Raw genomic sequence first — 123197 nt, forward strand, 5'->3', positions numbered from 1 at the left:
GGACCTCAATGACTGAATATCAAAGCATGGCAGACTTCCTGCGTTTGACTGAATCTAAACATTTGTATGGGAAAAGAGCTCAGCAACTGACAGGGGCTATGAAGTCGAAACCGTGGTGACATTTTATACTATTAAAATTCTACTTGTGATGGAGGAGATAGGACAGTTGATGCTCTCGTTATATTATCTCATTTTCTCGCTTTTTAAAATTTTTATTGTGTATGTTTGAGACACACAACATACTTCTAACATGCTCTTGATCTAAAAGAACCATCCTCCACTCCTCTTTCTAGGCAAGAGCACCTAAAGCCTATTTCTCTGTGTATGGGAGAATCCCAATGAAACACAGTATTAGTAACCATAGTTTTCATGTGCTACACTCGATCTCTGGACCTGTCTTACATATCTGCAGACTGTCGCAGCAACCAGGTTGTAAAAACAGTCAAAATATCTGCTGACCAGCGAGAAGAAGAAGAAAGTATTTCAGATATACAGTGGGATATTATTCCATCTCAGAATAGAAGATTCTGTCACTTGCCACAACAAACACAGCCTGGGGGACATCATGCCAAGACAGATTGAAAAGTATCTCATAATCAAACTTTCTATGTGGGATTTTAAAGTTGAATTTGCAGAGATGGAAAATGAACTATGGTGGGAAGAGAAGCATAAGTAGGGAGAGAGACGTGTTGTTGTTATGGTTTGATTAGGAAATGCTGCCCAGAAGGGTTCATGGATGGAAGGAAGGCTTAGTTCTCATTGCAGCAGTTTTGAGAGCAGAGGCTTGGGAAGGGTGTAAGGTCACAGGGGCTATGACATCATAGAAAGGTTAATCCACTCATATCTGATGACATTTTGAGGAAGTAGCACAAATAGGAGGTGGGGCTGAGTTGGAGGGAACAGAGCATTGGAGGCCTTTGAAGTGTTCAAACTTCACTGAATGATCCTTTCTATGCTTCCTGGCTGCTCTGGGTGAGATTGCTTCCTCTGTATACACCCTGCACCTAGATGTTTAGTCTCACCTCAGGACCAAAGAGGTAGCGCCAGCTGACCGTGGACTTTAGTGACTGTGAGCCAAACTACATATTTTCCTTCCTTAAGTTGCTTATCTCAGCTGTTTTGTCACAGTGTTGAAATTCTTAGCATGATGGTTAGTTTTAACTGTTAGAGTGTCTGAATGAGGGTTTCTTAGATCAGGTTGGCCTGTGGGCTTGTCTCTGGGGATTGTCTCAATTGCTCTAATTGACTTGGGAAGACCCAGCCTGAAAGTGTCATGCGCCATTCCCTGGTTTGGGGCCCTGAACAGTTAAAGAGCAGGGAAAGCTAGCTGAGCATGAAGCATGCTTGCATTCGCCTCTTCTCTCAAGTGTGGCTGTGGTGTGAGCAGCTGTTGAAGTCTGACACATGAGTATGCTCGAACATGCCTGTGTGTGTGTGCGCCTGTGTGTGTGTGTGCATACCATGAGGTTACACGTGGAGTCAGAGCATGTGGGAGTTGGTCTCAGTACTCTCCCTCTTCTTCCTGGAGTTGAACTCGGGTTGTCTGGCTCCAGTGCAAGAAAGAGCCATTACCAGAGGGTCCCCCTAAGTCTGGCCTGTGAGAAGAATCCAGCAGAGAGGCGTGCACAAAGAGGGTGAGCATGTGGAGCAAGGAACTTTTATGCACTTTGTGAGCAAAAGGTGAGGCTGCAGGTGACGTTCCGGAAAGGAGGTGCCATCTTTAAAATCCCTTCACACATTTTCTTGATCCAGGCAGTGCAAACATGATCACTAGTCACCAGCACCATCTCCTAAGGAAGACTGAGTTTCTCCATCATGGGCACCTATGAGAAATGCTGCAGCTAGACATGCCCCCTATGGGCTCCTCCACACCGTGTCCCAGTGAAGGCAGAGACAGAGAGTCAAGGGGAGATGCAGCTCTGTGGCTTTTTGAGGGGGAACATGGGACTTGCAGCTGAGCTGTTTAGACTTCAGACAAATCTCTCCCGGGAGCTCCCCTTTTTCCAGAGTACAGATGCTCATTAAAGACGGTGGTTGAGACCTCGCTTCCCGCCCCAGAAAGCTACAAATACTAACTATATCACTTCGCTGGAAAATACTTCATCTTCCCTAAATCCCTCTGCAATGGGGAGGCTTAAATAGCTTCACCCACAAGGAACTCTGCCCCCAGCCTGCCTAGCAGAAGAACACACGCAGAGGGTGCCTCATACAGTGGTTACAGATACAGTGTTCTGTAATCACTTAAAATAAACGGCTACTTTAGAGCAGGATATAAACTTTTAAGCATGTTTTTCTTTGTATCTGATGAAGCTAGAAATGCTTTCTGTTTCAAAAATAAAAGAAAGCAAACCCAATAAATAGCAAAAATAAAGTGTGTGGATATAGGCAAAAATACTTCACACATACTCTCTAGTCCCCAACTCCTCTACTATCCTAACCCATACCCAAAGAAATACTTGCACTAGAGACATTCAGAACTCAGTTCTCCGATCCTTGCCTGGAGGAGAATAAACTCTAGAGAGAAATCAATGTGGCAGTGAAAGTTCTGGATGGAACTGTGAAAACTGGGGGGCAGGTCCCTGGGGAGCTAATAACTCAGTGTTCTCAAGAAGTAATTTGTTTGGTTTGGGTTGTCCCGAGTTAAAATGCACTCAGGAGAAATGACTCTTCCCCAGTGGATGTAATCACCCATCTGCTCACTGACGCATTTGTGCTGAAAGTCGTGATCCAGATACCTGAATCCTCCCGCCCTCAAAGCCCTGCTATCGGGTGACCACCGTGAGGTCCTCTTACGCAGGGCCAGCCTCCTCCAGGACTCTCGGATACCTGCTCAGTGCCCGGTTTATCAGGGCATCTTCCAGCTCCTGCCAAGGGCCCTGGTCGTGTCCACCCTGGCCTACAAGGGGAGCTGGATCTCACCCAGAACAACTCCTGGGTTTTGCTAGACCGTACCCCTGAAGAGTAAGATTTTGTTTCGGATCGACAGATTCAGCACCAGGGCCAGCTCAGCTTAGGCCAAACTGTAAAAACTCTGTGACGATCAAGCAAAGCCGGATGAGACCCCTCTTGAGGATAGAAAACACGAGGGAAAGACAGCGACTCAGCAGATAGAATGTTCCCTCCAGCTGAAGTTTTCCATGGAAAAGCATAGGACATATTTGCAGCGACTGATTCAAAAGGCCTGCCTGGACACTGTCTCTTGAAGCCGGGACCCCTCTGCATGCCGCCTTTGTTGTTCCAGCTAAGAGTACCCAATGAGAGAGGTGCAGTTTGCGCATGGGATACAGCTGTTCCTCACTGGAATTGAGAGAACTGAGCCTTCTGGGAGGCAGGTGGCGCAGGGCTGGATATGGGCTCCTCTGCCTGCCGCTGGATCAAGTGACACCCTCGTGCGGTCGGCCAACGGTTCCCACGGAGGGAAACGGAGACTATGTTCAGAAAGATCCATTCCATCCTCCACCACGGCCCTCAGGGGAAGGCGGCAGCCGAGGGCCCCTACTACGCAGGAGCCAACCCCAATGTCAGGCTGATTCGTAGTAGCTCCATGTACGTGGTTGGGGACCACTTCGAGAAGGCCGGCGAGTCCTTGAAGAAGTATAGAAGCACCCACAGCATGGACACCAGCCTGCATTACCTGCAGCAGGAGGACCGTGCCTGGATGTACTCCCGCACCCAGGACTGCCTGCAATATCTTCAGGAGCTGCTGGCCCTGCGAAAGAAATATCTCAGCAGCCTGGGTGACCTGAGGCCCCGGCGCGCACAGGGCGCTGGGTCCACCTCCTCCAAGTCCTCCAAGGGAGCACAAAAGACCCCAGCAGAAGGCAAAGTAAGTGTGAAACAGGCTGGCTGTGAGCTGTGGTTCTTCCCAGTCTTGGGACACTTGCTGGGAGTCCTCCCTCTTGAGTGGGTCTGACAGGTTCCATTATGGGCTTCAGTTCCCACACCTCCCTGGCTCCTTAGGAGATAGGGGGACTGGATTCAGAGCAGGGGACAAGGGCAGGGGCTTCAGAGCCACCAGGTTCCACACCGGTGTCTAAACATATTACTTATTGTCTGACTTGATAGAGGGGGCAATGCTTGCATGGCTTAGCAGAACAGCAAGGAATTTCCCATGAATGCTTTGCTCTTCTTAAAACAATTGCTGTCGTCACACGCGAAAGGCCTGGAGCCAGACACAAGTGTGACATCCGGGAGAGAAACCTTGTGTGTTCACCTCACTGTTGGTGCTCACTTCAAGGCTTAGCAGATATTACCTTCCTCTTCTTTTCTAGCATGCGGATATGCCAGACCTGTTTCAGAAGGGCACACTGAGGTGCAGGGACCCATCTCTGTCTGCTGGGCCAATGACTCCCTTATTGGTTTCCTTGGCACATTTCATTTTATGCCAAGGGTTTCTCTACGTAGCCTAGGATGGCCTGAGCTGGCAGTCTTCCCACCTGGGTCCCCTGAATGTGCCGCCAGGCCACCCTGTCGTCATGCTGCCATTTCCCGTTGTTTCTCATTATTTATTGTACCCGTAGTTTGAATGTCACCTGTTGAATATTTCTAATGAACGTTTTCCTGATGGCCAGACTAAGTGCTCAGAGCAGACCCCACTCCCTCCGCCAGAGAGTCCTGTGGGCTCCTCAAGGTTCATTAATGTTGAATGACTGATTGGACTGTTATCAAATCTCTAGGGCCTGGCTTAGCTAACAGGTTTCAATTGTTTGCACTTAATACCAGGTGGAAATGGGTTAAATAATCCTTTTAGATGTAAAAGTGTGTCAGTGTTGAGCCCCGAAGAGGGCCTCCTAGTCTGGGGTCAAGATGCTGAAACCCATGCCAGTTTCTTCTATTGGAACTGGTACTGGGGACGAAGAGGGCCGCAAGGCTCTGGGCTTCCTTCCAGCCTGAGTCTCCTGGGAATCGGGGTCTTGCTGGCGGAGAACAGCTCTGTGTTTGCCTGAAGATGGAGCCCTCCCTTTTAGGACACAGCTGGCTTCTGACAGTGCTGAGGATGGGGGGTGGGCACACAAAAGCAGCTCCCCGTGGAGCATGACATGGCCACCCGCCAGGTGTGACCACTGCAGGCTATCTGGCAGCTCGGTTCAGAAACTACTCTTTCTTGTTTCCCCGGATTTCAGAAGAAATTTATTTGGGAGCAGCCATTGGTAAGGAAAAATGTATTTATTTACAGTTTGACCAGAACTAGAGGGAGAAAATTCTTTGATTCTCTCCCCTTCCTGAACCCTGTTTCAATTTTATAGAAAAGACAACATTGCAGTTTTATGGAAAGAAATGCGTATGCTGATTTAGCTGTGAGAGAGGCTGAGTCCTGTGCCATCCCTTCCAGGGAGGCAAGCTCCTCCCCCTGGTGCCAGGGTTTCAGCCTATTTTCTCTGTTGGCACTGGGCAATTGTTGCTCTTTGGGCCATTGTTTCAGGGTCTTTTACATTTGAAGGGCGAATATTGAAAGCGTGCTGACGGAGAACAGACCAAAGTTTGATTTTTTTTTTTTCCTGCTCCTCTCACTTTTCTGGGCCTGTTTTAGTGGCCAAGCCTTGGACGTGGTGCCATGCCTTGGGAGGAGTAGTGCCACTCTACAGGTGCTGGTACCCAGTCCATCCTGCTACACCCATGTTTATTACCACAGAAATGCTAGGAACGTCCAACCAGCAGCCACAGACCAGCTGCTGGCACCGTTTGCCCTCAGCCTACAGAAAGCCATCTGCTGGGCATTCAGTCTCCAGGGCCAGCAGGGTAGCCACCATGAGAGCTCTTTCCTCCTGAAATGCCCTCGTGGTCCTGCCAACAGTCAAGAATTAGGCCTGCACTATTCTTTTTCCTGTTTTCCATTATGCATTGACTTGGATGTTGTCTCTCAAAAATTCACATGTTGAAGATTTCGTCCCAGCACCACAGAAGGAGATCAGATTTGGAAATAGTGCAACTGGAAGTTTTAGGGTCAAAGCCCAGGCTCAGGAAGCTCCAACAAATTCCAGTTCAGGAGAAGAGCAGCCATGAAAGGCAGAGAAAGGAGATTTAGTCAACGTGGCCACATCGGGCAGAAGATCAAATAAAGGAGTCCAGTGGTCCCCAGAGTTTTAGAGCAAAGCCCGGGCTCTGGGAGGCATAATGAGCAGTCTACCCCAATACAGCAGTTAAAGAGACTGGATTAGTGAGAAGGGAGGAAGGGGAAGTGACTAATTCGGCTGCAGTGGGAAGAGGAGAAAAATTATCCATCTTCAGGACACTGACGTGAATTCAGGCTTAATACTGGACAAGCAGGATGTATAGGAAAACAATCCTGGGCAAAGTGTGCTCCCCCTCATTACGTCACCAGCTTGCCTCTGGGCTGTCCTGCAGGGCGGTCTTGAAAAGTTGTTAGCACCGCAGGATGTCTCTTTCCTGGAGGCAAGTTTCTTCTCTGGGAGCAGGGTTTCAGTCTTTCCCTACTGCAAGGGTGAGATGCCTAGGGGAATTTAAATTCTCCTTTGTGTGTGTGTGTGTGTGTGTGTGTGTGTGTGTGTGTGTGTATGCATGCATGTAAGAGGTCAACTTCAGACTTATTGCTCATGAGCCATCTACTTTGGATTTGGGGACAGCATATCTCTCTGAGATCTGGGGCTCACAAATTAGGCTAGGTTGGCTGGCCAGCAAATCCCCGGGACCCACCTCCCAGGCACTGGAATTATAAGTGCACTTTTTATGTGGGTGGTGGGAACTGAACTCAAGTACTTATGCTTGTGTGGCAAGCACTTTATTGACTGATGTAGTTTCTTAGCCTTGAGATTTTTTTAATTCTCAGGGAACCATTGTTTCAGCGATCTGACTGCACAAATCTGTCTAAAATTTTAGTCTTCGCTACTGCCCAGACAGTTCTCTTCTTTGCTTCAGACCTCAGTTTTGAGGTATTTGCGGTGATATTCTGGGTTTGTGAAAATCTCTGAAATACTTATTTATTGCTGAGACAAATATCACAAGCAGCATTGGAGGGGCCAAGGTCAGAGCACATGCGACCATGCATAAGGCCACAATGCTGTAACTTCTCAGCTCAAGTTGCTTTAGGAAAGCCTGGCATAAGTGAGTTCATTTCTGCTGCTAGTTTTGAAACAAATTCTGTTGATAGAGATCCCACATCCATTTAGTCCCAAAGAAATACACAGAGGTCTACATTAATTATATACTGGTTGGCCTGTTAGCTCAGGCTTCTTATTAACTCTTATAGCTTATTTTAGTCCATAATTCTTGTCTGTGTTAGCCACGTGGCTTGGTACCTTTTTCAGTGAGGCAGTCACATCTTGCTTCCTCTGTGTCTGAATGATGACTGCAGATTGAATCTTCTTCTTCCCAGAATTCTCTTGTTCTCCTTGCCCTGCCTCTACTTCCTGCCTAGTCACCTGCCTAAACTTCCTGTCTGGCTACTGGCCAATCAGCATTTTATTAAAATACAAGTGACAGGGTACAAACCATTGTCCCACAGCATTTCCCCCCTTTTCAAAACAAGAACTCTGAATTGAATCTCCTTTGTTTAGCTTTTCTTCTGACCATTACCCATAACAACATGTAACCAATATTCTAAACAAAGGCAAGCATGCATAATCCATTTTTCAGAATGTGGGTATAGTTTTCCAGGATACTTCCTATTGATTGGGGGCACTGATAATCTTATGGGGACCTAAAGAAAATTTTGAATTATGATCAAGTCCTGAATGCAATATTCTGTGAAGCTTGATCATCTCAGCCAGCAGCCTTGAAACTGTTCTGGGATGTAGAACTCAGACATCTGGGCCATCTGCTCCTACCAGAGATTTCTCAGGAGGTCTTCCTTGATCAAACCTTATTTTTCTTAGCCCAGAATGAATCAATAACCTCTCATTTCCTGTGGAAACAAAAGCAAAATCTTTTCTCTAAAGTAACATACCTTTTGACTTAAATTTTGAAGTCAAGGCATTTTCAAAATACACATGTTGGATTAATCCAACAGCATTTATAATCAAATATCTTTTTAGCAGCTTTTGCTCCTTCCTTAGCCATCAAACAATTTAAAGACAACACAATAACATATAGCATCTAGCCTCTCTGTGTATTTTTCATCTTCACGTGGCTTTATTTTAAACTCTATTTCTTTTATTTATATTTTTAATTTTTGGCTTTTTGAGACAGGGTTTCTCTATGTGCTGTGGGACAATGGTCTGTTCCCTGTCACTTGTATCTTAATAAAGCACTGATTGGCTGGTAGCCAGGCAGGAAGTATAGGTGGGGCAACCAGGCAGGAAGTAGAGGTGGGGTGATGAGAACAGGAGAATGTTGAGAAGAGGAAAGGTCAGTCTGCAGTCAATTACTGAGACACAGAGGAAGTAAGATGCAGAGAAAGCAAGAGAGCAAGTGCATGCTTTATAGCTGCATTTATAGTATAAGAGACCACACCCAAGTGGGCTGGTATCTTAAAGGCTATTGACTGAAGGGGCGGAAGGAGCTCACACAGCAAGGCTTCCTATGAAACCCTGGCTGTCCTCAAACTCAAGACCCCCATGCTTCAGCCTCTCAATGAAAGGCAGGAATCCCCTGCCTTGGGTGAGTTCATTCAGAGATGATAATGCCCCTCTTGCTTCTCAGCAATTTTCTTTGAAGACATTGATGATTAGTCATCTGGTTTAATATCAACTTTCCTTCATTACTGGGACAAGATCTGTCCCAGATGGGCTGATAATGATCCCACATCATGAGGGACAAGTAACAGAGACTAAGGAGTTAGTGCCCAATAAAGCCCTTTATGGTAGATTTTAATCAACTAAGTAATATGGCTAAAAAGGTGGCTCTTAGGCCAAGCCCACTTGAAGTCCATTCTTAAATTTCAAGCTGTCTGTCCTATGGATGATCTAGTAACCTGGGTGTGTGTGTGAGGGGGATTAGTCCAGGGTCCTTTGTTAGAAACTGTTTTCGCAGGATATTAACAAATGGTGGTCACTGAGTTATGTAAGATGAATATAAAACACAGCCAATAAATGAAAATACTTAAAGAAAACTAGTTTGTGGGGCTGGAGAGATGACAAAGAGGTCAATAACCTTTGCTGCTCTTTCAGAGGACCCAAGCAAAGGTCCCAGATTGGGTCATTTACAACCACCTGTAACTCTGTCTCCAAGGATCCAGTGACTTCTCTGGCCTCCCTAAACACACACATGACATTCACTCACACATACATGCACACATACACATAAAAATAACATAAATAAATCCTAAAAAGAAAAAACTCTGAAAAATCGAGTACTGATATACAGCTATACTACTTGATGACCAGTGCCATTGCCTTTTAATAATTAAACATGCCCAGTGTTAGGGCTTATCTAGCTATCATTGCTTAAAGGGTTAGTTCATGGTACAGTTAGGAACTGCACTGGGAAAGGTTAACTCCACTAACAATTCTAGTTTGGAGAAACCAGCTTGGGAAAATGTTCTCTGAGTTTGTTTGAATGAGAATGGTCATATGGTCATTCATATATATATATATATATATATATATTTGGGAAAGATTAGAAGATGTGGCCTTTTTTGGAGGAGGTGTGTCACTGTTGGGGTAGGCTTTGAAGTTCAAAAAGCCATGCCATTTCTAGTTAATTCTCTTGCTCTGCCCCCTATTTGTGTGTGAGAATGTAAATGCTCAGCTACTGCTCCAGCATCATGCCTGTCAGCCTGCTGCCATGTTCCCTGCTGTAATGGTCATGGACTCTAACCCTCTGAAATGGTCATCAAGCCCCAACAAACTCGTTCATAAGTAGCCTTGGCCATAGCATCTTATCACTGCAAAAAGAAAGTAACTCAGGCATTCTCCTAAGTACTGTGTCTTAGAAGGCTTATGTAACGCATAAGGGACGTTCATTTAACTTGTCTTTCTTACTTAAAACACAGAGAATTAAGTTCTAGTTTTATATTAGTGCATTAAATTGTGTGTGTGTGTGTGTGTGTGTCTGTGTGTGTGCACATGTGTGGTATGAGCTCAGAGGTGTGTGGATGCGGACTGTGTGGGTGCTCACCCAGAGCAGGACAGTGGATAGTCTTCTCTATTGCTGTCTACACTACCTCCTTAAGGACGGGTCTCCCACTGAGTTCTTTCGGCCAGGTTTACTGGTCAGTATCTTCTGGGATCTGCCTGTCTGCCCCCAGCTTGGGGTAGGTGCTAGAGATTCAAACTCTGACTCTCAAGCTTGTTCAGGAAACACTTTCCCCACTGAGCTGCCTCCCCAGCCCTGGTGCATTAAATTTTGACCCTGTGAAATCCTTTAGATAAAGTTATTTTGAAATATTTTTATAGTTTCTATAAAAACGCATCAATTACCATAAACAGATAGTACCTAGTGCAATGTGTGTGATAGACCCATATAACTAGAAATAGGAAGTCTTTAAAATCATTTCAGCCTAAACAGAAATTTAAATGAACTCTGATTCTTCTGAAAGAAAACTTGGAAAAACTAAGATTAAAAACATTAAATTTTAATTTTTTCAAGTTAGAGTTAACCCTTTTAAAATTTTACCAAAAGTAGATCAGTAATCTAAGAAACACTAATTGTTTTGGACAAAAAGTATTTTTAAAAACTTTTCTAAAAGGACCCTGTAGACAGCACTTTGTTTATGGTTAACCTAATTACATATAAATCTTTTAAGATTTGTTTTTCTTGTAGATATATCCATACTCCGGACAAAGCATTTATTGATACAGTCATTGAATGATCATTAAATTCATACCTAAAAATCATTTAAAAATGAACAAAATTTCTAATAATGATTTTATCATGTTGTATCTGTTAGAGGCTTACACTCTGTTGGATACATTATAAGAACATTTTCTGGCTGGGCAGTGGAAGTGCACACCTTTAATCCCAGCACTCAAAAGGCAGAGGCAGGCAGATCTCTGTGAATTCGAAGCCAGCCTGGTTTACCAGAGCTAATTCCAGGATAGGCACCAAAACTACAAAGAGAAATCCTGTCTCAAAAAACAAACAACAAACAAAACAAAAAAATCTGTTAAAAATATAATTATCAGATGACTTAATGTAGAGACTCTAAATCTAACACTACCTTTTTATGAATGAGGTTTGCTCTAGCTTGATAAATTCATAATGTACATACTGCAGAGTTAGATATGCAAATACCTAATCTCATAACATTGCTCCTAATACAGTGCATTATTTGCTAACAATAACTCGACATTGAGTGACAACTTTGTCTTTCCAGTTGAGAAATTCTTCCATCACATCATGGACAAAATACATGTATGTTTTCCATGGAGCAAAGTTCAGAAGCTGTGTAAGGGTGTCTCTATGTACTGGCCAGTCCTATACAGTTTTCTCTTTTAGGTTTATACTTGAAGTTTACTGAGCAAAAGCCTGCTTGGACCTCTTTTGGGCACTTAACATTAGCGTATTTAATTAGTTAATTACCTTTTTAATAGTTAATTACCCTTTAAAAGCATGGGGGCAAGGCTTTATAACAGCTCTTGCCTATTATATACAGAATAAATCTGCTCGGATTCTGAATGTTAGTAGGGATTGTGAGCTGCCTGGTGTGGATGCAGAGAGCTAAACTCTGGTCCTCTGGATGAGTAGTACATGCTCATAGACAGAACCATCACTCCAACCTCTACAGTTAACTTTCGAATCCCTATATTTCAACTAACAGCTTTTTCAAAGAACAAAGAAAAGAGATAAGGGAGAGAGAGGGCGAGGGAGAAAGAGCCCAGTAAAAGGCAAATCAGAGAGTGGATGTCTCATTCACGTTAACGTAGTACAGATACTGACCCCCAAACATTTATATTCCCATACGTTTTAAAGTAGCCATGCCAAGAACAGAGATGCTAGTATGTAATGAGTTAAAAAAAAAATCAATGCAAAAAATGAAGCAGGCAGAGGTTTGATAGTCAGTTCTTTTCAGGATCTCATGGCTTGGCCAAAATTGTTACCAGAGGTTTTAGAGTCAAAGCCTGGTCCCTAGTAGCCCTAACAAGACAGGTTCAGCTTCCTGTTCTCAACAGACCAATTAAGAGACAAGTGATTTGAAAAGCAGAGAGAGATGAATTCAGTGTGGCCACATGGGGAAGAGGAGTAGATAAAGAAGTGAGACATGGGATTATTTTGGGGTCCTAGAGAAAACATTTAAGCAGATGGCAGGAAGAACACATAGCCACACAGTGTGGTCTCATCCATCCCTGACCCATCATTGCTGGGTTCTAGTCTGTCTTGAAAGGTGATCCGATACAATGTCAGAACTGTGTTAAATATTTTCCTGGGGAGCAAGGTCCTCTTCTGGCACCAGGAAGTCAACCTTTCTCTCTCTCCAGCATGAGAAACAAAAGAAATTCCAATTCTCAGGGGCCCACGGTTCAGCGTTCTCACTGTGAATAAAGCGGCACAAGATTCTATAAAATCTTCTCTTTTGTCAGGGTGTGATGTAGGAGGTTCTTCAGTGTATGTGTTGCTTTTATTGGTTAATGAATAAAAAAGCTGTGATAGGGCAGAGTAGAGCCAGGTCGGAAAACTAAACTGAATGCTGGGAGAAAGAAGGTGGAGTCAGTGAGTAATGAAGGGGCAGCAGAGGCTGGGCAATTAGGAAAGAAAAAACATCCACAGAAAGTCAGGGCCATGCAAAAGCACACACCATCATTGAGCTAATCCAGATGCTACCGTGATCACCAACTTTTCCTGGGTACTTGCTGGATAGTGAAAACACAAAGAAGATCTGGACTTGTTCAAAATTCTGTTGATATGAAAGCACCAGGCCCACTGCTTAGGGAAGTGGACATTCACCCCCTCCACCAACTTCAGATTTTAAACTTTCTTATATGGTACCTGACATAAGGATCCCTGAATTGTGTGGTTGACAATGTCTTCAGTGATGTTTTAGGGATCGTGTGTTATTTATTTATTAGCACGTCCATGGAGAGCACACGGTTTGTCGGGAACTGTCCATGGTATATGAGATGATGCACCTGTTCTCACGCAGAGAATATGTGTGTGTGTGTGTATGTGTGTGTGTGCGCGCACGCGTGCACATATGTAATAAAAATGTTGGGGAAAAATTCTCTGAATAGCCTGAAGCAGGAGGATTGTCAATTAAAGGCCAGCCCGGGCTTTAGGGTGAGTCCGAGGCTGACTTGGGGGCTACACTATAAGACTTTGACTCAGGAACAAAGCAGCAACATGAAGAGCACTGAAGATACTCTCTCCCTGAGAATGGTGAGCCTCTGTCTTGCCCTTTGCTGTTTCTTCTGCTATCACCCCACTTCAAAGAGGACGAGAAAACCTAGCATCCTCTGCAGCTCTCTCTGGGCACCTCCCTCAGACTTGCTTGCTTAGGTTTTGGGGGCCCTCTCCTTGCTCCTCTCTATGTACAGTGCTGCTTCCTGCTGCTGATGCCCTGAGCTGTTTCACTTCTTTCTTTCCCCGTAATCATTCCTTGACTCCACTTGGCTTAAAAACTAGCTCTCATTTATACATACAAAGCTCATCCCTTTGAATGTCCAAGTCAGTGATGCTGAGATGCTATGAGCTATGAAACTTTAACTGCTATCTAGTTGGACATTTCCATCCTCCATTTCAGCTGTGTGTGTGTGACAGAATGAAGATAAGATGGAGTTTACCATTTTCAGTGCGGTACTTCAGAGCCCCTAAGTGACTGCTCTTTGGTGTCCTCAAACTATAGATAATATGTGCATTACAGCTAATGACTCTTTAAGAAGCCATTTTCTTTAAATGGTTTTATATCAGTTTTTTTTTATGAGGCTGGGGAAATGGCTCAATGGCTAGGAGCCTCTGCAAGCATGAGGACCTGCATTCAATCCCAGCATCATGGAGAAGCACTCCTAGAGCTCAGGCTAGCTGAGGGGGTCATCTGGGGAGGGGGTCAGCTCCTATGGAGCCCGCAGTGTGTAGGATGCTTGTTATTTAAGTCAGGGTTCCTGCTTACCCATCCCTGTCAGACAAAAGCGCATTCATTCTTCCCTGGACCTTCTAGCATTGAGCAGCTTGGGCTGTGCCCGAAGGAACAAGCTGCAAAATGCACACCTCTCCCTGTCACCTGACTGAAGAAAGTCACCTGATATCACCAGGGTGTCCAGAACCCATTGAAGTGTGCAAAACTCTAACAGAGGCTGGTCAGCAGCTGGACTGCAGAGAAAGGCCACACAGGCAGCTGAGTTTTATCAATTATCAAAGTGGGTTTCTCCTGGTGATGCTTAGCTCTCAGGGTCAGCCCACCAAGGCTGCTCAGTTTCACAAGATGTGATTTTAGAAAGGTATATTTGCTCTCTAGATAAAATTTATATGACACAAGAAATAGAAAGAAGAAAATAAAAATAACTTAGAAGTCCATGATCTGAAAATAATTACCATAATAGCTCAGGTGTGGATTTTGTCAATCATTTGTTTTTCCACACTGGAATTGCAAATTGAAACAAATGATACCCAGCTAAGTTAGAATTTCCAGTAAATGACAGATGAGTTTTTATGTTTTGTTTCTGTTTGTTAGTTTTCAAAATGGAGTCTTGCTGTGTTGCCCAAGCTGGTCTTGAACTCCTAGGCTTGTAGTAGGGGCTGCGGGCCTCTTCCCACAGCCCAGCTCATGGTTGCCTGGCTAGCTTATGCCCCAAAATAATGACACACAAACTCTATTCTTTTAAACACTGCTTGGCCCATTTCTGTTCATGTATGTAGCACCCTAAGGTGCGCTTACCGGGAAGATTCTAGGCCTACGTCCATCCTGGGTCAGAGCTTCATCGTGTCTGCTCTGGAGAGGAGAGCATGGCGTCTGTCTCTCAGAGGAGCTGCCCTGCATCTGAGCTCACTTCCTCTTCCTCCCAGCATTCTATTCTGTCTACTCCACCCACCTAAGGGGTAGCCTATCAAATGGGCCAAGGCAGTTTGTTTATTGACAAATGACCTTCCTCCATCATTTCCCTTTTTTCTGTTTAAACAAAAAAAAAAAAGGAAGGCTTTAACTTTAACATAGCAAAATTACATATAACAAAACAGTTATCAAGTAAAAATTACAATATTTACATCTATTTTATCTTTATCATAACTAAGGAAAACTATAACTATCTATCTATTATTCAACTCCATCAAAGACTCCAGAAGAATACAATATTACCTAAGCAAACAAAAAGTAAGCAACTTCTAAACTCTAGAAATGACAGAGACATCTCACTGCCTGGACAGTCACCCAAAGTTCCTCTGTACCGTTGGGGCATCCATCTTCGGCCTAAAGGTCCATAGTATCCAGAGACGTTTCCATGAAGCAGGAAATTTAAAGGCAGTTCAGTCACTATCTGCTGTGTCCTGCAGAATGTCTCGCAGACTCTTTCATGAATCAGGAACCCCGAAAGATCATCTCACCTTTAGGCAAGTTCAGCAGTCCTCTCTCTGCGGGTTCTTTGTGTCCAGTTTATAAAATAGTCCAGGCAAGAGCAGTTTCTTGCCCAAATGGTTATCAAACTCCATAAGGATCCTCTTCGATGCCCATCTTCTTCTTGAAGTAGATTGGTGCTGCCAGGAGCAGAGTGTCTCATTGTCATGAAAAACCCTAAGTTATTAAAGCACTTAAAATGCCATATTTTATAATCTTTGAAAGATATGAAGAATGTCTATCTAAAATATAAGCATGCACATCTAGAAAATCTAACATGACTACAAACTTGACTATTATTGATAATTATCCATTAGCAACCTATATACATTACATTTTTAAGTGAACTACACAATCACAATACCTTAATCAATATCAGAAATACATATACATATAATAAAATTGACCTTAAATTAATATCAGTAAACCAAGATTCATATCAATGCAAATTATTCACATCTATATTATCTCCCCCTTTAAATGTAAAAGAACATTTATAAACAATATATGGGAACATGGGCGCAGTTTTTTCTCTCCAAACTGCTTCCTGCTGAATGGGGGCGCTGTTAATCAGGTCTTTCATGGTATAACCTGTGTGCTAGGTTCCTCTCAGTCGGCAGTTGAGCAAAGTAATTTTTTGAAGGTGTTCACAGCAACCCTTCAGGAGGACGTGGTCTATCATACCATATTGGGATCGAAGAAGCAATCCAAAGAGTCTCATCCTCTGTGAAAACAAAAGAAGAAACTCTTTTCCAAAGTATCATATCCTTAGATCCAAATTCTGAAGTCAAGGTATTTTGAAAATATCTATCTTGGATTAATTCAGCAGCATTTATAAACAAATATCTTTTAGCATCTGTTGCTCCTTCCTCAGCATTAAAACAATTCAAAGAGAGCATAATAGCATACAGTATCAAGATTTTCTGTGTACTTTCCATCTTTGTGCGGCTTTATTTTAACTCTATTTTGTTTATTTTTACTTTTGTTTTATATTTTCTGTATATCTTTGTCCTGGAATAACTCTTTAGACCAGGCTGTCCTTGAACTCTCAGAGATCTGTCTGTCTCTGCCTCCCAGGCATTGGGATTAAAGGCATGTGCTACCACACCTTGAAGTCACAGAGGTCAATCTCCCTCTGTCTCCTAAGTGTTGGGATTAAAGGTGTGTACTACCACACCCAACTGCTTTCTTATTTTTTTTTAAGAACTTTTAGCCTGCATATACTTTTAACACACTGTAAATCATTTAAAGTTTTCTTTGTCTTTGAATCTCTCTTTACTGTATCTCTCTCTTTTTCTGACCACACGAGCCTTTAAATTACTGAGCAATATGGGTAGGATTAAAGCCGTGGCTTTGCCAGATAAATCCAGGCCATTCCTTAGCTTTCCAGCCTCATGGCGGAGGTACCGGCTGTAGCCATGTTTACCACCACAACTCTGTGGCGTTTCAAGGTCCTTGCCAGCAAACAAGCTGCAATACTATATCCACAGACAACACTCAAGTCCTCTCTCTGTAGTTGGCCCTCCTGCCTCAAACAGTCAGAGTTTGCCCTGGCAGGATGGACCAGAATGCCAGAGTTTTAAAACAGCACAACTTTTTTCCTGCTACGTCTGAAAACAAACAAGTATGCAGTCAGCTTTTATCAATACCTTTTAAGTGTTTCGTGGCAGGACCTCTTAATGAGCTGCAGGGTTCTGCAGCTGAAGCTGAGTCAGGAAGCCTCTCTTAGATGAGAGCGCTTGCTTGCCTCTAGCAGGCAGAGCAGACCCGAGAAATTGTTGCTACCAAGAAAACATGCTTTACTCTATTCTTTCCCAAGCTTTCTCAGGCTTTCTGTGGATGCAGTTATCCACATGGGCGCCATCTGTAGTAGGGGCTGCGGGCCTCTTCCCACAGCCCAGCTCATGGTTGCCTGGCTAGCTTATGCCCCAAAATAATGACACACAAACTCTATTCTTTTAAACACTGCTTGGCCCATTTCTGTTCATGTATGTAGCACCCTAAGGTGCGCTTACCGGGAAGATTCTAGCCTACGTCCATCCTGGGTCAGAGCTTCATCGTGTCTGCTCTGGAGAGGAGAGCATGGCGTCTGTCTCTCAGAGGAGCTGCCCTGCATCTGAGCTCACTTCCTCTTCCTCCCAGCATTCTATTCTGTCTACTCCACCCACCTAAGGGGTAGCCTATCAAATGGGCCAAGGCAGTTTGTTTATTGACAAATGACCTTCCTCCATCATAGGCTCAAGATTCTGCTGCCTGGGAGGGACAGCTGTGACTCTGAGGGCTGGGACATCATCTCAGGTGTGATAGTTATTTACACTAAAAAAACAAAAAAATTACTCATTGTGTGAAATCAAAACTTAGTTCCCATTCCATATTTTTATTTGTCAAATTTGGCAACCCCAGTACGTGTGTATGTGTGTTTATACAGTAACAAGCTTACATAAGCAACTGGGTCTCAATAGTTTTTATAAGTAAAAAATTTAAAGGTAAAAAATTAAAAACTCACTTTAAATGATTATTAAAAGATTATACATGAGTATATCTTACTCTGTGGTCTCTAAGGCATCTTATTTATTTATGCTACATTTTTTTATTGAGTCAAGGTGTCTTAACCCTGGAGCCCAGGCTAATCTGGAACTCATGACAATCCTCCTGCTTTGGTTTCCCAAGTGCTGAGATTTTAAACCAGAGATTCCTAGAGTCATGACTTGTGGGTGAGAGGTGGATGGCCATTAACTTTTAGTGCCTTCTCCACTTGCATGATGCAATGAAACAGGTATTTGTCTTGATCTCTGTTTCCTAGCATTAATCTTCTAAAATCCTTAGGATCTCCACTGAGCTGCCTTTGTGTGTGGATCCTTTGGTAGCAGTAGGAAGGGGCTGGCTGCAGATAAAGCCCAAAGTCCGGTGAGAGCTTGGGACTTGCAGCCCTCTGGGCATAGCGAAAGGTTGACCTAGTTACCAGAGGTCAATGATTTGATCATTCGTTATCTATGTAATAGACTCCCTACAGCCCCCAGAAAGTTTGGGTTCAGAAGTCTTTCTGCCAGCAAGCAGAACAAGTGGAGGTTTGGGGTTGTAGCGCCCTCTAGCGGACATAGGAGCTGATTCCCCTGCACAGCACACCTTGCCCCATCTTTATGGATTTTCTTCATAACATGCTTCATTTAACAGCAGAGTCATGTGAGTCTCTGTCAGAAACTAACAATCCAAGGAGGAAGTGGTAGGAAACCTGATTTATTTCGTTCATACTGAAACAAGCGGCTCTCACTTCAGAGGAATAAGAGATATGATTTATTATGGAGCATTTTTAAGTTCCCATGACCCAGGAACACAAATTCGGGTCTCCCCAAAAATAAATGTTCTAATGTGGAAGCAGTTTTGTGTAGTTTTATAGTAACAAAACAGGGAAAGTCATAAGTCAAGGCAATTAAAAAATTCATTGGCGGGTATGCCAGAGAAACAGACAAGATGGAGGAATCTCTCTACAGGGCCTCAGACGACATCTGACGGCATTCTAGCCTTTGGGTTGATGGGAGCTGGTGGACCTGCCAGGTTAAAAGAGTCCAGATATCGAATTTTTCACAGAATATTAGTACCAACATAGAGGTAGGCTATCGGGAGACCCACAACACAGTCATTGCAAACGCGGCTTCTTTCCAGGAATCATAAACCACAGTCAGAAGCACAGATAGAGCAACGACCTGGGACAGTGAGCAGATATGAAACAGGGGCATTCTGGGAACTGAGCTTCCTCCCTGTGGGATCCATATTAGCCTCAGGTAAACAGCATCAGAACCCCCTTGCCTGAGGTCTGAGTAGCAGGTTTTCTGTACCCCAATAAAAGGTTTCTTCGCCGAATCAGTAAGCCGGATCAAGCTGAATTTAAAAAGTAAAAGACTAGTTTTATTTGGGGCAAAGCAACTTCCAGGTGACTCCTCCAGATCCCAGAGATGAAGGCAGGAGAAAATCACAATCACATGGCCAGCTAAATTGGGGTGTTTATGTATCCTATAGTCGAGGGGCAAAGACGTGTCTGCCACAAACTAGGTGTGTGCCCAAGTATGGTACGCTTAGGGTGGGGACTTGGGCAGCTGGCAACTTCAGGGGAGGAGCCACTGCAGCTGTCAAGAATGTGGAACTGGACTTTTTGGCGGCTTTGTTGTTGTTGTTGTTGGAGATTTCCTGAGAGGGTGGGGTTTGGAGAGAGAGGTGGGGCTCCCACAGCAAAACAGAAGTTCCAGCTGAATGCAGAACCCGGCTGCTGCTGACTGAGAGTGTGTCTTTCCTCTTACAGTGGTTAAGTGTCGTAGACAACAGCAACAATGAGTGGTTCTAGGGTTATTTCCTCTCTCTTATCTCTTTGTATTGAGCTCCTCAGCTCTGCTGTCTACTTCACTGAGTTTTGGTTCAGGTTGGAGAAGTCTATCAGCTAAGCTTCTCTGTGGAGAACTGGTATCCGGCCACCTGCATTCAAATCCCAGTGACTACTCTCTTGGAGTTTTTTGCTCATAGATAGGTCTTGTTTCACGAACTCTCACCTTTTAAGAAATAAAATCACATTCAATTCTGGGCACCTCACTCTTTAAATACTGTAGTGTTAAAAGAACAGATGCTTATTGGAGCTGGGTATTTGGGTGCACATCTTTAATCCCAGCATTCAGGAAGGAGGGGCAGGCGGATCTCTGTGAGTTCCAGACCAGATGGGCATATAATAAGACCCTGCCTAAAACAAAGAAAGAAAAGAAATAAAGATACACGATGCTTTTTGACATCATCCTCATCCCCACAGGCAGGGATGGCAGAAGGCAGGATAATGTAGTTGAAGCTCTCGATAAACTTATCTTAAAGTCCTCTGATTAGATTACATTTCGTAGAAGTGTCCTCCACCCTGTGTGCCTGGCCAAAAGAGGTGTGACTCTAGTGTAGAGTGGCAGTGGGCATGACTCAGTGTTCAACGGGTGGACCCACGCACACAAGGTAGAACTCTAGCATGGAAGAGCATGCCCAGCTCTGTCTGTGCAACCATGGTGAGGACTTCAAAGAGGAGGAAAGACAGGAAATGACTCTCTGACCATTGGGGTGGGGGAGGGTGGGGTAGGAGGGCACGGATAGACAGGGTGGAAAGGGTGAAAGGGACTAGAAGCTCATGGAGGTTTCCCTGGCACTGGGTGCAGTGAGCATCTCCCTCCCCCTCCTCTGGTTGCTGTTTACATGGGAAGTTCTGTAGATAATAACTCACAGAGCCCCGAAGAAAAGAAGCAGCCTAGGTACCAGTAGGGCAGACTGACAGCCTAAATGCAGAAAAACCTTGGTGTTTGCCTCCAGGGAGTCAGAAACCGAAGTGAGAACTATGATGGGGTTTGGTTTGGAAATGTGCAAAAGATTCCATCCAGGAAGAGCAATGCAAGCTTCTGCTTGATGAAGCAGCACGCCAGGGGAGCTTGAACAATGATACGCATAGCACAAGTGAGTGCCTGCTGTTCTCTGGCATAGATAACCCCCTCCCCAGGAGCTGGAGAAGGACAAATGCCAAAGGGGCCATCAGACCAGAAAACAGGCTACATGCGTTATACCAGACCTTTCTAAACAGTTAGGGAGCAGGGGAAACAGTGGAGTCTGCCTGGAGTTCTGAGCTCCTGGCTGTAGGACTCTTGAGCTCACTCAGTGTGCTGGTGACAGACACCCCATCCTGCTGGTCACCTCTTTGTAAGGTAGGTGTTTCTGTAATGCCAGCTGGATCCTGAGATCCTCAGCCTCTGGGTGTGTGAGAGGAGGAACTGTCATAAGCGTGGCTCAGGGAGACGAGGGACAAGATGGTTCTCTGTAGATGAGGGAGCTGAACTCTGGGCACAGAGTGAGGACGGCAGTGTTCACAGGTGTGTGTGTGTGTGTATGACTCACTGAGTAAACATGAGCATAAATATACTCACTGTTTCTTTCTGAAAATCTTGTGTGTGTGTGTCCATGTGTGCCTGCTCATGTTTGTGAACAGATGTTTGCCTATGTGTTGATCAGAGGGCAACTTAGGGTGTCTGTGCTTGATTTCCACTGTGTCTGAGATTGGGACTCTTGCTCACTGCTGTGTAAACCAGGCTAGCCTTCCTGGGGATTCTCCAGGTGTTTGTCATCTCACCTGACTTCATGTGGGTTCTGTGGATCCAAACTCAAGTCTCCACACTCACACAGCAAGCCTCTGAGCTCCCAGATGGCTCAGTGGTTAAGAGCACTCGATGCTTTTCCAGAGGACTTGGGTTGGATTCCCAGCTCCCAGGAAGTAGCTCACAACTACCTGTAACTACAATACTCTGGTTAGGTATCCAATGCTTTCTTTTGACCTCCAAGGGCACTGCACACACATGGTACACAAACATATACACAGGCAAAACACCATAATAAGGAGAAAACCAGAAAATTTATCTAATATTACGTGTATGTGTGAGCATGATGGATGCATGGGTCATGGCATGGCATACATGTGGAGGTCAGAGGCTCTCTCCTATGTTTAGGTGGGTTCCAGGGGTCGAATTCAGGGTTATTAGACTTCTGTAGTAAGTGCCTTTATCTCCTGGCTCCTCACTTACTTTTTCTTGATAAGACTCATTTCACTGTGTAACCTAGGCTAGCCTTTAACTCACCTCCTATTACAGTTATCTGGATCTTGGGATTATAGGTTTTCATCATCATGTTGTGTGCTCTACATGTTTGCTTATATTTCCAGAAAGAAATCTTAGGAAGACAGACAAAGACTAACTAAAGGATCCAAGACACAAGGAAAAGAAGCCACCATGGAAACACCTTCGTTCTTGAGCAATGGTTCAAAACTTGGGGGAACCATGAATGCAGTTGTGACTTTTAAAGAATTAAACAGAAGAGTAGTCCTTTAAGGACTACACTCAGGAGGCAGAGGCAGGCCAGCCTCTGTGAATTTGAGGTTAGCCTGGTTTACAGAGCAAGTTCCAGGACAGCTAGGACTGTTACACAGAGAAACCCTGTCTCGAAAAGCATTCAAAGTTGATGTTGGTCTTGCTTTGACTTGATCTTGTACAGTAAGATTCAGGAAGTTATTTTTGTTTCAATGTAAAATAGATACAAAGAAAAATTAAAATCATAACATTAATGTGAGAGATAGTCATGATGTAGAGATCTTGAAAAAACAAGATTCTCATTTTAGTTAATGTTATTTATCAATTAACATGCTTTGATGATATTGGCAATTGAACTGTGTGCTTCATTTGTTCTAGGCAAGTGCTCTACCACTGAGCTATATCTCCACTCCATCTTTTTAATATTTTATTTTATGTTTTTAAGTAGGGTGTCATACAGCCTTGAAGGCCATAAACTCCTGATCCTCTGCCTCCCGTTCTGAGGTTCTGAGATTTGAAGTATGAGCCATACCCAAGCCATTCCTTGTTCATACCCATTTCTACAACAGCAACCCACATATGCAGCAAGTTCATAGTTTTTCTTGGCAGCACCAGATAGCTGAGGTCCTTGGGAAATCAGCCAAACTAAAATCCAAGGGGAGAATTGTTTTTTTTTTTTTTTTTTTTTTTTTTTTTTTTTTTTTTTTTTTTTGGTTTTTCGAGACAGGGTTTCTCTGTGGTTTTGGAGCCTGTCCTGGAACTAGCTCTTGTAGACCAGGCTGGTCTCGAACTCACAGAGATCCGCCTGCCTCTGCCTCCCGAGTGCTGGGATTAAAGGCGTGCGCCACCACCGCCCGGCCCAAGGGGAGAATTGGATGCAGCTTGCAGTAAGTGTGGGTATTCACTGGGGGAGGTGGAGGCAGCAGCAGAGCTCCCTGCTGTCACTCCCGACAGCTCTAGGAATTTGCCTAGAGGTTTAGGCCAAAACTTCAGGCCAAAGCAGGATTCTTAACTCTGATGCAGAGAAGACTTTCAGGACTGGCTAGTGTATAAATCAGAATTTGTTAATATTTTCATGTAAGCTTAAGCACAAGGCTTGAGAGAAAAAGGAGAAGCACTCCAAAGAAAGTAAGACACGCCCAGGACAGCTGGTGACACACCCAGCACCGTGGGTGTGGACTTCTCAGAGAGGAGTAGCAGGAAGCTACCTCTCCCTCGAGTAATCTTACATATTGGATTTGGGGAGAGGTGTGAGGTTGAAGTTACTGCCTTCAGAGAGTGGCCGAGAAGCCTAAGTGAGCTCGTCGGGTGGTTCTTAGGGGCACTGCACAAGATGACAATTGGCAAGGTCCCTAAGACACAGGAAAGAAGGACATCTTTACTGCAAACAAAGTTAATAGTCTTTTTTGAAAAATTTCAGGCGATGTTTAGGGAAAAGCATTCAGGCCTTAAACCTGACACATTGTTATCTGAACATAAAATATCTATATGTGAAAAGAATATTAACAGTATATCTTCAGCTTTTGCAGCAAATGTTAATTAATTGCATACAAGTTGTGTTTCTTCACTGATGAGAGCCTTCAATCTGACTCCAGAGTAGGAGGCTGGTGTAGGAGATCCTTCTGCATATGCATTGCTTTCATTGGTTAATGAATAAAGAGACTGCCTTGACCTGTTGATAGGGCGGAGTAGAACTAGGTAGGGAAAACTATACTGAATGCTGGGAAAAAGAAGGTGGAGTCAGGAGAAGCCATGTAGCCCTGCTGGAGATAGATGCCAGAACTTTACCTGGTAAGCCACAACCTTGTGGCAATACACAGATTAATGGAGATGGATTAATTTAAGATATGAGTTAGCCAGAAATATGCTTCAGCTATTGGTCAAACAGTATTGCAAATAGTATAGTTTCTGTGTGATTATTTCAGGGTTGAGCAGCTGGGAACAAACAAGCGGCCTCTCATACAACAGGAGGCTCCTTCCCCTTTCCCTTGTCTTCATCATGTTGCCTTCATGTTGCCTCAGCAGGACAGCTGTACCTGCTTAAGTAAGGCAGCCATATACCTGGAAAGCTTCCTAGACCTGTTGACAACTGGCAAAGCAGGAACTGGGGAGTCAGAGGAGGCCCAGAAGGCCACAAATACAGGAAGCTCTCTCTGTTATCATAAGTAGATGCCCACAAAGACTGGCAGGCCCTAAGCCAGTATCCCTTACAGTTCAGGCCTATGAGAGAGACAAGATGCTGAGGGTTCCCTCCAGATGATATCATAAAAACCTCAGGCTAGATTATTCTTCTACAGCTCCTGAAACAAGCTTCCTGGGGAGGGGAGTATGGGAGTTTCTGAGGGATATTGGGTCTAAGACAGCAGATGTTGAGGAGTGCACCACTTCTGAGAGGTCACATCCTCAAACATAGGGTACTACCTAAGACTGGGACTGATCATAAAAACAGACTGTTTCCCTGCCTCCCACTACCATGCAGACAAGCATCTAGTAGGTCCCTAGATGGGACACTGCCAAGAGAGACAGCCACAGAGTGGGGAAAGGAGCCTCTGGCAACTGCATCACAGAGGGGACCTACACCGAGGAAAAAGAAGTGCTTTGGAAATTGATTAGCCTCCACTTTAAGCATGGTGTTTCAAGAGAGATTAAAAAATGATCCACACATGGTAACCATAGCAACAAAAGAGTTTGACATCAGCAGACTGCCTATGACTGACAAAAAGCCAAACTGAAGGTCTAGCAAAACAAAGACAGCTTTCAGATACCCATATCCCCAGTGCCTACTGACAACACAGTGTGTAGATTTTAACAAAAACATCACATGAGGAAGGGGAAATGAAAGAGGTGTCAAGAAATAAGACACCAAACAGACAAGACTCAGAGTGACGGATGTTGGGACCAGCCGGAGTGAATTGTTTCTAAACAATTTTTTGATGCTGAAAAGTCTGAGTGGGAAAAGTAGAAAACATGTCTGGTGGAGAATTCCAGTCAAAAGACAGAAACTTTCAGAATGAATCCAATGACCAGACCAGAAAAGCCACAGATGCATCACGAATAAGGAGGGCCTCCCGTGAGGGTGTTAGTTCGTTTTCTGTCTACTTGACACAAGCTAGAATTATTTGGGGAAGGAGCTTCAACAGAGAAAGTCACCTGCGAGTTTGGCCCATGGGCAAGCCTGTGGGCACTTTTGTTGCTGTTGTTGTTGTTAATGATTGATGTGGGAGGTCCCAGTTCACTGGGAGGTGGCACCCTCAGGCTTGTGGTCCTGGGTGCTATAAGAAAACAGGCTGAGCAAATCATGGGAGCCAGACAGAAAGCAGCACTCCTCCGTGGTCCCTGCTTCAGGGCCTGTCTATGGTTCCTGCCCTGAGTTCCTGGCCTGACTTTGCTGGATGATGAACTGTAGCTATAAGATGGAATCAACCCTTTCCTTTCCAACTTGCTTTTGGTCTAGGTGTTTTATTGCAGCAATAGAATCCTATCTAAGACAGAAATTAGTAACTGTCGCTGTGACAGACCTGACCGCATTTTGAGGAGGGTTGTGGAAAGACTTTGAGACATTGAACTAGAAACGCCATCGAGTGCCCAGAGCTTCATAAGCTGTCGTGGGAACTTGGGGGACAATGCTTAGAGAAATACAGGTAAGGGAGGCCTGGCCTTTGAAATTTCACAGGGAAGTTTGAAAGAACCCATTAAAGAATCTCGGGTTGTTCAATATTTTGAACAACACTTCCGGGTTTCTGATGAGCTGAAGCTAAAGGATCAGCTGCGATTGGGGAAAGGAAGAATCTTGGAGGCAAAATCTTCAGGGAAGTGTTTCTCACGGCCTGCGCACAGAATCTGTGGGACAGGGTGGCCACGGCTGTACCTTGTACTGGCAACTGAACTGTATATCTAAGAATCCCTCAGATGGTCCTGGATTTGAAGGCACGAAGAGGTCATGGATCAGCTTGACACCAGGACGGGCCGTTGGTAAAGATGCAGCCTCAGTTGTAATTGAAGACCCAAGTCTGAAGAGCTTATGGAGAGAAGTTAAGGTTTGGTACCGTGTGGCAGGGTTCAAGTTCCCGAAGAGAGATTCTACGCGAGGCTATTGGTGACGGTGTGGCCCAGCTGCAGAAACCCCAGCAATCCGGAGATGCCGGAACTGTGGGATGACCTCTGAGAACAGCGGCAGCTGTGGAGCACAGGTAGCTGGAGCTGGTGAGACAGGCTGAGTGTGCTGTGAGGGTGGAGCCAGAGAAACGCGACTCTCCAAGTCTTCTGGAGAACAGAAGACCATTCTGAATGTCAGACATCAGACACTGAACTATTTACCCTTTTGGAGTTTAGTTTTGCCTTGTTCATGTTGCAACTGTGCTCTGGTTCTTCCTTCTTGGAATAAAAAAATAATAATAACTTGCTTTTTGATTTTACAGGAACTCGTATCCTGGATATCTTAGAGAAACTTTGGGATTTTACAGAAACTTTGGAATTTTAGACAGACTTTGAATATTTCAGAGAGAGACTGGATATTTTAAAAATACTTTGGGGATTTTAGAAAGACTGGATGCTATAGTGAAACTGAACTTTGAGAGAGACTTTGGGTGTTTTAAAGAAGCTAATTTTTAAAGATGTTTGAATTTTTAAAGTATGTGGGACTTTAAAGGTTGGAATATGTCTTATATTGAGGCATTGATACTAATGTCTAAGATCTTGGGAATAAATAAGAAAGGAAAGGTTATATTTGAATAAAAATGTGTTTGTGTGTCAAATTCACAAGGAATCAATTGTTCTGGCTTTTTTTTTTTTTATGTCAACTTGACACAAGCTAGAGTTATTTGGGGAAAGTAAACCACAGTTAAGAAACACCCACCCGATGGTCGCGCTCGCCGTACTGTGAGAGCGGAGCGGCCGCTGGGTCCGCCATGCGCCGACGGCGCTGACATGGGCGCCAGCGGCTCCAAAGCCCGGGGCCTCTGGCCCTTTGCCTCCGCTACGGGGGGGCGGCGGCCCTGAGGCGGCAGGCGCTGAACAATCTTTGGTGCGGTCTCGAGCCCGAGCGGTGCCCCCCTTCGTATTCACGCGCCGTGGCTCCATGTTCTATGATGAAGACGGGGATCTGGCTCACGAGTTCTATGAGGAGACAATCGTCACCAAGAATGGGCAGAAGCGAGCCAAGCTGAGGCGGGTACATAAGAATCTGATTCCTCAGGGCATCGTGAAGCTGGATCCCCCCCGAATCCACGTGGATTTCCCCGTGATCCTCTATGAAGTGTGAGCCTGTGGCATGGCAGACACAAGCACCCACTGCCCCAGCAAGAAACTCCCAGGCTCAAGGTGTAGCTTCCGTTCAGGAGTCCAGGCTGGTGCCACAACCCTGAATAAACTCAACTCCATTGGCCCAGAAAAAAAAAAAAAAAAAAAGAAACACCCACCCATCAGATAAGCCTCTGGGCAAGTCTGTGGGCATTTTCTTGATTGATGGTTGATATGGGAGGACTTAGTCCCCGTGGCTGGTGTCACCTGAGGGCTGCTGGTCCTGGGTGCTCTACGAAGACTGAGCAAGCCGTGGGAACCAGCCAGTCAGCAACACGCCTCCATGGTCTCTGCTGCAGTTTCTGCCTCTGGTTCCTGCCTTGAGTTTCCAACCTGACTTTGCTGGGTGATGAAGTACAGCTGCAAGGTGAATCAACCTTTTCCTCTCCACGGTGTTTTATTATAGTAAAGAACCCTAACTAAGAGGATGGGTTCACCAGCAGACAGCAGACAGACAAGGAAGGGATCAGCAAAGGTGAAGACAGAATGGAAGATGAGAAACGCTCAGAACAAACTCAACAAGGAGTTAACAAAAGAGCCTAGCAGCGCTCTGGCAAGTGTGGGACGGCAGAGGAGCAAGTCAAATGCAATCAGAGAAGCAGGGAGTGAGGAAAGCGGTGGGGACCTGGTAGCTGTGGGCTTTACAACGAGGACTGTACACAGCAAACCACAGAATCCAGAGGCTTAAAATAATGATCGGGAAGATAAATCACACCAGTAAAACCTAGGTGTTTCATGAGAAAACTGCTGGGAAGGTAAGAGGGAAAATGACATATTTTATATAATGGGACAAAGATTAAAAGCTACAGATTTCTCATCATAGACAACTCAAAAGACAATGCAGCATTGTCATCAAATGACTGGGAAGACAATAATTTTTTGAAATCACCAAAATATAAAACTTGTGGTCTTAGTGTATTTTCAGTTGCTCTAACAGATGATCTGATGCTGAGTAACTTTGAAGAAGATAGATTTATTCTTACAGTTCAGGAAGCTGGGAGTTCAAGGTCAGGGGGCTTGCATTCCATGACACACCCTGTTCTAAGTCAGAGGCAGGAGAGAGTTACAAATAGGAAACATGGAACAGTCAAGGCTGTGCATGCAGCTGAGGTGGAAGTGAGTCACAGCGGAAGTCCTGAAACCACTCGCAGCCCTTGGTACCCAGGACACCACATTTGCAATGTCTCAGCTTTCTGGTGCTCAAATAGTGCCAGCTGCTCTCTCTACTCGTGCTGTCCTGGGAACTGCAGCCTCTGCTCCAGCCTCCTTCTTACTGCGTTCCATCTTCTAGAAACACGGGCGGGTCTGCCTGTGGGAGATGAGCTCTCCTTGCCAGTGGGCTTCCCACTTCCCCTCGCTGCTCTCATGTTCAGCAGCTCTTTAAAGAGGGTTGGATAAATGTCTGAGAATAATCTCCCATTTTTAAGACAAAATATTCAGGTGTGTGCTGTGGTCTTTTGACAGTTTTTCCTATAAAGAAGTTCTTTTCAATTCGAAAAAAGGAAAAGAAAATAGGGAAGAAATGGAGTCTGTGGTTACTGCTTCCTAGTCATACAAGGTGTACCCCACAATGTGCACCTAGAGATGCCACCCCACATTCTGCTCCGTGACTTAATTCTGTTCACGTTTAATGCCATGGCCACGTACCACTCTCAAAGCCTCACAGAATGGGACTCCATGCCTCATCAACAGCCCACATTGGTGAGCAGTGTCCTCTTTGTCTCTCTGGAACTCCTCACGGAACTTTTCTCAGTTTGTGTGTCTCTCGTGCCCACCTCACCTGAAGCTCTCTGTGGAGCCTTCCACAGTACCCGGGCTTCATGAGGTGGGTCTCTCCCAAGGTCTCTGGGCCATCTTCTCCCTATAAAGCAGTTTGGGAGCCGGTGTGAAGGCCAAAGAAGGGTGAATCATTTTCTCTGACGTCTGATGATAAATCTACGACCAGGATAGAAATAGATGCTGTTGTCCTCCCTCTCACAATTCCCCTCTGAGAGAAGAAATCCTGCAGCGGCCGTGGATCTTCCTTCCACAAGACACTCCATCAAATGCGCCTTTACATTTCTTCAATTGACGTGCAATAGCTATGCACATTGATGTGTAGACTGTGACGCTTTGATGAGCGTGTGCAGAAAGGAGTGGATGATGAGCATTTCTCCCATGAGGATTTCTTAAACACTTACTCTTTCTGTCTTTCAAGCCTCTCTTCTTGCTCTTTATAGAACATAGAGTAAATCGTTGTAACTCCAACCTCTGCTGTGCTGTGGAACTCTAGAACTTGTCCTGTTTATTTCGGCCCACATTGACCTCTCTGTGTTTCTCCCCTTCTCTTCCCTTCCCCCTCTCTGGGGACAATTGCTTGAAAACCCTTTACTTCTACCAGATAAAATCTTTTAACTTCTACATGTGAAGGATTACATGGGGTATCTGCCTTGCAGTATTTGATTTATTTCACTTAAAATAATGGCCGCCAGTTCCGTCTACATTGTAACAAACGACCAGATTCTATTCTTCTTTGTGGATACACAGTATTCCGTCTTTTAAAAGATTCCATCTGTCCAGTGATCAGTACCCTAGTTAAACCCACATCTCGACCATCAAATTTTCCTTTGGAACCTCACAAATACCAAACCTCACATGCATTTAGTTTTAGGAATATTAATTCTTTTCCATGTTTCTGGCACTCAAAAAACTCTCAGCACCCTTTGCCCCATTCTTCCTTCGCAGAAAGCAGCCTCAAAGAAATACTCTCAGTTCAGCACCGATGTGGCCGAGGCTATTGCCTTCTTCGACTCCATCATTGCAGAACTGGACACAGAGAAACGACCGAGGACCGCTGAGGCCGACCTGCATAACGAAGATGTGGACTTTGATGGTGAGTGCTGGGAGAGGCACCCTAATGTGCTGAGGGGGGGTGGGCTGTGGGTGGGTACCTGGGAGGGCATCAGGGTCCACACCTTCCTGGCTGAAAGGGGCTCTTTCACTGTCATGCTAGGCTTGATCCTTTTAACTGTGGCCACCACCTCAGCCTACATCTGTGGTGTTTTGTTGTTGTTTGTTTGTTTTTGTTTTGTTTAGTTTTTTTTCTTTACTATAACTGTCAGGGTGGGACCCCCTAAGCCCCCATAAGGGAAAGCAAGAGGTGATGGTTAAAGAGAGAAGTTATCAATGGGGAACGGTGGCATACAGGGGAAAGTTTCTGTTTTGTAAGAGGGAAAAGCATTCTCAAATGTGAACGTACTACCTAATGATGTACTCAGAATGACTGAAATGAGCTGGGCAGGACGGTGCACACCTATAATCCCAGCAATTGGAAGGATGAGCTAGAAGGACAGACAAGAGTTTGGAGGCCAGCCTGGGCTACATAAGGAGACTCTGTTTCAAAAATCTGTAACTCGGGGCCTGAATATATGCCTCAGTCTATAACCTGCTTGCCCCAAAAGTGTGAGGATCAGAGTTCAGGACCCAGCAGCCAGGTACATGTGATGATGTGAGCATATGACCTCAGTGCTCAGGAGGCAGAAACTGGAGGGATCCCAGGCTTGTTTTCTAGCCTGGCTAGCTGATTCAGGGAGCAGGATAGTGAGAAATCCTGCCTTAAACACAAAACAACAAAACAAAAGGGTGGTGAGAAACTGAGGAAGGCATATTCACAAATACACGAAAACAACAAAGCCAAAACCAAAAGCACACAGGCTAAAGAAGTATATAGTTGATGTACGGACGCTTTATAAAAGAAAAAATTGGGCAAGTGACTTGAAAATTCAGTTCTGAGCCTTGTTGTTGTTGCACCAATGTCCAAATTGGGGAACCAGTGCATTTTGATTGAGGTTATGAACAGGAGTAGGGGTGAGGGGTTACTTACAAAGAGCAGGGGTAACTCAAAAGCACCTGCATCGCCAGGCAGCCCATCCCAACACAGGTAACAAGTCCCGAGTCCTGCAGGACAACACAGTCCTGCATCTTTCCGCAGTTTGGCGGCTCAGAGTCTCCATCCCAGCAGCTGTTTATAGTTATATAATATATATAATAATATATATGAATTATAAATGTTTACAATGCTTTCAATGGTGTTGAGTAGGGGACCTCCAGCGTCTGTCTTCCAAGTTTTTGTTCTGGCACATGTGACTTTGTGGTGACCTTTTGTTCATCACTGATATTGGTGAGCACCTCTTTCCTTCCTCCCCTATCCCCCACTCCCCAGGAAATGTGGAGGGGGGGCTGCAATTGGGAGGAAGGAGTCATATAAGAGCCAGTGACAGGACTCTGTAGCAAAAGTGCTTGAGCCTGAAACCCGGACTTCAACCTCCAGAGAGACCTGACTCCTGAAGGTTGTCTCTGACACCCCTCTCCCCCCATAGCACCAATAATCGATGTCCATTGTATAACAAATGAACCAGACAGCACACAGAAGCATTAAGAACGGAAAGGTGCTGGGAGCCACGGCTCAGCTGGCAGGAGATACCATGACTCTCACAGAGGACCAGAGTTCTGTTTCCAGCACCCACACTGCGCTCCTGTAATTCTAGCTTCAGGGGGTTCAACCCACTCTTCTGGCCTCTGAGAGCACCCACCCTCACCTGCACATCACTAAAACTAAAAACTAATTGAAAGAAGAAACTAAAAGACAAATTCCACCTGCAGGTCACTACCACTGTTAATTAACCCTTGGGCATACATATGACTTTCACAGAGGATTTTCAACACACTCAGATTTTATAATTTTACTTTGAACAAAAAACCAGAATCTTTTTGAGCAATATGCAGTACTTTGGGACATCTTTCAGTGAGTACGGATCTGGGCTCCGCTCCAGGCTCAAGCTTGCTGAGTCACACTCCGCCCCCGGGTCCTGCAGCCTCCTGTCTTTCCTTTGCTGTGGAACGCCCACTTTCACGTTCTGCTCTCCCCGATAGTGGCCAGCTGCCCAGGTCACTTGCTTCTGTCTTCCAGTGGCAACCAGTTCCCAGGAGCACAGTTTGCATTCCAACTGGATTCTGCGGGCACCACGCAGACATTCCGAGGCCGTCTCTGCTCCCGCCACTGCAGACAGCCGGTTTCGAAGGAGCACAGAACACAGGGTCACTGGCACCCAGAGGAGGCTCGAGAGACACCCCATTTACCTGCCCAAGGCTGTGGAAGGGGCATTCAACACCCTGAAATTCAAGCCCAAAGCCCACAAAAAAGAGTAAGTGCTTGGACTTAGCAGAAACATGACAATCTCCACGTGTTCCAGACTCGCGGAGTGCTTCTTAGGGTGTGCTGGTCCCTCATCCCGTGTGCAGAATTGGTTGATTTTATGGGGGGCGGGGCTTGACTGCGATGTTTTCTCACTGTCTGTCCTCCAGCAGCCTGGCTCACTGCTGTCCTCCGTTCAGACCTGCCTCCTCTCTGGTCCGCTGCTTGTACCTTCTGCGTATTCTCTAATGGCAGTTCTACCCACAGAGTAGAGCGCCAAGCAGAAAGCAAAACCTACACTGAGATACTGCTGTGTTGGAAGGCACTGACTCAGCCTCTGCTGGGCAGAGCAGGACTTCCTGCTGGCCTGGTCCCTGTGAGGACCTAATACCACTGGCTCCTGTGACCTCTGCTGCCAGACCCTTCTCTCCCAAGATTAGTTCCCAGGACCAACTCCAGTATTCCCCTTGCCTTATACAGGGCAACCACTCAGGCCGTGCCACAGGACACAAGAACCTGTTCAGACTCCATGGCTGTCCTTTTAACCCTTCACAAGTCCTTCAACTCTGGTAGATACGGGGTTTTCTTCATAGCAGTTTACTCCCATAGTAATAAACCATGCGCCCAATGGTAGTGAAGCCGTGATCCATCCCTCATCCTTGACCTCCTTCAAGGCCAGGTCAATGCCTCCCTGAAGTCCACCCACACCCCACCCTGTATCACTTTAAGGTTCTCCCTAAAGCCTAGAACTGGCGGAACAATGGATAGTCTCAGTAGGAATGGCGTTAACTTGGGAGTCCCCCCCCCCCCCCCCCCCCCCCCCCCCCGTGCAGCGACCAGCTTGAGCCTGACCTCCCTTACCCTTCCCTTGCAGCCTAGGGAGCTCCAGACAGATCCTCCGCGGCTTCTCCAGAGAAGACACGGAGTGGGACGAGGCGCTCGAGACGCTCTTTGCGCAGGAGTCCCTGGGGGCTTTGGAGGAGGCTCACTTCGAGGCAGAGAATCCCGAAGGGCAATGGCTGATTCGAGAAAGACTCTGGGAGCGGACCGTGCCCTGACTTGACTAGTCTTCTCTTGGGTCTTTGACAGAAGATTTGCTTGGGGTATTGGGTAGAGTCGAAAATGAAGCTATGACGTTGTAACACAACCAAACTCCGACACTGCCTGACGGTGCCCAGCTGGTGCCAAAAAGAGCCCGAGCTTCCCAGGGGACATGTCCTGGGGGACTCAGAGACTGGACTTCCCACAGCAGTGGGCAGGAGAGAAGGAGTAGAGCTTGGCTGCTCATGGCCCAGAGCAGAGGCCAGCAACCTCAAATGAGTGTCCCTGCCTTCCTGCCTTGCCTGTCACACACAGAAGATGATGGGAAGGCTCCATGTGCTCAGAACTGGAAGGAGCTGATCTAGAATTCCCACCCACAGCCTCCAGGGATGAGTCTCAGAAGCCCAATGGTGACGTCCTGAGCTCCTGGAGTCCTTTCATGCAGAACAGTCAAGAAAGCAGCCCCTTCTGCTCTAGGTCCTCTCAAGGTTTCCACAAATTGGTTGCTAGGTTAGGTTGAAAAAGACACCCATATCCAGGCAGTAGGGTAGGGAGCAGTTGTACCATGGCTTGCCTTATGATCACACTGCCACCCAGAGCTTCTGTACACAGATGACTGGCTCAAGGCGGTGGAGGTAGGCGGGTCTTCCTCTTTTCCAATTCTCACACAGATAAAGCTGTATCCATGCAACCAGCCCATGACAGGCACTGCACCTTCCACTTACAGGTAGCTAAGAGCATAATGTTCTTTCTGACCAGGAAGACTTTTTGTAGTTCCGACACTGTCTGTGAAGAGACACCAACCCACTTGAACATGACTCCGGTAGGACTTCCCTTCTCCCCGATTCCCTCCACCTTGCTAAAAACCGTTCGATTCTATCCCTGAATCTAGCCACTAACATCTAATCTTTTATTTGGTCACTTCCTCCTCCTGAGGCTGACCACCAAGGTCCAGCTACCCAAAGTATTGAAGCCAAGTAACCAGAAGCCCCATGGCTCACCTAATTAACATACCCCAACCAAAATTCAACCCCTCGTCCTAACATGAGGTTTTCCCCTTATCTTTATAAAATGCCATCTTCCCATGTGCCACTTTTGTCTCTCCTTTATCCAGAGACAGTCCCCCCACCCAGTACAAATACCCCATCCCCCTCTCCCTTGCTCCCTTCCCCACCTCCCTTGTTCTCCTTCCCTTCTTTGTCTCTTATTCCCTGTACTTTGTCCCTCTGGGGCAAAGAAATCTCCTTTGTGCTGAGCACTTGACTTGGGGGACCCTGAGCCCATGTGCTTTCTTTCCCTTTGATGTTGACTCTCAGCTCCACTTTCAATGCCTGCTTTGTGTACAGTGCAGCAGACATTCTTCATTCACCAGAGAGTTGCCCCCAGTCAAGCCGAAGAGCCACAGGTTACAGAAGACACTACGTGTTGACCTTCCTGCTTTTTCTCTCACCCAACTACTAACCAGGAGTCTTAGTTCCATGATAAGACACTGTGACAAAGGCAGCTTAGAGAAGAAAGAATTCATTTGGAGCTTATAGTTCCAGAGGCTGAAGCCGTGACCCTCCCCCCCTCTCCCCCTGCCATGGTGGGGAGCCATGGCAACAAGCAGGCTGGCATGGCACTGGAGCAATAAGTTAAGGGTTCACATCTTGAGAAAACCATCATAAGGCGGAATGAGGACAAGAGCAAGAGTGAGAGCACCCGACAGGAAAACAAGCTCACAAGCTAACTGGGAACAGGTTTTGCTTTGAAACCTCAAGGCACCTCCTCCAACAAGGCCACACCTCCTAATTCTCCCCAAACAGTTCCACCAACTGGGGCCCAGGTATTCAATAAATGAGCCTATGGGGGCCGTTCTCAATCAAAACACCACACAAGGCCTATACCTACTTAACTTCAGAGAGAGCTGAGGTCACTGTGTGTGTGTGTGTGTGTGTGTGTGTGTGAATCTTAGGGGAGCATGCTCATGAATGTGAGCCTACCTGGCACAGGGAAGCAGACATAAAAAGAGAAGCATCATCTAAATCAAGCCAGGGCCACTCCAGGCTTAATGGCCATGAAACTGCATGGTCTGTGTGATGTTCTTTAAATGAAATAGTAAGAATAAAAACCTTTGTTTCTGTGATCTCGGATGTCCGAAGCTGAGAATTCTGAACTCTGAGGAGGAAAAATCAGCAGCAGCTGTGCAGCAGCCTTAAGGACTTCAAGCCAGCGCGCTGCCCTGGAGAACCCATGCCCACCCCTGGCGTCTTCCTCTTCAGTGCTTTTCAAGTGCCAATGTCAGTATCTGGGGAGGGGGTGGCTCTTTCGCGTGTTGTTTGGCCAGAAAAGCCATGTCTGGAGAGGGTTTAATGGACAGGTTTCTTGCTGTGGTCCCTGAGCACAGATGTCTTCCCTGAATGTGGCTTTCTTTCTCTGCTGCTGACGCACGTGGGGATGAGGGTGGGGAGTCCCCTCAGCCTCACCAGGCAACAGTTTATTATAGGCCACCCCAATGGACCATGTAAATCTTGTGCTTTGAATAGAGAAGATGCTCAGAGCCCAATACACTTTCTTCTTCTCTAGGGTTTCTTCTCCCCCGCGGGACATGAAGCTGTGCTAGTCCACTTTGCTTGGGGTTTTGGATGCTTTTGTCTTTAGTAAGACATAGTCTGCCTGAAGAGTTCTAAAGGTTGAACTCATGTCTTCTGGGACAGCTTTCCTGTCCTCGAAGTTGGGTGTTAAATCCCAGGATCTGGGCTATGGCTTAGGAATCTTGGCTAGGAAATATAAGAATTTGAGATAAGTCAATCTGGAAACAATAAAGCCAATTTGCAAAACCAAGATGCTTTGACTGATTCTTGTCCTTCCTGGGGTGGCCAACTATTCAAGGGGATCAGCTAGCGGTCAAAACTTTCTTAGTTTGGGTGCGTGAAAACCTTCAAAGATGGAATGTCAAAGTGTGTGTGTGTGTGTGTGTGTGTGTGTAAAATGACACCTTAGTCAATGAAGTTCTCACCTTGCAAGTTCAATCCCTACAACCCATGATAAAATTGTTTTTAAGTAGAACAAAGTCTCTAGAAGCCAAGTTTGGTGGCGCACACTTGTCATCCCAGCGCTGGGAAGGCAGAGACTGACAGATCTTTGGGATTCCCGTGGTCCATTAAAGTATCTGATGTCCAAAACCACAGAGAAACCCTGTCTCGAAAAAAAAATGTATCTGATGGGTGAGCTCCAGACCAATAAAAGACCCAGCTCATACAAAAAGCAAGGTGGTGAGCTCCAGACCAATAAAAGACCCAGCTCAGACAAAAAGCAAGGTGGGTGGCACCTGAGGAAAGACACCTGAGATTGTCCTCTGGCCCTCACACACATATATGTGCACACACACGCACATGTGTGCACACAGTGGGCACATACATATGTAAATGCACAAGAAAAAGAACTGAAGGAAAGAAAGAGAGAAATTCAAAAGAGAGTGAGACTCCCTGGACTTTTGCCACTGGCTTCCTGTCCACTCACCCACAACTTCTGACCCCATGTAAGCCGCCTGTTGCTGGGTTGCTATGGGACAGCTGAGAACACAGCCACCTGGTGTTAAGCCAGGGTGGTTCTAACAGGAGGCTGTCTTCCCTGCACCACCCGCTTGCCTTTTATAGGGATTTGTCTCTTGCTGTTATTAATAATTTGTCACAAATTACTTTCTCAATAGTGATCACAAATGAGTTATAATTATAAATTAAGTTATCACAAATATAAAAGCATAAAATACCCACAAGTCTATTCTCCTAAAGTTTGGAAGTGAGAAAGCCCAAATCAGCCATATTGGTTAAGTGTGGTAGGGCTTGTTCCTTCTGGAGGTCCTCTCTAGTCTCTGGGGATGCCCGCATTCCTTGGCTAGTGGCCCTTTCTTTGCATGGCCCCAGACTCTTCCTCAGAGCTCTGACTGCTCATTTGGATCCTGCCTCTCTCTTTTTTTAAAAAAAAATTTATTTATTTTATTATGTATACAATATTCTATCTGGCATGTATGCCTGCAGACCAGAAGAGGGCACCAGACCTCCTTACAGATGGTTGTGAGCCACCATGTGGTTGCTGGGAATTGAACTCAGGACCTTTGGAAGAGCAGGCAATGCTCTTAACCACTGAGCCATCTCTCCAGCCCCCTGCCTCTCTTTAATAAGGAAATTTGCGATAATATCAGTCTCTCCTGTTTGGGTAATTCAGGATACTTGATTCATCTCAAGGCCTTTAATTTAATAAAATAATCAGAATCTCTTTTGCCAGGCAAGGTCATGCTCACAGGTTCTGGGGTTAGATGAGCATCTTTGGGAGGCCATTCATTTTCAACTGTACCTATTCAGGACCACAAGGTATTCTAGTCCTTATGAACTCAACTTGATCACCACTGACACTTGATTCTGATAGCTCAGTGACAAGCTCATTCTGGCAGAGCTGCTATTCCCAGATCCCTTTGTCTCCTACCCTATGTTACGAGTTGATTCTGTCTTGACAGATGGCTTCCAGTTTCAGGAGGACTCCAGCTATACAGAATCCCCAAGGGGAGGAATATGGCCGTTCCATTCTGCAAAGAAGAAGAGTGGGCCTTCCATGGGGTCTTTATTAAGCAGCCACTATGTAGAATAAAGACACAGTTCCTTTTCTTCAGCAGCTGGCGATCCAAAGGAGAGATCAGCATGAACCTGGGTTAAACAGTCAAGATCCTGTTGCTTCATCGAGTGTCTCTACCTGCCCAGGAAATTTATAAATATAGAGAGCTTATGTAGCCTAGGATTGGGGAGGAAGAGGTTCTATGGGTGCCTCGAGTCTTGAAAGATGGATTTAGGCTCCAGTAGACAGTTCTAGAGGGGCATGTTGTGTCAGGGAACAAGCATTCAAAGAACAGCCCATCAGAAGTGTGGGGAAGGAGTGCACAATCAAGAGATGCTCCTGATGGAAAGGCGGGTTTTCTAACAGGCAGCCATGGAAAGGAGGTGAAGTTGAAAGAGAGTTGATTACGTGGAGATAAAGCATTCGACCATGGGCTGGGGCTGAGGTGGGAGGGAGGAGGTGATGCAGCCTCCTGAGAAGTTGCAGGAGCTGGAGGAAGAGGTGGCAAGTCTCCGGGATGTTGTGATAATCAATCAGTCTGAACTGTCCATCCTCAGGAAGCATTCTCGGGCCTCCTGTCTGCTCCTGCTTGACCTGGCCTCCTCAGTTTCTCCATCCTGTTTGATCTCTCTCCTGGGATCATGGTGTTCACCCAAAGACATTGCCAGATATGGCCAGATGGAACCCTGGGCTGGATCTCTCTGTGATCCCTGTGTGTGTGTGTGTGTGTGTGTGGTGTAGCCTGCTTCCCCAGTGGCTATCTGCCTCCAGCCAGAGTTGACATTGAATAGATCTCAAGCCACACAAGATGCCAGCATATGATGGATATTCTCTTGGGTGGGGCAAAGGGCATTGTGACTTTGTCGATTTATTTGTCATTTGGCCCAGAATACTGAGCAGCGCTCTATCCTGCGTCTGGGATTATAATATGAATAGAGGCCTGCCTGGCTTTAATTCAGTGGGCGGGACGGACATTGATGACAAGATTGCACTGAAGTGTGAAGTGCAGGAAGGATGTCAGCAAGCTCTGCAGAAGGCCCTTGATGTCACCCAAGTTTTGTCACAGAAAAGTCTTTCTTAGGCAGGAGAGGCTAGCTGGGGAAAGATTTTGCGGATCTTGCTAAGTTTCTCGCCAGCTCTGCAGTCAGCTCGCAGGCACTCCCAGCAGGTGCCGCGCTCCATTCCACCAGCAGGGGTCCTCTGGTTGTATTCACTGGGACCTAACCTGAGTGTATGGATGCTCACTCACACAGACACTCCCCGTTTCTCTCGGAGTCCTCTCTGTCCTGAGCGCTTGGAACCACGCTAATGACAAATCGTGGGTGGGTTGATCTGCAGCTCATCTGAATAAACAGAGTGAAGCATCGGCACTAAGATCAGCGGACAGCAAGAGGCAGCAACTTGTGAAGGGTTTGGGGGCTAGAGAGGGATTCAGGCCAAGGCTGTATCATGCTGGAGGAGGTTTGGCTCGTTTGAGGAGGCTCAGGGCTTCAGTTCATTCATGAGATATTGCAGAACAAGCAGAGATGCCAAACAGTGACTGCAGCGGACCCTGGAGCAGAACGAGATGGACATAAAGCGGGATGTGTGAGCAGCAACCAGTTAGCATGGGGGGGGGGATCTTGAGGACACATAAGGCCTTATTCCTTTCAAATGTGAATCTAGTATAATTATGTTTTATCATCATCATCATTATTACATCCTAAATGCTTAGATTATCATTATGCTTAGCTCTGTTATTATTATTTTATTTTTTAGTTAAAAATATGTATTCATATTTGGCAGTGATGGCACATGCATTTAATCCCAGCACTTGGGAGGCAGAGGCAGGAAGATCTCCAAGTTCAAGGCCAACCTAGTCTACAGAGTGAGTTCCAGGACACCCAGGGCTACAAAGAAAACCACTGTCTCAAAATAAAATAAAATAAAATAAAAATGCCTTCATTTATACATATTCATTTATACATACATGAGCTTATGTATGCCATGAATGTGCAGGTGCCCAGGGAGGCAGAGGACACCGGGTCCCCTGGACCTGGAGATATAAGTAGTTGTGAGACACTTGATAGAGCTACTGGGAATAAAACCTGGGTCCTCTGGGAGAACAGGGAGTGGAGTCCTCTTTCCAGCTCCTCTCCCCCATTTTAAAGACAGTATCCTATGTAGCTTTGACAAGTCTAGAACTCAGTATGTAGGCTGGGCTGGCCTAGAATTCAGAGGTCTTGCCTCCGTGTCCCACGTCCCAAGATTAAAAGTGTGTGCCACCATCCTGCCTCACTGTCATTATTGACATCATCATCATCTTCAGCCTGACGTCAGACCCAGGCTGGACCCAGACTTCCTGTGCTGTGGTGGTGTTTGAAAGACAGTGCATCTCACATATGCGATTTAACACTTCTAATTTAGAGCGTTAAGGTGATGATTAAGTGATCATTACTTGTCTAAGTGCACGGCCTATCCATATCATTGACTGGCTATAATGAAGCTGGATTAATTATCGCCTAGAATATTAATTTTTGCCATACACTTAAACAGTAGTGAAAGAAAATTTCCAAGAACGTTCTAAGCATCGCCGGAGGAAGAACCAACTAAGAAAACCACTTTCAGGAAGACAGGGAACCAACTTGTGGTGAAAGCGGGCTCTCCAAAGTCACGCATCTGCGGAGGGCTGCTCCAGGGCCCCAGCTCCTGATGCAGAATCATGTCTGGATGGTGCCTGGGTCCTCACGGCAGCGGCTGGGGCACAGTGGGAATGGTCAGTATTGCAGCTAACATTTTCCGGGCTTTCAAAGCACCCGCATTTAAGCGACAGTCAGTTGTCTGCAACGTGACAGTTGGGTTATCCGTTTTGCAGGTGGCTTTTACTTTATCAAGTGAATCAGATTCAATTAAACTTAAAGGAAGCTGAAGTTGGTCTTAAATGCATGTCACGGTACATTTAGGTTTATCACCACCTCCCAAGCCTGTTTCTGTGTGTAGCACTGCAGTTACAGGACAGTGGCCTGGAGAAGATACTAGCCCCAGTTTAGGTTGGTGATCAAGGCTGTGTACCTGGAGCCAACCTCACACCCTGCATCCCTCTCAAGGATCTGCCGGGGTGCACGACTTTGGCCACATGGTGGCGCTCCACGCCCAACAATTCCCGGTCCGCCGCTGGCTGAAAATAAACGGCAAACCGAAGAGAGGAAGTGAGATCGGGGTAGTGCGGGTGAGTGTCCGCAGGGAGGCGATCTGGGTTCGTGAGTGGGTGGCCTCCCTGTGGAAAAAGCCTACGTTCTCGCTGGTTTCCTGGGTCCCAAGCGAAGACTCTGATGTGAAATGAAAGAGCTACGTGCTGAAACTCAAGCCTCGGTCCACATGCAAATCAAAACTCCCATCTTTCTTTGCTAGAAGAGGGAAAACGGACGAATAAGACTTGATAGCTGACTTTGCTAGATAAGGGGACAGCACCGGATTCCCTAAGCTTTTACTGTAAAAGAAAGGGGGCAGTTCTAGCTCTGACCGAAAGCCTCTGACCTCTCTTCAATCCTGTTTTCATCTTTCGGGGGGTGTGTGTTAATAAGAGGACCAACTTTACAAGGTTGTTATAAGGAGGAAAGGGAATTAGGCAGACCCGAGGGACGTTGTTCATATCCATTGGAGCAAACCCGGCAGCGTTGTGTGATTTATCCTAAACCAAGCCGAGTGCGCTGTGCCAGGTGCAATGCGGGGGTGCGGGGGGAAAAAAAGCCACGATGATTTCCACAGCTGGTGTGGCCAGTCTAAAGCACCCTGTGGCTGCGGGCATTTAAGGAAACAGACTGCTTGTTCTGCCGGTGTTGGTTCCCCTGGCTTTTGAATGCTGAATTAATAACTTTGGAAAGAGAACTGAAAGAAATTTGGAGCCTTTGGTTCGGATTCTTGGTTTTTATTAATTTGTTTTGAGACAGGGTCTTCCTGATTTGAGTTCCCCATCCCCCTGCCTCAGCCATCCTAGTGGTGGGATTACAAGCCCCAATCACACCGGAGTCTTCTGACGTAACAGTGTTCGGTTTCGAGACAGGTTCTTGTTCCATTGCCCTGTCTATTGTGAAACAATCTCCCACCTCAAGCTTCCCAACTAGTGCCTGACTTGAAACTCTGGTTTTAAGCCCAGATATACCTTCAGCCTAGGCATCCCCACCCAAGCCGCCTTGAGGTGTTAGCCACGCCATGGGAGATCAAGAAGCACACAAAGCTAGACAAACACAAATGTAAAACACGCAACAAAACCAGCTAAGGGTGGGGTTTTTGCACTGATCCTTGCCCCTGATACATCCTTCTAATTTATGCTGTTAAACAGTAGCTAAAGTTTACTTAAGTGTGTGGTGTCATGCCCTTCCCCGCTGTCCTATGAACAATGAAAGTTTCTCGTTGCACATAACAATTAAGATTGTCGTGCTGGGTTAGCGTTCATCTTATCCGGAAGTGCACCTGACGAAGCTGTGTTTATAAGTGTCTGCTTAAAAGAAAGGATAATGTCCGATTCTAGTGTACTGGGAAATGAGCAAAACGTCAAAATGGCAGACACAGCAGAAGGTGTGCTTTATGACCCGGTGCGTGTGGAGCTTGAGAGCAAGCAAAACCATCCCCAAGTCCAGGGAAGAGAGCAGTGGAAAGCTGAGGACCAGCTGGCAGAGAAGGGGCACCAAGGGAACTTGCTTGACAATAGAGACACTCTTATATCTGTGTCTGAATAATGCTGGCATATACATTTGCCAGAATTTGCGGGACAGTTCACTTCAGAGTAACAAAAGGCAACCATAAAAAAAAAAAACCAACCCAAAACTGTCCCTCAAAACAGTGGTCCCAGAATATACAGGACAGCCCATGATGTCATGGGAAAGGAAGGGCTCTTTCCATACAGTAACAAGTCCTTCTTGGCTGCTTGAGCAATGGACAAACACATGAAATGTCAGCTAATCTTCTCGACAGCTCCGCAACCCGGGCACGGCTTTCTTCGTGCACACATTGTCTGTCTTTTCAAATGTTTACAGAGTATTTACAAAGAGTCGTCCTTTGGGTGGCAGTTGTAATTAGGGAAACTGGCAGAGAAAATTAACACATACCATAAAAGAGGGATAATTAGGCCTCTGCCATATACAATATTATTATCAAATGGCAGTCGCCCTCGAATCTGATTGGCTCATACACACTGGCCTCGTAAGGAAGCTCCTCCCTTCCACATTACTCTGGTTATGAAGCTGCCACGTTCCGTGGATGATGGGCCATATGGTACTTAACATCAGAATGAAAATGAGCTTGTGCTTTTTGTGCGAGATGCTGAAAATTATTAGAAAATCAGAAAGCCTAATTCCCACCAAGTTCCTGAGACCCGCCATCTGCTTCATGAGAAAGAAAGGGGGAGGGTTTTTTTTTTTTTTTTAAGAAAACCATTTACTTATTGTGAAGTGTGAGTATTTGTATGTTTGAAGAAACAGAGTGGGGGGTGAGGGCTATAAGGAGGAGCCAGAGCAAGCCCATTTGGCAGGGCCGAAAGAGCTGTCAGCTGAACGTGGTGGGAAGGATCTGGGGAGCGTAATTATGGAAATCATCTACTCTGAAGGCGGTTTCTCAGGACCACATGTCCCCTTCACATAGGAGCAGCTCGGAGTCATCAAGCTTTTGCAAATCTGCAAAATCATTATTTTGTAGTGAGGAGGGGCTTCCTGGGGTCCTGGTGTCCCTGAGGGTCTGGCCTCTCTGTAGAGTGGATGGCGAGAGGGGAACAAGGAGACGGAGGGAGTCAACGATGGGGATGCCAGGAACGCTTTCTCAGGGGAGCTGCAGCTGTGTGTGTGTGTGGGGGGGGCTCTGGAGAGGAGAATGTGAGAGGTACCCACCCTTTGTCAGGCTGGAGCTCCTGAGATCCATGGTCAGTGGCCTTCAGGAGAGCACCAGGGTCTGTGTGGACAGATGTCAGTGAACCAGCGCAGCCAAGGTCATGAGATGCTGTGTTAACCGAATGTCACATTTGAGTGGCTGCCTGGGACCTCCACACTGTGTGTCCAGGAAGGTCTAGCACACCCTTCTCCTTCAGTTTATTGCATTTATTTATCCTTCCTCTTGTGTTTGCGCCACAGTTACCAGGTCTGCTAGAACAGCCTCAGGCAACACTCATGGGATCCGGTTAGGGGCTGGATTTCTCATCTGTAACCCCAAGAGACACTCAGGAAGTAGACTTCAGGCCAACAGCTTACCTGAGCCCTCAATATAGCAGTGGTTCAGTGGGAGAAGAAAGTTTTCAGGCCCCAGGGGATGCCACATCGATAGCATTACAGGGTCAAGTGCTGGTCGAGGCAGGCATTTCTTGGATGTCACCCAAAGGGTTTAGTAGAGGCCTCCCAGCAGAGAATCTCCTGTCAGAGGCCGCTTTCCTGAGGGATGCAGGGGTCCTCTGGAAGCCAAGTTCAGGGTTCTGGGAATGCGCTTGTGACCTGGCGTCCAGAAACACCGTTGCTGCAGTGAGCCCCCATTCTCCTCAGTCCTCAAACACGCTGTGTACAAAGGGACTCTGTCAAACAGCAGACAAGAATTTCTGCATCTGTTTCTCAGAATGAACCAGGCACATCATTGATCTCAGGATTTAGGGGCCGGAGACAGGTGGATCTCTGAGTTCAAGGCCACCTTGGTCAGTCTAGTGAGTTCCAGGACAGCCAAGGCTACATAAAGACCCTGTCTTGGAGGAAAGAAAGAAAGAAAGAAAGAAAGAAAGAAAGAAAGAAAGAAAGAAAGAAGGAAGGAAGGAAGGAAGGAAGGAAGGAAGGAAGGAAGGAAGGAAAGAAGGAAGGAAGGAAGATACCAGCCATCTTCTATGGAGGAAGGCACACACTGCAGAACCAGCAGGAAGAGTCACCAGTCATCAGAGTCTTGAGGATGTGGCAGAACTGTGGCTCTCTTTCCCTTCAAGTCCCTCAACTTGCCACACACAGGTGGCAAGGCCGTCTGGCCAGCCTCCTGGAGTTCTACCAGTCTCTGCTGTATGGGCTACAGCCCCCATGGGGAGAGCATGGCACCAGGCTACTGTGTTGACACTCAGGGGGATGCTTCAGGTTTCACACTTAACTCCTGAGAGCTTAGCTCAGGAGATGTGCACCCCGCTGGGGTGGCAGGTGGCAGGTCCTGCTTGCTCCCAATAGGGATAGCCTAGCCTTTTAGTCCCTGGGCCGGGTTCAGCAGAAGGCCGTGGTTAGTTCTAACTTCATTGTGGAATTATCTCCACGGCTGCAAGACGGCTTCCAGAGACTCAACAAGCCAGCTAGGACACAGGTGTGCAGCCTGCTCCTGGAGACACGTCACTGGACGTCATGGTAAGCAGCGAGCAGTGACCTCTGTTCCTAGATTCATTTTTTAAAGACTTTATTTGTTTATTATATATGCATTTTTCTGCCTGCATGTGTGCCTACAGGCCAGGAGAGGGCGCCAGATCTAATTACAGATGGTGTGAGCCATCATGTGGTTGCTGGGAAATGAACTCAGGACCTTTAGAAGAACAGTTGATGCTCTTAACCTCTGAGCCATCTCTCCAGCCCCTAGATTCATTTTCATAAAGAAAAAACAACTTGTACTTTTAGTAATTTCTTGGACCTGATGTGAAGTGTGTACCCTTAGTATTCCAATGTTCAATGTAACACCTTTGAACCCTTCATCTAACAAAAGAAACTTCCTATTCAAAGTGGGGCCCCAAGGAGCAGGAAACACCTTCTGAAGATGTAAGATTGGAACTCCAGCTCCCACAACCCCTGTATGCACTCTACCAGCCTCTGGCTGCTCAGTTTTTCCTCCGCCAGGAAAGGGTGATAGCTAGTACTCAGTGACTAGAGAACCCCAGAAAAGCCACAGTCAGCTCCTGAGGGCCACGCCCACCTGCAGATACCCACAGGAAGGCTAGGCCTAAGGTGGCATGCTTCATTTTCCAAATTTTCTCTCCTTTTGTGTTCTAGTATGGATTCATCAACACTTGTCTGCAGTCTCTTGTGACAGAGAAGTTTGGTGAAGAGACGTGGGAAAAACTGAAGTAAGTGCATCAAAAAAGGGTGAAGTACCTCGTGAGCGTCTATGTGGTCTGTTGTTGTACATCAGTAGGAAGGTGAAGCACCCCATGAGCTTCCACGTGGTCTGTTGTTGTACATCAGTAGGAAGGTGAAGCACCCCATGGGCTTCCACGTGGTCTGTTGTTGTACATCAGTAGGAAGGTGAAGCACCCCATGAGCTTCCACGTGGTTTGCTATTTGTTTTCTTTTGTTTTGAAGGGTTCCAGTATTTTACTGATTTCTTGATGAGAGAGTCAACTGAGTGGATAACTGTACCCTTCTAATGCTCAGGGAGTTTTAGTGACTTGGAGACACTTAAACACACTAGCTAGATACAGAAAAGACTCCTTAAACCATATCTGGGTTTTATGCAACTGTGTCCATGTATATGTATGTGTGAGTATGTGGTTACATGTGTATTGTGTGCATGGAGAGGCCAGAGATCCATCAGTTACTTTCATCAATCTCTCCCACTGTCTTTTTTGAGATAGAGTATCTCACTGAACCTAGAGCTCACTGATTTGGCTAGATCGTTGACTGACAAGTTCTAGGGACCTGCTTGCCTCTGTTTTTCCCCAACCCTGTGCTTGAGTTACTGATGTGTACCACCATGCCCTGCTTTTATGTGGGTGTTAGGGACCCAAACTTAGGTCCTTGTGTTTGTGTGACAAACACTTTACTGACTGAGGCATCTTCCCAGCACCCCATCTTCTCTATTCCTAAAATAAGCCTTAAAACAGGGTCCCCTAGATGTTGATAAGCATTCACAAGATGCTGGCATGAGTTTCATGAATGAACTTCCATTGCACTCTTGTCTTCCTATTCTTATGTCTCTCTCTCTTTTAGCATCCTCTGTCTCTCTCCTAACAGTAGGATTAAACTCAGGGCCTTGGACATGCTAGGTCCTTAGCGCTGGCCTACACCTGCTCATTCGTTCTTTGTCATCACCGATGAGAGAGCAAATTGTGGGGAGAGGAAGGAGGGGGCAGGGAGGGAGTAGGAATAGAGCCCAGAGTCCTGAGTGTGTCAAGCCGACAAGCTATTACTAAGCCATAGTGATTGGAAGCATCACCTGAGTTCCTGGTATCCATCCTAGGGGCGCAAATGGTGCGGAATGCTCCATTTCAAACTCCCTCCCCCTGGGAGTTGCCTTGGTCCGGACTCAACCTCTGGGAAAGCCCATCAAACGCTGACCCCTTCCACAGGCTATTTAGGCTCAAGCCAGGAAAAAGGAACACATGGGCTTGGGGTTTGCATGGACTCCCCTCTTTCTGCCCCCCCCCCATGCTCCAGTGCCACCCGGCAGTGCTGCATTTATTAAATGTGGGCATCTTTAATTTGGCCTAATCTGGTCTGATTTGAGTTATTTTGCATGGGCGGAGAGGCTCATCTTAAGATTTTTCCTAACACATAGCCTCACTCCTTCCATATTCGTTAGATAATTCTTAGTTTTCCTTTCCTGACTTCATCCAGGAGTTTTTTCCTTAATTCTGCCAGCTGCAGCTCCAAATAGTCCCTCGTTCGGTTTCTGTAATCTTCCTGGCTCCACACCTTTCAGTGTTACAGATTGGGGTGTAAAGGTCTCAGAAACCACCCAGCCCTCTAGAAGCAAAATGAGTGCAAGAATACGGAAGATGATTGGCCCCCAGTTAATCGATAACAGGTGACTTAAGACAGCCTGGCACAGCTTCGTTTATTAAATCCCCCAAAATTTTACATTATGATAGCCAGTTCTTGTTAAGTAAGCAGAAAAAATGGGAACTTGCCCGTTGGCCCTGACGGTCAGTGCGGTCCCGGGAGTCGAAAGCTTTGAAGATGAGCACACGCGTGATGCCTGAGCCGGCTTGTGAAAACCTGCTCTCTGGAAAGAATATAATCTTGTTCTGCATCGCACATATGCCCATATATGTGAGGAAAGATATGACATCGCCTTATATGAATAAGTTAAAAATTAAATTATTTGGTTGTCAAAAACAAATCAACCAACAAATGGAACGACAAAATTTGCACCGTTGTATGTGATGCTTACAAAGTCTGTGAGGTTCACTGTCAAATTGTGGGGCGCTATTGGGTTAAAAAGACCAAAGAAGCAAATTAACTCATGTAACTACCAGATCAATAACACACAAAGCCAAAATGTAAGACAAAGCTCAAAACAAGTAATAATTGAATTTGGATTTTCTCTCAATACCTGTGAGCCAAATTCCCCTGTCCCCTTTTTTCTATTTAACTTTTAAGAGGTTTTTCTTATTTTTTTATTTAAACAAACCTAAAATGCTTAGTGCAATTTTTCTCTCTACCTCCAGTTTCAAATAAAGAAGAGCGGAGGAGAGAGTGTGTTACCTGTTAGCATGGGCTAAACTGAGGTGGAGGCAGGTACGACCCCACTCCCTGGGCTCTGTGGGCGCCTGCACTCGGGTGTTTGAAGCATCTTCCCGATCCAAACCAGCAATCATTTAGACCAAATATTTTCACTTCAAAAAGAAAGCAATGAAACAAAATAAATGAATAAATAACCCGAGGCTTGGACAGGCTAGGTGACCTGACTGACAACCTGCAAGTAGGGACTAGGCCAGGAAACAAATATCAGCATCAGTTTTGTCTCCTAAGGTGGGTAGGGGTAGGTACATGCATGTGGTCACCTGTAAGGGCCAGAAAAGGGCATTCGGGTCCCTGAAGTTGGGACTGTAGGTGACTGTGAGCCTTCCAGTATGAGCGTTGGAAACCAAACCCTGGTTCCCCGGAGGAGAAGCAGGTGTTAACTGCTGAGTCCTCTCTCCAGTGCCAGCATCCGTATCTTCAAGGGCTCCGTTGGGGAGCTGCCCCGGGAGTACCGCCTGGAGAGCACAGCCTTTGTTTATAGCCATCCTGTGATGGAGGGCGGGTGTGGGGAGAACACGGAGAAACTCCTCTTCTGCTGAGGGCTTACTTTGAGGCAGACCCATTTTGATCCAAGCCTAACAAATACCCTGGAGAGCACATTGTTGTTTCCCGTCCCTGAGAAGGAAAATGAGCCCTGGGAAGGCCCTTGTTGGAGGCTGTGTAGTAGACAGGCCCTACTAGTCCAGCTATGGAGAGAAAGCCAAGTCTGCGATGGCCAAAGCACCCTCTTTTAACCTACGCTTGTCTCCCGGTGACAGCTGAGGAAATCTCTGCAAACCCACATTTACTGACCTCCTTTGCTCTGTGTGGTGCAGTGGAAACACTGCCGGGCTAGTGAATCCATTAAATCAGTCACTCAGCCGATTCCACCATCTGCAGAGACCTTGCCTTACAGACCTGGAATGTGGAAAGCAGGGCCTCACAGGTCCACAGCCCATGGGACGCTGAGACCATTGTCCCAGCACAGAATGGACAGCCGTCAGTCACCTAAAGCTCTATGCCCCTCTATCTCCCAGAAGATCTATGCCTGGGGGTGCCAGCCTTAGGAGGAAGAGGGGAGACAGTGAGCTCTTGCAGGCTGTGAGGTGGCCACTGAGTAGGGAAAGGAAACTCTGTGAGGAGGGATGTTAGTTCCAGAAGTTGGGCTGTGAGTCTATATAGTTTAGGGCTACAGTTACTGGGAGGGTCAAAGGTCAGAAATACGATCTACAGTCTACATGGCCCCGGCCAAGCATCTAACCAGTTAGTGAACCACCTGTCTTGTCAAGAAGGAGTACCCATTCCATGTAGGATTATTGCAGGTACCGAATGGGATGTATAAGTCAGACACCCAACTTGCAGCAAGCACCCAGCAAACATTAGCTGCTGTCACAGAAGTCAAAGTTTGTTGTCAGTTTCTTTTCAAGACGGAAGCCTTGGGATTGGGAAGTGGAGGGACCCTAGGGTTTGCAGTCTTCCGGATCAGACTTGAGTCGAGGCAATGCTGCTCAGATCTGTGTGTTCATGAGTCACTTGGCCCCATTCCCTAGATCTTTGATTCTGGATGAGAAGGGAATAACATGCCCACCCTCTGCAGTTGAGGAGAGGGCTGAACAGAACAACACACTGAGGAATCTTGGAGGAACTTGGCCGTGTTCATCCCGCCTCCAAACACAGGTGCGGAGGAGGCCACCACACCCAACACTGTCAGAAACTGTTCCGCTGCTCTGGTCACTGTGTCTCCACAGCTTCTCCCTTGTCCAGAGGCAGGGCTTCCTAAGGCCAGTATGTGCTGATGGACTCTTCTTTCAACCTGATCACCCTGGTGTCCAGTGTGGGCCATCATAGCCAGTGAGAGGGAAAGACTGAGTTTTGGGCCAACGTCTCATTTCCTGCTTAGGACTAAGCTTGGCTGCCATTGTCAGTCCTGCCTAGGAGGAAGGGAAGAGTTTTGGAAACTGCTGAAACAGCCAGGGATTAGCTGAAGTCCTCAGAAGCAGAGGTAAACAGCAATATGCTGACTGGCAGCTGAGATGCACTAAGGCAGGCCTTGCACCCTCCCTTCCATCACAAGGCTGCATTGATAGCATGGACAGACTGATTGGCTGAGCATCCCAAATCCAGGACGAAAGTGGGTTTATTAGTTTATGTGCAAACATACGGTAAGGGTCTTCCCTTCTTTGGAACCTTGGTGTGACCTGACTATAAGGATCATGTCATCTCTTTGTGTCATCTCTTCCACACCACTCTAAGTGAACAGGTTTCAGCATTTCCTGACACCAGAAAGTCATGAATTCCAAATGATAGAGGACTTTAAAAGAGGAACATGGGATAATTAGTTGATTGACAACTTGATCATATTGCAAAATGCATAGGGCAGGGTTGAGGCACACTTTTGGGTATATCTGTGAGGATGTTTCCAGAGGGGATTAACTAATAGAAACTCCACACTGAACATAGGTGGTGCTGTTCCCTGGGCTAGGGGCAAAGACCAAATAAAAAGGGGAGAAGGGGCATGTGGCCTAAACATCTTCATTTATTTTCCTCTGACTCACCCAAATGTGAGCAGGCTCCTACTGCCACACCTGCACCGCTTACGTTGTCTTTCAGATTGTAATCAAGGATAAGCTACATCTTGCTAGGCATCTGGTCACAGCAGTGAGAAAAATGACCAAAACAGAGGACATGTTTGCAGGGGGATTAAAGGAAGACCACCGGGAGCAGAGGACTTAGCAGGACAATATTCAGGGTTTGTGTCGTCAGGTTTTAGCAGGAGTGTCTGCTTAACCTAGACTTGAGGATGTGTCTACATGGTGTTTAGCAGTTTATGCGACTGCACAGGAAAAGCCAAGAGGAAGGCCTATTTGAGAAGCACAGCTAGCTATGAAACTGGATTCATTTAGGGAATACTATTAAAAAGAACTTCGCAGAGCAGAAAACTCAGCTTACAAAAATAAATCGAAACTGAGCCAAGATTGTTTGCTGCGCCGAAGGATCTCCTTTGGGCTGTGTTTAAACAACAAATTCCCTGGTGTTCTTAAAGCAGAATTTTTGCTGAAAGGGGGAAAAAAGCCATCAATTCCCATACAAAATTTAAGAAGAAATGATTAGGCAAAGTGAACTATGTCTCCAGACGTTATGACATAGATTATATTTTATATGGAATAATTAGAAACAGATGTGTGTCCTTCTCTGCTGGCCTTATGATTTTCCTCTCATATAGTCTAGATTTATAGGTTTCTAATTCTTAGCCACGCTTTTGTAACCTCCTGGCCTAAACCTCAACAGTGGAGGCAACTGATAGTCTGGGAAGAGTGGGACCTTTCGGATGAGCTTTGCCTCCAAACTATGCCCAGATTGCTCACTGGCTGAGCTGGGCCGCTTTCTCCATAAGGCAGGAGCTTGCTCAGCTCCTAGCATGTGCCGAGCAGAGGTACAAGCATTGGGGAAAGAAGTGATGAGAAGACCCAGGGACTGTGTCAGGGAATGGAGTCTAGTGTGAGGAACAGAAAGCCAACAATAAACAAAACCTTTTTAGGTTGCTCAGAGAGCTATACAAAGTAAAGCATTTGAAAGAGACTACCTAAAGATGCAGGTCTCCCTGTAAGGGTTAGAAACAGACTCTATGGAGAGGGAATATGGTGTAGGACAAATGTCTATATTCTGTCAATTATATTTTAAATAAACACTGATTGGCCAGTAGCCAGGCAGGAAGTATAGGCAGGACAACCAGACAGGAAGTAGAGGCAGGTCAAAGAGAACAGGAGAATTTTGGGAAGAAGGAAGCCCATTCCTCTGCAGTCCTGACCAGACCACAGAAGAAGCAAGATATGACTGCCCCACTGAAAAAGTTACCGAGCCATGTGGCTAACACAGATAAGAATAATGGGCTAGGGCTGGAGAGATGGCTCAATTGTTAAGAGCATTGCCTACTCTTCCAAAGGTTTTGAGTTCAATTCCCGGCAACCACATGGTGGCTCACAACCATCTGTAATGAGGTCTGGTGCCCTCTTCTGGCCTGCAGACATACACACAGACAGGATATTGTATACATAGTAAATAAATAAATATTATTTTTTAAAAAAAGAATAATGGGCTAATATAAGTTGTAAGAGCTAATAAGAAGCCTGAGATACTGGACCAATCAGTTTATAGTTAATGTAGACCTCTGTGTGATTTTTTTGGGACTTAATGACTGTGGGGACCAGGCAGGGCAGAAAACTCAGACAACAGGAATTTATGAACTGGAAAGAAAGAGCCAACCTGGGTCAGGGAAGTGTGTGTGCTCCAGAAAGAGGGAACAGCCAATGTAAAAGATCTGAGGTGAGCTGAGCTTGGTGGGAAGCAACCACCGTGTCTGGAGTATCACACATGTGCTGTCTGAGAGAAGGTAAAAGGAGAGAAGGTTTTTAGGGACCAGAGCATCCATATGTGTAGAAGATAGGAAGGCATTGGCATTTTTTTCCAGTGAGCACAGGTTACTAACCCCTGGGCCTCTTCACTGCCACTTGCAAGTGAAGAGGATAAATGGACCTGGTGGTGGGGTGTTCACCAGAGGAGATGCTCGGACACAGGTTTGTGTCAATAGAAAGTCTTATTAGCTGGTCGGCAAATACACTGGGTGATCAGGCTCCCAATGTGGCACCGAGACTTTCTCAGGGTGAACTTTTTTTTTTTTTTTTTTTTTGATTTTTCAAGACAGGGTTTCTCCATAACTTTTTGGTTCCTGTCCTGGAACTAGCTCTTGTAGACCAGGCTGGCCTCGAACTCACAGAGATCTGCCTGCCTCTGCTTCCCGAGTGCTGGGTTTAAAGGCGTGCACCACCACCGCCTGGCTCAGGGTGAACTTTTAAGTATAAGAGTTAATAAGAAGCCTGAGCTAATAGGCCAACCAGTTTATAATTAATGTAAACTTCTGTGTGTTTCTTTGGGACTGAATGGCTGCAAGACCAGGTGGGGCAGAAACCTCTGTCAACAATATTGGGGGCAAATTTAGCAGGATGAGAAAAGGCACTTTGAGGTCTGAAGCTTACTTGACTAGAGATTTTCCTTTATAAAAGTGGCTGGTACGGGATGGAACAACAGCAAGTTCAAGGTCTATGGGACTACAGATGGAGTTCAACATCAGGGTGGGCAGCTTAGTGGGTCCCTGCCTCAAAACAAAAACAACAAAAGGGGGTAGGCGACAAGCCCAGTAGTGGAGCACTAACCAAAATATGGATCTCTTCCTGACTCTCGCAGTGAGGATAAGAGCCTCTGTTGATTTGTATCTTTTATCAAAACTTCTGAGACTGAGATCACCCTGTGCTCAGTGGGTAGAGCCCTAGCATGGTTATGTGGATCCATTCCTAGCACCACATAAACTAGGCAGGGTGGCACATGCTTAAAATCCTTCTGCTCAGGAGGTAGAGACAGGAGGGTCAGAAGTTCAAGGTCATGCTCAGTTTTCTCTTGAGTTTGAGGCCATGCTAAGTTATAAGACACCCCATCTCACACACACGAAAAGAAATCCTAAATTCTCTTTTAAGTGTTTTTCAGTTTTTATTTGTGTGCCAGGGACAATGTCAGATATTGGAGAAATGAAATCAAGGGACACAGCCTGATCTTTAGACTTGGGATGTAAGAGGCATCATAGAGTCGTTCATAGGTGTGAGGACTTGTCTATGCTCAGGCAGGTGCTGCAGGCGCTGGGGACTGTGGAGGGGGTGGATACATGAACACTCATGAGACTCAGAATAACCAGAGGAAAGAGGAAGTAAGCTGGCCAGGTTAGAGGGAGTGGGCACCCTTCTGGTGGAGGGAGCCTGTGGAAGGCAGGGAAGGGATTGTGAGCAGCTAGAGGGGTACAAGCAGCAGAGGGTTGGCTGGGGAGTGTCAGAGGGAGGACCAAAAATGTCTAGCTAAGTCTAGATGCTGCCAAGGACACTAGGGAAACTGGGGAGTGTAGCACAGTTAATAAAAACTCAGAGACAGATATTGGGGTTCATCCTGAAGACCAGAAAAGCAAAACAGCCAGCCACTGGCTCTTACCTCAACTTCAGTTCGAAAATAGCGATCCTGTCTCCAGGGAACCTCAGAATGAGACTGAGAGCTGTCTCCTTCCATTTTATAATCCTCTCTAGTGCTGAGATTAAAGGTGTGCACCACTACCATCTGGTTTCTATTGCAAACTAGTGTGGCTACTGGGATTAAAGGTGTGTGTCACCACTACCTGGTCTAGAAGGCTGGCCAGTGTGGCTGTTTTACTTTTCTGATCCCCAGGCAAGCTTTATTTATTAAAATACAAATGAAATGCCACTACAGGGGAGGGACGGGCTAGAAGGACAGATGGTCAGGACGGGATATACACTCCAGTTTTCCTCATCTCCTTGTCCCCAGTACGGCTGTAGCCACACCTTACTACTGTAAGGGGTTCTTGAAAGAGCGACTTCCCAGTGCTTAAGTCCATCCCATTTCCGTGGCCCAAGACTTGCCTTGAAGAACTTCTCATGTCTCCTGGGACCTTTATGACTAACCCTGGACTCTAACAAACTGTGACATCAGCTGAATAATGTAAAGTCTGTCATTTGTCACCTGTTTCCTTTCTGTGTTGAATCTAGAAAGTATAAGGGAGCAGCAATTTCTCAGCTTTGAGAAACAAGAGGCAAGTGATTAAAAGATAAGAGCCTGCCTGCGGTTTTTTGTTGTTGTTGTTTTATTTTTGTGTGTGTGTGTTTTTGTTTTTCTCCTCAAGTTATTCTGAGCCAGGCAGCCAGCCCTGGCTTGCCGCATAGATAGTTTGGATAACACTAGGTGTTATTCAGTAATGAGGAACCCTGGGTGTTCCATAAAATATCAACTAGTCAATGGCCTTTGAGCGTGGAGGTGAGACTGTGCATGCGTGTGTATGTGTGTGTGTGTGTGTGTATGTGTGTGTGTGAGTGTGGAGGTGAGACCGTGAATGCGTGTGTGTGTGTGCATGCATGCGTGTGTGTGTGTATGTGTGTGTGGAGCTGAGCCCCTGCATGTGTGGAGGTGTGGAGGTGAGACCATGCATGCATGTGTGTGTGTGTGTATGTGTGTGTGTATGTGTATGTGTGTGTATGTGTGTGTGTGTATGTGTGTGTGTGTATGTGTGTGTATGTGTGTGTATGGAGCTGAGCCCCTGCATGTGTGGAGGTGTGGAGGTGAGACTGTGCATGCATGTGTGTGTGTGTGTGTGTGTGTGTGTGTGTGTGTGGAGCTGAGCCCCTGCATGTGTGGAGGTGTGGAGGTGAGCCCCTGTATGTATGACTGGCATTGACGTTACATGTTGAGTGTCCTCTTCATGTCTCTTACCACTTGCTCTCTCGAGTCCTGGTTTCTCCGAGGTGCCTCCCACTGTCATTTTTCTTCCTCCCTTCTTAGCAGAAGTTTGGTCATCTCATTTAAAATGTCTATTTGTTTATTTTATTTTATTTTTTTTATAAACTATTGGCCAGCATACTGTGTCCTGAAAGGATTTTGACAGATTATGTGTCCCAGTGTGCCGTGGCTGTGGTGACTGCTGCATGCAGCGTTAGAGACCCGGAATGGGGCCAGAAGTCCTAGCAGTTAGCATGTCTGCCACCCCAGCAACGTGTAGCATGTATACAAACCAGAAAAACATCCGACCCTGCAGTATTGTCAGCTCAGCCTGCAGGAAGGAAGAGGCTGTGTGACCTGGATGGTGAAGTGGAGGTGAGGTGAGAACAGCCTCGGCCACAGAGAGCATACTCTGAAAGGGCCTGGGATTTACATCACCTCCCTTTGAGCCTTCATCTCAGGTTGTGGCCATGTATCAAGTCTAAATTAGGGTCTGGCCTGTTAGTTTTTGGTTCACAAGGCACCTAGTGGCCTGGGTGGAGAAGCCACTCCAACATAGTGGAGAATACCCCATTTTGGTAGCAGTAGTGAGGCTTTGCAGCAACTCCACATCGGCCCCAACCTCCTCATCTATTCCACCTGCACGTAATAATTCTTAGAAATCCTTGGACCCAAACCAGGAATCCTGTAGGGAATCCAGAGACTCAACTGCAGACCCAAGTACCCCTTGTCTGTTTGATGATCCTGGAATGTGCGTGACAGGACCAGTGCCATTTTCTGGGATTCAGAAATAAAGGGCAAATGACCGTAGCCACTCTCAAGGAGTCCAGCAGGGGTGGCGGTGGGTAGACTAACCATCTTCATCTAAGCTGAGCCTATTCAAGTTCAAACTGGAGTCCAGAGGATGCACTCAACAGGAGTCAACACCCACAGTCACAGTGCTTAGGGCTCTGAACACAATGCTTGCTGTGCCATGCATTGCTGGGTCAGTGACTGTCCTGGGACTCAGCTCCCGCGGGCCAGGACTCAACTGCATTTGTTGCATCTTTCAGGGCTTCTGCAGAAGTGCAAGACGCCTTCATGACCTACACCGTGTATGACGACAGCATCACCATTAAGCTCATCCAAGAAGCCTGCAAGGTCCTGGGTAAGTCCAGAAAGGCTTGTTTGGGTTTTCTAAGGCTGTTGTAAGAAACAAACACCACAGTTGATTTTCCTCACTTACGGTTGTTCTGCTATGAAGTTCCTGCAGACAATGAAGTAGTAAATACAGACATTTGACCCCTAGGGGAAATACGGGGCTCAGCTCCTGTGTCTTTGTCACAATTTCTGAGAAGCAACCAATGTGTAATGTTTATGTGAGTTTCTGTTTAAACACACACAGACCACACACACAGACACACAGACACACACACATTCCGATACATGCACAGACACACACACATGCACACAGAGAGATGCACACAGACACATACACAAACACACACACAGACACACACACACATACACAATTCATCAACATTGGTTCAGTATTAAGAGTGTATAGTGTTCTTGCCAAGGAACCTAGTCCAGTCCCTACACCTACACTGGGGGCTTATCATCCCAGCTCTAGAATTCTAATGCCGGCATCTACATTGGGGCCACAGCTTTGGTTCTGGAGGGTCTAACACCCTCTTTTGGCATCCTATTGCAATGAGCTCACATGCATGTAGCCACACAGGGATACACATATACACATAATTAAAATAAAATATTTAAAGAAACTCACTAACCTCACTACAAATTGCATCATAACATTATGTCTGAAAAAAGACAATAAAATGAAAATTCTTTGTAAGTCGGCACGTGGCAGCTTTCTTGTTCTCTGGGACATTAGAGAGCTCTTCCACAGTGCACTTGGGCATTTTAAACAGCAGAATCACCAACAGAAATCAGGAAAACACTAGCCTGGGTTGTAGTGAGCTTATGTGTTCACGAGAGCTGAAACAAGCACATAGCACCCAGCCTCGTTTATTTTACCTAACAGCTTGGGAAAGGAGGGGTTTACTTGGTTTAAACACTCTAACAACAGAGGAGTGCTGCTTACAAGCTTGCTCCTCATGATTTGCTCAGGCTGCTTTCTTATAGAACCCAGGATCGTCTGCCCAGCAGTGACACCACCTACAGTGAGCTGGGCCCTTCCTCATCAGGCATCAACCAAGAAAATGCCCCACAGACACGGCTGAGTTTAGATTCCCCTCTTTTAGCCGGTAGTAAAAATAGCAAATAATGGGGACCAACCGCATCGCACCATAAACTGAGTGATTTAAAACAGTAGCAATTGTTCTGTCGTTATACGGGGTAGGAAGGTGAAAACCAAGAGGTTGGTGTATAGCGCTGTCTCTGGAGATGCGAGGGGAGAACGCTTCCCTCTTTTAGTTCCCAGGAGTGTGTGGTCTGTGACAACATTACTCCAGTCTCTGTGTCCAGACAGCTACCCCCTCTGTCTTAATTTCTCTGTCTCATAAGGACTCCACCAACCAGATTAGATTTAGGGGCACTCCTAAATGACTCTTATATATGACCTTGAGTACATCTGCCCCAACTAGTTTTCCAAGTAAGGCTGACATTCACAGGTTCTTATGGACGTGAATTTTCAGGGTGAGGGAGAGTACAGGACAAAAGACAATTTTAGCTTTATCTCTAATTTAAAGGTGGTGACGCACGTCTTTCATCCCAGCACTCAAGAGGCAGAGGCAGGTAGATCTCTGTGAGTTTGAGACCAGCCTGGTCTACAGAGTGAGTTTCAGGACAGTTAAAGCTACTTTGGAAAAACCAAAAAATAAGTAAGACAAGTTAAGTAAACAGCCACAATTTTCTAGCTGGTCAAAGAAAAAGATCACCGTCTGCCCTCTAGGTTTGTTTCAAGATATAAGGTAGTGCATGTGGCAACATACAGTGTGGCTTTCAGCACAGAACGACACAGAGAGAATACTTTCTTTCCCTGTTCACCCTTTTCTCACACTGTGGGACCCCGTGAGGATGTGAGATAGCATTTAGAGCCATCATGGGCAGGAACATCAGCATCTGTGTCCAGTACCTGATCACCCAGGACAGAATTGTCACAAGTGTCTGGTTATGGAGCCTTTAGACTGGATCCTGTGTAGCTCACAAATGATCAAACAGCAGGACCTGTGGTTCAGGGCCAGTTTCATTGAGCCTTTGGTGCCCAAAACAGTAACTAGAATTTCAGTGAGATAAGTGTTTGACAGTTACAGGTTAAATGCAGCCCCAGGTACCACAGTCACCTGCCCTGCAGGTGCACCCGAAGAGCTTGGATAGCTAACTATGGCTGATCCCTCTTGGCTGTGAGGCTCAGGGTTTGCAGTGGGCAAGGTATTAAAACTTGTTACCTTCTCTTTTGAATCTAAAAAGATAAATAAATAAAAAAACTCTGATTAAAAGGATTGAGGCAGAAAGAATATGAAAGAAGGGCCAAGAAAGAGTGGTGTGGACAGCAGTGGCAGGTGGGATCTCATAGCAGTTCAGTTGCCTGCCCAGAGTCTCCACAAGTCTGGGCCTGTCACTGGCCCAACCTGGATCAGGGAGGACTCATGGGACCTGTACCTCACCTTGTACAACTGTTAGCTATCGAGAGATTCTGAGGGAGGGGTCACAAGGGAGCCCACTAGGTATTTCAAACCCACTGGAGGCCCTTGTGAAACTCAGTAGGTCACGAGACAAAATACCAGGTTGGCCTTGAACTCATGGTGAGCCTCCTGGCTTAGCCTCTGAAGTACTAAGACTGTAGGCATTAGCCATCATGTCCAGCTTAGACATGGCTTCTTTAAGTGGCTGGGAATCTTAAGAGTGAGAGGAACCCCCTAAAACACAGGAAAATGCCATAACGATGTCTCATATCTTCTGGGCCAATCTAAAAGCACAAAAGGACAAAAAAAATGTAAATGCATGATTGTGGTATGAAATATCCTTTCCCAAATCATATGGCTGCATTCTTGCTTTTGGTTTTTTTTAGATTAGTTATCAGTTTTTAAATTTTAAATATTTAAACGTTTAGGGTTTCATCATTTCCACCCCATCCCCCCACCAACCATTTCTGCCCCCCCCCACACACACACTCTGCCTCAGATTCATGGCTTCTTCTCCTTTAATTATTGGAGACACCCCACTGAGTCTATTTGGTGTTGCTCATGCAAACATGTTTAGGGCTGACCACTTGGGATCAAATAATCAGCGAAATCCCAATTGTAAGCCATGAAGCGGTCAGTGTGCAAAATGCTTAGGACCTCAGCAAATGTGACTGAATGTTGAACCTCAGAGAAAGGCAGGGTGTGCCACTGGCCTCGCTTAAGAGTAGTGGCAGGGCTTTGCTGGTCACGTCAAATGACTGTGGTCAAAATTCATAATAATGCTCTGAGCCCTCTGGCCAGTGTTCAGAAAACTGTCTGCAAAGTAGTTCATGGGCCAGATCTGGGTCCCTATCCGGTTTTGTAAACAATGTCTTATTGAAACACAGCCGTACCCGTTTGTTTACATATTATCTTTACGTCTTCTGTGGCATATTGTTAGAACTGAGCTGTCCCAATGGAATCCATATTGTTCGTGACGCTTAGCGTGTTCCTTCCATAAGTTCCTTTTAGAGAAGAAGTCTGCTGTTTCATAGTCTGGAGAATGAATTTCTGACAAGTCACTTATCTTTGAAGTTAAAACAAACAATACCTGATTTTAGCTAAGAACCGCTGTGGATTGAACTGTGCCCTGACAAAAGTTACCTCTTGAGGTGTTGGTTGCCCGGTGTTGGTGATGGAGTTTAGAAAACAACTAGGGTTAGACGTGAAGTGCCCACTGAGAATTGACACCAGAGGCCCAGGCTGTCTCTTTTTTCCTGTGAGGACAGAGCAGGAAAGCAGTCATTCATGAGCCCAGAAAGCCCTCACCAGAAAACATCCCGGTCAGCATTTCGAGCTGCCTTCACCACAGTCTGAAAACAAAGCTCCGTGGTTAAAGGCCTGTCTGTGGCATGTTGTTACAGGTGACCTCATGGATTAGAAACTCTAACAAGTGTCTAAGTCTTCAGAAATAAGCAATTCTGCGCATCTGCTCTCATCCTGTGTAGTTTTGCAGCGCTGCAGAACACTGTGAATTTGGTGACAATACCGTAGAACATTCAGCATGCACATTTGGTAGCGATTCTATAGAACACTTGCCTTGTGTGTTTGGTAATGATTCTGTAGAACACTCTTAAATGAGGCAGCAGTTTCGGTGGGGAGATGCCATCACACACCTGTCCTGGTCCTGTTTCCAACCCAACCAACACGTTTAGAGGCAGCAGCAAGTTTGTAGACCCATGTGTGGACATGACCCTGTCCCTTCCAACCCAAAGCCAGTCTCTACCACAATCATTTCTTTTTGCCTCACTTCGACTATCAAACATTTTGTCTCCTTGTTATCTCTAGAAAGCTGTTGGCTCATATTTCAAAAGAAAGATAAGCATACAGGTACATCACACAAGTAGAATATCAGGATCATGAAATCTCAATACACAGCAGTTGGGGGGTTGAAATACTTTCTGTACAAGGGTGAACATTTGATTTTGAATCTCTAGAACCTGAGTAAAGGTGCTGGCATGGTCACATGAGGCTACAATCCCAGTGGAAAATGAGACAGCCGGATACAGTCTAATTCCAGGGACTCACAGACCAGCCTGCCTGGCCTAACCAAAGAGGTTCATGGCCTTCACATGCATGGATATACATACCTCCAAATACACACACACACACACACACACACACACACACACACACACACTCCTCTCTGTCTTTGCTGTGGGACAATAATCTTGTACCATGTAGATATTTATCAGTTGTATTGCTTTAATAAAACACACATTTTAGTCCAAGACTGACCTAAGTGGTATCATTCTAGAAGAATATATTCTTTAAAAGAATGTTTGTATTAACTCCTTGAGGATTTCATGCCCCTGCTCTTTCTACCAACTCTCGACCTACCTCTATCTCCCTACTCATCCCCGTACCCATTCCCATTTGTTTTTAAAACAAATCATTAAATCCATTGTGTGCCACCCATACACTCCTAGGTATGTGGCTGTTCCCTGCAGCATGGTGGGGCTACCAGGAGCCACGGGGCTAAAGAAGACTGATTTTTGCTCTCCCCTACCTGTCCATCCTCAGTTAGGGATGGAGGCTCCTGAGCCCGTTTTCCTCTCCACACTCTACCAGCTTGACATTGTGCAGACAAGCTCACCTGCTGTGATTGCATAAGTCCAGCAGTCCTGTCCAGGAGATGCTGCTTTGTCCCTGTCCCCCCAGACTCAGGCTAGCTTCTCGATGGCCCAGAGCCTCGTGTGTGGGAGGAACGAAACAGATGTCTCTTTGGGGGCTGAGCCTGCTCTCTTGCTTTCTGCATTAACCGCTGTCCACACACAGAGAAGCAAGAAGAGGAATTCTACGAATGGCTTTTCCCACACAGTGGATGCTTCACACCATAAACAAAAGCCGTTATCGTGAAAGGGGACCATTGTAAGTTGTAGAGCAAGTCCCTGTCCTGTGGATCCCCGCATGCTTCTCTGGGTACCCCTGGGGACAGAGATAAGGAATAGGTCCTGATTGCCCCAATTTTGGATGATGAGGTGTGGGCAGGGGTCATGAGAAATCCAGTCCCAAGTCTGCCCTTCGTTGAGGAGATGATTTCCAGGTGGTAGCTGCTTCATTGCAGCCCTCACCCAGACTTCAGCAGGTGGCCTTTCTCCCCCAGCCCTGGACAGTCCGCCTCTGTTTTCCAATTCCCAGAGCTGTAACCACACAAGAAGTAAATACTTCTGGGCAGCACAGAAGAGCCAAGCTTGTTAAGTTCAACCTGCCAAGTTCATACAGCATCCAATTTAAGAGCCCGGTTAAAGGCTCCACACCTCTCCGGGGAGGCCAAATGTAGATGCTGCTTACCAGCTATTTTCCTGCTAACAGAGAAATCTTTCATTCTTAGCCAGACAAGCCGACACACACCTTTTATCCCATCACTCAGGAAGCAGAGGCAGGAATATGTTTGTGAGTTTGAGGCCAGTCTGCTTTGCAAAGAGAGTTCCAGGACAGCCAGGGCTGTTATACGGAGAAATCCTGTCTTGAAAAGAAAGGAAGAAAGAAAGAAAGAAATAAATAAATAAAGAAAGAAAGAAAGAAAGAAAGAAAGAAAGAAGGGAAGAAAGGAAGAAATCTTTCATTCAAATAAAAGCACTTTTTAATAAATATTTAATACATCTACTACAGTAGAGAGACTCATAGACTGGGGCCTACATGTCTTTTGCCCAATTTCTCTAGTCAAATGATTTTACCAATCTTATTTCATGTCTGGATCCCTCCATCATTTTCTGGTTTTGTTTTTGCTGGAATGTCCAAAAACAAGTCTCAGGTTTCCTATAATTTCACTCAAAAATATTTCAGCAGGAGTCTCTAGCAGGGTAAAGACATTTTAGAACGTAATGATAATGCTCTGACTCTAGACAGGAAACCCTGAAGAGCATGGCTCCAGCCACATCTGACACAAGTTCTCTGTGGACGTCTTGCATGCAATCTCTTCAGGTCTTTGCAGGATTACCAGCTAAACCCTTTCACTTCGCCATAAATGCAACCCTACTACAAGTTTATCGGAATGGTACCAAAACCATTTCATCTACCCTTCATACCCACTCCCTCCCCACCTGTGAACATCTCCAGCCTTCTCTGAGCCTAGATCTGTATAGCTTCTGGCTTGTTAGCAAGACACTGATAAAATAACCTTTGTCCCTGAAAATTCTCATGGGTAGTGAAAGTATCAAACTCAGGAGATGAGTGCCAAGACAGTCCTGTAGATATTAACAAAAATATTCCAAATGACCTATAATGTCCTTTAAAAAAAAAAAAAAAAAGAAATCCTTTAATAGTGTCTGCTGTTTCAGGCTTCTGTAGTCTGGAAGATTCCCAGTCTTTGTGACAGTTCATAACATGGATGCCTTTGTCAAAGTTCTCACCAGCTGCTTAGTAGAGTGTCCTCTATTGGGGGGATCATTACTAGTTTTTCTTGATACCTCTTGGCAGGGAGATTGCAAAAGTGATCTCTCGTCTTTCCCAGTTGGTTTTGTCAGGAGCAGCAGGTGTTCCGTGTCCTTGCTGTGGGCAGTGTGAACTTGGATTGCTTGGTGAAGCTGGCATCTGCCAGGTTTCTCTGCTCTGAAGCCACTGACTTCTCTGTAACTAGGACCTCATGAGAAGCTGCTCTCAGATGATGAAGGTGTCTGGTTACTTCTCAAACTCCCTCTTGTATGATCTTAGTTCTCAGGGACACTGTCCCCTGTGACCTCTGTGGTTCAGTACTTGAGATTCTCTGTGTGTATTATTCCTCTCCCATTTATTATTTAGTCTGCCATGAGGAAAGATGTCCTCCCTTCTCTGCTTCTCTGTTTATACCAATGTGATCTTGAATCTCATTTGTAAAAACAGGTCACACTGCTTTCATTATTTTTTGTTGATGTTTGAATTCAAGACCTAACTAACGGAGACAACCCCGCCCCGATACCTTGATGTCTCTACCATTCTTTCACATCTCTTTATTTTCTTGCATGACAAGTTCAATTTGTTCTTTCCTTTCCTTGTTCCAGCCCGGGAATGTTCTGTTTCTCAAAGAAGCTCTGGTTCTGTTTAGTAGAGGAGACCATCTTTAAAATCCATGATCTGGACACTAGGAGAGCTCAGTGCTCTTACCAAGACTGACCTCTGTTAGACCTCTTCAGTGGGCGGACATTAACACACTGTCTACCAGCTGTCTGTCTGTCTGTCCGTCCGTCCGTCCGTCTGTCCGTCCGTCCGTCCATCCATCCATCCATCCACCTACCTATCCATCCATCCATCCATCCATCCATCCATCCATCCATCCATCCATCCATCCATCCACCTACCCATCCATCCATCCATCCATCCATCCATCCATCCATCCATCCATCCATCCACCTACCTATCCAGCCAGCCAGCCAGCCAGCCAGCCAGCCAGCCTCTATCTCTCTATTCAGCCATTATCTAACCTCAACCATCTAGTTTTCTATATCCTATGCTGGGTTTCATGGTCTTATATCATATCTTTGTGTTTGTATGAATGTGATGTATGTGTGTGCATTGTATGTGAGAGTGTCCTGCTTTATCATTCTGTCTTTTTGTGTGTATTCTTAACGTTTTCCGATAATTTATTTATATTGTGTGTGTGAATCTACCATGGCTTGTATGTAGGGATCAGAGGACAATTTTGAGGAGTCTGTAGTTTTCTTCCACCATGGAGTCCTGACCAAACTCAGATGATCGGGTTGTTGACAAGCACCTTTGCCCACTGGGCTGTCTTGCCTACCCTGTGCTTTCTTCTTTTTAAGACAGTATTGCCCAGTGAACCTGGAGCTAGACTGGTGGCCAGTAAGCCCCAGTGACTCCTGTTTCTGCCCTGTACAGTGCTAGGCCTGCACACAGGACCACACCCTGCTTTTCACATGGGTGCTGCCATCAGAACTTGGGTCTCATGTTTACTTACAGAGCCTCTCCAGCCTATTGCTATGGCAGATTTGTCTCATCCAGCCACACAGTATCCATTCTTTTCCTCCTTTTTCTGTAGCTGTAACCTTCTTCTTACATAGTGGTATATTATTTGTGTTTTAATAAATAAAGCTTGCCTGAGACCAGACAACAAAGCAGTCATATTAGTCAGCCATACAGGCCAGTGAGTGGTGGGGCACACCTTTAAACCCAGGACTCGGGAGACAGAGCAGGGGGATCTCTGTGAGTTCAAAGCCACCCTGGGCTACATGAGATTGAATCTGTCTAAAAGAGAAACAGAGCTCACACGAAGGTGATCCCAGCACTTGGAAGTCCACACCTTTAATCCCAGAACTAGGGAGGTAGAGACAGGAGTGATATGGCTGGGCAGAGAGAGGAATATAAAGGGGAAAGACAGGAAGTCAGTGGAGTGTGGAGTCCGAAGATTTGTGAAGACAGGATCTCACCCTTTCAGTCTGAAGATTTGGTAGAGGTAAAAGGTCTCTTTAGTGGCTGGCTGCTTTGCTTTTCTGATCTTTAGGTTGTACCCCAATATCTGTCTTTGAATTTTTATTGTTGATGCTACATTCTTAGATTGTGAGAAACCTGGCTTTATTTATTGTCAATGCCTTTGCTTATGTGTGCAGTTCTTAAATGTTTAGAAAGTACTTTCAAAATTGTTGACACATTGATGTGATAGCAAGGCCTTCAGATTACAGCCAGACAGTTGCTCAGAGTTCTGTCTTCAACTTTGGAACAAAGAAGTTGAAAGATTATGCTTAAATGTTACTGGATTTTTTTAAGGATTAAAAATGATATTTTAAAATCATATTTATGCCTGTGTTTGGATATGCATGTGAGTGCTGGTGCCTAAGAGGCCAGAAGAGCCATCAGATCCCTTAAAGCTGGTTCTGAGCCATGTGGCATGGGTGCTAGAAATTGAACTCAGGTCCTCTACAAGAGCAGTACATGCTCTTAACCACTGAACCATCTCTCAGCCCAGATAGGTGAATTTTTTTTTCCTGAGTAATTATACTATCCAAATTTTTCTGTTGAAATATTATTCTGATGACTTCTTTGTTTCTTTCTTTGTGTATGTCCACACCTCTCCCCCTCTCCCTCCGTCTTGTGTGTGTGTGTGTTCATCTCACTTGTTAGGCAAGTGCTCTATTACTGAGTCATGTACCCAGTCCTGTCTTTATTTTTTATTTTGTGACAAGGCTTTGCTAAGTGGCCTAGGGTGGCTTTGAACTAGCTATGCAGTCCAGTTGAACCCTGAACTGGTGATTCTCCTGCCTCAGTCCCCTGAATCGCTAAGATTATTTCCCGAATGTTGATTTGGTTTGGTTTTCTGTCGCTATCCTTGTCTTACTTACTTAGCCTAAGCACATGAATCAGGAACATGATTCATAATGCTGAAGCTGTTCATGGAGGTCTGCTTCAGGAAGTGCTAACCCCCTACCCTTCATGACTTTCCTCCCCACCCCATTCCCACTAACGTCCCTTAGGAACCCAGTCAAAAGTCCCTGGTTTATACTGCTGGTGTTTAATTTGTGCAGATAAACAGAGAGATGCTTCCCTTTTCAGTTCCCTCTTCTGGACAAAAGATGCAAAAGTTCACGTACTAGAAATAATTTTTCCCACTACCAAATAACATTTTAAAGCTGACTTGGGTTTTGGGCTCTCTTCCTTTCCCTCCTTTTTCCATATGGCCCTGCTCTCCTGGGAATCAGAGGGCTCTCGGAATCCTAAATTCACAGAGGTGGAACTGAATTAAAAAGTAAGACAGCTGCTGATTTGAAAAGGAGCCTTTGTCCCCTCTCAGGAAGGCGTTCTGCACGAAGAGTCCCAGGAGCGGCTCAAGGCCAGCACAGATGGCAGCTCCTCACCTAAGCCCACGTTGCAGTCTAAGGAAGTTAACAGCGGATGGGGGGGGGGACTTTTCTGTTGACAGTGCTGGGCACCCAGAGACAAAGCAACAGAGGCTGAAACAGCCAAAACTGTGGGTTCCTCCTCCCCCAGGTTTTCAGCTGTAAGTCAAGTCAGACAGGCTGTTCCCCTGGGAGAAGGGAGCCCTGCAGATTTCCTGGCAGGTAACAGGATGCACCTGCGCAGGGCTCAGGCTGCGGCTGCACAGCACAGCTGCTTCGACTTAGCCTGAATGGGCTGGATTCACGCAGCAGGGAGGGGGTAGGGCAGAGCAGAAAGCGGCAGTTGCACACCTGTCTGCAAGCTTCTCTGGTCGGGTAAGACCTAAATAGAACCTACTTTAGTTCACTTAGGACTGAGCAGTGGCTCCTGAATTCCGGCATAGACTAACCTGTTGTCAGCTAGGAGGGACAAAAGAGACAATTTACACAGGCCATGGCTTTTTCCCACCCTCCCATCCGGACCATTGTCTAGACTCAGAAGAACTGGCTAGTAGTTTTGGCAAATTATGTTTGATTTATTTGTGTAAGCTCAGATTCCATAAGAATTATCTTCCCAGAGGTCTGTCTATAGACAGAGAGCTGTAAGGAACCTGTTGGTGTGTGTGTGTGTGTGTGTGTGTGTGTGTGTATGTGTGTGTGTATTCACTCACACATCATATTTTCTTAAGGATTGAGTCTATGAGCTCCTGTGTGTTAAGAGACCCCCTACCACTAAGCTATATCTCCATATTTCTTTTTATTTTCCACTTTGAGACAGGGTCTCCCTAGGTTGTCCAGGCTAGCATTGAATTGACTCTGTAGCCCAGACATGCCAAAAGTTTGTGATCCTCCTGCCTCAGCATCCTGAGTATCTTATAGCTATGCACAAGCTTGTACCATAAGGCCTCACTGTCCAGACGATCTTCAGTGAGCAGGGCCTCGGAAGTAAGGACCACTTTGCACGCCTGCCACTCTGGAGTGTTCTGCACTGAAGTGCTCTGAGGGCAGTGAGCTTCCCACTGTGATGGCAGCCCCGTCAGGAGAAGCGGCCTCCAAGGATGCCTTCGGGAGCTGTGACTCTGATAGGAGTTCCAGGAACTCTCACAAGTCAGAACTCAACCCTACGTAAGAGAATGGTCTCAGAATGCTCCAGGCTGGCACAATAGTGTGGTCTACGCCCTGTGTCCACGATGACAGTGAGAGCAGCTGCGGGGTGTGGTCGAGAGGACATGGAATAGTCAGAGACATGGCAGCAAATCTGTCCTCTAACCTGCTTCTATTGCCCTCCTGGACAAAGCAGGACACGATAACAGGATCATCTATTTCCAAGACCCTAGCGTGCTCTGAGAGTAACTGACTATTGAACATTGCAGGAACTCCAAACTACACTTGACAATTGCTCCCTGCCCCACCACACAGATGAGAAATGGGGAGACACGGGGTCCTACCCCCATCTTTGATTGTAGAGAACTCAGGAATTCATCATTACTTACTTTGTATCTAGCTAAAGAAAATAAGTAAGACTCAGTTGCCGCCCACAAGAATTGCCCGTTAGTTAGGAAGCCGGAAGTACAAGATGCAGGGAGAGCATAGTTGGGGTGGCCGCGAGACTGGCAGGGAAATCGTTATGGGGAATTTCATCTGAGAACAACCCTGAAGGGAGACAGAGACCCGGGGGAAGCTGAGAGAGAGAGGAGTCAACGTCACAGGTATTTGCTCTCATCTTTTAGATTCGTTTTGCATTGTCAGCTCGGAGTCAGCCTTCAGTTCTGCAGCAGACTGTTGTTTGAAGGTGCACAAGGTGGTGGGCAAGATTGGGGGGCTGTGCTCTACCCTGCCCTAAGTTAACCTGGATCTGGGCACAAGATCAGCGCTCAGAGGAGTACACTAGCTCTGCAGATCTCACTCGAACCCCTGGGAAATGTCTGTCCTAGCTGTCACAGAGGAGACTGAGGGAGCTTGGGAGGGACTTGCAGTGAACCAGCGCTGCTCCTGGCTCTTTATGATGCCTTACGGTGATTCTAGACATGTCACTGACAATGAAGGTGAAGGATTAGACATGAGTCTCCCAGCAGCAGGATTTGAGCACTTTGGATCTGGATAAAGACTACCGAAGGGATAATCCCACCTCAGGACCTTACTGGGGTATGTATTCCACAGACGTATCCATGGAAGCCATTCTGAAACTCTTTGGAGAATACTTCTTCAAGTTCTGTAAGATGTCTGGCTATGACAGGATGCTGCGGACCCTGGGAGGAAATCTCACGGAGTTTATTGAAAACCTAGATGCCCTGCACAGTTACCTGGCACTGTCTTATCAGGTAAGGCCATCTGAGCTTTGTCTTGGTGGTTCTGAGAGGCAGAGAGAGAGAGAGAGAGAGAGAGAGAGAGAGAGAGAGAGAGAAAGTGTTGCCAGTTGAGGAGCTGCACAATTCATGGCCTCTGGCATCAGTGGGCGCTCTTAGAGGATAGAAAGGAGGATAACTACCCAGTGGCTTCCTTTATAAATGGTTGGCGAGAAGTCAGAGTTCTAGCCTTCTGGTGGTTGTGGAAGGGGGTAACTTCTGAAGGTTGGACTCAGACTTGCAATGAATCTAAGAAGTCAAGCACAGTGGGAGCAAGGGCTGGAAAACAGGTTGGGGTGGATTTTCCAATCTCTCTTCAGGTCTCTTGGCCTGGGTAGAGTTGATAATAGCTTGGGCAACCAGATTAGGCCTGTGCAAGTATAGGAGGGAAAAGCTTGGCAGGGTCAGGAATCAGAACTGGGAGTCATCCAACCCTGATTAACCCCTTGGGGCGACGAACTGGGGTGTTAGGAAACTCCATTCCCAAGTGGGATATGTCCTCCTGGAGTCCATGCCTTGCTGGTGTTCCTGGGAGAGTTTATTGAAAACTCAAATGTTTAGATTTTCATCAAGATGCTTTATTGTAAAGATATAATGTTCATTCATAGCATAAATAATAGTTTATTAGCCTTATAAAACAGTTTGTTTTATTTATTCTTTTCTCATAACATTACATTCTGACCAATTTCCCCTCCCTGTACTCCTCCCAGTTCTCTCTCACCTCCCCTCTCCCCCAGGTCCACTCCTCCATCTCCCTTCAGAAAAGAGCAGGCCTCCCAAGGATATCCACTAAATGTGGCATAACAAGTTACAATAAAACGGGCACAACCTCTCATATCAAGGCTGGACAAGGCAACCAAGTATGAGGAAAAGGGTCTCAGGAGCAGCCAAGAGTCATAGACAGCCCCACTCCCACTGTCAGGGGTCCCACAAGACCACCAAGCTGCACGGTCATAACCCGTATGCTGAGGACCTAGCTCAGACCCACACAGGGTCTGTGATTGTCACTTCATTGTCTGTGAACCCCTATGAGCTCCACTTAGTTGATTAAAACAGTTTATTTTTATACCCCTTTATAACTGATCAAGAACTTTCTTCATTATTTCTATATCTTGTGTTCATAAGCACTCTGGGAGGGACACGATGGGACGGTGCTTGCTCTGATGGCCCCTTCACTGTTGGATGGTAAAGGGGAACATACTTTTTCCATCTTCCAGATCAAGGCAAAAAGAAAGTGTGTGTGTGCGTGTGTATGTGTGTGTGTATGCACGTGCAGGTATGTGGTGTGTATGTGGTATGTGCAGTGTGTGTGTATGTGGTGTGTGTGGGTACGTGCATGTGTGTGTGTATGTGGTATGTGTGTGTGCATGTATGGCGTATATGTGATATGTGCAGTGTGTGTTAGTGTGTATGTGGTGTGTGTGTGTTTGTGTAGTGTGTGTATGTATTGGGTCATGGTCATGTGGAGCTCAGATAAACTTAGGTGTCAGTTCCGTCTTTACCTCTTGTTTGGCACAGAGCTCTCGTGGTTTGCGGTTGCATAGCTCAGGCTAGTTGGACCTGGATATTATCCTGTCCTGTCCTCTCTATTTTGCCGTAGGGATCCTGGGATTACATGGGATGGCCAAACCTGCCTTTAAGTGGATTTTCAGAATTTAAACTCAGGCCCTCACACTTTCACAGTAAGGTTTTTTTCCCCATTGAGTCATCCTGACAGCTCCTAAAGAATTGCTGCATGCCTACTGTGTATGAAGCACTTTTTAAAAAGGCATTTGACATAGAAAAAATAAGGAACCAAATAACCCACCTCACGGTGATATGTGGATTGAAAGAGGCAATAGAAAGCTCTATAATATTGGAGTAGACCCAAGGAAGGCATTTTGTGAACAATTGCTTCTCTTTGTGCTTCCTTCTCTCTGGCCAGCATAGACAGTTCCAACATCATAAGAACTTACACGGCAGCTGCGGTCAAATTTCTTCACCAAAGTACACCCAGCAGGTGCGAATAGTTAGACCCTATCTTCCTAACCCCACATGTGCACATACACACATACACCACACATAACTAATGAGAACAGGAGAATTCTGGGAAGGAGGAAGTTGATTCCTCCCACTCCTGCCCAGACCACCGAAGCAGCAGGATGTGATCTGCCCCACTGAAAAAAGGTACTGAGCCACATGGCTAACATAGATCAGAAAAAAATGGGTTAATCAAGATGCGAGAGTTAGCCAGTGAGAGGCTAGAGCTAATGAACCAATCAGCTTATAATTTATGGAGACCTATGGGTGATTTTCTTTGAAGCTAAATAGTTGTGCGGTACCGGGTGGGACAGAAAACTCCAACAACAAGCAGGCCTGGCCCTTCATGTTACACATAACATTCAAATAGAGATGTAAACACATATTCATACATTCTCTGTTGTTGGGTGACAAGACCTTTCCTGGGGGGATGCAAGACATTTAGATTGGGAGTCCATGACAAACCAGAACCTGGAAACAACCCAAGTCCAACTTGAAGAACCAATGAGTTTTACTGGGATTACTTACTGGAATAGGGGTGAGGGGTTACTTACAGGAGCTGAAATGTCTCACAGACAGCTGCATTAGCTCACCCCAGCTCTGGCGACTATTCACAAGAGCTGGGAACCTGAAACATGCGACACAGATTGCAGCAAGCTCAAGAGTTGGATCATGTCCCTGCCAAGTGACTGAGTGATTCTAAACATCTTCCAGGCAGCTGGTCTGGTCTCAGGGTCTTCTCTGTAGCATGACTTGTCTGAGAGGGACCCTCAGCCATCTTTATTGCTTACTCTGGGAGGAAGAAGCCTAGTGAGTCTGGTCAATTTCGGGAACTTCCTGAAGCTGTTTTGCGTTGTTTACCTGATGGCTTAAAAAGCTTCCCCAAAGGATGGAATATTTCAATATGAGAGAAAATTGATATTCTACCAACACTAATAAACTTTTAGAAATATAAAACAAGTATATGAAATTCAAGAAGAAACCCATTTTCTCAAGCAGACCTGCACTGTGAAGGATACTAGTCTTCTCCCCTAGTTTAGACCAAAGTCCAGTGTTTTGGATGCTGAATTGTGGATGAACAAGCAGTAGGGGACCCCCTCCCCGTCCACTCCTTCAGAGAAGACATCCCTGTTCACTCCTTCAGAGAACCTCCCAGTGACCTTTCCTAGCCTATCATAAGAGGGCCCTGCTGAAGGGTCTATAATTATTTCTGGACAAATAATGTTTCTTTCTGTACACTCTTGAGGGTTCTAGTTTTCAAGTGGAACCAGCCTTCAGAACAAAAACGAGTTGATTATTTCCAGTTGTGAGGTCTCTGAGCGGCTCATCTTCCCAAGTGAAAATGCTCATGTGGCTTGGTCACAGGTCAAGCACGGTGACAGATAACCCTTGGGGGTGTATAGGAGCAGCATGGCGTGGTGCCAGGGATCATGGAGGCTTAGCAATGGTTCTCTCGTTCTCTCATTAATCTCCTTTGTAAGTTCCCTGGGTGAGGCCCGAGTGCCAAATGCAATAGTTCAGGGAGAGAGACTCGGGGTAAGCTTTCTCAACAGGAGCTGAAGTGGTGGTGTTATGTGAGTAGAGAGATGATGGGGACATAGTTCTATGGGTGGGTAATGTATGCATATTATTGTCGATATGTGTGTGTTTATTATTATTTTTCTATTATAAACACTTTTGTACTTTCGTGTGTATAGTAAAGGGTACATACTATTTTAGTTTTGTGTGTGCTAATGGCTGCATACTACTGCTTCACACAATCATGGCTTATGAGACAGCTATACCATTCTTGGGCATATACCCAAGGGCTCTAAGTCAGTTAGAGAAATACTTACATATCCATGTTTATTGCTGAACTACACAAACAGTCAAGACATGGAACCAGCCTAGATGCCCATCAATGGACAAAGGAAATATACGCATACACAACTGAGGTTTTTGCAGCTATATAGAAAAATAAAATCATGACATTTTCAGGAAAATGGATGCAACCGAAAGTGTTTATGTTAAGTGAAAGAAGCCAGACTCAGAAAAACAAATACTATGTGTTTTCTCTCACAGGCAGTCCTAGATTTAAAGTCATGTATGTGCAGGCCATGTGTGGTGGTGTGCCCCTTTAATCTCAGCATTCGAGAGGAAGAGCGGGGTGGGTTTCTGTTAGTTTGAGGTCAGCCCAGTCTATATAGTGAATTCTAGACTAGTTATGATTACATAGAGAGACCCTGTCTCAAAAATAAAATTTACAAGGAGGGGCTAAAGTGATGTCATAGTGATTAAGGAAGCTTACTGTTCTTTAGAGGACCTGGGCTCGTTTCCCTGCGCTTACACGACAGCTCACAGCCATCTGCAACACCAGTTCCAGAGGATCCAAGACCCTCTCTGGCCTCCACAGGCACCAAGCACACATGTGGTACACATACACACACAGAAAAACACTCATACATGTCAAGTAAAAATAAGTAACTCAAGTATTTTTTAAATTACGTGTGTGCAAATATACATATATGTGTATGTTAATGCATACATGTTAATGTGTATTGTGTTAGCATTACAGAACAGAAAGGGGATCATGAGAGGAACAAGAGATCTTAAGAGAGGTGGGGAGGAGAGATGATGGGGTTCATGTGAGAATTAAGCCCAAGGGTATAAAGTGAAGAGGAAAGGGAGCCTGCTGGAAGAGGTGTAGGGCCCGTCTGGGAGTGGACGGAATAAGAATAAAACATGATATATAAAAATGCTGTGGTTAAACTCATTATTTTGTATATTAACCTAGAAAAATAAAAATATACTATGGGCCTTAATATAAAAAACGTGTTTTCCCTGTTGGGAAAATGTGCTGTGTCTGTTCACTAGGAAATGAATGCTCCATCCTTTCGCGTAGAGGGAAGAGTAGACGGGGCAATGCTTCTCCATTACTACTCGGACAGAAATGGCCTGTGCCACATTGTACCAGGTAGGAAATGGATCAGCCCATCCCAGCGCTCTCTAGGGTGGCCATACACCCCCTGTGAGGAGGGCACACCATCTCCTAGAGTGACTGGCTTCTTTGCCATGATCTTAAGGATCTGGAGACTTTTACAATAATTCCAGAACACCAGAAGACATGATCTTTAACATTCTGCTGTTGTTTGCATAGCTGTGATAATTCTGTGGAGATTGTTGTATCTATTGACTCATTAAAAGAATTCAGCATTGTAGAAAAGTCTTGGTATTTAGTCTGTACTTTGAACCCAATACCTCCTGCATTCTAAGTACACATATTCCTCTATAGAGACACTTCTCCTGCCCTGAAACCCTGTATAGGCAAGTGGGTATTTCATGCCATGCTCCCCTTAACTCTCCTATCACTGCATGTGGAGTTGCTGCTCATCCCTTGCTAATGTAGATACGGTGGTTCTTTCTTCATATTTTATATTTCACCCCTAGATGGATCCCCAGAACAACAGTTCTGAACACATGAGCTTTAACTCATTTCCACTGGAATTTTGCTTCCCTTTACAGAGTTTGTCTAGTGGGTTAGATGTCTTTCTGGAATAAAAGCATGAATAGATGTTGAAGCAGAAATTTAAACGACAGGGACATAGTTAGTATTCAGACTCTCAAAACTTGAATCCCTGTCTACTCTTCCCTCTGAGCCATTATAGGATGTCTATCTTGAGACGAGACACAGACGTAGTGAACTAAAGAAAACCCACAGAGTTGCACAACTGGAAAAGTTAGTGGTGCCTGGCAGTGTGTTGTCTTCTGCCATTCCCCACCCACAGGTGTCATTTTTCTGCAGGCATCATTGAGGCTGTGGCTAAGGACTTTTTTGACACTGATGTGGCCATGAGTATCCTTGACATGAATGAAGAGGTGGAGAGAACAGGGAAAAAGGAACATGTCGTGTTTCTGGTTGTACAAAAGGCTCGCAGACAAATGAGAATGGCAAAGACAAACAGGACACGGGACGGTGAGGACATCGACACAGAGCAAAAGGTACCGATCCACTGTTGTCTTCTGAGAGCATTGTTTCCCCAGGATGGGCTGCTTGTCCTGGAACAGTCTGTGCCAACAACACAAATGAGTGGGCCTTGAGCAGAAATTCAAGGCAAGCTTTCCTAAGCTTGACTTGATTGACACCATGGACCAGATTATTCTGGGTTGTGATGGGCTGTGCTTTGTAGGATCCTCCGCCCCCTCACAGACATCTATCTATCCAGCATGACTAGAACCCTGTTCCTTAGTTGTGGCAATCAAAATTGCTTCTAGGCATTGCCAATGTCCATAGACCAGAGGTGGGGGTAAAACTCACTTCTAGCTGAGACCGCAAAGTCAAGGGTAACTTGATGCAGACTTTCTAGGATGAACCTTAGCCTGTCAAATGTTCACATGTAAGAATGTCAAAGTTGGGTATAGGTATAGTTCATACCTATACTGGGATGCTGAGACAGGAGGATTGCTATGAGTTTGAGGTCAGTCTGGGATGAAGAACAAGAACCCTCTCTTAAAACCTCAACGACAAGCCAAGGTAAAGGTTTTGGAGTTGGAATTTGGTGTCTTCTTTTGCAATCTGCTTGCAATGAGCAGACCTATCAGGTCCTCAGTGCCTGTCAGCAGGTGGAACCAGTTCCAGGTCCATTGTGCAGTTAAGAGCCATCCTTGACCCCTCAGCTGCAGCACGGAAGGTGAGCGTTGCCAGTTTAGATGCCACGTGTGTTAAGATCTCTCCGCATCCACGTAGTCTATTCAAACACACAGATAGAACTATGATTCCTGGAGCCCGGGGGTTACGTCTTAGAACATGCAAAGCTCAGGGTCCACTCACAGAAGAGGTTTTCAACCCCAGGTGCTGTGTGATGTTTTATTCTTTTATTCTTTTGGCATTTGGTGGGGTGGGTAGGGGGCGAGGCCTGCACCCAGCTCTTAAATAAATCACTCACAGAGGCTAATCTTAGTTATGAATGCCCGGCCTTACCTTGGCTTGTTTCTTTCCAGTTTTTCTTAACTTATGTTATCCCAACTATCTTTTGCTTCTGGGCTTTTTATCTTTCCCTATTTCTGTATACCTTTCTCTACTTCTTTCTCCATGGCTTGCTGTGTAGCCGAGTGTCTGACCCCTGACATCTTCCTTTCCTTGTTCTCATGATCCTCCTCATCCTCGTTTCTCCTATTTATCCTCTCTGCCTGCCAGCCCCGTCTATCCTTGCTCCTGCCTCGCTATTGGCCATTCAGCTCTTTATTAGGAACATCAGGTGTTTTAGACAGGCAAAGAATCACAGCTTCACAGGGTTAGACAAATGGAGCATAAACAAAAGCAGCACACCTTAAAATAATAATCTCCCAATATCAGGAAGAGTGCTACGCGTTCTTTGAAAGTAGTGGGGACTGTCTCCATTCTTGGTGAGCTTGCCTCAGGTTCTAGGGTGTCAAATGACAGCCACCGATGAGCCAGTAGTTTCTGAGTTTGTTGTCTCACATCCAAGAAGAAGAAGGAAATGGGAATAAGGAGTAATCAGAATGAACAAAGATTTATTAGGGAAACAGAAGAAAGAGCTCTGGCAATGAGGGAAGGGTCCACGAGAGGAGTACTGTCACACTGCCTGCCTCGTAGGTCTTATGGTGGGAACTGGATGGATGCTGAGATGATCTTTATAGGGCCCAGTCATTTTTAAAAGTATCAACAGTCTGAACCAGTAAAGAGTTCACAAACCCTCTGCACACTCCCTTGGCCCAAGCTGAGAGTGACTCACCAACCTAGAGGAGGGTTCTTTGTGGTGTGTGACCAGCTCATGGTTCACCAAGACCCACGCGTCTATTGCCTAGGGAGAGTTATTTCCTGCTGCTCATTTTGTGTGTGGACATCTTCCCCTGGGATATTATAGTTATCTAGCCACCTAGATAACTACTTATCATAGTTAGATAGCAACTATTCAGTCGCTACAAACCTTTTGCTATTGTAAAGGGGGACTGTGGTGAGCATCCTTCCTACTTGCTTCTGCCAAAATTTGTATTTCACCCTGGGACATAGTCTCGGAGCGACACTTAGAAAGCCACGACCCTTTAAGCATTCCCCGAAATCTTGTTTTTAAAAAAAATCTGGCTTCCTGTGATAGAGAAATGACTTGAGGATTCACCAGCAAGTACACCTTGGAGCCTCAGGCTCTTGACAGAACTGCGAGCCCTCACACTGTCCCTCCAGCCACCAACATCCTTCAGTACCCAAAGATGGGCCCAGCAGCAGCAGGCAAAGCTTGTTCATTCCCTGCGACCTGGTGCCTAAGCTTCCCTCCTGCCCCCTTCAGGCTCTCAAGACAAGGCTCCTTAGGAAGAAGGAGAAAGTTTTGAACATTGCTGTTTGCCCTGGGGAGAAATCTCACTGGGATGTGAGGGCGTCAGTCATGTCTGGAAATGGTAAGTGTGCTGTTCTCCTGGGCCCAGCTCTTAGACCGGAACTACCACATTTGCAGGACAACCCCCTTATGCAAAGAGGGCAAAACGCTCTATTATTTCAAGGCCTTCGATTCCCTCAGAGCTTGGATTTAGCATCTGTGTTTTTTAACTTTTAAAATCAGCTTCTAACTTGCCATATAACAGCTCTTTTGTTTGTGCTGGTCCGCATGGAGACACCATCGTCTCTGGAATAGGAAAGCCACTGGCTTGGGCTCAGTCCCAGGAGGTGCCTGTGAAGAGGAAGCTGGGCACAAACATCCTGGGTGCAGTGAATCCTGCCTCTCTTCTGGACCGAAGCCTTCTTAACTGGGGTGTGTTTCTGGACTGGAAATCTGTGGCTAACCACAGCCAGCCAACAGTTTGAAGGACAGAGGGCAAGAACCAAGAAAGCCCATGCCTGTCTCTGTCTCTGAGGAGCTGTGACATGGGACAGTGCTGTCCAGCTTTCCATTCATAAGGTGAAGGTGGTAAGCTCGATACATTGGGTCTTTGGGCGCCGAGCGAGTCTGTCCCCCAGCACCTGACACTCAAGTCGCAATCAGAGCTCTGACCCAGCAGAAGAAGGGAGCTAGATGCTCCTTGTCATAGCCCTGTAGGTCAAATGACAGGCATCTGGGGGAGGGTCTGTTGGGCTCAAAGAGCTGCATTTTGAGTCCTTCAAGCTGTGGCAAACACAGTTGGCATCCTTTGTCTGGGAGATTTTCATATCAAAAAGGCTCCATTGAGAATCTGCACCCCCTGCCAAATAGGACTGTTGGTTAAATTTTCACGTGCCACCCTAAACTGTCAGTCTGAAAAGCTCCATGGCAAATGTCCCCGATGCTGGGCCGGGCACATACTCACTCTTCTCCTGGCTCATTGTCCGCTTGTCACCATTTCAATGCCAGTTCTGTTTTCATGGCGAGACATACTCAATTGGCCCAGAAACTAACTCTTCAGCAGTGGGCAGAAACTTGGCAGGGGGCAGGAAGGCTTCTCAACCTGGTCGCAAATTTTCTGTTTGTTTTAATTTGGAGGAATAATTGCAGTGGCCATCTGGAGATGCTGAGGGAGCCTGTGCAAAGGAGTGGGAATCACACTTTTCTCGGGACACACTTAAGATTCTAACCCTGTCCAAGTGGCTCCGCAAGGGCCTCTCACCAGGGCTTTTTCTCTCTGCGTGTCTAGGGCCCCTCGGGGACACCTTCCAGCCTGTCTATCCCGAGAGACTGTGGGTTGAAGAGGAGGTGTTTTGCAGTGTTTTTCCTTTCCACCTTGTTTTTGACGAAGCAGTAAGAGCTCCTTTCTTTCAGAAGCTTGGGTTTGGGGCTTAAACCAGGGATGGGGAGCTCAATTCACTGTCGTGATGGCTGGTAAGGACTTAGATCCCCGAGTTCACGGGACTTTAGAGACTAGACTTTGCCCTGGAGGGGCCATTGACTTCATGCCATGTTCTAGAAGCTTTAGAAATGCATGATCGTCCTCGGGTCAATAGAACAAGAAAGTGGAATCAGTGAATAAATGGGAAAGTTTATGATCAGAAAGGAAGGCTGGAGGAAGACCTTAAAATTCACTCCAGAAAGAGGCATCGCACCCTATAGCCATGGTCCTAAACATGACCTGCGCCCCATGAGCACAACTGATTCTTAATCCTCCATGATGCTCATTCTTAGTAGTGCTCCCTGCCATGTTCTGTAGGGCTGTGAGCATGGCCATTTAAATTTGGTGGCTCTCAATTTCCCAGGATAAAATAACCTTTCATCTGGAACTTGGGTTTGATGGCAAACGTCTATAATCACAGCACTCAGGAGGCTGAGGCAAGACTTAAGTTCAAGGTCAGCCTGGGCTGCATTTTGAAAGATAACGCCTCAAAACCAAAACAGCTATAGACACAGATGATACAGACATGTGAACTGAGTTGATTTCTTTTTTATTCATTTAAAGGGCATGTACGCTAAATGAATTTAGTCCCAAATGTCTGTTAAAATGATCTGTCGGAGCCCATGTGGGTCCAACATAGATTCCCTAACCCGGCTGAAACGGAGTCGTGAGGAATAAAACCGACACAGCTTACAAGGTCATCTTGGAAAAGGCCAGAATGACTCTTTATTCTCGGAACATCTTATATCTCCATTCAGTGGGGGAAAACACATTAGGCTGTCTCCAAGGCAACCAGGTGCCTGGGCTTAGGTCACGTCTGCATCTAGCAGTCAGGTAGGCCATGAATTAGCATCTCTATAAGACATTCTCTTAGTTACAAAAGGAAGGAAGCATCGAACCTCTGAAACTCTCGAGTCATCAGCTTTAGCCAACATCTCTCCTCAGGTAATCCACATTCTAACAAAAGAAGCTAGGAGCAGCACATCCTGACTTTTGTTAAGCAGGCGACAGCTTGTCTGCAGAGCTATGTGCCTAGCTCAGACCAGGCTAATGGCTACTGTGCCAAACCGAAATATGGGCCCACAATCCACTCTCTCTTATTAATTTTAATAACTCCTGTGCGTCTGCAACAGGACAGACACGCCGCGTCTGGTTTGGGCAAAGTCCTCTTCATTTACCCAAATTTTCCCGTCATTGGAACAGGCATCAATTATGCAAGCTCCTGTCTTAGGCATCTGGGGAGAAGAAGCTTCAAACCCGTCATTGACTGCCGACCTCTGTAAAAAGAAGAGATTAGTGGAGAGAAATATACTTTTCAGGCCCTGTATATCAGCCATATCTCTTGTCAGGATGTATCATAATGCTTTATGGATAATTATGCTCCCAATAACTATATTCTCCTATCTTAAGAGAGTAGAATCACCTGAGTTGAAGATGTTTCTTCCGCTGGTACAGAACAACATTCAGAGTTTACTTTCTCAGCATACGTATCAACTCTCAACATTCATCGTCACAACCTCTCTTTCAGCCAACTATCAATCGCAGCAATTCACAATCATGATCTTTCCACATCATCGGTCAATACCGATCTTTAAATTTCTAATACCGTAATTTCATATTTGGCCGGTCAAAACCAGCTCTCACAATTTTCATAATTTCATATTTAGCCGGTCAATACCAGCTCTCCAAATTATTCATAATTTCGTGTTTAGCCGGTCAATACCAGCCCTCCAATTCTTCATAATTTTATTTTTAGCCGGTCAGTACCAGCTCTCTGATTCTTCAGAATTTCACCTTTAGCCGGTCAGTACCAGCTTTCCAATTATTCATAATTTCACCTTTCGCCGGTCAGTACCAGCTCTCCAATTATTCATAATTTCACTTTTGGCCGGTCAGTACCAGCTCTCCAATTATTCATAATTTCATATTTTTCTTTACCGTAAATTTATATTCTTCTCGGTCATTACCGATGTATTTCGTACCATTGGTCATTACCAGATTTTTCCCATCACCTTATATGCAGCTGTAAATATCAGGTCATTACCGTTAAGAGTATAATACCATTTGTTGTTATTAAATCTCATTTTCAGTCTCTGTGTGGCTGTTAAACCCTTAGTCTGCCCCCTTGTTAAATGAAGAGGGATTTTAGTCATACTTTATTTTGCATCTTTCTTTCCCTGAGGGGAAAGCTTAGGTCTTAGTTCTCAGGTTTAATACTTTATTCAAAATGAGTTCTGTCCCATAAACCGAGAACACTCAAATGTTCAGTTTGTATCTTAGTTCTGAAGCAACCGGTTTCACACCACAGCCAGCAGCAGACGCCGCAGTCAGCTCCTCTCAGCAGGATCTCTTTGTCCGAAGTCTCTTTGCAGTCCTGCAAGTTGTAGGTTCGGATCAGGCTCCTCTCTGTGGGCTGGGTTACTGGATTCCTCCTGGAGCCGTTTTCTTTCTGTTCCTTCTGCGGCGCGGTTGTCAGCCACGTTGTCCTCAGTTCCGCAGTCCTTCCTTCTGCTGAGTGCATCGAATTAGCCGCTCTGGAAGCCATCTTGCTTGGTTTTCGTCCTGTGAGAAAACACAGACATGCCCTCGACCCCATATTAGGATGGGGTCGGGTCCCTTCCAAATCCCAGTACATAGATCTTTCCATTTGGCTTTAGCAAATGTGGATTTTGTACCACTATGCCACAATCTGTCTGCGGCTGATTGCTCATGGACATCTGTATTTAGAAAGTTTAGCGTAAACAATGCATGATTTAAGGCATTGTGTGGCGTCTGAGGATACAACTCCCCTGTCTTTATTTTTTGGAGTTGTGTTTTCAAGGAGCCATGTGCACGCTCCACAATTCCTTGTCCTTGAGGATTATATGGAATACCAGTCTTATGAACGATATTCCATTGAGCACAAAATCTTTGAAAAGCTTTGTTAACATATCCGGATCCATTGTCCGTCTTTATTACCTTTGGGGTTCCCATGCATGAAAAGCATTTTAAGCAATGAGTTATTACATGCTTGGCAGCTTCCCCAGTTTGTGCTGTGGCCATTATAAATCCTGAGTAAGTATCAATTGTCACATGCACATATCTCAATTTTCCAAACTCAGTAATATGAGTTATATCCATTTGCCATATATGGTTAGGAAGCAGTCCTCGGGGATTTACCCCCAAATGAGGCACAGGTAGATATTGTGGGCATCTTTCACACTGTTTAACAATTTGTCGAGCAGCTTCTCTGGTCAGCTTAAATTGTTTTCTTAAACTTAAGCTGTTTTGATGATGCAAAGCATGTGATTGCTGTGCAAGTTCAACCTGAGATATGGCAATAATTTTTGTAAGTTCGTCAGCTAGAGCATTACCTTCAGCTAACGGACCAGGAAGACTTGAATGTGCTCTGATATGTCCCACAAAACATGGTAACTTTCTACATTGTATGGCTTTCTGAATCTGCTGAAACAATATTTTAACTTGTTCATTGCTAGTTGCTATATATGATACTGTTTCCAGGATCCTTAATGCTTCATAAATATACCGGCTATCAGTATATAAATTGAAAGCCTTATCATCAAAATTCTTAAATACCAGAGCTACAGCCCGCAGTTCAACTATTTGAGCTGAAGCAGGTTCTGTCTGTACCACGTGTCCTTTGCCATTGACAACATAAGCAGCTTTTCCATTAGATGAGCCATCAGTGAAAATCAACAAAGCATCCTTTAAGGGATTCTTTGCTACTATTTTAGGAAAAATGAATGAATGCTGTTGTGTAAACTGCAGTAACTGGTCAGCTGGGAAAAGATTATTAATCTGACCTTGAAACTGAGCAAATGCAATTGCCCATGAGTCACTATTTTGAAATAACCATTCAATTTGTTGCTTAGTGTAAGGCACATTGATTATGGCTGGTTCTCTGCCAAAATACTTTCTAGATTCCATTCTGCTCTTCTGAGCTAAGCATGCTACTGCTTCAAAATAAGGATTTAATACTTTTGCTGGTGATACAGGCAGATGCACCCATAAAAGTGGTCCGTTCTGCCATAAGACTGCTGTAGGAGTCAGCCTTGTAGGTAAAATACATGCTTGCCATGTCTGGCTATAATCAATATAGCACACCTGCTGTTCCTGTATAGCCTGCTCTATCTGTGAGAGAGTCTGTCTGGCGGCTTCTGAAAGCTGCCTTCTAGAATTTGGATCACTGTCTCCTTTAAGTATTTCACTTAAAGGCTCAAGGGCTCCTGTAGGAAACCTCAAATAAGGTCTTAGCCACTGTATATTTCCTAATAACCTTTGAAAGTCATTAAGAGTTTTTAAGTCATCCTTCCTGATTTCTATCTTTTGAGGCTTAATTTCTTTGGGGTATAATATATGACCTAGATATTGAAAAGGCGGGTGCCTCTGTACTTTCTCAGGAGCGATAACTAAACCTGCATGGCTTAGACACTGCTGTAACAACGCATATGTCTCTAGTAAAGTATCTTCATTTTTATGAGCTAGCAAGATGTCGTCTGTGTAATGGATTGCGTAAACCTGTGGAAATTGATTTCTAACCTCCTGTATAGCTTGGGCTACGAATTTTTGGCATAATGTAGCACTATTTAACATACCCTGGGGTAAGACATTCCATTGATACCTCCTCATTGGCTCTTTAAAATTAACTGAAGGAATGCTAAAAGCAAATCTTTGACAATCTTGTGGCGCTAGCGGAATTGTATAATAACAATCTTTCAAGTCTAAGATAATCTTATGCGTGCCTTTTGGAATGGCTGCCGGGGACGGCAGCCCTGGTTGTAAAGAGCCCATTGGTTCCATGGTTGCATTGACCTCTCTTAAATCCTGAATTAATCTCCACTTTCCCGATTTCTTTTTAATAACAAAAATTGGAGAATTCCATGGAGAATTAGATGGTGAAATATGTCCACTATCCAGCTGTTCCTGCACTAACTGCTGGGCAGCTTGCAATTTTTCTTCTGTTAGAGGCCACTGATTCACCCATACAGGTTCATCACTTTTCCATATTATCGGGTCTGCATGGAGTGCAGGTCTTTCAGTGACCTCTCCTAAAAATACCCTAATCCTGCTCTAGAAGGTCTACCGTCTGATGCGACAGGATCTACCTTTCCCCTATTATTTTTGCCTAAACCTTGATTAGGTAATAATCCTTGTTGAAACATCTGATTAGTAACAGCCGTGCTGGGAGAGTATAAATATACTCCCATTCTGGACATGACATCTCTGCCCCATAAGTTCACAGGTAAATGGGGAATAATATACGGCTTAAAAGTTCCTTCATGTCCTTCCTCATCTTTCCAATGCAGTTCATTGCTACTCTGTTCAGGATTTCTAGTCTGACCAATTCCTTGTAACTGTGTAATAGTCTCTGTTTTGGGCCACTTAGAAGGCCACTGACTGGCAGTTATGACGGAAGTATCCGCGCCAGTATCCAGGAGGCCAGAAAATTTTTTTCCATTTATAAACAAAGTGAGTTCTGGTCTCTGAGGACCTATGGTCTGTATCCAAAAAGCATCAGATGAACCAAATCCATCTTCTCCTCTCTTTTCCTTTTTACTCTGATTATTGGTTTGCACAGCTGGAAGTAAGATTAATTGTGCAAGCCTCTGATCTGCCTTTACTACAGAAACTCCCTTAGGTGAATGAACCATTATCTTGATCTCTCCCTCAAAGTCAGCATCTATGACTCCAGGAGCCACTAAGATCCCTTGCATGGTTGAGCTACTTCTTCCTAGCAGTAATCCTACAGTACCTTTTGGTAAAGGCCCATAGATCCCTGTGGGGAGAGCTTGCATCCCCATTTCAGGCGTTATAACCGTGTAAATGGCTGAACTGAGGTCAAGCCCTGCACTCCCTGGTGTGGCTCTGAAAAGGTCCTGTATATATCTCCTTGTTGGTGTGCAGATTGCTGGATTGCCCCATAAATTTGTCGCGGGGCCTGAGGCTGGCCCCTGAATCCGTTTCCCGAAAGAGGATTTCCGAGATCATCTCTTTTTGATCTACACTCACTGGACCAATGCTTCCCTCTTCTGCATCTCCTACACAATCCTGGTTCTCTCCTGGTTCTAGGGCTTGCTCTCCTATCAGGACATCGTCTGATCTGATGTCCCATAAGACCACATCCAAAACAGCCTCCAGGCATTGCTGTAGCTTGCGCTCTTCCTGGGGCTAGGTCTCCCTGCTGGGATAAGACATCATTAATTGTCTTTCCCTGTAAAGCAGCCGCTAATGCCATTCCTTGTGTATATGATTGGCCAATATCCGAGCAGATTCGGATATAATCTGCAACATTGCCCTGTTTCTTAAAAGGCCTTATAGCCGCCTTGCATATAGCATTGGCGTTCTCAAATGCTAACTGCTTAATTATTATCTGTGCTGCTTCTGAGTCTCCAATCAACCTATTAGATGCCTGCGTTAGTCTGGAAACGAAATCCTGAAATAGCTCATCTGGTCCCTGTCTTATGCTAGACAACTCCTCAGTCTGCTCTTTTGACGATGGAAGCTTATTCCAGGCCTTCTTGGCCGCTGTACTGATCTGGACATAAGCTACTATATCATATTCTAACTGCTGATTTGCTCCCGTATAGGGTCCTTCACCTGCTAGCATCTCGTATGAAATAGGAATTTGCTGAGTCCTGTTTCTCTCAGCTGTGGCCTGACACTGTTCTGTAAATTCAGTTTTCCACAATAGATAGTCTCCTCCTGACAGGCAAGCCTTGGCTATCTGCTTCCAATCTGCTGGTGGTAGAGCTTCTACAGCTATATTTTCCACCAGTGTCTGGGTAAAGGGTGCCGTGGCACCGTATTGAGCACAAGCAGTTTTTAATTCTTTGAGTAACTTAAATGATATAGGAGTATGTACTCTAAGCAGATTTCCTTGCGCATCTCTCTGCTCAATAACTGGAAACAATTGAAATCCTTGCACCTCTTCTCCTCTGCTAACGGCTTCTCTGATACAAGCTTGTAGAGGAGATTCACTGCTATCATTATGTCTCTGCTTCACTTTCGGTGTACTCTGAGCCGAGGGTGGATCTAAGCCCGCCATTGCTGTAGGAAGGCTATTGTTCTTCTGAAAAGAATCCTGTATCTGCATAGCTCCTAATCTGCGCGTCGGTAGAGCATGGGACTCTTAATCTCAGGGTCGTGGGTTCGAGCCCCACGTTGGGCGCCATTATGTCGGAGCCCATGTGGGTCCAACATAGATTCCCTAACCCGGCTGAAACGGAGTCGTGAGGAATAAAACCGACACAGCTTACAAGGTCATCTTGGAAAAGGCCAGAATGACTCTTTATTCTCGGAACATCTTATATCTCCATTCAGTGGGGGAAAACACATTAGGCTGTCTCCAAGGCAACCAGGTGCCTGGGCTTAGGTCACGTCTGCATCTAGCAGTCAGGTAGGCCATGAATTAGCATCTCTATAAGACATTCTCTTAGTTACAAAAGGAAGGAAGCATCGAACCTCTGAAACTCTCGAGTCATCAGCTTTAGCCAACATCTCTCCTCAGGTAATCCACATTCTAACAAAAGAAGCTAGGAGCAGCACATCCTGACTTTTGTTAAGCAGGCGACAGCTTGTCTGCAGAGCTATGTGCCTAGCTCAGACCAGGCTAATGGCTACTGTGCCAAACCGAAATATGGGCCCACAATGATCAGCCAATATGATTTCTTCTAGTGTTTGTTGAAATTCAAATGCACATCACGTGTCAATTGCCTGCTCTGCATGAACTCTATGCATATACTCACCTGAGTGTAGTGTCTTCCCTAGAGACGAGATGGCGTCATGGCAGTAAGAAAACACCCATAGGTGGAAAACAGAATTATAAAAAACCAATGAATGCTCACGTTTTTCCAATGCTACGACATCATGATTCATGCCATTGCTTTCAATCCAGTCGCTCTAAATACTCCCCTCCCTTTCAGCTTTTGGGTATAGCAGAACGGGAACAGAATGATACATGAAGGTGATTTCTGTAGCTTACCTGAGTTCCTATGGTTAGTAAAGGCTCCCAGACACTGTGCTGGTATTGGGCAGGTGATGTCACGGTCCTCAGTTTGTGCTCCTCCTGTGCATTCTCTGGAGAGAGCAAAGAAACCTTGTCCTAGTTCCAGGATGGACTGGGGACAGGGGTTGTGTGGGGGATGGGGAGAGACAGTACAGGATGAAACTACTGGCCTTGTTGAGAGCCTTAATGCCTCTTGGCGGTCAGACAAGGCTTCTGAGCAGCCCCATGCTGTGTCATTCCTCTTCTAACATCAACTGCAGGTTTGACCATTTAAAAAAAATGATAGTTTTATTGTGTTTATTCCGTCATTGATTCTTCTTCTCCCCAATGAGTTGCAAAGCAAAGCCCAAATGTCATATCTCAGGGAAAGCCGATGGTGGAAGTTGCTTTCTGATCCCCAGACTGACGTGTGTCCTCTGTGGATAGCTAAAGGTCAAGCAAGCTGGAGTGAATATTCAGAAGTATGTCCCTGGACTCCTGACCCAGAAGTTTGGGATAGATGAGTATTTCTCCATCATCCACCCTCAAGTCACCTTCAGCATCTCCAGCATCTGCAAGTTCATTAACAGCCAATTTGTCTTGAAGACAAGAAGAGAAATGATGCCCAAAACATGGAAGAGCCAGCCGGCACTCAAACTCCGGGGTAAGAGCCCATGCCTTTCCCTTCTGCCTGTTAGATCAGCAGGGAAGGCAGCTTTTCAACTTCTCCCAAGCCAGCGAAGGAACTACATTGAGAGCAAAGTTGAATTTTTTGCTGTTGTTGTTCCTGGGTTGTTTGTTTGTTTGTTATTTTCTGATATGTCTACTTGGCCTGATCAGTAAATAACACCTTTTAATTTTAATCATTTCTGGTTTAGACATAAAAGGGTTATATAATAAGTATACATATGCACATAAACATACTACATGGAAATGTATATATTGTCTATTCCAACACCATATGATATGGCTAGACTGTACACTAAAATACACAGTTGTGATTATAAACTCTATAGTTATAAAATTCTGCTATCTATCACATGAGAGATAATATATTAATTTAATGTCTAGTCTTTCTAAAGCAACAAACTCATCTGACCTATTGGTAGGGAATACACTTTGGTTTTGCTTCAATTATACCAGAAGTTTTCTATATTTTAATCCATACTACAGGAGATTAATATAAAGAATACTCACAGTTTGTACACACATCACCCTATCCGTATCCAGAACATTTTTAACATCTACAGAACTCAAGTTCTATGCCTATTAAATAGCTGCCTGTTCCTCCTTCCTCCCCATGGCCACCAGCTTTACCTTCATATCTGTGACATGGCTTTTCTAGGTACTGGGTAAGGTAAGTGGAGTCTTATAGGACTTGTTTCTCTGTGACTGGCTCATTTCCTTCTCTTTTTGGCTTGACAGTACTCTGTTGCTTTATTGTGTCTACCTACTCATTCACTGAAGACTTGACTTATCTCCTTTGACTAGTGTGACTCTCTGTGGCCATAGACTATCTGTCTATCTCCTTGAGTCCTGGATTTTAATTCTTTTGAGCCTGTTGACAGAAGTGGACTTGCTAGATCATGTAGTAAATTGCTTTTTTATTGAAAATGTTTTTTATACAATGTATTTTGACCATCTTTTTTCTCCTCCCCGCCTCCTACCTACCCACCCAACTTCATGTTCTCTCTCTCTTTATAGAAATAAAGAGGAAAAAACAAGAAACACGCACACACACACAAACAGAAAGCAAAAATAAGCAAGCAAAAAAAGAAAAAGTCAAAAAATGCTCAAACAAAGCAAAATGAGACAAAAAAAACCTACAAAAATATCATCGAGTTTGCTTTGTGTTGGCCAATTACTCCTGGAGATAGATCCTATGCTGAAGTGTAGTTAATATAACCAGTAAGACTTCATTGGAGAAAACTAATTTTTCCTTTGTTGGCACATATCAGTTTATCATAACTTCTTGGTTAGAGGTGGGAGATCATGCTTGCACCCCCCTCAGCACTGGGTCTCCATCTAGCTTGCACCTGTGCAGGTTCTCTGCATTCCACAGTCTCTGTGAGTTCATATGGGCATCGGTCCTGTGGCATCTGGAAGACACTGTTTCCTTGGTGCCGTCTATCCCCTCTGACTCTGTGAGTTCATATGGGCATCGGTCCTGTGGCATCTGGAAGACACTGTTTCCTTGGTGCCATCTAACCTCTCTGGCTCTTAGGATATTTCTGCCTCATCTTCTTTATTTTCCCCTGAGTACTAAAGGGAGAGATTTAATTAAGACATTCAATTTAGAACTGAGTGATCTAAAGTCTCTTACTTTTTGCACATTGTCTATTTCTGCACTAGTTTCCCACTCACTACAAGAAGAAACTTCTCTTGATGTGAGTTGAGTGAGGCACTGATCTATGGGTATAATTGTGGATCATTAGAAGTCATTTTTGTCACGTTTCTTTAGTAGAATAATAGTATGCCCATGACCTATCTGTTCTAAGGTTCTTGGCCATTTGAGCAGTGTCAGAAGCGGGTTCCTTCTCAAGGACTGGGCCTTAAATCTAATCACAAAGTAGTTGGTTACACCTATAACATTTGTGCCACTATTACACAAAAACATATATATTGGAGGCAGGTCACAGGTGAGGTTTGCAAAGCTTGTAGCTGGAAGATATTGATGATTGCCTTAGTCCTGTATCATGCAGAGTACCCTCTAGAACCATGAATGCTAGTCACTAGGGGTGAAGCTTCTAGTTAGGCATCAGCTGGACACCTCCATGTTCGGTGACACATGTGCTTTCTTTAGCAGTAGGGCCTCACCATCAGATTGTGGAGAGTTACCAACAGCCTTGGCAATACATCTCAACAAGATTCAATCCTGGCATTGGAGGTTTTATTGAGTGTCATAAAAGTCTATTTGGCGTATTGTCTCACCTAATATTTGGTCTACTCTGCTTAGATTCCTTTTATATTGTATATATTTAGGAAGCTTCTATAGTTGGAGATTTTCACATGGTTTTTCAAATGTCTTTTAGTGTTTCTTTTCCCCCCATATTCCTTCCTTTTCTGTTCTCTCTAATGCCCCTCCCTGTTTAATCCTCCTGTTCTAGTTTCCTCTTCTCTAGCTCCATCCATTCACCTGACAATTTCATGATCTATGAAGAATTTTATAGTATAAATATGTGACATTTTAGTTATCCATTCATCAGTTCGTAGACACCTAGGCTGTTTTCAATTTTGGGGTCTTGAGAATAGAACAGCAGTGAGCATAAACAAACACCTCTGTAGTAGACTGTAGAGTCCCTTAGTTAGATGCCCAAGAGTGGCATGGCTGGATCTTGAGGTAGATCAAGTCCCAGTTTTCTAAGGAGCTGACATACTGATTTCCACAGCCACTGTACCAGTCTTCACTACCACTAGCAATGAGTAAGTGCTCTGCTTTGGCCACATCTTCACCAGTATATGCTGCCATTTGGTTATTGATCTTGACCATTCTAACTGGGGTAAGCTGAAAATGGAAGTAGTGTCGGTTTGTATATTTCTGTGGCTGAGAATGCTGAATGCTTCTTTAAGTGTTTCTCAGTCATTCGTGTTTCATCTTTTGAGAACTCTCTGTTTAGTTCTGTACCTCATTTTTAAATTGGGTTATTTGTTTTCTTGATGTCCAGTTTTATGTTTTAGATCCAAACTCTCTGCCAGATGTATAATTAGTAATGATCTTTTCCCATTGCATAGGTCACTGCTTTACCCAAATTATACAATCCTTTAATGTACAAGAGTTTTTTAGCTCCATGGAGTCCCATTTATTAATTGTTGGTCTTAGTGCCTGTGCTAATGATGTACTACTGTTCGGAAATAGTAGTGCCAATGAGTCCAAACCTATCCCCCACTTTCTTATTTACCAGATTAGGAGTATCTGGTCTTATGTTGCAGTCCTTGATCCACTTGGAGTTGAAATTGTTCAAGGTGATAGAATGGACCTGCCTTCATTCTTCTGCATATACCATCCAGTTTGGCCATTTGTTGAAGATGCTGCATTTTTCCAATGTTTACTTATTTGCTTATTTTGCTTCTTTGTTAAAAAAAAAAAAAACTAGGTGTCCTTAAGTATACGGTGCCCTTCAGTTTGATTCAATTGACTGACATGTCTACTTTTATGCCAATACCAAGCTGTTTTTATTACTATAGATCTATAGTACAACCTGAAATCTGGGATGGTGATACCTCCAGCAGTTATTCTATTGTTACAGGTTGTTTTAACTATCCTGGGTGGGTTTTTTTGTTTGTTTGTTTGGTTGGTTGGTTAATTTGTTGTTGTTGTTTTTGGTGTTTCTATAAGAAGTTGAAAATTATTTTTTACAATTTCTGTGAAGAATTGTGTTGTAATTTTAATGTGGATTGCATTGAAAATGTAGATGAGTTTTGGTAGGATAGCCATCATAACAATATTAGTCCTGCCAATCCATTGGCATGGGAGATCTTTCCAGTTACTGGTGTCCTCTTCAATTTCTTTTTTCAGTGTCTTGAAGTTTTCATGATACAAGTCTTTCATTTGCCTGGTTAGAGTTATGCCGATACCATCGCTCCTAGAATTTCTTCAGGTATTTGGCAAAATGTTCATTCAAGTCTTTTGTCAATATTTTACTGTGTGGGAGAGAGGTGGTTCTTTATGCATTATAGTTATTAACTCCTTATTGGACAGATGATTTACAAATATGTTCTCTCATCCTATGGATTGACCGAGTTTATTGTTTGTGTTTCTTGATGCACAGAAGTTTTAAATTTTACTGTAGTCTACTTTATCTGCATTACTCTTTCTGGCTGGGTTTTTACTGTCACAGCCACAAAACCATTGGCACAACCAAAGCCATTTTCCTGTTTTCTTCGAAGAAGTTCATACTTTTCCTCTTATGCTTAGGCCTTCATCCCGCAAGTACATTTTTGTACCTGCTGTGAGGGGCACCTTGAGCTGCTCGTTAGACTGATGATCAGTCTGTATTTATGTTAAACATGTGTGCAAACTGAGCTGAGGAAAAAGCCCCAGGAAAAGGTGTTCTGAAGGTTTGAGTTAATGGTGAAGTGTAGTGATAGGAGACATAGGCAGCCAGATGGATACCTGGCCTCTGCCATGCAACTGGAAACACTTTTAAAGGTCTCTTGTGGATACTACTTGAGGTTTGTGTGTCAAAGAATGGTTAATGGTTTAGAGAAATGGAGTCTGGCGGGCAGGTGACAGCCATTGCTGGGGTGCAGGTGAGAAGGGTCAGGTGTGAGATTAACTTAGGGAGGACTCCAGGGATGACTCTCAGGACACAATCACAACATAATAAAGCAGGACATGGTGGATGTTATGAGAGACTATTTAGGACAATTATCACCATTCTTGCTTGGATACTGGTAAGGAAGGTGTGAGGAACTGAGAATTGGCAAGGACTAAAATCCTTGAGGACAGGAATTTTGTCAGTTCATGCCACCATGTGCCAGGTCAATGGTTGGTACTTAATACTTAAATGACAAGACTCCATGATAGAGAGCATTTGTAGGGATGGTGGGAAGGAAGAGGCAGACATCCGCAAACAAGCATCTAATGGGAACAGAGAAAACAAACCAACATAGTTGCCGCACCATCACAGAGGGCACTTGGAAATGAGTATCTAGAACTTCAAGAAACAGCACGTTTTTGTCTAAGCAATACCATATGCCTGAGGGTATCCTTTGACAAAACAGGCACAGGTATACATAAAGAGGTCTCAAGCTTGTTCATAGAAGTATTGTTTATAGAAAGATACACTAGATATAATGTAATCAATGCTGGCTTGTGATTTAAATAAAACACCACGACCAATATAATCAGCAAAAGTTGTGCTGTATATCTGTACCAAATGCCACAGGGAAATATGTTTTATGTGAAAATTCAGATTGCAAATAGATATCAGATAGTGCCTCTTTGGGTAATTCAGAATATTAAGAGTCAATATATATCTGCAATATGATTATTATAGATGACATTCACTATTTTCTTATGCTTTTTTCCCTTTCTGTAATGAATTGTTACTGCTTTTGATATACATTAATAATATTCTTAAAGAAATGCACAATTTGAGTCTGGGAAGCAAGATTTCTTAGGAGACTCAGATTTATTGTCATTGTGGTATAGGATACTGCTGGATAATGTTAAAAGAGAAAACCCAGACAGGTGTGGTGGCTCATACATATAATACCAGCACTTGGGAGGGTCAGACAGGGGGATTGCCATGAGTGCAAGATTAGCCCAGGTTACAGAGTGATATCCTGACATCAAAAATACATGAGTGAATGAATGAATGAATGAATGAGCTGGGGGGATAATCCAATGGTTAAGAGCACTTGATCTTGTAGAGGGCCCCAGTTTAGTTCCCAGGACCCACATCAGATGGTCCACAATTGGCTATAGCTTTGGTTCCAGGGCATCTGACACATCTATACTCAAGTTGGGAACATAAACACATACCTACATACAAATAAAAATTTTTAAAGAAATAAACACACACACATGCAAACACACACATACACACACACACACACACAGAGAGAGAGAGAGAGAGAGAGAGAGAGAGAGAGAGAGAGAGAGAGAAGCTGAACTCAAAATCTTAGGCAATGCAACATTTAAGAAAGTGAGAGAAACGGGGGGAGGCTAGACACAGATAGACACAGACTAAAGAAAAACTTCAGATAAGTAGGGAAAGTTCAGAGAGAAATCAGTGGTAAAAAGTCTCAGGAAGAAAGATTCCCAGAAGGGAGGTTAGGTCAACACCTTACCCAGCAGAAGAGCAGAGAAGAGTGGTGTTGGCACCTCATGCTCAGCACAACAGTCAGGAGAACTGTTGTGCAGAGAGTGACAGATGAGAGTGGAGAAGTCCAGACAATTCTCATGACACATGGCTAAGAAGGAGGGAGCAGACTGTGCAGAAGCTAAAGGGCATGTGGCACGGGTGATGCTGGCCTCCTGTTCACTGCCTGACATTCTCTACTGGTACATTCCTCTCTGTGATGGGCAGGCCAGATGATCTGGATGGACTCTCTGCGCTGCATGATCTTCATGTGTTCTCCAAAGCTCCGCAGTCTGCAAGAGCTGGAGGAGAGCAAGATGCATCTCTCTGACATCGCTCCCCACGACACCACCAGGGATCTCATCCTCCTCAACCAGCAGCGGCTGGCAGAGATGGAGTTGTCCCGCCAGCTAGAGAAGAAGAAGGAGGAGTTGCGAGTCCTCTCCAAGCACCTGGCCATCGAAAAGAAGAAGACAGAGACCTTGCTGTATGCCATGCTGCCTGAACATGTGGCCAACCAGCTCAAGGAGGGCAAGAAGGTGGCTGCAGGTAATGTACTTTAGGGAGGATCGTTGAGCTAGCAAGAAGGTGGCTGCAGGTAAGGTACCCTAGGGAGGATGGTGCTCATGCTAAGGGGTGTGGAATCTGAACCTAGGCAGATCTGGGCTTGACTTGTGGCTTTATCATTTAGAAACGGCATCATCTTGGGCTTAGTGGTTAACCCACATCTTTATTTTTTTTCTTTTCTTTTTTTTTTTTTTTTTTTTTTGGTTTTTCGAGACAGGGTTTCTCTGTAGCTTTGGAGCCTGTCCTGGAACTAGCTCTTGTAGACCACGCTGGCCTCAAACTCCCAGAGATCCACCTGCCTCTGCCTCCCGAGTGCTTGGATTAAAGGCGTGCGCCACCACCGCCTGAAGATAATAAAAAATAACACAAGAGTGGAGTGTGGATTGTTTCCAGAGCAGGGCATGGACAAGGAGACTCTGGGGGTGTAATAATAATTCTGGGTTCTTATAGAAAATGTTTGTTATTGTATAGACAGTGAGGACTCACTAGTGTGTGTGGGGTATATAGACATGTGTGTGTGTTAGTGTATATGCCTGTTCACACATGGAGTTCAGAGATGCCTACCTCTTTCTACTCCTTTCTGTCTTATTCCTTTGAGACAAAACCTCTCACTGATACTAGAGCTATGTTAGAGGGCAGCAAGCCTCAGAAATCCTCCAGTATCTACCCCTCGCCACATTCAGACTTTGGGACAGGCTTTTCATGTGGGTGTTGGGGATTTGAACTCAGGCCTTCCTGCTCACACAGTAAGTCACCTTACCCTCTTAGCCATCTCCCTAATCCCAAGTTCCTTTTCCTTATAGTAGAGGTGGCATGGCTTGTTTATCATATGCCAGGTTTAACTGTGATATAGTGAGGAAGGGAGGGAAGACTGGAAGCTCATCACACATGAGCAAGGCCTGGGCTGAGGCTGGGTGAGGGGGGACCAGCAAGATTTTATCCTGAGGGTAAGAGGTGAGGGTTCTGAGGTTGTCATAACATCAAAACATGTTATAATTTATTTCAAGTTGGAATAATAAGTTGGAAATACGGCTCAGGAGGTAAGACCACTTGTTCTGCAAACATGAAGACCTGAGTTCAAATCCCCTTTACCCCCATAAAAAGCAACACGTGAGCACACAGAAGCTTGATACAGCGAGAGAAGCGGAGTTCAAATTGTGAGCATCCACATGAAAAGCGGGGTAAGGCTGCACGTACCTAGAACCCCAGCACTGGGGTTGGAGGAGGCAGAGACAGGTAGATGCAAGAGCTTGCTGGCCAGCCAGCCTAGCTGAAAGGGCGAGCTTCTGGCTCAGTAAGGGCCATTTCTCTCAACCCACAGCGCTTTCACTTCTCAGGGGAGCATTTGCTGACTCAAATTCCTGCCTCCAGCACTAGCTGGGAAACTCCCTAAGACCCAGGGCTCCTTCTTCTTATTTCATGCAATATGACTCCTGTGGAACAAAGGCTATCTCACAGTAGGGACCCAATGTATGTGCTCATATCTGTTGACTAGATGGGCAAGAGGGGATGACGTCAGCTCCTTTCCCCCAGGGGGCAGGCAGGCTTGGTCTTCAAAAGGCATTGGATTAAAAATTCGTAGAATTATTATTCTGTATCCTTGGCTACCGCTGACCTCATTTCTGTTGCAGGAGAATTTGAAACGTGTACAATCCTTTTCAGTGATGTGGTAACATTTACCAACATCTGTGCGGCCTGTGAACCTATCCAAATAGTGAACATGCTGAACACAATGTACTCCAAGTTTGACAGGCTAACCAGTGTTCACGAGGTCTACAAAGTAAGTGGTGTGTGTGTGTGTGTGTGTGTGTGTGGTGTGTACATGCGTGCAGCCTGCTTCTGGAATCAAGCCAGGAGGGAAGCACTTGAGCCTGTCTTCCCTTTCTGTATCTACACCAGTCTAAGGAGAGGCACGCAGGGATTGAGAAGTGCGTAGGAATTCCGTTAGAATGCCTGTGCTCAGGAGGTGCTTTGGTACCCAGGGGCAGCAATCATCACTGTCCCGGGCATTGGTCTCCTGCTCGGCAGAGTTTCAGCCACATAATTCATTATCTGATATAGAACATCATGTGACTACCTAGGAACTCCATCTTCTCTGTGGGGCATGAATTCTAATCAATCTTAATAGATAAAACCTGGAGTCAGATATTGGGGTGAAAGCTGACAGATCAGAGAAGCAGTGCAGCCAGCCACTAGAGAGATATTTTACCTCTACCAATGGTCAGACACAAGGGATGGTCCTGTATTCAGACTGTCTTCTCAGACTTCATCCTCAGAGTGCACTGAGCTCCTGTCTCCTCCCACCTTATAGTCCCCTCTCTGCCCTTCCTGTCTCTAATCCCTAGTGCTGGCATTAAATTTAAATCTTTGGAAAAAGAAACTGAAGAAGACCCAGAAAATGGAAAGATCTCCCATGCTCTTGGGTAGGTAGAATTAACATAGTAAAAATATTACCAAAAGCAATCTACATATTCAATGCAGTGCCCATCAAAATCCCAGAAAAATTCTTCACAAACCTCAAAAAAAGAAAAAATTACTCAGTTTCATTTAAAAAAGCAAAAAACCCAAGATAGCCAAAACAGTTCTGTACAATAAAGGAACTTCTGGAGGCATCATAATCCCTGACTTCAAACTCTACTACAGAGCTATAGTACTGAAAACAGCCTGGTATTGGCATAAGAACAGACAGGAGGACAAATGGAACCGAATAGAAGACCTGGATATCAATTCACACATCTTCAAACACTTGATTTTTTAACAAAGAAGAAAAAAATATAAAATGGAAAAAACCATATTCAACAAATGGTGCTGGCATAACTGGATATCAACATGCCGAAGAATGAAAAGAGATCCATATCTATCACTATGCACAAAACTCAAGTCCACATGGATCAAAGAGCTCAACATAAAACCAACCACACTGAACCTCATAGAAGAGAAAGTAGGAAGTACACTTGAATGCACTGTTGATGGAGACCACTTCCTAAATATAACCCAGCAGCACAGACACTGAGAGAAACAATAAATGGGACCTCCTGAAACTGAGAAGCTTCTGTAAAGCAAAGGACACGGTCAACAAGACAAAATGACAGTCTACAGAATGGGAAAAGATCTTCACTAACCCCACATCAGACAGAGCTGATCTCCAAAATATATAAAGAACTTAAGAAATTGGTCATCAAAAAACAAATAATACCATAAAAAGTATGGAATGGACCTAAACAGAGAATTCTCAACAGATGGATCTAAAATGGCTGAAAGATAATTAAGAAAATGCTTAACATCCTTAGCCATCAGAGAAATGCAAATCAAAACAACTCTGAGATTCCATCTTACACCTGTAAGAATGGCCAAGATCAAAAACACTGATGACAGCTTATACTGGAGAGGATGTTGGGTAAAGGGAACACTTCTGCATTGCTGGTGGGAGTGCAAACTTGTACAGCTGCTTTGGAAATCAGCATAGCGATTTCTCAGAAAATTAGGAAATCTATCTCAAGACCCAACAATACCGCTTTTGGGTATATACCCAAATGATGCTCAATCATACCACAAGGAAATGTGCCCAGTTATGGTCATAGCAGCACTATTTGTAATAATTAGAGCCTGGAAACAACCTAAATGCCCCTCCACCAAAGCATGTATGAAGAAGGTGTGGTATATTTACATGATGGAATACTACACAGCAGAGAAAAATATGACGTCTTGAAATTTGTGGACAAATGGATGGATCTAGAAAACACCAAATTGAGTGTGGTAACCCAGACCCAGAAAGACAATTATAATATGTACTCACTCATAAGTGGCGTTTAGACATAAAGCAAAGAAAAACCAGCCTACAGTTCAAAACCCCAGAGTACCCCTAGATGACAAGGAGGACCCTAAAAAAGACATACATGGATCTAATGTACATGGGAAGTAGAAAAAGACAAGATCTCCTGAGTAAATTGGGAGCATGGGGATCATAGGAGAAGGTGAGGGGGGAGGAAAAACGGGGAGCAGAGAAAAATATATATGTTAAACAAATTCAAACAAACAATTTTAAACAAAGCTGTGTGATCCCGAGTGCTGGGATCACCTTTGTGTGAGCTGTTTCTCTTTTAGACAGAGTCAATCTCCTGTAACCCAGGGTGGCCTTGAACTCACAGAGAAAACTCTGCCTCTGTCTCTTGAGTCCTAGGATTAAAGGTGTGTGTCACCACTCTCTGGCCTCTAATGGCTTAGATCTGCCCTCTGATCTTCAGGCAAGCTTTATTTGTTAAAACACAAACAAAACCACACTACATCTCTGGGACTCATTTTCACTAAAACCAGTAAGGAGGTTGGGGGTATAGCTTGCCTAGCCATGTGAGATCCTGGGTTCCATCCCTGGTACCAAAAGTAAAACAAAATCAGAAAGATCTCTTGGCCACCTTGCGTTCCTTCTCCTTCTTACTCCTCCTTTCCCCAGCAAAGAATCAATAGCTTGTTGTCAATGAGAGGCACATACAGGTGTTTGGATGGGACATGAAGGAAACTCCCTGAACACTTTGAACACTTTTTATTTTATTTTATTCTATTTTTGCCCTGGCAGGTGGAAACAATCGGTGACGCTTACATGGTGGTAGGCGGAGTACCAGTGCCTGTTGAGAGCCATGCTCAGAGAGTCGCTAATTTTGCTTTGGGGATGAGAATTTCTGCAGAAGAAGTGATGAATCCTGTCACTGGAGAGCCCATCCAGGTAGGGAGAAAAGGAGCGCTTCACTTGAGACAAAATATAACACACGAGAGTAAAGCTCTGGTCTGCTCGGGTAGACTTGGGGTATGTGACACCGTTGACATTGCATCCTCTATCAAAAGCCCTTTCTTCTCTTGCTTATGCTCCTAAGCAGGAAAGCTTGGGAGAAGGCTCAGCTTTCCCAGGCTCCGGGGAAGGCTATTTGCTCTGAGATTTTCCTGGGACTCACGGATACTCTTCTTTGTAATAGGACGGTGCCGAGGGCTCCTTGTTTGTAATTCCTGCTTTTTTTTTGTTCAAGCATCACTTCAGGTGACTTGGCTTTACCGAGCAGATATTTCTACTTGGGCAAATGCATGCCTAGCATGTCCTTGATAGCTCAGAGCTCAGCTGAGGTGTGAACTGTTATAGATATGAATGGAGAACTGGAGAATCAACCTTGGAAAACTCGGGGCAGTTTTGGATTGGCAAAAAATTAAATATGTATTTACTTTATAACACAAGGTATTACCTTGTGATTGCAGCACAACGTGCACTTGTCAAACCTTGTGTAGCTAACCACTTCAGTAGGTGTGTTTTCATCTTAGCTAAACCGTGCCTGCAGAGTAAAGCCAAGAAGATTCAAAGTTCTCTTCTCAGTGATGTTCTCTCTGCGCAGATCAGAGTGGGAATCCACACGGGACCAGTCTTAGCAGGTGTTGTGGGAGACAAGATGCCTCGGTACTGTTTGTTTGGTGACACTGTCAACACAGCCTCTAGGATGGAAAGTCACGGGCTTCCCAACAAAGTGCATCTGAGCCCCACAGCCTACAGGTTGGCCATCAGTTTACCCCTGGCTTCATTGTCCTTCCAGCTTCCCCCAAACTATCTGACTGCCCCCCAGCATGGAAAGGACAGGAAAGAGGCTGATGGTTCTTCTCCCGTGCTTTACTGGTTTACAGATAGGACGTGGGGAGGGGCCTCTACTATACCTTGTTTTTTTTCTATAACCCCCAGGCCAAATCCAAACTGTTGCCTGGTTTTGGAAATAGTTTTATTGGACAAGAAAGTAGGATTTGGGGGAAATTACCCACTGCTGAGCTGAATGATAGGGTGACTGTTTTGTTCGTGGTACCCAAAGCAGAGCTAGAATTCAACGGTAAGGTCTCTCTGATGTAAGGCATTTGCTTTTATTTACACATCGTCCATGACTGATGTGTCTGTGAGTGGCAGAGTCAGGCAGTCATGACAGAGACTGTGGCTCACAATGCCTGAAACAGTCACTCTCTGGTCTTTCCCAGAAAAATCTTGTCAGCTTGGTCTAGTAGGGGAAGAAAGAGAATTCATGGTTGTGATTGAAATAGAACACACATGAAAGTGTGCACCAAATGGCACTATTTCTCGAGCGGTTAGGAGAAGCCACACTTAGATTAGGTTCCTTCATACCGGTCAGTTCCTTTGCTGTTAAGCTGCTCCACAAAGAAAAACCAATGCCACTCTTATTTACATAAAACACCTTTAAAAAAAATTCTGGTAAATTTTTTGTTGTTGGTTTTAATTTCCCTGTTTCCTAAAAAGAGAGAGAAAGAAGGCTTGGATTTGGATGGGTGGGGACGGTTTTGTAGGAGATGAAGGAGGGGAAACCTTGATCAGAATATATTGTAGAAAAAAATATTTTCAGTAAAAGTAGAGTAAGGGGGGAAATCTGATAGTGAGGCTTAGAAGCAAAAGAAAGGAAAAAACAGCTAACAGCTTGCTTCAGCTCCGAGAAGGCCAGGAAGAGCTGGGTGATGCGCAGACTCCACTCTGACCATTCCACTACCCCACCAGTAGACCTAGAGCATAGGCTGAGGGAGGTTGGGAAGGGTCTGTATCCAGAAAGGTTTTATGGAGATGCTCGAGCTGAAACCAGAACAAGGATTTAGAAAAAACTAGGGTGCTAGGGAGTAAAGATCAAGCAGTGAGGGAGAAACAAGATGTGTGGGTCCCTTGTAGCTACTCCCAGCCTTTGGCACCCTAATCAGAACACTGGCACTTCCTGCCTCCCTCCTTCCCCATCGAGTCCCTCACCCTGATGTCCTAACAGGCTCTAGAGGATGTCACCTCAGATCCTCCCTCTTCTGCTGTGGGTCTAGGACTGGTCTGTGATCTTTGGTATTTGGCACATTTTGTTTTCTCTATATAGAGCCCTGGAAAACAAAGGGTTTGAAATTGTCAAGAGAGGAGAGATCGAAGTGAAAGGGAAAGGCAAAATGACCACATACTTTCTGATCCAGAATCTGAATGCCACCGAGGACGAGATCATGGGGCGACCTACAGTTCTCACTGATCAGAAAGGTAAGCACATCCACAAGACTTGTCCTCAGTGCCGGGTGTTCCTCACTGAGCTTTGCAGAGGTGTCTAACGTGGCAGCATCCCACCCTCCACGATGCTGCTACCATCCACGTGGCAGCATCCCACCCTCCACGATGCCGCTACCATCCACGTGGCAGCCTTCCACCCTCCACGATGCTGATACTATGCATGTGGTAGCATCCTACCCTCCACAATGCTGATACTATGCATGTGGTAGCATCCCACCCTCCACAATGTTGCTACCATTTAAGCAGTGGACACCTGCAATGATCAGGTCAAAAATCTTTCCCTGGGTGCTCACATCCTGAGGCAAGTTCTCACCTGCATCAGTTTCCATGGTGCTTGTATATCCAAGCAATGAGTTTTCCTACAGATGCTCCTGTGCTAGGAAATTACTCTGAGTGCTTCCTCCGCCTCTTCACCCTAGCAGAGGCTCCTGAGCAGGCTTTCCACACACACTAGAACCTTCCAATTGGAAAGAGGGATAAAAATCATAACTCACTAAGCTTGAAGAATGACAAGACAGTGGGACTTTGGGGGGAAATAACCGGGGCTAAGTTGGACCAAAGAGCCACTGTTTTGCTTGTGGTACCCAAAACAGAAGCTAGAATCTGAGAGATTCCCAGTGCTGCAAAGCAGCCTTGATCCATCCCCTACAGCTGCTCCCTGATTAAGAGGAAAATGCTGGCCTGAGGAAAAAAATTCTATAGCACAGGAAATTTCTATTACCTTTGAAGAAAGCAAGACAAGGAAGTGGGTTCAGTCTGACACTTGCTGATCTCCAGCTGCTCTAGAGCACCCCAAGAGGAACCTCTCAACCCAGGAACCTTTTGTTCACATAGCTAATATGACTCTTGGGGACACATGGAATACAGACCCTCTCTTTAAAAGTGTTGTGGTTCCAACGAAGAGATGGCTGTTCGCAGAACTTTATTTTTATTTATATTTTATTTTTATTTATTTATTATGTATACAATATTTTGTCTGTGCATCTGCCTGCAGGACAGAAGAAGGCACCAGACCCCATTACAGATGGTTGTAAGCCACCATGTGGATGCTGGGAATTGAACTCAGGACCTTTGGAAGAGCAGGCAATGCTCTTAACCTCTGAGCCATCTCTCCAGCCCCCGTTCGCAGAATTTAAGATTGACTTTCATGGCCTTTTGTTATAGTTTCAGTTCAGCTGAACATCCCTGGGAGCTGAGGTTGGTTTAGGCTGCTATCCAGGTGGAGACATTGAGATGGAAGGGTCTAATAAAAAACTACAGGAAACCCTGACTTAAGTCACCAGGACCAATGCTCATAGGTGTTTGGGTCTCCATTTCTAGACTCTGTCACCTTTCCCACAAACAACCTCCCTCCCTCCCTTCCATCATGCCATTCTCATAGTACAGAGGTTATTTTTTGCCATTCCTCTTCATTGTTGGTGTGTTTGAAGTAAGTGAAGTGATGGGAGTTGGGGCGTCATGGTGGAAGGCACAAGGGCAGGGCAGAAGCCTTCCAGGTCTAACTGAAACTCTGCACTGGTCTGTGCTACTCACCTGCAGAGATCCCCAGTGCTTTCCAGAGAGAAACTGGGATTTGTTGACTTAGATATGTAAGCAACTGCTCTTCCAACTCTCTCTGCTGGCAGGTTCTTTTGGCATATTCCTTCCTCTGGGCCCCTTTGTTAGGGAGCACCATGCAGATAAAGAGCACAGCGTTCTGCAGGGTCCTCAAATGGGATCCATCTCTTCACTTTTCACACACTGCCCTCACCATGGCCACTTCCCTCCTAGCCTTCCATAAACGTCTTGGGCTCTAGGTCAAGGCATATTTGCTCTTTGGTTGTCCCTGATCCATGAAGGACAGTGGCAAGTCCTCCAGCAGCAATGAAAAAGCTTGGAGCTCTCAGGAAACATCTGGGAAGGTCCTGCTTCCTAAGAGGCATGATAACCTCAGGGGGCCTGGACATTTTTCCATGGTGGCCATTGTCATCTCCGTACAGTCAGATGGAGTTTCTCAAAGCCAGTGATGGAGGATGGGACAGAGAAACACTGCTGTATGACTAAGACTCTTCCCAAACCCATGCCTTTTTTTCCTCACATGTACCCATGGACACACATGTTGATTTGGAAGGTGGTGGTAAAGAGGGTGGTAGCTGTGTGTGTGCGCGCATGTATGGAGGCCTGAGGTTGGCATCAGATGTCTTAGCCTTTATATATTGAGGCAGGGTCTCTCACCAAATGTGAAGCCAGGTGTTTCAGAGTCCAGATAGCCAGCTTGCTGTGAGGTCCTCTGTCTCCACCTCTCGTGCCTTTGTGCTGGGATTACGAGGAAACTCTCAAACCCATCAACCTTTACAGCTTCTATGAGGCTTCTGGGGATTCGAGTTCTAATCCTCGCACTTAAGCAACTTTCCCCCACTGAGCCATCTTCTAAACCCCAAGTGTTTTCAGTAGCAAACAGACAAAACAAACGAACAAACAAACAAACAAAAACCATTGAGTTTGTGTCCTGCATCTCTGCACTGTGGTCCTAGAACAAAAGTGAACCCAAACCCTTTCAAACACATTGTCTCACCATTCGACTTGCATGGTCCATTTCTGAAAAATGTAATCGCTTTTAAAATTATAATTATCAGATTTCCAAGAAACCTAGTAGTTCAATAAACTCCATAATTAAAAGTGAAAGAAATGAGGGGTATTAAGAATGATAAAATTAGCAAAACAAAAGAAAATCAGTCAGCCCTAAGACTTGAATAGGTAACAATTGCTGGCTGAACATTGCCTTCATGCAGGCCGAGTACTGGGGGAAAGGGAAATGATAAAGTATTAGATGACCTTTAACTAGGGGAACCTATACTCGGCCACGCCACTTGGGCCACATTCTGTAAGAATATGCGAAAAAGTTGTGTGCATTTGAGAGTTCTATGGACCTCGATTTCTTGTCATTTTAGACCCTCCATTTTAAATTCTAGGTATAACTCGTCTACTTGAGCTGCCCCAAGGCAGGCTCTGCCTGTCCAGGTCTTCTTTAATCTGGATCTGAGGGCACATGACTGGAGACAGGTCCAGAAGTGCCAGACTTCTGACTCACCTCCTATTCACTGAAGACTTTATCAAACAGGGCTTGTCACAGTCTGGCCCTGCTGGAACCTGCCTAATCCTCTTCAGATTTTAAAGCAAAACTGACCACGAGGCAGATTTGCGAAGCCCTACCCCAGGCCACAGAAGCCTACTCACAAATTTGGGGAGGGAGAGCAGATTTGACTGATTGCTTTCTAGGATGTTAGAAGGATGTGAGCCTCTGTTCAACACAGGAGCCTTTTTAAACTTAAGTGCGTCCAGAGCAATGATTATCATAGAAAAGAAAATGGACATGACTTAGTAGGAGTAGCGAGAGCCTCTGAGAGACGGCTCCTATAGCCAGAGTTCTCTAACCCACCGCCCCTCCTCTCCTGGCTCACATCCCAGAGGCTGCTGTGTCCCCAGCCTGCCCTCTGGACTCCCACAGGTAGACAAATTGGCTGTTGGAGTTTTCTTTCCACGTGGGACATTGTGTTAACCACTTGATATAGGTCCTCACTCTAATTATTAGTTTCTCCCATTTTACAGATGAGGAAACACGAGACCCAGAGAGTAAATACCATGGCACTCACAGGCAAGCAGGGTCACACTCCCCAGTGCACGGCCCCAGGTCTTAACACCCCATCCCCTGTGGCCTTGCTGTTCAAAACACATAGACAGTCACACGCCAGCAAGGGCACGTGAGTGGTGCAGAGGTAAAGATTTATGATGACATTTTTAGCACGGCAGAGCAGAGCAAAATTACGGAGAGGAGTGGGGTGTAGCTATCGTAACTGGGAAGACCTTATTGTACAGAGCGGGGCCACATTGTGTTTCCAGGAGCCTGGTTCCAATAGTGCCTTTCCCCCCCCCCCCCCCGGCAGGGAAACCAGCTGGAAGCTTTGCCCACTGACACTTCTGTCTTTTTTCAGTGTCTGATGAAGTCACACCTGCTGGGAGCCCTGTGGTAGGGCCAGACTCCACGGATGCAGCCAATGGCCAGCCACCGCCAGATCAGACCAAGACAAGTTTCCCTGCTAGTGGTCCCGTGCCGTCTGTCTTCTGTGTTGTTTTGTGATCAGGAGAAAAAGCAAACCTATGTGGCTCATTTCTTTTCATCAATGGCAGCAAAGAACATTAACTTAGAATAATTTGGAAGTCCAAAATATTTCTGACTGCATCTCTTTCTGCGAGGTTTGGGAAAATGCTTTGTAGTAATGGGTCACGGCCAGCCACAAGCGGGCCGGAGCTGTATCTGTTCTAGATATTGACTTTGCCTGTGGGTCTGTTTCTGTTTGCTTGCTCTCAGCCCCACGGCTTCCCAATCTCTGCCTCTGAATCGGTGTCCTAGGGTCCATCTTCACAGGACACCCTGACTTTGGGCTCCAGCATGCCATTTAACTGAAAGCGGGAGGGGAAAGGAAGAGAAGCTGGAGAAGAGAGGCCCAGACCCTGCAGTTTCTAAACTGTTACCCACTAAGACAGCCCGGCTGGGGAAGGCACCGGGCCAGTGAAAGGAAGCCATTTTACTTTCCGGATGCTCCATACATCACCCTGGAGCCGCCATTTATCCTATTAAACACTGCTAGAGACGATCTTCCCAGTGTTGGGTGTGTTGTTACTTTTCTATTCTTTGTTAAAACACCATGACCAAGGCGACTTATAGAAGGGAGGGTTTATTTGGGGTTTCCAGTACCAGAGATGTACGAGTCCATCACTGGCACATGGGGAAGGAGGGCCATTCTCGTTCAATCCACCACACTTGGGAAGCTTGGCCAGGCTGATAAAAGGCTCACAGGGCTTCTCACACCTCCAGTGTACCTTCATTTGGTCTGGAATCTTCTGCGGGTTGAGGCCCCAGAATCCAGAAGTGGTATGAACTCTTACTGAACCAATTAGCTCAGGGAAGGTCTATGTCCCTGCACACACCTGTATGTACATGCTGTGTTCTCATGGAAGCATCTGGTAGTCTGCCTCATGGCCACCAGCAGACCCAGGCTGTCACCCCGATGAGAGACTTGCTGATGAACCGTGAATGACTTGCTTGCTGGACAGCGTGCCTCTAGGTCGAACCCTTCCCAGAGCAGAAGGTTCCAGGGAACTTTCCGCTACAGCTACAGCTTGGCAGGATCATTTTACCCCATAACCTTGCCTTGTTCGGACCCCTCTTAGCTTCTACCACTTCAGGGCACCTGTCCCAGGCACGGCCTCTCCAGATGGTGGCAGATGGCTGGTCCCCAGACTGAAGACTGACAGACTCATTGGCCTCTAGCCACGGAGGGAGGTGACAGTTTCCTAAATACAAGGTTGAAAACACTCTCCACTGCAAGGGCATGGAACTCAAACCCAGGTTTCTAAGAGCCACAACACCCCTGCTCCCACTGTCCTGCATACCACGGCAGTCCTGAATGGTAGAGGCGAAGTTCTCGGGCATTGAGGAGGAGAGGGCAGTCTGTTGGGGCCCCTGTCTGTCTCTTTCTTCCCCAAAGGCCCTCTCTGTACCTAGCCGATGCCAATTCCTGATACTCCAGTCAGGCTTGGTGTCTTATCTCTCTCCTGGGCTAAGACTTATTTATTCTTCCCATGCTTCTGGCTTTCCTGTCCCTTCTTAGTCTTTTTCTTTCATTTCCAACTTTTCCTTCAGCTCAAGTTGTGTGAGAAAGAAAAGGAGCCACTCGCTGGTTGCCTGGCTGAGGGGTGAGATCATTGTTGTCTGTCCATTCTGCAGAGAGCCCGAGAAAGCAAGCGGAGGAACTTGTCCGCAGAGGACCATCTGGCTGCGACAGACTCGTGCTAATCCGTGGCTTTCGTTTTCTTTATTTGGTTTGTTCCCCGGGAGCACTTCATCTGCAGCTGTACAGTCAGACCTGGCCCCTAGGAAGGCAAGCGTTCATTTGGGGAACACGTGCTTTTTCTCCGCACTCCCGTCCCTCTCGGAGGTGTCAGGAAGCCATTCTTATCCCTGGTGGGTTTCTGTGGCCTCAATGTCAGGGTTGCACTTTCAAATGGAAATCAGGCAATTATTCGTCACACAGAGAACCCTGACAGATGCAGAGGTTTGACACAACTGGCCCTGTCTGCGGGACCAAATCACCTGGTGCTCCCCGAGGGACCATTAAATACACAGAATATGTTCTGAGAGCACAGAAAAATTCAAGAATATTTAACTGTGCCATGAGCATTCATAGATGCGTGGCTGTTTAACCTCCAGACGTGATCATGATACATCAACCAACCGCCTGAGTCATTCTTTAAAGGTGCCATTGAAACGGGAGGGGGGCTGCTCTGAGGCTCTGCACGGTGCAGCCCAAAAGGTTTTGGAGGATTTGGAATCACTGTGTTTCCCCTCGGGGGGGGGGGGGGGGGGGCTCCACTTGATGTGAGGTGGGGGGAATGAGACCAGCTCCAGGTCTGCCTCCAGTGGGGTCTAATAATGACGCCCTCTAGAGATCTAGGTGGAGCTAAGCTATCAACATCTACCCAGGAACTAGTGTTCACATATGGAACAGTACTAGTCTGGCCCAGTCAAGTGCTCTCCCCACTCCCTCCCACACCCCCCAAAGTCCTGAGAACCCAACACAGATCTGGTTATTAGCCACACTGCACAGACAGGAAACCGAGGAGTAAACCTATGAACTGGCCTTCAGACTTAGCCCTACCCAACTCTGGTCTTAGCTCTCTGTCACCGGATGGAGCCTTGTCTGTGTTGGAAGCAAGGTATGTACTCCCAGGTTCAGCAGCTCGGTTCAGATGTGTGCTGTCATGAACCAAACAGGAGAGATCTACATAAAAGTTACAATTTGATTTTTCACGGGAAATGCCCAGCTGTTAAAAGAGATTGAAACATGAGTGAGGTTATGTAAAAAGTGTTCCAAGAGTAGGTTTATATTTTGTCACAGGCTAGAGTGTCCCCAGGCACTGGTCAGAGCTCCTGTTGGGTATGGAGGAAATGCTCAGAGGCTTTGGACTATTTGGCTTCAGCAGGCTCTGGGTCCCCTCCCCCCCCACACACACACACCCGAGCTGTGGCTTTGGATTACAAATAGCCAGGCAGCTTAGAACCGATAAATATAGGGGATGCTGTATCTCTACAGAAAAGATAGATTTTTAAACAATACAGTACTCTTATTTATTCTTTGAGGATTTCATAATACATGTATAGTGCATTTTGATCATATTCACCCCCAGTCCCTCCTGAAAGTAATTTTTAAACCCACCATATGATAAACAAAGCAGGTTTATGTAGGGCTCTTCACTCCCTTTGCAAAGCTACAAACACTATTTGAAGGACCATGACGCCCCATTTTAGAGAAATTATGTTCATCTAAGAAAACTGGACACACCAGGAACAAAGCACATTTGCAAATGGTAACTAGACAGACGCCACACGTAACCGTCCCATCCTGATGTGTTTTCGTCTGTGAAATAGAGGGACCATGGAGGCCATTTAGGGTCATTAGGTGATGGGAAGCTGGGCACTGCTCAGAGAGAAGCGCTTGGGCCTTTTCCCTCCTACTGATCACACCCATCTGAAAGTGCTAGTGTAAGGCGCCAGCATCATTCATTTTAAAATGTTCTTACCGTCTTGTTAGGCCTTAGGGAATGACACACCCACACACTATGCTCACATTTGGGCAGTCACATCGGTGAGACTCTATGGGTGTAGCTTCTGAGATTCCTAGGAGACATGCTTTCAAAGCAAACTCCCTGATCCTCTGGATCTTACAATCTTTCCACCCATCTTCTGCAATGTTCCCTGAGGTGGGGGGTGTTTTGCTGATGCCTCCATTGGGACTTTGCTCCAGAACTCTCATTTATGGATATTTTTGTTTGTTTGTTTGATTTTTCCATGGTCTCCATTTTTTGCAAAGAGAAGTTTCCTTGATAAGGGAACGTGAACAAAGCAATCCCACACTAGGTCCAAATAGGGTATAATAAGGAGCTCTTTATTAAAGGGGAACTCACAGATCACAACAGAAAACAGGAACAGAATCCAACATCCAGATGTGGCTAGCAGGAGAGAGAGAGAGAGAAAGAGAGAGAGAGAGAGAGAGAGAGAGAGAGAGAGAGAGAGAGAGAGAGAGAAAGTGGACCCACAAGTTTTTTAGTACCCAAGGCCATGCCCAATCTAGTCTAGCCTCTCAAGGACCATTGGCTGAAGGAGGTTCCCTATCACTTCCCCCTTTTGTCTAAATAAGAGAGGTCCAAACCCAATACAAAACTATATACAATAAGAACATATATCAAGTATAAAAATGAGAAATACAACCAGCATAAACAATATTAAGGGTTATTCTGAAGTTCTTATTTGGAGTTCTGGCCAGAACGTTGTAAGAAAGTGCACAATTTTAGCTAACCAAATTGGAGCCATCTTGAGCAGCTGGTACCCTAAACCGGTCTTAAAGTAGTGCTATCAACATCATGACGTCCTATCAACCAGGTAGAGCCATTGTTGTGGGGCCCCATCTTCTTCCTGGAAACTTCAAAGATTACTGCAGAATGTAGAAAACTTAAACCTTATTCATATAGACAAATGTTTAATGAAAGATACAATATAGACAAAATAGGCATGAAGAAAGTAAAATTTCTCCTAAATTTTTTCTTCTTTCTGTCCCTGGTGAAAATAGTGCTGAAACCTTATGTTTAAAAATATTAAAATGCTCTTGCTAAGAATCATTGCTGGGAAGCTCTTTTGTCCTCAGATTTTCTTGGTCTTACAACTGTTAGCAGAAAGCAGTGGACAAACAGGTGCTTTCCCGAGCCTTTGCATTAGCAACACTTGTGTTGAGAGCACTAACTGGGAGTTGGGCAGCAAAGAGGCTGGGTTCCGTTAGGTCATGACTCACCACTGTCCCCTTGTTAACGGTGGAAAGCAATGTGTGGCTTTAAAAGCGACACACCTTTCTTCACACTTGTGAAATCTCCTGACTTGGAATCTGTCTTGTCTAGACCTGTCGAACTTCAAAGTCCCCAGACAATTGCCAGTCTACTAGGCTGTGTCCCTGTTGTCAAGTTAGCCAGCTATTATTCTAACCACAACTAGAGTTGGAATTTTAACTGTGTACTTAAGTCTTTTGACCCAGGCAGAGAAAATGTTGAAAGCACCCAGAGAGCATGTGATCGCAAGGCTCAGGGTATCTGCCGCCGGAATTCCTGTCGCTCCGAAGCTGGGGGAAGAGTAAGGAGGCTGTACCACGGGTCAATGTGGGCCCTGACAGAGGTGTCACTGCCTCTCCAGTGAGCCCCATTCATTCCAGACGGACCCACTTTCTCCAGAGAGAATCCTGGCCACACCTGGCAGCTTTATGTCGGCCCTGTTTTGGTCTTTTCTGTTGTGTGGGGAGGCTAAGTTTCCATCCTGGTTGCCTGGCTCCAAGGAAGCCCACATAGCCTTCACTCAGTTGTCATTGGCTGCTGTCAAGCATACAGTCCACTCCCTGAGCCGTTGTGCTGGGTGCTCCATAGCAAAGGAACCACAGCTCTTCCAACTAGGCCTTGACCATCTGTCTCACACTCAGCTGCTGTGTCCCAAGAAACCTGAGACGGTGAACCGATGGGAGAACTTCCCCTGTTACATAAACTAACTCCACACCACATGAAAGCCAAGGGTGTATTGCCAACGAGCACCGACAACACGGACGTTAAGTCATTGTTTAAATGCCCCTCCCTGAGTAGGTGTGTTCTGCACCTCCTCCCAGTGGACATGGCTTTGAGGTCACCTGCTTGTGCTAGTTCCCCCAACTTTCTTAAGCGATTGAGATAGTGTGCCCAACTGCCCTACTGGCTATGAGCTCGGAAACCAGAAACCTTCAAGAAGTGTCTTGAAACTAAGGGGACTGGGAATTTGGCTTAGTTAGCAAGCCAGGACCTGAGTTCAGAATCCCAGTAGAAAAGCCAGGTGCGGTAGTATATGGTGTATCCTCAGTGCTGGGAGTTAGAGATGGGTAGATTCCAGACAGCCAGGAGGGCCCAAAGGTAAACTCTAGGTAAAGAGAGATGCTCTGTCTCAAAAAAAAAAGAGATTGAGGAAAATATCCCAATGTCAACCTCTGACCTTCACATGTGCCTGAGTGGGTGAGTGCACACACAAGTGTACTATGTATGTGTGTGCACACACACATACCACAAATAAACTTGTGTTGTTGGAGGTGTGGATCTTGTGAAGTCTGTCAAAAGTGGGTGTGGGGAGGAGGGAGAAGGGAGAAGGAAATAGAGGTAGTTTGAGAACATGCATATGAACACACCCCCAGCATAACTGAAGCGTGGTTAGGCCTGGGGTCTCAGCTATAATTGCTTAAAGTTTCACAGACTTTGTATGACCACTGTTGAAGCACAGATTCTGCTCCTTGCTCAGCTGTCATTCTGTGTGACCAAAGCAGACAACCACAGGAACAGATGGTAGGGAAGGAGGTGACAGCAAGGTCACTGCGGTCTTTACCCCCAAGTTGCTGGTTCATCTCTCCCTGCAGTCACTCCTGGTACAGGAGCTCCATCTTCCATCATCAGAAAAGGCTTCTGATGGCCTTGGCTGTGTGTGGTTCCTAGAATCACTTTTACTTTGCTTTTCTCAGAAGGATGCATTCTTATGAGAGTCAATAGAGCATAGTCGTAAGGTGTAATAGTTCTAGATCTTCTGAGTCTCCCACTGGGTAGCCTTATTCCTGGCTCTCTCAGTCCTTTCTATTTTATTTTCATACTGGATGTCATACATAGACAAGGCTGTAAGGCTACATGGGTGTGGAGGGCCACCAAGACATTCTCATGGCTGAGTATCTGCTGTAACGACTCAGAGGAGCTGGGGTATAGATTTATTCCATGGTGTGTAGGATGCAAGTCCCAACCAGGGGAGCCAGGGATATAGGCAGAACTTCGGGTAGTCTACCTACAGACTTCCTTATCTTAGTCAGTGTTCTATTGCTGTAAAGAGACACAATGACCACAATAACTCTTACAAAAGAAAGCAGTTAACTGGGAGCTTGCTTACAGCTTCAGAGGTCTAGCCCATTATCATCATGGTGGGGAGCATGGAGACACACAAGCAGACATGGTGCTGGAGAAGGAGCTGAGAACTACATACTGATCCACGGGGGGGGGGGGGAGAGAGAGAGAGAGAGAGAGAGAGAGAGAGAGAGAGAGAGAGAGAGAGAGAATATGAATGATACTGGGCCTGGCATAGAGTTTTGAAACCTCAAAGCCCAACCCCAGTGATATACTTCCTCCAACAAGACCTTCTAATCCTATCAAAGAGTTCTATTCCCTGGTGACTAAGCATTCAGATACATGAGTCTATGCAGGCCATTGTGACTTAAACCACCACACTTATGTTCCTATGTCCATAACCCAACAATGCTGCAACAGTTGAAGTGACCACCATTGTAAAGCCTATACATGCTGTGCAAATCTGAGTTACCTAGTCCATCTTAGTTGGGGTTTCTTTTGCTGTAAAGAGACATCATGACCATGGCAACTCTTATAAAAAAAAACATTTAATGGGGTGGCTTACAGTTAAGAGGTTTAGTCCATTCTTGTCATGGTAGGGCATGGCAGAGTGCAGGAAGACATGGTGTTGGAGCTAAGAATCCTACATCTTGATCAGCAGGCAACAGGAAGTGAACTGAGACACTAGGCATGGCTTGAGCACATGAGACTGCTTATCTCAACAGTGATACATTTCCTCCAACAAGACCACATTTTCTCCATTAAGGCCACACCTCTGAATAGTACCACTCCCTTTGGCGGGCATTTTCTTTCAAACCACCTAACCAAATTCTTCTCCCAGTGCAGCTTGGTCTCTTGAGAGCCGGATTTCCCATAACATCAGTGATATTGGAACTTCATACATTTTCTGTAGTATAACAAATTCTACAAACTGTGAGAGCAAGTGCAATATAAATTAGGATTATATAATTTTATTTGCTTTCAGAAGTGGTCCAGATCACTTCAAAACCACTAATGGTGTAGAGTCTTGATGGAGGAAGGTCATTGGTTAATTAATAAAGAAACTGTTTGGCCCTGGTAGGTTAGAACATAGGTGGGTGGAGTAAACAGAACAGAATGCTGGGAAGAAGAGGAAGTGAGGTAAGACGCCTCAGACAAACGCGATGCCGCTCTTCTCCCGGGGCAGACGCAATGAAGCAAGCCACCAGGTCAGACATGCTGAATCTTTCCTGGTAAGACTGGTGCTACACAGATTATTAGAGATGGGTTGATCGGGATATGAGAATTAGCCAATAAGGGCTAGAGCTAATGGGCCAAGCAGTGTTTAAAAGAATACAGTTTGTGTTTTGTTATTTCGGAGCATAAGCTAGCCAGGCGGCCGGGAGCTGGATGGCAGGAACACAGCCCGCAGCTCCTTCAACAGAATCTATGCCTCCTGGCTCACCAGCATGGAACTCCTAGGAGAAAGCCAGTGGCTCTGGAAGATGAGTTCCTGAGGCAGTTCAGTTGCTATCTGCTGGAAATTGACTGAAAGCAAAGGTGAGTGTTTTTCCTGGTCTCTCCTGGGCTGGGTGTGTTTCCCTAGTCTGCTCTGTAGATAGGCACAGTGGCTCTCAGCATAACTGTGACATGCCCTGGGACAGCTAAGATTACTTCTAAAGCCCTGAGAAAATTTCAGAACAAATTAACCCCACCTTCCACCTACATGTTGACACAATTTAAGCCAAGGCTACATTCTTGACTGAGAAAGAGGGTCAAGGAATCACACCCAGGGCCTCTTGAGACTGTTAAAGTTGCAGGGCTAGAAGATCAGCTTTTTGGTTTCTGATAACATTTGCTGGGTGTTTGAGTGGGAAGCACAAAAACATGTGTCACATGGTCCAAGTAACTTACTAAATGAGACATGTGTGAAAATAAAAATTGTGAGAGAGGCTTTTCAATGAACCAAAGCCATGAGCAAAGCAACAGAAATTTTCAGCTGTTTTGATATGAGCTATACATGTTTATGTAGAACATTTACAAAAGGGAGGAAGAGAGGGAGAAATAACACTAGACTTTCACTATAAAAATTAAAATAATTTCTCTCTAAAAATTTTCCTTCTAATTTAGATCCCCCCTCAATTACTTTTATTCTATTAAAAGTCTCACATGGGCTAAGAAGTTGCCACTCAAGTCCAGGACTTAAATTTGCATCCCTAGAATCCTGTAAATGCTGGGCACATGGGGTAAGTAGATGGGAACCAGAAGATAGAGACAGGAGACTCTCTAGAAGGTTGGAGCCAGCCAGTTTGGCCTACACAGCAATTCACAGGTACTAGCATTCACACCTGCAAAAGAGTGCACACACAGACACACTAACATAGATTCACCCCCACCACAATACACACACACTCTCACACATACACACACACACACCTATACACAGACACGCACACCACCACCAACACTACAAGTCCTAGAGTGAAGATGAATCTTTGGTCATATACAGTAACCTCCCTAAGTCTATGTTGGTAATAGTGGGTGTCACTGAGGAAGCAAAGCAAATGCAGTGTTCACACTTCTGAAGCCATTTCTACATGGACCTCTAGAAGTTAGACCCATTCATAGCGTCAACCATGGGGCCCTCTGCCTCCCACACTGCAGTTCTGAGCATGACTGTTTTCTAAACGTCCTCGACAATTTGGCAGAGTGGGGAGAGTTGTGGAATATTATTTTAAGGTGTGTTACATTTGTTTATGCTGTGGAACATTTGTTTAATGATGCAAAGATATGCTGTATTCTTTTATGTTGCATTTGTTTTAATTCTGTGAAGCTGTGTTACTTTGCCTGTCCAAAACACCTGATTGGTCTAATAAAGAGAGCCAATAGCAATGCTGGGAGAAAGGATAGGTGGGGCTGGCAGGCAGAGAGGAGAAATAGAAGGAGAAAAAGAAAGGTCTAGGAGTGAGAGAAGGAGCCAGAAAAGAAGGGGCCAGCCACCCAGCCACCCAGCCACCCAGCCACCCAGTCACCCAGCCAGACCAGCCAGACAGGGAATAAGAAGGAAAGAAAAGATATACAGAAACAGAGAAAGGTAAAAGCCCAGAGGCAAAAGGAAGATGGGATAATTTAAGAAAAGCTGGCGAGGGGGCTGGAGAGATGGCTCAACGGTTAAGAGCACTAGCTGCTCTTCCAGAGGACCTGGGTTCAATTCCCAGCACCCACATGGCAGTTCACAACTGTCTGTAGCTTTACACCAATGCACATAAAATAAGGTTAAAATAAATTATTAAAAAAAAAAAAAGAAAGAAAGAAAAGCTGGCGAGAAACAAGCCAAGCTAAGGCCAGGCATTCATAAGTAAGAAAATAGCTTTGTGTGTTTATTTGGGAACTGGGTGGTGGGCCCCCCAAAGAACCAAAGAACAAAATAAAACAACAGACAACAGAAAGTCTTCACATGTCCCCTCTCACTCATCCTTTGTTGTACAACAAGTTCACGGCCAGCACCATGGGATGTTTCCATCACAAGCCATAGGTTCTCTGCCCTTGGGCAAGGGGACCATGCAATCAAGGCACAGCTTCTCCCGGTGGCAGTGGGCATGGAAGGGAAGAGCCAGTTTGGGTGTCAAGCTCCAGATCTGTTGATTGGCTTTAGTTTACCCGAGAGGTTTTTCTGAAGGATAACAAAATAGGATTTGGTTTTTAGAAAAAGTGCGATTGAATTGTCTGAAATCAACTGGGCAAATGGCAACTCTAGAGCTGCTGGCTAGAAGACAACAGCATCTAGATGCTGATCACTAGACAGGGACCTGCATAGAAAGAAGATTATCGTCATTCAGGTTCCTGGGTGGCACCAGTTGGGGGTGGGGCCTGCTCTTGCTCCAGCTGACCTTTTGTGATAATGTACATAAATTTCTTGCATAAAAAATTAGGTGAAACTGTGACAATTTAGATAGGGTCACCGTGAAGTGTTAGGCCTTTAAAGTTCAGAGACCAGTGGGATGTGAATTTGAGGTACAACCAAGAATGGATTCCTAGGGGTGTCTTTCACATCACCAGTGTCCAGTGATACGTGAAAGAATAAGAAAGTGAGAGGGGAGGAAGCTACAGAGACAGAGGGTAACATATGGCTTGGCAGGTGGAGCTTTTGGTAGAAACAATCATACCAATAGGCTAGTCACCACTGGGCCAGCATCACACTTCTTGGACTGTAGGGACTACCTGGAAGGCTCCCATGATAAGTCTTCAGAGGAAAGAGAAAAGAGTAGGGCATCCCTGAGCTAAGGTCTTAACAGGAATAATGTAGATGGAACTTTCTGTCCCACCTGATTCCATAGCCATTCAGTCCCAAAGAAACAAACAGAAGTTTACATTACTTATAAACTGTTTGGTTCATTAGCTCAGGCTTATTATTACTAAACTCTTACAACTTAAATTAACCCATAATTCTTGTTTATATTTAGTCACGTGGCTTGGTACATTTTTCAGTGAGACATTCTCATCTTGCTTCCTCTGCATCTGGCTGGTGACTGACTCTCTGCCTTTCCTTTTCCCAGAATTCTCTTAGTCTGGTTGCCCCACCTATATACTTCCTGTCTGGCTACTGGCTAATTAGTGTTTTATTAAACCAGTACAAGTGACAAATCTTTACAGTGTACAAAAGCATTATCCTACAGCAGAATGATTTGCTCAAGAACACAGAGCTAACTACAATTGTATGGAACTGGTGACAGGTGCCTTGAGTGAAATAAGCACTGACCTCCATCTGCAGTGCTTGGGATTCCACAAGATAGAAAAGGTTAGATTTTTAAGCCATCACAGTGTGTGGAACAAAGTGTCACCACAACAACCTGGCTCAAACAGATCATGTCTGGAGCAGCCCCTCCTACTTCTAGGTTTGCATACTGACTTTTGATTTCCAAAGCAGGATCATATGCATCCCAGGCTGGCCTTTAACTCCATGTGCAGCTGCAAGTCATCTTGAAATCTCCGGTTCTTCTGTCTCCACCTCCCCAGTGGGGGGGGGGGGGGTTACAGGTTTAAGTGGTGTAGTATTGTGGAATATTAATTTAAGGTATGGTACATTCATTTATGCTGTGGAATATTTGTTTAATGATGCAAAGACATGTTACATTTGTTTGATTAAATAAAATTAATCCTTGTCAGTAACTAGCTGACAGGAAGTAGTAAGAGGAACCACGTATAGTTAGGCTTCTTAAGTGGGGGCTGAGCAGAAGGATGGCCATGTTTTTGGGGAGACACAAGCTAGGAAAGTTAGCTATTTGGTGTTTGGGCTCTCTGAGCAAGCAGAATTTCACCTCAACCTTTGAATCCTGAGATCTATATAGGGATAGAGATCTAGGTAAAGTTCCCTTTAGTGGCCATGATAGAGCCGGCGCCTGAGGGAACAGAATTCCGGCCTGGCTATTGCCGGGGTGGCCCAACAGCTACTGATAGCTATGTAGTTGCAACTGCTGATTAGGACAGCAGTTGCTTAAGGGGCAGCTACTGAGTTTAAAGAAACACAACACTGTAGGTATCAGATCCAGAGCCTCCTACACTCTAGGCAGGCAGTCTTCGGACTGCACTACATCCCCAGCCTTCCACATTGATTTTTGTAGAGTTGGACTTGGAGAGGTATTCACTTCTCAGCCACCAAGGCACTGACAGTCTCTCAAGGTTCAGGGTCGTTTCTATGTTGGGAAGAAGGCAAGGGAAATGAGACTGCTGGCGAATGAGACTCAGCTTGGCTGAGGGCGTCAGAACTCAGGATTACTCCCTGAAGAGGTTGGGGGTGATGTGAGAACACGGGAGGTCAGCTGAGCAGCAGCCAGCTGGCCCTGCTCTGTGCCCAGGGGAAGAGTCACTTGGACTTCAGACATTTCTGCCCCTGACCTCCCGCTGTTTCCTTAGAAGAGCAGGGCTGGGCATTCTCCAGAATTCTCCACAAAATGCCATTTTGGCATTCATTTCCAACTCTCTCTCTCTCTCTCTCTCTCTCTCTCTCTCTCTCTCTCTCTCTCTCTCTCTCTCTCTCTCTCTCTCTCTCCTGGCTCTCATAGTAAATCTTTGGAAAAGAGACCATGTTTAACTCTAAGAAGGTATAAAATGCACACGTTTGGGCATCATTATTGCATTAGCAGCTGCCAAGTTGGTAAGAAATAAAGAAGTATTCAAACGGTTGACATGTGGTTCAACAGAGTCTGTAGTGTGAACCCCTGTGCTTACGTCAAACACGCAAGCACTCCCAAAAGTGGGAAGCCAGCAAAGTCAGGTGGGAGGAATGATCATGCTTGCTTTTCTGGACATTCTGAAGTCCGAGGCCCTAGCCTGGAAAGATACACGCTCTTCACAGACTGGACTGGGGCAGACGGTGAGATCCACACTCTGGGGTAGCTTGCACTCCGGCGTAGAACAAACAGGCACAGCTGATTGAAGGAACACCGTGTTCATCACTGGTCCTTGGACAGACACCTCAGGTGTCTCGTGGTTTTCCTGAAGTTGCAGAATGCTCTTGAAAGTGCGGAAAGCATCTTAGCTCTTTGTGGGATCTAAAGTTGCACAGGAAGCAGCTAAGCCTGGCGTCTGGCTGTGTCGCTTGTCACTTGCCCCTCTTTCGTCTTTGTGTTGGCATCTAGTGAGGAGAGGAAAAGGTCACTGAGCGCCTGAGCACCATTTACAGACTAGAAGAGGTTGGCCGGAGGCTTGGATTCCCTAGAAGTAACGGAGGTGTGTTCTCTTGGACATTCCCCCAGCTTGGCCACGTCCTTGGGATAAAACCAGTTGACTATGAAGATATTCTCCCTCCAATGGCCACTGCAAAAGAATGTTTAAAATACAATACAGTGTTCCTATCACTAGCAGAGTGGATATCATCGCATGGGAAAAGAAGTGAAAGAAAACACAAGAAATACATGCAAACGTGACTCTAAGAAGAATAATTCCTAAGTGATTTCAGCTTTGCTTTCCTTCTCTCCCTTCCCCTTAAAACAAATGTTTTTCAAGCTGAGCTTTACATAAATCTGGACGTCCAGTCAAATAGAGAGGCATAGACTTGCAGGGAGAAGCAGCGGTCACTGATGTCCCTGGGAATGTAGCTGTCTATCGGTGACAGCTGTAAACTGGCTCCTCACTGAGTGTAAGACTACCAGTGATTTATCATGTAGCTATGTTACAAACGACCTTGCAAAAGCTGATTTGCATGCCCCAGTGTGGATATGATACGAAGGTAGCAAAGCCTTCCTTCACCTCTCCCCTCCTCAGAACCCTGTCCTGTCCCCACTTGGCTTTTTCCATGTCCCCCACCACCTAAGGCTATCTGCCCGCCCATCCTGAAGTGGAAACTTCTCCAGAGCATTTTTTTTTTGTCTGTGACACTGTCGGCTTCGTATCTGTTACCTAGAACCATGTTTTGACATACAATACGTACTCAGACCATGTCCTTAAGGAATAAGAGAATCTAGGCTTAGTCCTTGGTTTCTTTTGCAAAAACTATCAACACTATTTTCATTTTATATGCACCCTAGGAAGATCACTTTAATGTCTATGAAGAGCTCTGATTCCTCTGTAATCTCATTTAATGCCTTCTGCCCTCTCAAATAGCCTTGATTAACAAAATAACATTGATTAACAAAGTACAGAAAATCCTAGGAAGCGGACAGTGAGCACATCTGCTACAGAGCAGCTTTACAGTCCTGCTTAGGGATGCTGAGGGCAAACTGACCTGCAGGACTTCTTAAGAACAAAACTAGAACATCCAAACAGCCTAGGCTCCCACAAAGCCAGTACGTGCAGTAGGACCAAAACCCAGTGCTATTGTTTTTGACTTCTCAGCAGCCCTCATTGTCCGCTATGTTCAGTGAGTCCGGTTTTATCCCTTGCTTTTTTTTAGACCCAGTCCAGCTGGCCTTGGTGAGTTCCCGATAGATCATCCCCATTGTCTCAGTGTGTGGGTGCACCCCTCGCGGTCCTGAGTTCCTTGCTGGTGCTCTCTCTCCTTCTGCTCCTCATTTGGGCCTAGGGATTTCAGTCCGGTGCTCCAATGTGGGTCTCTGTCTAGGTTGTTTGGATGCTCACCTAACTAGACCTAGAAGGAGGTGGGAGATCCTTGGACTTCTCACAAGACAGGGAACCCTGACTGCTCTTTGGGCTGCTGAGGGAGTGGGAGTTGATTGGGGGAGGGGAAGGGAAATGGGAGGTGGTGGCGGGGAGGAGACAGAAATCTATAATAAACAAACAAACAAACAAAAACAAAAACACAAAAAAAGAACAAAACTAGAAGATGACGCAGAATAGGTTTATTTTCCCTTATTTTCTACTGTTACAAATTTGTAACTTTATTCTAAGAAACTACTTTAGGCTAAATGGCTACCGTGTAGCTATTTCCTCTGAACTGAAACATCTTTCTGGAGGGCACTTTATTAAGCCTCAGGAAGTAAACGAAACTCACAAACTCAGGGAGTTCCTAAGCCTTAGAAGATTCACAAGGCAAGGGGAAGTTACAGGTGCTCTAACAACTAATGGGGGGAGGGGCCTGCATTTGTTCAGGGAGCTCCAGAATGTAGCTGTTTTGAGTGGTCACTCATGTTGGGCCGGCCTTTGAGTCATCCATGTTCCTGGAAGGGCTCCCCCACTCACAGTTCTGTAAGTAGCCCCCTCAAACTCACTGTTTCACCAGGCTGTTCATAAGCGGAATCATCTTTAGCTTGTTGGTAGAGTCCTATCTAGGGTAAGCAGATGTTTGTCCATATCTCAGGAAAGGCCACAAAACAATGGCTGTGCTGGTTTGATCTTATTTTATTTATTTATATTTTTCTGCTAACTTGACACAAGCTAGGGTTATCTGGGAAAAAACCTCAATTGAGAAAATGACTCCATCAGACTGGTCAGTAGGCAAGCCTATGGGGAATTCTCTTGATTAATGACTGATGTGGGAAAACCCAGCCCACTGAGGCTTGTGCGCCCCTGGGAAAATGGTCCTGGGGTGTATGAGGAAGCAGGCTGAGCAAGCCATGGAGTGCAAGCCAGTAAGCACTTGTGGTCTTTGATTTTGAGTTCCTGCCCTGACTTCTTTTTATGATGGACTGTAAGCTCTAGGATGAAAAAACTTTCTTCAAGTTGCTCTTGGTTATGTTGTTCATCACAGCAATAGAAAGCCAACTAGTACAATGGCTATAAGCTATACAGAGAGAATGGCTTAAGAACCTCGAAGGAACCAAAAGAAAGAGGCCCAAACATGCATTTCCAAAAAGGATGCTATCTTGGCCCTGCTACTGTCTGTTTCGCCTCACTTAGGGCACCTATAACACAGGGGCAATTTCTCTTTGGTTTTCAACCATCTTTGAATGGTTGTAATGATTAATTTAAGCAATGATATTTAATTGCTATGGAAACTGTTGAGTCCTACTAAACACAGGAGGAAACCTTTGGTCCACTGATAGCCGCAAAGAGTACAGAAACCTGAGGTGTGTGTAATCTCAGTGCATAGGAAGGTATGAAAATGGGATCTAATTATTCAGACGAATCCAGGTCTTCCAAGTGCTGAGGGAATGAGGGAATGTCCTTCTGCTGTCTCCCCAGCCCTGCACTCTGCTTTCAGAAAAGGCTTTGTAACGGGGTGTGCTCACACTGGAATTTTAGGTTAGTGCTGGGGGAAGGGATGCCTGAGAGAAAATATATAAGATGTCTAATCAAGCTGGGCCATCTTAACATATAGAGGAAGTCAGTCAATCCTCAAGTTGTAAGAAGGGGCTTTTTTTTTTTTTTTTTTGTACTGGGTGAGCAGGTAGTTTCTGAGATACAGCAGCAGGCGGGGGGGAGGGGTGTTCAGTGTGGTGGAGAGTCTGGAGTCCGAGGCCCTGCTCCTTTCAACTGTAAACTGGGAGAAATAACAGTGATTCCCAGACTGCACTGCAGTAAACTGCACAACAGATGTGGATGGGAAAGAAGTTTCCCTGGACACTAGCCTAATACCCATGGAGGAGAATTTCCTGGTGAGTGTACGGCCCCAGGATAAACCTCAAAAAATGATTGTGGTGGCACACACCTATAATCCCAGAACCCAGAAAGTAGAGCCAGGAGAATGAGTTCAAGGCTAGCCTTGGCTACAAGGTCA

General features: G+C 45.4%; 2 protein-coding genes and 1 pseudogene across 2 annotated transcripts; all 3 read left to right on the plus strand.

Annotated features, from left to right (window-relative positions):
• Positions 1-3430: 3430 nt before the first annotated feature.
• C12H13orf42 (chromosome 12 C13orf42 homolog) lies at positions 3431-33771 on the plus strand. Its single transcript, XM_057786499.1, has 6 exons — positions 3431-3826; positions 23533-23537; positions 26270-26279; positions 30265-30412; positions 32489-32723; positions 33588-33771. Exons 1-6 carry the CDS (start codon positions 3431-3433, stop codon positions 33769-33771), a joined length of 978 nt encoding a protein of 325 aa, XP_057642482.1.
• On the plus strand, positions 27107-27625 carry LOC130885091 (tumor suppressor candidate 2-like; annotated as a pseudogene).
• An 11865-nt stretch (positions 33772-45636) lies between the features above and the next one.
• LOC130885256 (guanylate cyclase soluble subunit beta-2-like) lies at positions 45637-106244 on the plus strand. The gene is made up of 15 exons (XM_057786699.1): positions 45637-45672; positions 46306-46379; positions 57132-57226; positions 69716-69876; positions 74773-74872; positions 75701-75897; positions 78204-78312; positions 79519-79622; positions 88142-88358; positions 94729-95049; positions 96699-96847; positions 99641-99787; positions 100443-100597; positions 101949-102100; positions 106099-106244. Exons 1-15 carry the CDS (start codon positions 45670-45672, stop codon positions 106242-106244), a joined length of 2130 nt encoding a protein of 709 aa, XP_057642682.1. The 5' UTR covers positions 45637-45669.
• The last annotated feature ends 16953 nt before the right edge of the window (positions 106245-123197 follow it).

This window comes from Chionomys nivalis, chromosome 12, assembly GCF_950005125.1.
Source record: "Chionomys nivalis chromosome 12, mChiNiv1.1, whole genome shotgun sequence".
NCBI lineage: Eukaryota > Metazoa > Chordata > Mammalia > Rodentia > Cricetidae > Chionomys > Chionomys nivalis.

What these genes read in the sequence shown, in the direction of transcription:
- C12H13orf42 (XM_057786499.1), top strand. Translation starts at nt 3,431, where the DNA reads ATGTTCAGAAAGATCCATTCCATCCTCCACCACGGCCCTCAGGGGAAG. An exon ending in CGAAGATGTGGACTTTGATG is followed by an intron (nt 30,413 to 32,488) that starts GTGAGTGCTGGG and finishes TCTGTCTTCCAG; the next exon opens with TGGCAACCAGTTCCCAGGAG. An exon ending in CCCAAAGCCCACAAAAAAGA is followed by an intron (nt 32,724 to 33,587) that starts GTAAGTGCTTGG and finishes CTTCCCTTGCAG; the next exon opens with CCTAGGGAGCTCCAGACAGA.
- LOC130885256 (XM_057786699.1), top strand. An exon ending in ACATCGACACAGAGCAAAAG is followed by an intron (nt 75,898 to 78,203) that starts GTACCGATCCAC and finishes TGCCCCCTTCAG; the next exon opens with GCTCTCAAGACAAGGCTCCT. An exon ending in ACCTTGTTTTTGACGAAGCA is followed by an intron (nt 79,623 to 88,141) that starts GTAAGAGCTCCT and finishes CTCTGTGGATAG; the next exon opens with CTAAAGGTCAAGCAAGCTGG.